Source organism: Scylla paramamosain, chromosome 4 (genome assembly GCF_035594125.1).
Source record: "Scylla paramamosain isolate STU-SP2022 chromosome 4, ASM3559412v1, whole genome shotgun sequence".
NCBI lineage: Eukaryota > Metazoa > Arthropoda > Malacostraca > Decapoda > Portunidae > Scylla > Scylla paramamosain.
The window spans coordinates 3,630,918-3,772,789 of NC_087154.1; the positions used below are offsets into that span (position 1 = coordinate 3,630,918).

Genomic DNA, 141,872 nt, shown 5'->3' on the forward strand with positions numbered 1-141,872 from the left:
TGAAATAGTGATGGAAAGGACAAGAGACTTCATGAACATGGAGTGAAATGTTAACTGACTGACAGCACCTCAAGAGAAATAAAGAGAGCGCAGGGAGAGAGACCAAAGGGGAGATGAAAGAACGAGACTGAAAAGTTACCAGAAAAATTTCGCGCTACGACCCATGAACAAAGTTAGGGAAGGCCTCACTTGTATAGCTGTGGATTATTAATGGATAGTGGTGGTGGTGGTGATGATGATGATGATAAGGAGGAGGAGGAGAACAGGATATCCCTACGCCCTCCTCTCACCCCCTCACCCCAAGCCACCCAGATCCCACACAGCTCCGTCTCGTGCACAACATTTTCCTGCCTCAGCCGCTCCTTGCAGTCGGAGGGAATGCCTGATATCAGTTTTCTTATTGATGCGAGAAAATTGCCTTTGCCTCCCGCATTGGCAATAAACGAGATTCAAAGCACCAATCTCAGAGAAGACTCTTGATCAGCGGCAAATATTGAATTTTGGAATCACTAATCATGCTTGCGCTTCCCCGGCCATCAAGTGAAGCAAGGAGATGAGCGAGGCGCGTGGTGGACGGAGAAACTGCCTGCCTGCCTGCCTGCCTCCTCCTGGCCTGAAGTAGCAGTGAATGATTAAGCTTTATATTGATTCCTTTCAGTATTAGACAAGATTTTTAATGGAAGCAAAACTAATAGATTTGTACGGAAAATTACATGTAGGTGGCGAGTGAATTTATTATCATCATTATCAGTCTCACCATTATCATTTTATCCTCATCATGAGCTTCTATACCAGAACAAGATTAGGACTTCTCTCAGTTTTCTCTACGTATTTATCAGCTATCTCTTTATATCCCAGAAAGACACTCTGTCATGATCTTCACTTCGGTGCATGGACATGAAAACAAGAAAAAAAAAAAAAAAGAATACATAGATTGAGATACCTCGACCTGACACGTCCAGTAACGCACACATGGTAAATGATTAGCAATACGAACGAAAATATAAAAGAGTTCGAGATTGGGAATAAGAGAGAGCTTCCAAATAATGCGTTTTTGATGAGTTCGAGTGAGACATAGGGCAGAGTATGAACTGAAGGGCAAGACAAAGGAGAGAGAGAGAGAGAGAGAGAGAGAGAGAGAGTATTGCTCTTCCTCCTCCCTTTCCCTTCCCTTATCTCACTCCTCTCCCCCACCCTCTCTACCCTCCCCACCGAACGAAAAAGGCTTAATCTCATCACGAACATTAAATTAAAGACAAACGTGAAAAATTAATCCTGAATTCCTTCATTAATCACATTCACCTCGTTCATCTCAAAACAGATTCAGGTTTAAAATTGCTCACTTTTAGTTTATGTATGTATTTATTTATTTGTTTATACATTCATTATTTTTTTGGCGTTGAGTTAATAAAAGAGTAAAAGTTAATAAAATACAATGGGTGAAAAGTAAATATTTTTCGTTCATTTTGGAGAAACACGAGAGAGAGAGAGAGAGAGAGAGAGAGAGAGAGAGAGAGAGAGAGAGAGAGAGACTGAATGACTCATCCTCAGAGAAGTTTCCTCACATTTCTCCCCTGTTTCCTCTCTTCCTCTCTTCGTTAGTATTCATCACTGCATTAATTCCTTCGGGCTTTCCTTCCCCGCTAATTTCCAGCACAACGCGAACATGAAATCTAGGTAATTAAATCGCTTTCGGAAGGTTGAATACAAAAATTAATCATAATCTTTCACTTAATTTTCCTAAACAGGAGTCAAAAGCTTTTCACTCCCCTCACTCTTAATAGACAGTCCTTATTCTCTCACTACCCTAATGTAGGATGTCTCACTATCTTCGATTATTTCCATAGTTGCTGCTCTTCTGAATTTGGTAACTGCATGCCTTCTCTCTCCCGTGGCCTCGCTGCACAAGAGTTTTTCTTTACTCTCATTTTTAATTCTCTCCACCATACCAATGCAAGAGTTAACCAGTGTCGTTACTCTTTCACCCCTTTTACTGTTAAGATCTGAAATTTTCTTGCTGTTTATGTTTATGTTAAATTGTTTCAGAAAAGGGGTATGAAAACACCTGAGAAATAAAATTGGCCAATTCCTTTGATTCTTCTCTTGTTCTTTTTTTCTTTTTTGGTGGGGTGGAAATGGGGCGGGGGGTAAGTATCTATGAGCAGGCTCTCTCTCTCTCTCCCTCAGATTTGGACTGTTAATCGCGAACGAACTATACAAGTTAGGGAAAAAAAGAGGAGCGGCAACACATCAGGCCTGAGTAAAGTGCAGTTAGAAATGTACCATGGAAGTAAGAGTTAAAAGAAGAGGCAGATTTGGACTCATTAGAACATCAGCAGTCGTGGCGGCGCCCCAAATCATATCATAATCAGACAAAGATTACCTGCTGCCTAAGGAAACCCTCATTAAGTTCTCATCAACGATCTGCAACGAGGATCCGCTTACCTCACACTTGGCATTAATGAGGCAAAAATATGCGGCACTCGTCTCTCTCGCTCCTCGCGCGTGCCGCTGAGGGAAAGATTCATGGCGGGGAAGCGAGTTTGGGAGTCTTGCATCAGCCATTCGAGTAGAAATTTGATCTTTTGTAACCAATAGATAGAAATATTGTGTATAAAGAGTGAACTTTATTTGTTTGAAGTCTTTGGACAATAGTATTTAGAGCTTTTTAGTCACGTGTTTTTTTTTTTCTTTAAAGATGTTTTTGTAATAGTTTTTTTTTTTTTTCGTAAGTGACTATACGGTCGATGAATCTGTATCTCTTGGCTACAGGAAACATAGTAATTTTAATTGTTTACTTATTTATTCAAGTACCTGGGCTCCATTATCTATATTTATTTTTGTGTTTTGCTCTGGTTTGTATGTTCAATGATTCTGTGGTCGATGAAGGAAACTACGTAACTTTCTTACTGATGTACTGTACGAAGTTATGAAGGGTTCACTGGGAGGAAGCTAATCTGGTCTGACTCATGGCAGTGCGCTGGAGTATGCACACTTAAAGGGGAGAAGTGATGGGAGGCGAAAAGAAAGGAAGGAAATCTATAGGGGTACCGTGGAACAAACTCCTGAACGCAGCAGGTGTGAATAAAGAACGAGGGAGAAGCGAATACAAATTAGTTAAAGGAGAGGAGAGGACGGAGGAGGAAGGGGAGAGCACAGGTGATAGAAACGGTTGGCGGGTTGCTCATCCACCATACTCCATCGGGAAGACTTAATGCACCTCAGGGGAGAAAATTCACGACGTTGAGCTATTGATGGGGAGTCCAAGGAGGCGAGTACACTGGCCGCTCATTCCCGTGCAGGGAGATGAAGTGCAGGGAGAAACCAACATGCTTCATTTTACCGCTCCCGCCGAGGTGAATACCAACATGATTTATGGTCCTTCTCCTTCAAGTGCATCAAGTAGCGCCTTCCATCCCTCTCTTTCCCAAACACACGATTTTTCTGCAAGGATGGAACAAACAAGCCTGCATTAAAGGGTCACGTGTTATTGCCTTATTCTAAATACAGATATAAGCAGGAACGTAAAAAAGTAGCCAGAAACAAAAATAGTAACAAACGTAAGGCGGAAACCGACTTCTTGCCAGCAGAAGCGTCACGTGGCGGCAGGACGTGATAACCTAGTCTGGGCAGGAGTGATCGCGGCGCCTGCTGCTCCCTGCTGCTGGCCTGCTCTTGCCTGCTGCTGGCCTGCATCGTACCCGCGCCGCGCTGCCTGCTCAGTTAGCAGAGAAGAATGTACCTCATAACTCTACTTCGAGGCTGTCACGAAAGTTGGAACGTAACTCGCTACCTGAGGCGCCCCGGGCACGCGGCAGCTGCGCGTAGGTAGACCACCGCGACACGCACCTCAAATAGTTCACCTCTACCTCTCCGTTGAAATACTTGATTGAACCAGAACTTACGCTTTCATGGCGCTGCTGTTAGGTATTTCAGTCCACTGTACGTTCCTGTGACTTCTCTTCTATTGTTTACACCACCGTCATCCACACACATATCTACGTTGAAATATTAATCGTGTCCCTCCCTCCTTTGATATACCTGATGATTGAACCTGACTTTACGTTTTCATGTTGTTGTTACGTATTCCAATCCCTAGTATGTTTCTGCAACTCTCCTTCCTCTATTATTTATATCACCGTCATCACACTTCACCACGACACGTCGTTGAAATAGTTATTGTCTCTCTCTCCCGTGAAATACTTGATGACTGAACCTGACCTTAAGCTTTCATGGCACTGCCGTTAGGTATTTCAGTCTGTTGTACGTTTCTGTAAGCCTCCTCCCTCTATTGTTTATGGCACCGTCATCCACACGCCACCACGACGCACCGTTGAAATTGTTATCGTCTCCCTCTCGTATATTCTCTCGTGTATCAGTCTGTTATACGTTTCTGTACCTCTCCTTCCTCCAATCTTTATACCGCCGTCATCCCTGCACGCCAGACTACCACCACCATCACCACCAGTACTGTTCTCAACACCTCAACATCACCGTCCTCTTGCACTGCCATGGCTGCCGTCATGCGTCACAGTAACAGTCAGACACAGTGGCATGTCTCTAGGGCTGATCCTCTGAGCAACGCAGTGGGTTCAGGGAGGGTGCAGCCCACTACACAGCTATACTCGTTCGAATAAAGATGTGGCGGCTTGACGCCCTACATGAAGCAGCACTGAAGTCTTTCCCTGCAATGGCTACTTCTCAGCTTCGAGTGCTACTCCACATGCAAAAAAAAAAAAAAAGCAGCATTCTAAAAATCCTTACTATATGCAATATGAACATTTTAAAGATCCTCACTACATACAGTATCAACATTGTTAAAATCCGTAGTATATGGAAAAATAACATTCTTGAAATTCTTTACTAAATTCAATAGCAGCATTCTGAAAATCCTTATTACATATCCAATGGTCCTACGCATCAGCTGATCCTGACACGTCGCTGCATAACGCGGGTGATAATTAAACATCTGGTATTTAGTGAATCTGCGTTTTTCATTTTAAATAGTATTTTAGAAGGTAAAAGGGGACTTGCGATATTTCTATATTTTTCAGGACATTGATCGCAAAATACGGGAGACGCCTTAATTGTATCGAAAGTTCAATACGTAAGCTTCTACGCGTATAGACTTATAAACTGAACATTTAATACCATAAAATACCAGTTCTCCACACAGCAGTACGGCAGAGAGAAAAACAGCGTTCGTGTTGGTAATTTTCCGCCCTCATAGTACGTTAGTTTTGCTTGAAGTTTATTTCGCTCGGGCAAACAAACTTTATTGCATAAATTACGCTAAGTTGGCTAAGTGACAAGTGATATGGGATGGTTTGTTGAGCACATTTCTGGTCTTTATGGCTGGTGAATTACGAGACACAGCAGCAGGAACATTATGATGGTAATGGTGGACACAGCGACAATGGACGAGGGTAGTGATGGCAGTAGCGGTGTCAGAGGTATTAGGAACTGCATAGTGGTATTAGAGATAGTGTAGTGGTGGTAACAGTCGTGTTATAAGAGAGAGATGTGGTGGTAGCAGTAGTATTAGGGACTAGTTATTATAGAAGTGACATTAGAGGCAGTATAGTGGTAATAGCAATGGTATTCGAGGTAATTTAATGATAATAGTTGCTGCAATCCAGTCAGCTGAAATATGAAAGCTTCTGTCCTGTTCCGTGACGACTGACTGACCAACTCATTCGTTAAATTAAATGCCACACAACAAGGGAATCATATGAATGTATTCGCACACACCGGTGAATGGGATTAGACGAAGACATGCTATCCCTGAGCTTACTATGAATGAAATGAAGAAATGAATAGTCTTGTGCTGTCTGTATGTGTGTGCGTGTGTGTCTGTCTGTCTGTGGATGCAACGGTAAAGAAGAAAACGGTAGTATAAAGACAGAGAACAGTTACAATGTAAAAAAAAAAAGGAAAGAAAAAAGTTAGAAGCAGGAAAATATACTGACAAAGAACAATGTTATAGCATCAGTAACCAGAAGAAAAAAAAAGACACATGATACAGAAAGGACAAATCCAGGAACCATTCATCTGATTATATTTTTTTTACCTTCTTACTACTTGAAATTTTAAGAGAAAAACATGAAAACACCGCCAAAATTAAACTGTTAACCCTTCCAATATTCCTACACAAACTTTCAGGGGATAGCAATTTAGATGGCTTTCTATATACCTTTTATGGCCTTGACCAGCGCCCCCTCCATTTAAACAAGTAAATAGATATAAAATAGAAAAATCGGAGAACACAAAGACAGGATGAGGAAAGCCATGGAAGAGAACAGAGAGAGAGAGAGAGAGAGAGAGAGAGAGAGAGAGAGAGAGAGAGAGAGAGAGAGAGAGAGAGAGAGAGAGAGAGAGAGAGAGAGAGAGAGAGAAACTAAAGGAAATAATAAGGACAAAGAGAGAGACTGAAGGAGGTAATGAAAGAGAACAGAAAGAGACATACTGACGAAAGTAATGAAAGAGGATAGAGAAAGAAATTATAAAGAAAATAGTGAAGGAGAACAGGAAGACAGACTGAAGAGAGTAATGAAGGAGGACAGAGAAACCCAGACTGAAGAAAGCAATGAAGGAGTGAATGAGAGAATCAGTCCCCGTTCAAGCAGCATTTCCCTCTCTTAACTGACGTAAACTCGCTATCAATATTCGCAAAACTGAGCTCCCTGTTTCTCTATGGCGAGGGGACGACCGGAGGGAACCGCTAACACCCGGTGGGAGGAACCAATAGTAATTTATCCCGTGGAGATTGTGTCGCTATTGTATTTCATCGCACTAATTGGCGCTGGTGGCATTGGGCGGCTCTGCGGCAGGCCGGGATAAGCATAAAATATACAATAAACGGGAAAATGTGCCATCATGTATGCCATTTTTATATGTTGGCCGCGAGGGTTGGGGAGAGAGAGAGAGAGAGAGAGAGAGAGAGAGAGAGAGAGTGGGTGGGGTGTCCTCGGTAAAAGGGAACCCCACAAAGCATTAACAACAGCAACAGCAATGCCGAGGCGTCACCACATGGCCAAACATTTCTCCACCAAACACACACACACACACACACACGCGCGCGCGGTCTTCGGTATAAGAGAACCTCATAAAGCATTAAACAGCAGCAACAGCAATGCCGAGGCGTCACCACATGGCCAAAATATTCCTCTAGCACACACACACACACACACACACACACACACACGCACACACACACACACACACACATACACGCGCGGTCCTCGGTATAAGCAAGCACACAAAAAGCTGGTGCGTGGGACAGACCGCCGGGCGCGACCTTCCCCTGCTCTCCCTCTCGTGGTGCAGGAATTACACTCCACGAACTGCAGCTTTCAGGGTCTTTCTGCGCTCGGGAAATTGCGGAGGGCATTGGGGATTCCTGCAACGAGGGGCTTGGCCTTAACAACGTCTGCTCGTGCTGATAACGCCCCTGAGTAATATGCTAATAATGTCCGCTGGGATAAAATGGTTAAAAAGAATAGGTTTAGCTAATTATTAAGTATGTCATTAGCTGGATATATATATACAAGGAAGTAGAGGAATCATGGGCTAAGTTTTCTCTCTTTTTTTTTTTAACGTTCATGAGAGTACAGTAAATGTTTGCTATCATATTATTCTCCCTCTGTGTTCTTGTCCTTGTTCTTCTCTTTTCATTTTCTTCTTCTGTCTTGTCCTTTTGCTCCTCCTTCTCTTTCTCTTCTTCCACCCCTCTTCTCTGCATTCCTCTCATTTCGCTCTGGTAACACAGCACATTTGGTGGCGAGTTGAAACCAGGGAAAATAAGGTCAGAGGAAGAGAGGGAGAAAAGCAGAGAAGACCAGACCAGAGCAGAGAAGAGCCTTTGTTCCGGTTAATCTTATTTACTAGGTCAACTTTTATTGCGGCCAGTGTTTGCAGTGTTTGGGGACGGAATGCACCACGCCCTCGGCAGCGGCGGTAACGAGACGAGGCAGGCAATGCACGGGAGGAGACCTGTGAGCTGCCATCAGGTTGCTGCTCCTTCGTTAGGGCCACCGATGCTCACCACGTGTCACTGCCGCCTAATTGCAAGTTCTTTCCTCCTCTGAATTTAACCCCGAAAAGAAGAAATGGTTAAAATTGTACCGTTCTTTTTTTTTTTTTTTTTTTTTTACTTTTTTTTTGTCATGTTTTGTTTAATTCCGCGTTGTAATACAGTTCCTTTGGTTCCTCGAAAAAGAATAAGATTGAATGTATGTCGTTCTCTGAAACTGACTGAAGTTCTTGATTTCAAAGCGTTGTTTTCCCTTTGCCGTTCTTTCTCATTATAATATTCTACCTGCCTGTGGAGGGATGAGACCCTTGGAGGGAGTTCCGCTTCCCCTCACTGTGCCTCGTGAACTATACCACTTGGCAAAACGCTTCTTATGAAACCATATTTTTTTTCAAAACTCAAAATAGCCTGTGACAATTTTGCGACCCCAAAAGAAATTCATATAAAAGCCATAAAGTTCTGTGAAGCTATGAGTGTGCTGGAGAAAGATGGACAAATTACTTTTTTTTATTTCCTTACACTGACAATAGGCGCTCTTCCATGTTTTGAGTCTCTCAGAAGGCAAAATAAATATACCCGCTTCCTGGTAACAAAATGCGGTACTGGATTTTCACTGAGGTCTTTTATCTTTTGTCGTTGGCGGAATAAAATAGAATTAAGAACAGAAAAGGACGAGGCGCGCCAGGTGGAGGTTTTGTGCGGAGCGGAGTGGGTGAAGAATGTTTTATAACTCACACAGGAGGGAGGCGGCGAGGGTTTTAAATATAAATAAAGAAATACCGGTCATGCGTTGCGCCATAAAACAGAGGAATGCGTATTGCAAAATCAATTGGATTTTTGAAGTACTCCGATATTTACCTTTGGAAAGTGATAAATCCTAAGGGAGGACACGAGAGTCTGCCAAATGTTCAAACGTCGAGGAAATGCTGCTGATTTACTGACTCGCTGACATAAGGCGACATGGCAACTGGACGAAGCCTAAGACAAAATGTATGTGTTCGCTTGTGTACACGCTTGATACATGAGGAGCTGACAGTGTCGCACACACACACACACACACACACACACACACACACACACACACACACACACAGGAGGAGGAAGCAGCACAGACACAAATAAGAGCAATGGGAGGTGACGCAATTAATACTCGGGTTTGCATCGTGAGCTTTTCAGAATAGTTTCCTGTCACGACCGAGGAAGAAATGGGTGGCTGCTCTCACCTCTTCCTCCTCCTCTTCCTCCTCCCCCCCCTCCTCCTTCTCCTCCTCCCACTCCTCTTCCTCCTCCTCCTCCTCCTCTCCCTTTATAAGCTATGCACTCACAGCCGCCAGTCTCTGCTGAAAATGCGAGCAACAAGTCTCAACTTTTACAGCCGCTCAAGGAGAAAGTTTAGCAGCCTCGCAGACAAAAGTATGTTATTGTCCAAGTTTTTTATTCGGTGGCTGGAGAGAGAGAGAGAGAGAGAGAGAGAGAGAGAGAGAGAGAGAGAGAGAGAGAGAGAGAGAGAGAGAGAGAGAGAGAGAGAGAGAGAAAGAGAGAGAGAGAGAGATTTGAAACATTTATTTATCATTGGTATTTGCACACACTGTACAGGGCTTTCAAGAACTATCCAGCCTTTCTGAACCAAATAGCTTTTTAGGCAAAGGCATTGAGAGAGAGAGAGAGAGAGAGAGAGAGAGAGAGAGAGAATTTCGAACATAAGTACACCGGCCACACATACGTAATCGCCTTACCGCCACGTAGGCACACACAGACTCAGTCACTTAAAGCATTCCCGTCACTCAGCTTTGGCGTCGGATGTAAACAAACGCCTCCGTATTTCACTGCTTGCCTCTGTGTTTTCCCCCGCAAGTCCAGCTGAAGGAAATGGCGCTCCAACTCATGTTTCACGAGGCAGTGACGCAGCACACCGTCACTCAAGCTGCAGGACTGCTCTGTTAGTGTTGATCAATGTCTGCAGTAAGTTTCCTTCAGTTAAGTTTCTTCCCTGAATGTTCCGGGTAAAAGATTTCGTCACCCCAAACTGTTCCTGCCGTGATTACCTTAGCGAGGTTCAGTTGGCAAGGTTACAGTTTTCAGCACGGGTGGAAATGGCACGGCTAGGAGTTTCACATTTTTTTTTTTTTTTTTTTTTCGTGGATACAATTTACTTCGGTGAGATTTGCGTAGAAGTTATAGGGAAATACGTTACAGAATTTGACTTCTATTTTTTTTATATATATTTTCTTATTTACTTTTTTTTTTTTCATTGCAGTCGAAAAAAATACAAGTATATTTCTAATTAACGGTAATTTATTGGAGGGAAAAGTTGACATATTTTTTCAACCTTTTCTCATATGATTTGTAACTAAAGTCAATGATTACCTTCTTTCTTTCCTTGCCTACTATTGGTTCGTATATAACTTTACACCTCTCTCTCTCTCTCTCTCTCTCTCTCTCTCTCTCTCTCTCTCTCTCTCTCTCTCTCTCGCCTTGTGCCATTTATTTTCTTTCATGATCACGTAATTAACATGCTTAAGTATATGATATATGAATGCAACAGTTTTAATTAAAAATGCTTCGTATTTTTATGGGGACAATAAGCTGTGTTTATTTCGATGTAATATACGCAGTTCGCGCTAAAACATTTATCATAACTATTTCCTCAAAAAAAAAGGAACTTAATTAGAATCTCTTAAAAAAAGGCTCATCCTCTCATCCCAGTTCAGGGAGAGCTTCATTACGAGCTTCCTTTCCTTTTTTTCTTACCATATGTCTATTTATTTTACAAGTCAGGTCATGTGTTTTAATTCTTATTTGTTTTTCTCTTTTCTCATATTTCTTTTCGTTACTTTTTATATTTTTTTATTAAGCTATTTGCCATCTTTTTTGTATCTTATGTATCCATTTTACTTGTCAGGTCATTTCCTCTCTTTTTTTTAAATATTTTCTTTCCCTCTCTCTTCCCTCATATCCAGTTTTCATGCTCACTTCCATGTTTTCATCTTCAGGTATCTGTTTTTTTTTTTTTTCACTCTCTTTTATTTTCCGAAACGACACCCACGTACTTTATTATTATCATTATTTATTATTTATTATATACTTCACCTGTCAAGTCATGTGCTCCAATTCTTACTTGTTCCTCGCTCTCTTCTCTCATTTCCTGTTTTTCATTGATTTTCATCCATGCCTTTTGTCGTCAGTTTGCCTTTATTTTTTTGGGGGGAAGCGATATTCATCTCTTTTTATTTTGTCTTTTTTTTTTTGTTTTACCATATGTCAATTTATTTTACTTGTCAGGCCATGCGTTTAAATTCTTACTGGTATCGTATCCTTTTCCATTTCCATGCCCATTATTCTCCGTTATCTACTTTTTTTTTTCGTCGAAGCTACATTTTTTTTTTTTTTTTCCTTTCCTTTTTGCCATATATGTAATATTTTATTTGTCAGGTCATGCATTCTAATTCTTATTTTTCTCCTCTCTTTTCTCATGTTATACTTTTCGTTAATTTCCATCCATGTCTCTTATCGTTCTTTTTTCTAAGTTTTCTTTTATTAACGTTCCATTTTTTCCTGTTCTATTTCATTCATTATTAGCATTTCACTTTTTTGTTTTCGTTATAAACTTTATACAGCGATTATTCTTTTCATATATTTCTTTTTTTTTCCCCACTATTTCCTCCACTTGCCATTGGCACCTTCTTATTCTTCTTTCTTTTCTCTGTACCTCATATTCCTCTACTCTTTCAGTTTCCTCTTCTCGCTTTTCGAACTTCTTTTTTTTTCTTCTTCTTTCTTATGTATCTTCACTTCTTCGGTTTCTTCCTTCCATTCACAACTTCTTCTCCTTTCCTTTCTTTATTCGTCATACTTCACTTCTGTTTCCTCTTTTCTCCCTTTACATCTCCCTCTTCTTTCTCTTTTCTATTCCTCATGCTTCCCTCACTTTGATTTCCTCTTATCGCCTTTCGCATTTCCCTCTTCCCTCTCCTTTCTCTAATCCTCATGTCCCTCTACATCTTCCTTTTCTTCTTGCCTTTTCGCACCTTCCTCTTCTCCTTTCTTTTCTCTATTCCTCAGTCTTCACTTCAATTTCCTTTTCTCGCCACTTGCATTTCCCTTTTCCATTTCCTCTGTTTCTCATATCCCTCTACAACGCACTTTCTCCCGCCACTGCTCGCTTCCTCACATAGGTTCCCCGGACGCAGTTTCCTTGAGTTCCTCCCCACCAAATATTTCACCTTCCCACCTCATGCCATAATGCCTCTCCTACGTAAACTACCTCCTGCCGGCCTCTGCAAAGCGTCTCAACTACATCGTCGGTATTTTCTCTCCTAGTTTATGTGTGTGTGTGTGTGTGTGTGTGTGTGTGTGGGTAGGGTGGGTAGTACTCAGGGGTTATATCCAACACTATTTTGTTCTGAACTGTCTGAGAAGTTACACGTCGGAGAAAATTAGCTGGTATTGATGTTTATTGCTCTTCGTGTTTTTCTTTTCTTTTACTACTCCCACTACTACTACTACTACTACTACTACTACTAGAACAAAAGAAGCCGTCAGGCCTACACGCGACAGTCAGTCCCTGCATGAAACATACCAAGCAACTACCATCTGTGATTCTAAGGTATGGATCTAAGGTAGAGGTTTTGTCATTCCTAACTTGGCTGGAGAGAACTTCTAGCATTGGTGTCTCGGGAATTTGCTGCCCTTACGATTATTGGTAATTAATGCTTCATTTCGATAAAGAAGACATTTTTTTATTCACATATTTCTATTGTTTATTTAGTCTAAAGTTTGTTAGAAGGGTTCTTCAGTGCAAGGTTAGTACACATGGCGCATGCGCAGAAGCTCGGATAACTTAGTGCACGCAACACTTCACGCAACACAGCGTGTGAATTGCCAAGTGTCTCAATATTATCTGTGCTCCTCAAGCAGTCTCATCGTTCTGTGTTTTCATACGGGTTTGGAACTCTAATATGAAGCTAGGATATGCATTTCTATGAGTGAACAAATAATTTTGTAAGTGTTTCTCGCAGTACCCTCAATGTATGGGTAAAAGACCTAAAACTATATTACACCTGTTTCCTTATATCTTTCTCGTATAAAGATGAGCTAACAACTCTCTCTCTCTCTCTCTCTCTCTCTCTCTCTCTCTCTCTCTCTCTCTCTCTCTCTCTCTCTCTCTCTCTCTCTCTCTCTCTTATTTGAAAGGAAACTCAGGTTTTAGTGAATAATGAAGAGAGAGATTACTACTACTTTTACTACTACTGATACTACTGCTACTACTGTACTACAAATACTGCTGCTCTACAATTATCAGTGTATGTGTGTGTGTGTGTGTGTGTGTGTGTGTGTGTGTAACAGTCGAAACACATGCATTTAAGTCAGAAGAGCAATCAAAGCACAACAGCAGCAGGTTCCACTCTTCCTCCCACCGTCCGTTCCCTCCACCGCCCGCTCCCCCGCCCATCCCTCCACCGCTATATCACCCCTCACACTGCACCCCACCGCGCTGGTGTGGTGTTTGCCTACCGTAACCAAGACATACAAACGAGGCGGCGGAGGAAAGGACCTCCTTGGCGCGAGCTTTCACTTGGGATTAATTTCAGCTCAGCGTCGACCCCGCGGGAGGCAAATCGTCGACTTTATTTGGCGGACATGCGAATTTAAGTCCACGCGTATCGCCTGAAGGCACGTTGCTCTATTCCACTATTTCTCCGCCAGCCAGTTAACGTCACGCGCTTCTGGTCGTGGCGGCCTGGCGGAGGAGGAATTGGAGGGACTGGAAGGAAGGAAGGAGCGGGATGGAGGGAAGCGAAGGTCGTATCTCCAAAGGTCATGTCCATTGAGGAAACAGCCGCACTCTGTCATGGCTGGGGCGCTTTGCTGGTGAGGCGTATGGTGGCTGTGGTACTGATGGTGGTGGTGAGTGGTGGGGCTTTGGATGGTGATGGTATGGTGTGGTAGTTGTAGTGATCAGTGATTGAGCTGTGAATGGCGATATGCAGTAGTGTCGTGATAGAATTGTGGAGTGGTAAGACGGTGATGTGTGGTGAAGTGTGGATGGGTGTGAAGTTGTGGTGGTGATGAGCGTCTGAATAGTGGAGGGTTGAGATGTTGGTGGTGTTGTGTTGGTTGTGACGAATGGTGAAACTTCAGAGGGGTGAAGTAATGGTGGTGATGGTGGTTGTAGTAGTGACAAACGCAATGACCGGTGAAGGTGAGGCAGGATGACAGTAATTGGCGGTGATGGCTTGGCTTGATAACAGCGAGGTATCGTCATGGCGGGAACACAGGTGAAGGCAAGACAATACGCTGATGCTCGAATACATTACTGTCTGGCGCGTCGCTCAGCCTCTCCTCTTTGGTCTCTGAAGCTGTAATGGCAAAGCAGCACAGACTCTGATTTCATAGTTACCGCGCTCCGCTATGCTCGGGGCGTCCCATGCTTGCATATGAGAGCACCTGCCGAGACAAGACTAAGTGAACAACGCAGCCCCTCAAAGATGCGGCGCTGGCTCACAGTTCAAGGAGAACAAGTCACGGCAAGTTTGGCATTCATTGTTCTCGAATTCTTCAAATATTCATGGAATATGATTTATCTTCTTTTTCATTTTCTTTTTCCATAATGACTTGTCTGCCTTATTTGAAGAAATTAATAGTTATGATGAGACAACCAGGTCTTTGACAGCTTATTCTTTCCATGGAAATGCAAAAGTTCTTAGAGGAAAACTTTCAAAGTACGAAACTCATAATTTCTGAGCATCCTAAGAAAAAGAAAAAAAAGAAAAGAAAGAAAATTAAGGCCTGCAGGGATTTTTTTTTTTTTTTTTTTTTTTTTGCTGCCGTGGCTCTCCAAACTAACCTAAAACTTTTTTTTCGAGCAGTTTCAAATGATAAAAAGAAATTCTTTTAAAACTTCTTAATAGAAATTTACACTGCCTTAATAAAATGCGTGAATCTTTTCTTAAATCACTCTGTACAGGAACTTTAGACGCACATTTCTTATCATTCTATTTACTCAGGCTGTGAGTCGCTCGTCCTCATATCCTTGCACCTCACAGTGAAAAAAAAAAAAAATGAAAGCAGGAATGATCTACGTATGCGAGAATGCCAGTGACAAAGTAACAGTGAATGTGGATAAAAATAAATTCGGTTCAGGTGTATCATCTTCAGTACTGTTTTTATTTCCTTTATATGGAATTGTTTTGAAGACGAAATGTATACCTTTACTCGGTTGTCACCGTCTTCCCTCCCGCCAACTCGATAGAAGCACAGGTACTCCTTTACCGAACGTGATATTTTTTCTCCCGAACTCCAGATTGTTTGCTGAGGCCACATATCCATGGTGACCTCTGAATTATCAAAAAGTTCACTGATCAGCCATTGACTCAAATGCAATCTGTGGGATTCGTGGGATTCTGATTCTTAAAAGGTGTGAAAAATATGAATAGCTGTTTAGAAGTGAGGGGTAAAGAAAATATTACACTATTAAGAGTTTTCTGTATTGTCACCTTGGATTTACAGAAAAGTAAATTGTATGACAGGGAGTCAAGGTATTTCTGTTTCCTAGATATAAAGGAAATATTACGCTATACATTATTATGCTACATATAGATGTAAAAGGAGATATCACAGTCTCTTTTTTTTTTTTTTTTTTTTTGTATGGTCATCTCACAGAGGTGTACAGGAAGATATTAACTAACAGGAAATTAGCTTCAAGACTTTCCTATAACAGTTTTGAGAGAAGACGACCTTCACGTGGGTGTGTAGGCATGCAGGCACCCTTAGCGTGTGTCCAGTAAAGGTGAGGATCCACACCACAACTTCTCGTGGTGTATCCAGATGCGACGAAAAAAAAAAAAAAACTGTACACCTTATTCTTCTTTTTAAGTTTTCTCCCCAAAACTAACCAACATGAATAACTCCAGTGGCATGAGATAAAATTTTCACCAGATTTCTTTGCCTAGTGACACTACCACAGTAATATTATAGTTGCGGGGAGTTCAGGTATAAAGAAGATAGCGAACAACGTTGACCTGTCTCATGCCTAACACAGATCCATCCCACTGACCGTCCCTCTGTCATCGTGCACTCTCAGTCCTCCCTCCTTTCATTCGAACAGGAACTAGAACCCTAACATGAAGAAACATCAAGAAACAACAGACGATAAGAACTGTAACACGTTTCTCAGCTCCTTTTATTGATGCTTGACTTAAGGCTCAACAATTACTGGCTATATGCGACTGTTGAAATGCGATATAACTTATTTCACGCAAGGCATCTATGAACGAACGCATCAAAAGATTTATAAAGCCGTATTAACCGGGAGATATAAAAAAAAGGCCGGTGACCACACAATGCACAACAACCTAGAGGGAGTGCCTGGAGCCTGAGCCAAACACCGCGTTTCATTGCCCAGCACACCCTTGCGAGGCCCCGTCTGCCGCTGCTAAGAGAGAGACACGTGACTGGTTCTCGCTAAGAGGTGCTGCCAGGGCTCTTAAGAAACGCGCCTTTGAGTAATGTTTCTTCCCAGTGGAGGAGGAGCAGTAAAACGTGAAACAAACTTGATATAAAGGTTATTATCAGTGATTATAGCAAATGCAACTTATGTTTTAGTTAGTAAATTATGGTTAAGCTAAGAACGCAGGAAATGCCAAGTGATGGGTCTATGAAAAAGAAGAAAGAATTGAAGCGTCATAAAAGAAACGTGCATAAAATTCTCCTCACTTTGCTGTGTCTCTATCAATCACCACAAGTACGTTCTGATGCGGTGCATTCACTCCGGGATACTATTTAGTGAGGAATATTTCATACTTTTAGCCTTTTCACTACTGATGACAGTATATTTCTCCTTGAAACATCCTCGACAATTTTACTCTTATTACTGATCAAAGAATAAACTACGGTAACTGTAAAGTTTGAATTACACCATAACTCTACTTTGCTGTCAATTAAATCTTTTTTTACTTTACCTTTTTATTTTACTCATCTCTCACCACATAATTTTACTGAACAAGAATAAAGCTACACTCTGTAAAAAAATTTTTGAAATACCACATCACTCAATGCTGCTAATGACGTTTGTTTCCAAAAGTTCACTCACTTAATACCATATTATAAAAGTCGAAGTACATTTTTAGCTACATCACATATCCTGGGCGAAAATGATGCGCCACGAACAGACGAGCGATTTCCGTATCCTCTTTAGCTTCAGGCATCACATTATTGACGACTGGAATATAAGAGGACGGGGGATCCACTGGCAGGAGATAACGTACTAAATGTTGCGTACTAAACTGACAGGAGAAGTTCCAGGAATTGTCCCCGCTGGTCAGTGAATGCTAATTTGACTTTTTGAGTGGTGGGTGTCCAGGAAAAGTTGCAATGGATGTGAGTGTGCTGATAATGGAAACCAGAGAGAGAGAGAGAGAGAGAGAGAGAGAGAGAGAGAGAGAGAGAGAGAGAGAGAGAGAGAGAGAGAGAGAGAGAGAGATGGGTCAATTCCCTGTGTGTGTTCAGTCTTGCTAACCCGATTATTGTCTTCTGTCTTCTGTCCTCTTCTTTTTTTCCCCCACCTCGCGTTTTTACTCAGATTATTTCCCACTGCAATATTCTCGTCTTTTTTTTTTTTTCCTCCTCACTTACATATATTTTTCTAATGGCCTGATTTCCCTTGTTTCTCTTTTCAGTCCCATTTCTATTTACTTTCCTTAAAACTCTGGGGCTCAATTCTCTCTCCGGACAGACTTTTCAGCCAGCTGATGATAACACGGAGTTTACTATTGGGTTTAAAAAGACGTCATGTAGAATAGTCCAGTAATACGGTACGAGGTTAAAAAGGCAACACACACACACACACACACACACACACACAATGGAGGGATGATTGGTGAAAAGAGGTAGGTATGTTTTGCTCAGGGATTTTTCAAATTATCCCTATCTTTTTAATGTTCTTATGCACACACACACACACACACACACACACACACACATGCTGCACTTTAAATGACGCAACCCAAAGTATGAAAAACTGAACCCGTGAAACTGGAATCGTGTACATCCAATATTTATCAGTCAGCTGTCCACTGATTAGCATGTTATTAGCTGCTCTAGATGAATGGGATGGGTAATTGCTGTAATGCAGGTCATGAAAGGTTTGTTGTTCAGATAACGAGGCAAATGTCACTCGTTCGCAAGGTCATTATCATTCATTTCGTGACAACATGACGTGAGGTGATAGAAGTGAAAATGGAAACGTCATTCACATCTAAGTTAATATTATTTGTTATCTATTTTAGAGACAGTCCTTCACAAGACCATCAGCAATAGTTTTTCCGTACCACTTCAGTGACAGTCCTTCAATAACGTTTCAGTGACAGTCTGCCCATAACATTTCAATGACAGTTCCCCTATAACGTTTCAATGACAGTCTTTCCATAACGTTTCAATGACAGTCCGCCCATAACGTTTCAGTGACACTCTCCGTAACGTTCCAGCGACAGTCTTTCCGTAACGTTTCAGTGACTACTCGTATCTCTTCATAATGTAACTCTTCGGTATCACAGAGAGCCTAGAATTATATATACGCATCTATAACGTCCAATATCATAGTGTGTTCAAGTAATAATGTACATAATATACCACAGATTGATCGGCACTGCCACGCATGTAACAAGGAGGAAAATAAGCGACTGATATGCAACTAAATCGATACACACTGCCGTTAAAGACTCTTGTCGGTACTCTGAAACGTTTCGGCGTCTCATCTCGACTGTTTCGCATCCTCTATCAAGAGTTATTGTGGTTTTCAAGGATGTTTTCATGATTAAAATGACAATAGAGACAGCTCAACAAATATTCTGAGACATCAGTAAAAGAAATAGGAGAGGTCCTTGAAAAATAGTCCTATTTAGAGAACAAAGCGATTCAAAATACGAATCCCGATTCAAGATCAACCTTTCCTCACAGGCCTGTCTCTCGCCTTGCCCGTCCAAGCCTTCACCTGAATACTGAAGCTTCGACTTACTCACTACTCAAGGATCACTGATTCTCTCAAGACAACCCAAGGGCAAAGACACTTTACCATTGAGGAATCTTCTTTTCTACTGACTCATAGATAAGACGAAATTTTGACTAATCCTTTCAAGTAGATTTTGCACATCAGCCAGTGATAGCTGTGAGATTTGGTTCGAGGCACGATAACTTCAGCTCGTCGATGTTCTTGTCTACCGCGGTAATCGTCACTATATAATTACTATAATCTGGTCAGTTTTGAGAGAATTCCTCTCGCTGCACTCACGCACCGCCACTGAACAGTGTGAACTGAAGGCTTGAGGGATGCTGACTGTTCGAATGAAGGTAAATTTGACTTCATTGAATTTATCTATAAAGATCAGAAGACTATTACTGGTTCCTGCGTGATAGTGGCAACAGAAACTATTACTACATTGAATCTAGTGTATCTTTTTGAATAAAAAAAGTACAGCGTTGGCGTGCTAAACACACACGGCACAATAAAAAAATTCTATCAGGAAAGATTCTGCATTTTGAATTAAGTTCACGTTCCGGATACTTTTTTTTTGTCATTATTTTTTGATAATGTAGCCATTTTTCCAAAATAACTTTTATTTCTATACTATTACGATTTTAGAATTTTTATTTAACTAAAGACCAGTTTTACGAAAAGCCTCTTTCATATTTCGGGAACAGTTGGCGTGATGGCGCAACTAACATTCAGAAGAAAAGATTTATAATAATAGTTAGACCACCAGTAGCATGGGGTATTGCTGGTTTGTATTTACTGTGTAGAATTATACACTGCCAGCAAAAACTCCCAACGGTACAAAATATCAAAATTACAACCAAGGAAAGCCTTCTAACTCTCTTGGTCACATAAAGATTAAAGCAAAGACTGGTTGATCAGCTGCATGTGTGGCGGCCACTCACAGCCAGCACTGTCCTAATGACTCGGATGGCACGCAGCCTCTTCCTGGTTCTCACAGGTGCAGACTTTCAGGAGACGCATTATTGATGTCCTCTAATCACCTCCACTTCTCCTAATGGTTCGGTGAATATGGAATCCACAGCAGGGCAGGAAAAGCGGTGGTGTTGCTGCGGCGAATCAGAAAGTAGAAAATCCGAAACATTGTTATCAGAGTTTTGATTGTTCTAAACATTTTTGTTGTATCCTTTTGAATAACCCGAAAGTTTGGTAAGGCTAGAAGCGAGGAAACTCCCACGCGCTGCCAGGAAAAGAAACGAAAGAATGATGCGCCACCACTCACGGAGCCAGTGTTGCCTTGAGGAGGGAAACACTTAAAATCCCATTATAAAGAGACGGGATGGTGTTTTTGAGTAATTTTCACAACCTACCAGTATTGAGACGATTACTTTTTTATCAGAAAAACCATCACGTAATGCATGAGGAAAACTAGAGGAGTTATATTTCATAATGAGATAGGCAGGGATTCCCAAAAGACTTGTCGGCTACACTGCATTTCAAAATTGAGCCCCGCGGAGCAATAGTGTTCCTCAGCCGGGCAACAAAGCCAGAATGATGTAGTGCATGGCGCGTTTTCTTTGCCTTTGATCCCACGGGAACTCTGCATTTTAACATTTCACGCTTCAACATGAAAAAAAAAAGAAAAAAAAAATAGATCGCAGGCTTTCGGGTAATTGTGTTATGCCGGTCGTCGTCGTGGAGATAGACTTACTATAATGAGGGGAAAGCGATTGCAGGCAGCAAGATAACAATGGTATAAGCAAAACAAAACTGCGAAGAGGAGCGTGCGCCGAGGGATCCGTGGCTGATATCGTGAAAAAGGTTTTGTTGCAGATTCATATTTCCTAGAAGTGAAAGAGAACACAGAACTAATATTTGGATTTTTCCTTGTGTGGCATGTCATTTTTCTTTTGAGAAGGGGCTGCTTTGGTTTGTTGTTTTGGAGGGCAGTGGTAGATGTTGGAAGTGTCTGACAACACACCGACGCTGCGTGTTTGAGGTGCGACAGACGGGCACTGATATGGAGATACAATGATGCGACAAAAGGTGACACTAGTTTAAATGTAACCTCAACATCCACTTGTATGATGTGCGTGTAGCGTGTACAGTGGATGGAACAACACCCAAATATCCAGAGTTGACAAATGACACCGCCATCGACCGCAACTACAAGTATACAGAAGAGGGAGGGGCTTGACTTAATTAAACGTGATATATGGTCTCTCTCTCTCTCTCTCTCTCTCTCTCTCTCTCTCTCTCTCTCTCTCTCTCTCTCTCTCTCTCTCTCTCTCTCTCTCTCTCTCTCTCTCGTTCATTACCACCACGAAACCAATTCATACAACTAAGTTTGCCCTAAAGCCAAACGAAAACGTAAGACAGGATAACCTGAGCACTGACCTTGCACTATCTAACGAGTACAATGGGATAACGTACTGCTTTTCACCCTTACGAAGCAATGAAAATAAGAAATAAAAGCATCCAACTCAGCCTGTGTCCAAATAACGTGGGAATTTGAACCCTGGCGTCCAATTCACCCTTCCAAGTAGCAGAGAGGTCATATCGCAAAGCATGTCGTCAATGGAAGACTCAAGAACCCACGGCGCCATCAGCCCTCCTCGCTCTCACCCTCCACGGATAATGAAGGAGGGATTCAACTTTTGCTCCGAAAAAAAGGGACGAGTTGGAACATTTTAGAGTAAGAGAAGACATTACACGGTGTTTATGGAGCCCCGAGATGGAGCCTAGATGGAACCTCGACTTGAATAGTAGGCACTGAAAGCACTCCCACCACCACCACCACCGCCACCGCCATCAGGGAAATTATCACGATTTTTTTTTTTTTCTTTCTCTTTATTTCACAAAATTATTGGACTTCATTTTTTTTTTTTTTTCGGGGGAACATTGCCATGCCAGACCGCTGCTGCTGTTCTTTGTAAGATACACATGCGTACCACTCCGGACATCCTACTTTGTTACTCAAACACACACACACACACACACACACACACACACACACACACACACACACACACACACACACACACACACACACACACACACACACACGGATGTACTCGTATATCACATGTTTCTCTCCCAGCATGTTTCAAGTAAGGCCGCTACACAACACATCTTCCCTATAACTTCTCCCAGGCAATAACGAAATGTCTTCAGTCAATCAGCCAGTCCCTTCTGTCTCCCGCGCGTCAGGCTGAAGGAATCCAGTAGCAAAGGGACCTACGAAGCTCTGCTACGAAGCTGGGAGTTTGATATCCATAGAATATATTCGTATAAACGTAGTACGTCGATTTTTTTTTTTTTTTTTAATTAGTGAATGGTTTAAGTATCGGGAAGATTTTAAGAGTGATATCTTTTTCTTTTGAACTTTCTTTATGAGATTCAAGTAGAGAGCATTTTTATTTATTTTTATTTATTTTTGTTTATTTATTTCAGTTTTTTTTTATTTATTTATTCATTTATTTTATTTATTTATTTATTATTATTATTATCTCTTTTTTTTTTTTTTTTACGATGAGTTGATATTACTAAATCCATGAAATGACAGAACGAGAGTTAAAAAGCCTTTCATATTTTGTTACACGTACATCATTTGATTCATAGCGCCTTACATCATATTACACACACACACACACACACGCGCACACCTGGCGGGGGCGCTGCTGCAGGTGTGTCCAGACAGATCCATATCCGAATCCTATAACCTGAGGAAGACACCTGCTTCTCCTCACGGCGGCTCCCAACACCTGGCCGCCGCCCGTCACCTTGCACCTGGGCACACATACACACACACACACACACACACACACACACACACACACACTTTCATCTCTCTCCCTTTGCCACACGCTATAAGTAAAGCCCTGGCAGTCAATATTTACATAATCTATAAGCGTGTTATCCTTCCAAGATAAAGCAAGGCACTCAAGATTCTAGCAGATCATCACCACTCCATTCCCACCACAGCTTGTGTCCTGACGATGGTTCCCAAGGCAATGTAATGTTAGAGAAAGAAGGAAAAAAATGTGGGGATGAGGTAACGAAAAAATGGAATAAAGAAAGGAGTAAGGTAGAGAAAAGGATGGATAAGGAGAGTAAGAAGATATTCGTGTGTTGCAGACACTCAGTGGACGCTGGCTTGTAAATATTTATTATAAGAATTATCCTTTTGTTATTGTATGTAAGACACCTAATGAAATATCAAATATCAAAATAAAAGACGGAAAAGTTACCTGTAATACTGACTTATCTTGAAGTACTCTTTATGTCACTGTTTTTTTTTGTTTTTTTGATCGCATTCTTAACTTTGTCTAAATCTATTAATACCTCCACGTGTTTTGCATCTTCTCTTTTGCTTCAAACACATGAAGCTGCTCAACCCCACAAGAGAAAACAACGACGTTTAACGAAATAATGACAATGGGGGTGGTGGTGGCGGCGGCGGCATTCCCTGCATGACGTCCCTGGCAGTACTGCTGATCGCGCAGGCTCGGATGCCGCTTATGTTTTATGTGGCAAAACAGAACTTCATTAAATACACTTTGGTTTCGGCGGTACAAAGTGGATCATGTGGTAATACATTTTACCTTTCCTGGCATTAAAAAAAAAAAAGTATCTTTTTTTCATTTGGTGGCAACGATGAGGGTGGTGACACGGGAATAGCAAGGCTGCAGGGCAATGTAATGTAAATGTGTTTTGCGTTGCATCCCATGAAATGTGTCAGCGGTGTTTTTACAAGTGCTGCGGGGAAGGGAAGAGAGTGAATTAGTGTGCGCATGCAAAGCTTCAATTAGCGGTGATAAAAGGCTTGGAAGAGAACGCTTTTACCCGCACTACACGATACAAAATACATAACAATTACGTTCACTGAAATAACATCATTAGTAATCATCGGGAATAGCAGTTTCCGGAGTGCATCCAGATCAGCTTTGGCAGCCTTTCTACTTTTCTTTCTTTTTATTTATTTATGCGTTTCTTTATCTATTTATTCATTCTGAGTGACGAAATGATGTTTTTTTTTCCAATAGCGCAGCATTTTCTCCATTTCCTTCCATTTTTTCTTCCCCTTGCCCGGCTGTTTTCATGTGTAAAAGAGAAATAGTACGAGATATCAGTGAGTAAATCAGGAAAATATCTCTCTCATAGGTTCTTATATACATTGTAGTACATAAAAAAAAAAAAAAATTGTGCTAGAGACTGGCCAGGAGATAAAGGAAAAACTACACTAATACTAATACAGAAGCTTCACTTGATCGCCGCTCCCTAAAAGTAACTACGCTGTGAAAGTTCTAAAAGGGAAGACCGATTTAGTTCCATAAGTGTCTCGATACTTCTCCATTTTCGCCATAACTCGGAAAAACTGAAGAAGGCGGAGCGTGCCAAAGTTTGCAAGCGAAAAATATGAAAAAAGCGAAGATACTGCTTAGCTCTGGGCAAAGTTAGTGATAAGGAAAAAACAGACAGTGACTCAGGAAACGTTTGTCGGCTGGAAGAAAGTTTATCTCTATAATTTTTGTGTTCCGAAACTGAGGCAATGTTTAGAATGCAAAGATATTTGATTGACTGACTTATTCACTGACCGTATAGTCGCTGCACTTATTACATACATGCACATAGTCATTACAAAATTTAATGCATAGAAATGTACTCGTGTAAGAAATGGTAATGAGGCTAGGAATGAACAGACAGGGAACACAAGACGCGTCAGACGATTAAGAGAAGGTAGATATTTAATTTTTACAATATTTAACAGAAGGAATGCATAGGCTGTATAGAGATTTGCATGAGATGCGCTTTACATCATCAGGTGATAAGTTCAGGGTCAGGAGACTGATGGCAAACTCTAGGCACATCTCACTATCTTTATTATTAGAGATCCTCGAGTGAAGTTAAATAGGAACAGATACAAGGAAACCTCTCTCTCTCTTGGCTTGCAACGATGATATCTGCAAAATGCGAACATGAACATAAGAGCATAAGACAAGCTGCATGAAGGCATCCTAGAAAAAAACAGTCTGTATTATGGCTTTTAAACTCGGGAGATCAGGATAAAAGAAAGGCAGGTTATGTTTCCGACCCGTTTGTCCTACATAAGCGGACGTGTGCCTCTTCATAACAACCACTGCCTTCTTTGTACGTAAAGACAGAGGTCACGGCACGCATACACTCATTCAGTAAAGTTATTTCTGACTTGTTTTATCATCGCATTAAGTGGAGAACGGGGAAGCTGGTTAATAGATACTAATGGACTATTGGTACTTAATGCTATTATATATTTACCTGGGGCGAGATTGGGATCACGGACAAACACTCATTACAAGGGTTTTAGTTGTATTTGGAGTCGGCCAACACATTAATCTGGGCAGCACCATATCCCTGAAAGATTAATGGCCGCGGCTCTATGATATTTTATGTATGAATGCCTATAAACATTCGCAAATAATTGAAAAGTCTATTTACCGGCAAGCATTATGCACACAGCGCTGAATATAACTCTGATTAAGTGACTCTCTCTCCATACTAAACAGTCCCATCCCTTTTATTGCGCTGGGAGGTCACCATGCGCGTAAAAGATTCCTCCCGTGGCTCACTTCCTTGTATTTCGCTTGATAATGGTTCATTTTCATATTCCTTCTTCGTATTTTCTCCACCTCCTGGCATAAGATTCCCTCGGTGCATACCTACAACGTTACATTAATGACCTTTGCATTTTGTCCTCCTCTTTCTTCATCTTGTAATATTTCCTAAGCATGTCTCCGTAAGGTTGCATTTTTGCTCTTTCCTCTCGAGTATTCAGCTTAACGTGTATTGTGGCGTTGGTTCCTTAGCCCCCCCAGGAGCAGCCCTCTTGACGGCAAACAGCTAAAATGGTCGTTCCTTTCCCGTCTTACGTCCGCATTCTTACCTCCCAAGCATCACCGGGCTGTTCTTTATGCACCGTTATTATTTCAAAGCTATCACAGTTATTTAGCAATGGTTTATTTAGCGCGTCGGTCTTCTTTCATCTCGTTGCCGAAATGTAATGCAGTGGCGGTGACAACAACATCCCGCGAATCCGGTTTTCTAGACCAATATTATGAAACATTTCAGCAACGTTTAGCTGTCGTTTAAAAAGTTTCACATCTGTACGTTTGCGTTTTTTTTTCTCCTTATTTCCGTTGATGAGACCTATAATGAAGGAATTGCAATGAAAATAAGAAAAAAAAAGGGAAAAGAATAAAGCAGACACCAATAAATCTAAAACCGATAACTAACTCTTGGACATCACGTTTCGGAAATTTAGAATCAAGTGTTGAACTCCTGAGCCGAACAGCCTTGTAGGTCAAGCCGCGGCAGACACAGCTGGGTCTTGAAGAAGTACTGTGGTGCGTGTGTGAGTGTGTTGGGGCTGCTGCCAGACTACAATGGACTAGGCTGGAAGACCTGCCATATAACTGCTGCCGTCGTGGGTATGTTTGTTGAGTGTGTCTGTGCTCTTTGATAGCTTCTCTTCACTCTTCATACACTCTTATTTCTCTCTTATCCACTGTTTGTCCCATACTCCTTGCTTATCTTATTACTAGATAGCACTGTAATAGGCTGGCCTGGCTAGACTGTATCTTCCATTAATCCTGGCAGCGTGTGTGTGTGTGTATGTAAATGTTTGTGCTCATTATCAACCTCCAAATGTTCTTCATACTTCTATTTTTCTATTCCATCTGTTTATTATCTCGCATTCCAATCCTTATCCCATCTTTTTGTATGCATGATGGGGACTGGCCTAGGACAATGAAAAAAAACGGAAGAAATAGTCCAAATTTCAAAAGAGGACAAAAAATAATCCAAAATTGAAGGATAACTGTCCTGAAACGTGCCTATCTTCATCTGCCTCGCTTGTCTCTGCCTTTTGTTTATCCTTCTTGCTCTTATTTCACATGTCATCTGTTTGTCACGCTCTTCACTCTCCTCGCCTGCGTCTCTCGGCTTCTGCTTGTGGTTTCTGCTACGCACTTTCCTCTTGCCATTCACATCCCTGCCATAGCTCTCTTCCCTGTGTCTGGTGCTTACGATTCACACTGCCTTTCTCTTTTATTCTGTTTTCCCTCTTTTCTTGCACTCTTTCGTCCGCCACAGGGTTCTTATAACTATTGTTATTATTGCAGTTATACTTATGGATAGAGATGATGGCGGTAGTAGTGGAAGTGTTGGTGGTGGTGGTGGTGGTAGTAGCAGCAGCAATATTGACCATAGCAGAGGGTGTAGTCGGTGTTTAGTGGTAATGTGCCTCTATATTACAGGAAAGAATTTAATTTCTATCCACTATTAAAGCAACTAGATCGGGTTTATTATCCTGCAGCAATGTGTGTTTGGAACCGGAAAGTAATTATCAGGGCGGCGCACATGGAATGGTCGCGACACACACACACACACACACACACACACACACACACACACACACACACACACACATTTCTGGTAACGATACGAGCAATGCAAGGGTACTGTTCAATTGTCTACCTGGTTTTAAGTTTTTGACACCCAAAGCTACATATAGATGACATGCAGCGCAACACACAAGAAATACAACCATTTTAAGTAAATATATATCCACTTACACAAACGACAAATAGAAGGATAATTGACAAATTTCCGTTTTCTTTGGAGTTAGCCCTTAAAACTGACACCCTACTCCCCTCCCTCCGTTTTCTTTCTCAAGTACTAGATCAGAGCAGTAATTCAGTGGTTTTAGGTAATGTGTTTGATAATATAGTGCTATGTAATGGTGCACTAAACTGAAATAGAATAACACGTCATGATGCATAATACAATTGACACTACAGCATAATAAATTTGCCACTGGGTTAGACGATAAGACCAAGCAGGTTATACAACAGCAACACAGCAAGTCATCGTAAGCAAAGCAAATCATCACCTTCATAAAAAAAATATAAAAAAAAAACTTCCATGAAAGACTAAGTTCTATTGTTTTTTTGTTTTTTTTAAGACTCGTTTGTACAAAGGCTATGTAGGTAAGGTGAATGTGGCAACTCGTGATATTACATAACTGCCGATATGACTTTTTGGTGCGTAAGTGACGCTAGACCATTTTGATATGTTGAAATAAAGTTACATGCACTAAAATATATGAGCAGAATAGGCATGAGAAAAGCATATATTATAAAAAAAAAAAAAAGCTATTGGCCTTTAAAGAGTCTACCTGCTAAACGTACTCGGTCTAACTTTTACCCCTCAGTGATAATCTCTCGAAATTATTCTCCAAACTTGCATCACTTAATATCAGTAAGCTTAGGAGGATCTGTAACATTCAAAAGATTAAGAAACATTACTTTTACCCAGCAAATAATAATAATAATCAACTTGGAACAAAGTGACTAACGTAATGATGAGCAGCAGTTCAATAACGCTTGCCTGAGGAAGGAGGAGGGAGGGAGGGAGGGAGAGGAAAGAGAGAGCGGATGAGTGATAGCTGCTGGCGGGGAAGAGAAGAAAGGGAGGGAGAGAAAATGAGTGAAGATCCAAAAAAGTAACAGAGGGGGAGCATGAGCCAATGGAGAATGGGATGGAGGGAAGGAATGGAGGGTCAGACTAGACATTATTAACACACGGGACATCCATTATCCTTGGCGTGTGGTAGTTTACACGCACTTGTTCATTAGAGAGAGAGGAAGAAGTGACAGGACCTCCCGAAGCTTAATGGACGTGGATCAGTTTCTCCAGACGCGTCCCAAGTTCATTCCCGCGTGAGGCTGAAAGATGAGGTGCTGAGGAGAGGAGGAGGAGGTGGAGGAGCTGAGAAAAGGTGGTGGTAGTGACTGGTGTGGGAAAAATAAGGTGCTGAGAAGAGTAACAGGGATGGTGTAAGTCAAGGGAGGCGTAATTGAAGGATAGACGAGGGCATGTGCGTAGTAATGAGGGAAGATGAGGAATTTGTGGAGCCCTCCAGTGATGGCGTAAAGCTGATAGACCAGATATCGCTGTAAGTTTGTGGAGCACAGAGGTAAAGTTGAAGGTGCGGGAGCTGAAATATTATGAACGAAGGCGAGGGAACATTGCCCACGCTGCCCTCTCTCTCTCTCTCTCTCTCTCTCTCTCTCTCTAGCATTTTTTTCTATCCTCTGTTGATATTAATAGCAAAACGATCGATCAGGTCATTTATCAGTTAGTGGACATAATGTAACAGGTGGGTGGAGAGGAAACGAAAGGTGAAAAGAAACTACGTCTTATCATTTCATCCGCGTTGCCGCTCTTCATATTCATCCTCACTGGGGTCACAAAAACGGCCACAGCTTTAATTTCACAAGACTTTAAGAAGAAATTACGTTTTCTGTTAAGTACCGAAACAGTCACTGAATAAGTTGTTAAGAACATTCGAACCCTATTTTAATGATGTTCCCTCTCAAAGCTCAACAGAACCCATTAAGTCCTCGTGTTAAGAGTATCGAATCTAATTTTAGCGATTTTCTTAAGTTCAATGGGATAGTCGTCGAATTCAAGTCCTCATGTTAGACTATCATTTTTTTTTTTTTTTTGCGATGTTCTTTTCTTTTTAAGTTCAACAGAATCACCCAAGTCGTCACGTTTGCAAAGATGTGAAAGTTACCTCAGAACACTCCACACAAAAAGCACATTCATCACATAGTGAAAATATATCTCTACAGTTTTAAAGGTTACACTACATTGTGCGAGTCGCAGCGAGGCGGCCCATTGTTTTCACATGAGTGATGCAGTCTTGCGGTGTTTGAAAGGCCCTCGTACGTTTATTCAAGCGACTATAGATACCTTGCTTTGTATTTGGGCAGAGGATAACAGTGGAGGGGACGCGTGTGTCTGGCGGAGGGGAAGAAAGATACAGTGAGCATTAAATGTTTACCTTTGCATCAAATTCTCGTATATTGTAATAGTTCAAGAGCTGGTTTACTTTCCCTACAGTATTTTTACAGGAATTGCAGAAGTGGAAAGGATTCTCTCTCTCTCTCTCTCTCTCTCTCTCTCTCTCTCTCTCTCTGACACGCTACTTAAATGAAGTACCGGATGACCTGAATCAAATTTCACTCAACATTGTCCTTTTAGTATTATTATTTTTCCATTGCATATGAAATGTCAGTACAGACGTTGATGCATTCACGTATATTTGAAACTGCTGTCATGAGAAAATAATGTACAATGCGGCTTTCGATGGGAGTGGGAGTGCAGTTGCTTTTATAAACATTTGTACCAGTGGTGGTTGACACACTACAATACAGATGACCTCAGAGTTCATACCAAACCTGTCATCTATGTGAATTAATGTTTTTTTTCCTCGCCCATTACTTTATCATTACTGTTAATCCTTTTACTGCTATGGTCGTCTTTTGTTAACATTAAGATCACTGTACAGAATAAATTGTTTGAAAGAACATAAAGCAAAAGAAGAATATGAGGCTTATTTCATCTTTGCTAAGCTATAGACTTACGTATCTAAGAGAAAAGAAAGTAAAAAATTGTAGTTGATGGAAAAGACTGACAAGCAGCTTAAGGGAAAACGCGAAGAGTAATAGGTTTAAGGGAACAAGTGAAAAGTCTCCCTTCCACTAGTGTTCTGTACTCCGCTCCCCTTTACTCCATGAATAATGATGCCAAAATACTCGTGGTGGGTCAACGAGTACCGTGACGCTGCCGCTGCTCAGTGCCCGCGTGTGTCCAGCTGGTGGTGGCTACCGGCATGTGCCTCGTGTGTGTTCCTGAGTGGGAGTGTTTATCTTCAGCCGTCTGGGTCCACAGCGGCTCTTAACATCCCAGGGTCCACTACAAGTCCTGACCTTTTCTGAGGTCTTTTCGTACTAATCCCTCCTCCGATGTTTTCTTCCCCAGGTCCTTCTTCAGATATTTTCTTTCCAGCCCTGCCTCTGGTTTTTCCTCCCCCAGTTCTTCCCCAGATCTTTTCTTCCCTAGTCCTTCCTCAGATCTTATTTCGTCTCTCGCTACTCATCTTTCCTCTCATTCCCTCGTAGTCCCTCTCCATCAATCCGATCTTCTCTTCTCCTACCCCCTCCACACTTATTTGATCCTCTCCCCTCGTCCTCTCATCTCACCTGCTCTATCCTCCTCCTCCCAGCCCATTCCATCAGGTCGTTCCAATTCCTCCTCACCAATTTGATCTCTCCCTCAATCTCTCCCCACACATCTGTTAATCCTGTCCATCCCCATTCTGCTTAAGTTGCCTTTGATGTAACACTTTATTTACTTGATTTATTTTATCTTACTTTTATCACCAAATTGCTTTAATATTCGTTTTAATTCTTTGTAGTTTGATATATTTAACGTTCAGGTGCATATGATCTGGTGTTGTGGCGTGTTAATCCGCCTGTCTCTTTCTCTCGTCTCTGGCCTCCCTCCCTTCCCTATCATCCGACTTTCTCTCCCATTTCATCTCCGCTGCCTTCACGTCCACTCCCACCCACCCACGATATTTCCTCTCCTCTTGGTTTCAAATCTTCCCTGGCAAGTTCAGTTCTCCCCCAGCCGCACTCTTCCATTTCCCACACACGTGCTTAGTCGCCTTTACAACAACATTTCCTTTTAATTTCCTAAAGCCCAAACTGACTCATGTGATAAATAAGATAATATGTACACCCACGTATGTACACACACTCAAAAAGTATCGTTTCTGTGTGATTCGATGAGTTTGACAATGAACAGTTTGGTAGCCTTGGTAAGATCGGTAAGCGAGTTCGACCAGTGTTTCATGAAGCTTTACTGTGGCAGCTCAAATTCTACTCCCGCTCATTTTATTCATGCAAGTGCAGCTGTACTAAGCATATGCTGGAATACAAACATGAGTAGCCTTGCATCAGTGGATCCATCCTTGGTGTTAGTTTGTGCCGTGCTGAATGTGTAACGATACTTTTTTGAATGCACATCTCTTATGCGGATACATTCTGTCGAAGTGAAATGCAGATATTAAACTTTAGTGCATGAAAAGGTGACTGATGTGTTAAAATTACGCAAATGTAATTACGTATACTTATGTAATACCAGCTAACATTGCGTCTTCAGAATTAGATTATCCTACACGTAAAGGCAATTCACATATGACGTAGTAATGAAAGCGTAGTTTAGTTTGTAATTAGATATTCTTACACAATAGTAATTATCATTTCAGCAGAATTGAGATATCCAATTTTTTATTCTTATTTTGCATTCATGAAAGATTAATTTATAAACACAAAACTAATATAATATGAGCTAACACATAATTATAAGCAAAAGCGACTTCCGTGAATAGAAATTTTCTCCAGCAGTGAAGGTCACGCTCGGGAAAATGCTGGAGACGCAGTTACTGGTTCCACTCCTCAGCCTCTTATTCTGAAACGTTTCGCTCTCACCATGACTGTTTTCAAGGGCCACGGAGATGATTAGCCGGACTCTCAAAGCCTCTTTCTCCTGTTAATAATGACAAATTCGTTAATCTGTCACTAGTACCATAAAAGCACCCTTAAAAACCCGTGAAAATTCAACCAGTCTTTTGAAAGTAGTCAGGGTGCGGTGCAGAAACGGTTCAGAATTTCGTCCTTTAAATAGCATCCTTAGGAACATGCGTCCCTCCACACTCCGCCCTCTCCCCCAACCTCCCCATCGCCTTTTCTCCTTTTCTCCATCCCTCGTACTCTCTATGCCTTTCCCTTTCCTGAATTTCCCAGCCTTCCCTCCTCCTTCCCTCCCTCCCTCCCGTCGCCAGATTAGGATAACTATTGGACTAACAGGATTTTTCGTGACCAAGAACCCGCTGGAATCAATCTTGCATATTTTTCTGGTTAAGTTTTGTTTTGTAGGATTTGTTTGAGTACCCGGTTGAATTTGACAGAATCTTAGTTTTATTTTTTTTCATTTTTTCTCCATTTCTGCACAGGTATCGCATGTTTATATATGAATTTTGTTCTTTATGCTCTCTCTCTCTCTCTCTCTCTCTCTCTCTCTCTCTCTCTCTCTCTCTCTCTCTCTCTCTCTCTCTCTCTCATACCACTTTTTATATATATTTTATAAGTCTTTTAACCATTACTTTTAAATACACAGAGTATTCTACCAACAAGAACGAAAAGAGCCATGATAGATTATTCATGGGATATCCAAACGCTATTGAAAAGGATGAAGCTTACACTCCAAAATTGAATGCCATATCATAATATTTGTGTTTGGTCGTCATTTGAGTATGAGGTGTCCGAGCAGTTGGCAGTTAAACATCAGCAACAACAACAACAACAACAACAACAACAACAACCATCACCATCACAACCACCATTGCCACCACATTTATGACGGCCACTCAACTCACAGCCACTTTCATTATCGTTACTCGTTAACCTCTTTCCCTTCACAGCCTCGTCTAGGCCTCTCCTATTATTACTACCGCCGCCACCACCACCACTACCACCATTAGTATTACCACCACCATCACCACAGCTATTCATGACACACAGAAAATTCCATTATCATTCCATTTCTCTCTCTCTCTCTCTCTCTCTCTCTCTCTCTCTCTCTCTCTCTCTCTCTCTCTCTCTCTCTCTCTCTCTCTCTCTCTCTCTCTCTCTCTCTCTCTCTCTCTCTCTCTCTCTCTCTCTCTACACGCGTCACTTCCATATCTTTTACCAGCCACTTAAAATTTAATCTTTTGCTCGACAGTCTATTTTTTTATTCTTTTTAATCTCATAACTTCTTTTACACCCGTCCCTCCCTATCTGTCCTTACCACAACCTCTCTTTCTCTCTCTCTCCTCTCTCCCATGCACACTGCAGTACTCCCACACTCATATGCCCATTCTATTCTCCCATCGCTAGTAATAACTCCCCTAACCCCCCCCCCTCTACATGCGCCTCACCCCTCCTGTATGTTCCCATCACTGCCTTCCCATCACCAACAGCGATCACGTTTGAATTCCCGTAAATATGTAAACACTGGCGTGGTAAAGTTTGACGTGCTCAGGATTGGCTGCAAATTGTTTTTTTTTTTTTTTTTTTTTTGGCTGTAGAGTTCATTGGTCTTGTTCAGTGTGGTGAGACTTTATTTTTATTTATTTATTTTTTTCTGATAGTGTTAGTTTCAGAGAGGGTGGTGGTGGACGAGGAGGAAAGGAAATAAGGGGAAGGTTAGCACTACCTGACACACACACACACACACACACACTCTGATGATCCAGGATATTACCTATACGGAATATGACGCCGACGAATATTAATGGCACACACACACACACACACACACACACACACACACACACACACACACACACACACACACACTACACGGTACTACTACTACTACTACTATTACAATTATTTCTACTGTTGTTGCTGCTCCTGCTGGTGGTGGTACTACTACTACTACTACTACTACTACTATATTATCACCACAACTACAAATACACCATACGGAGTTGTTGGAAGACCTCTGCAGAATCAAAATATAAAAGAATATAACATTAAGTGACATTTCCCAGTGTACTTCTGCTATAACCTTCATTCTGCCTACACTACCACTACCATTGCCACCGTTAGTACCACCACCACAAGCTCCACAAGTACCACAAGCACCACATACACAATTCTCCTTTCTCTCTCTCCCCCCAACAAACTAAACGAAGCAGTAATTGGTGGTTTACACGGATCCACAGGCGCACACAAACACTTTCCCTCCCTGCATCGTTACCTCCATAGAATAATACTGAAAGAAAAAAGCGTAGCAAAGCAAAACGAAGGGATGGTAACACAGATTGAAAAATGTATAAAACTGTGCCTCATATCCCATTCCCTACTGTACGTAATAAAGATTTCAGATTTTTGGAGCACCGATTTCTTTAACTCTTATTCCCGTTTCTCTCCTTCCCTCCCTCGACCACCACCACCACCACCACCTGACTAAGCTCGCTGCTCCATAGTAATTGGACTCGAATCTTTTGTGTGTGTGTGTGTGTGTGTGTGTGTGTTGGTGTGGGTGAGTGTGTGCGAGACTTGAGGTATTCTATTATTCTGTGTTAATTTTACAGGTCATGTTTGTATTTTTGTTAGTAGTTTCTGTTTTTGCCACTTTAATATTTAATTGCTTGAAATTACGTGTATTAGCTATGTGTGTAGCAGAAAATACTGGGAGAGAAACGTTTACTTATTTTTCATTTTAGTTCTTGGTGTGTAGTGTGTGCTCGTGTGTCTACTTGAAAACTCTATAAAGAAATCAATAAACGCTTATTTATTTACTTTGACGGTGGGTGGGTGGGTGAGTGGGTGTGTATGTTTGTCTGTCTGTCCAGGAAACGTGTGGGGCCGTAACGGAAACTCTACGCGTGAGTGTGCCGTAACGAAGTGTCGAGATAACGCAAGAGGTGACAGGTAATGAGACTGCAGGCGGGAGGTGTTATTACGGGAGTGGGCGGGACGAAGACGAAAAGCTTACGGCTACTTTTCCCAAGACGAGCAACTAATGGTGCTGGGAAAGGAATGATGCAGAATTGTCATGCTCCGTGTGGGAAATTATATATTGTGGAAAATATTTACGGTATTGTCAGCTTTTGAAGGTTGATATTTATTTATTGATTTAACTTGACTATTTCTACTTACGCCTTTTTTTTTTTTTTTTACCTTTGCTGTTAATTTAAATTTTGATAGTTTCCTTCCTAATAAATCTAGGTTCTTTTTCCTGGGGCGTCGTTTAAAACATTTCCTAATTGTGTCTGCCGTGCAGAATCATAAATTTTACAACGAAATGGGTCAGGCAAGTAATTCCTCACTCTGCTCGCGAGCACAAATTAAAGCTGTTCGCGTTTTGTGTTGAGCCAAAGTGCAGTTATTTCACAGCAAAAGAGGAAAGTTTTTTTCTTTTTGCTATTTTTTAAACTCGGAGAAAAATATTACAGTTTTTGGCACAAAGAAAATGGTTCTTCTATGTCGGCACGCCTGACAGCCTCTCAGGTGAGTAATTATTACGCGCCACACTCTCTTGCAGGCAATAGAGGCGAGCAGGGTTGTGACCGAGGCACCAGAGAGGCTGTGCCAGGGCACCCGATGTGCTGAAGATATGTAACTCAAATCTTGACATGGTCACCAATCCTCTCCAGAACTAATTCGGTAACCTGAGTGGAACCCCTTTTATATATTTACTTACGGAAGGATGCGAAAGATGGCTATTAAACCTTTCTTTTCTTTGAGAACATAAGATTTGGCCAGACTTCCTTTGCACACACACAAAATAAAACACTGCGCATTGTTTTAGATAATGATTTGCTTTGTGATCTGATTTTCCCCACCAGACAAAGGTGAGGTGCTTGTTATAACGCTCCAGTATTACTGTTTTAATACTATTACTTTATTCCCAATAACTACTCAATAACCATTTCAATTACAAGGTTTTTGGGATTGATGAGATGGTGTGCTTGTGATAACGATCAAGTGGCGGCCTGCTATTCCGGTGTTATTATTTCAATGAAACTATTGCAATTTTAATAACTATTCACTAACGAGGTTTTGTGAATGTTGAGGTGTTTTGCAATAGCAACAGCATAATGGTAATTTACTTTTACTGATGAACTGCGTAATGCCACACACGCAAACAGGAATGTGGGTAATTGCAGGGAATACATTACACGGCAAGCACATATCAAAAGTTTGGTGCATTTCTCGCCTCATAAGCTACATACTACACTGCTGCCGATACCACCACCACCACCACCGCGAGCAACAACAACAAGCAGCAATACCACCACCATCACCACTACCATTACCATTACAGCCTTTCATCACCCAAACAGTATCAGTCTCCTTTCGTATCCTCTCTCTCCACCTCCATTTTCTTCTCTTCCTTCCTCACCACTTCCCCCCATTTTCTTTCCTTCCCTCTCTACTTTCCTTTCCTCCTCCCCCCGATCCTTCTGCCTCTCCTTCCTTCCTTTCTTCCCTCTATGCCTTCCTTCCATTGCTTCATCTCCCTCTCCCCCTTCTCCCTCTCGCTGTCACCCCCACAATGACGTCAGCACTCATCCATTTCGTTCCCATTCCTCCTCCAACACTAAATTTTCTTTCTCTTCACAATTTCATCCAGTTCCTGCGACCCGGTTTTTAATTTGGCGCCCTTTTAACTTTTCATTATTTTTCAGTCATTCTTTCATAGTCATTCTCTTTAATATTTTCCTGTGCGAGACCTAAAATTTTTCCCTTACCGCTGTCTCTTCCTCCTTCCGGGCCCTATTCAGCGGGAGGAACACACGGGGACACGCCTCACTGCACGGCAAGAGAGGGCGTCCTTTGCCTGGCAGCCGCTGGGAAATGTGGGGCGCTGCTTAATTGCGTAGTGGGAAGGAAGGGAAGGCGACATATCGACACTCCCACCAATATATTTAATGGTAGTGGTGTGGTAGCTGTAGTGGTAGTAGTAGTGATGGTAGTAGTAGTAGTAGTTGTAGTAGTAGTCGTTATATCGTATGTGACCTCTTATTTCATGGGGAACATTGATATTTTCTTTGTTCGTGTTGTTTTTGTGTTTACGTGCAGAGCTTCCGATTGAATGGACGAAAATTTGGGTTTCTATTATAATTTCACAGACACAGACACACAAGATCTCCAGAGAGACAGACACACACAGAGACACAAACAGATAAACACAGATGAAAACATAAAATAAGGCAAGCTGCAAGAAGCCATCAGGCCTACTACAAGACACTACACAGACAGACAGAGACACAAACAGACAGACAGACAGAGACAGAAAGACGTAGCTGTGAAATGTATGCTCACCACTCAACAAGGAGCGCACAAAACACAAAGGGAGTAAGTGGGGAATTGTAAGGGACATCAGTGGCCACTCCAAGACAGCATCAGTAATCTATGAGTGAGTGGCGGCGGGTCTAAAACCTTAAAATGTGGAGCGGATTCTGGGAAAGGAATGACATCACGTGGTGCACTTGCAAATATTCGCAATCTCGTTTTTTCTTCTCCTTCCCATCTCGATTTTATTTTTTCTTTATCCTCCCCACCATTACGTATTTTGCTTCATTTCTGTTTTTTCCTTTTAGTTTTTTTCTTTGGTTTTCCCGTCTCATTTCCTATTACTTGTTTTTCTTTTCCTCTCCTTCGGCCAATTCCATCATATCCTCCGTGTCGGGGCAAAATTGAAAAAGAAAAAAAAAAGAATTATTGAGCTCTGACGCCGCAACAGCAAGGTAATATGATGTTAATTAGGCTTATTTGACATCGCTACATTTACTGAGAAATGGCTAGAAATCATAGCTCTGAGACAAACACCTTATCACTAAACCAACGTGGTTCCTCTCAGTGGGATAACTCTGGTGTCAGATTAGCAAATAAACTTTCTCCCTCCTACTCACAATGTACAAAAAATAATTACCAGTAAGAATTTTTTACCTTGGAGAAAAATCCAGAGTCATTGGGGAAGAAGAGCATTTTAAGAAGGAAGATCTGACCCTTGTTAAGAAAAATACGAACCTCACCCACTTAAAAAATCTACAAGAAACAATTGTGACTACGTATTTTTTGTCCAGGAAGAAAAATCCTAGACATCGATGAAGAACCGACCTCATTAGAAAGAATTACGAACAAGTAAAAGGAAAAAATGAAAAATGCGAGAGTATTACAAAGGTCTGTGTTGTTGTAGTCCCTTAGGTTCTTCCTGTATGTATTTCTAGTTTAGGAGAGAGAGAAAAAAAGAACCATTGAGGAGAAAGGCAATTTTATAAAGGAAGAATTAACTGTCATTGAGGAAAATAGCAAACAAGTTGAAGTTACAAAAGTCCCGTGTTTCTATAATTCCTAGAGTCTTCCCGGGATGGTCATAATAATAATTTCATCAATCTCTCCGCCCCACGCCAAGAAGCAGCTGATGTCCAGCATGGCAGTGGCAGGCCGCGGTAGGGGTGTGCGCGCCAACTTCACGCGCACACAACCAGATCACCTCCAACAGCTAGAAATGAAAGAGCGGTGGTGCCTTCCCCTGACCAGCCTATCTCATCCTTTTCTAAGTATGCTATCCACAACGTTTCCGCCTCTCTCTACACCTTTCGACTTCCTTCTTTACTATCTAACTATTTTCTTTTTAGTTTAACGTCTTTTCTTACCCTCCACTCTTAAATATGCTATCCACTATCTCTCCACTGTCTCTGTTCACACCTATCGACTTTCTTTCTCTCCTGTGTTAAGTGTGCTATCCATTCCCTCTCTGCTGCCTCTATCTACACCTATAGGTTTCCATCTTTACTATCTGACGGTGTTCTCTTAGATTTAACGTCCCTGACCAGTCTCTCTTAGCTTCCTATCTTAAGTATGTTATCCACACTTTCTATCCGCAGTCTCTATCCATAAGTATCGACTTCTTTCTCTATTGTTTGATATTGTTCCCTTACGTTTAGCATCTATGATCAGCCTTTCTTACTCTGTTCTCTTAAGTATGCTGTTCACTTCCTCTCGTGTGCCTGTATACACTTATCGACTTATTTATTTTACTGTCTGACAATTTTCTCTCAAGTCGAACGTTCCTTCTTACTTTCCTGTCTTAAGTATGCTATCCACTACCCTCTCTTCTGCCACTGTCCACTTGTATCGACTTCTTTCCTTACTATTTGGCAATTTTATCTTTAGTTTAACGACACTGACCTCCCTTTCTTACCCTCCTCTCTTACTATGCTGTCCGCTCCCTCCATCCACTCCCTCCATCCACAGCCTCCATCGACTCCCTCCTCCACCAGCGGTATGACACAATTTTCTCTTTAAGTTTAACGTCCGCCCACGCCACTCTTATTGGACGTCCATCCATCTAGCTCAGCCACCATCAAAAGCCCATTTCCTGTTAGGTGGGGCGGCCGCTGATGGGAATTCACCGGACAGAAAGTTTCCCCCAAAAAATCGCCACCGGTATGGAAGGAAGGTCAGAAAAGCTTGGGCTCGCTCGCCAGGAATGGTGGAGTGACTTTCAATGCCGCGTCTAGTGGGAGGAGAGTCCTGTGCGCGCCACCCAGCGATTGTAACTGAAATAGCGTATAGAAGCGTATTACTGCCAGGTGTTTGTGAAAATCAAGCACGTTTTCAGACGTAGGTACCTTCAGTGTTTTATGGACAGTAAAAAAAGTGATTGGTTTAATTAAGGCGCCGCAACAATGGATCCATGTGGCGTGGACAGTGTAGGTGATTAATTACCAAAATTAATCTAAAAAAAAAATAGGACAGTCACTACACAAAAAGAGGATTTTCCTATGAAAATCATTAATGTTGCACTAGCCATCACTTACCAAACAAGTAAAAAATTTACATTAGGAACACCATTAATAATACCGGAAGACCAAAATATGTCTACACACTTTATTCCACTTACTTCACACATTACTACACAGCCATTGCGCTAGCAGAGTAAATCGCACGGACAGAAGTACACGATACCAAGATATTCCTCTTTACAGATGTCATTAGTAGCATGACAAGACCGTGAGACATCTGTACATTCTTTGTTAAACTTTAGACTTTATCACATGGCCACTGAGGCATCGGATTAAACCACACGGATGGAATGACACGATCGCAAGATTTTCCTCGATGTAAGTAACATTAGGAGCAAGAGACAACTACGAAGTATCTCCACATTCTTACTTAACATGTATTACTTTTGCCATCTCGCTGCCATGGGAATATAAGAAGATCGCACGAATGGAGCTAGAAATTAGGTACGTATGTTTCACACAGGGAGTGCCACAGGGACTGCCAGGTGACTTTTTGCAGCTTCCTTTATTTGATGTTCTTAGTGTTTTAGAAGAATAGTATTTTCTCGATTTTTCTATTACATTATTTTTCCAAGTACTGAATTGTTACTAAGTGCGAGTGTAACTCGTTCATATCCCCCGTGGCGCGTGTAGAGGCCTAAAGAGTAAGTGGATGTAGGGCGTCGCATCACCAGCAGGGAAGAAAACGAGGAGCTGAATAAATATATATCCGATCTTGATAGGTACAGGCCTTCCTCTTATTAGAGGATTCCATTATTGAGATACTTGTGATCCTTGCCCTTTTGCCTATCTCTCTCTCTCTCTCTCTCTCTCTCTCTCTCTCTCTCTCTCTCTCTCTCTCTCTCTCTCTCTCTCTCTCTCTCTCTCTCTCTCTCTCTCTCTCTCTCTCTTTCTCTCTCTCTCTCTTTCTCTCTCTCTCTCTCTCTCTCTCTCTCTCTCTCTCTCTCTCTCTCTCTCTCTCTCTCTCTCTCTCTCTAATTCATTCATTTGCCACTCCTCATCACCTGTCTTAGTTCCCCTTGCTCTCAATTTCTCCTCTATTTCCTTCCTTCTCTTCCTCCGTTCATCTTTACACTTCATTTCCTCCCCAAACACTATCTCACCATCACTCCTCTCTTACCCTCCATTTCCTGCTTTCCTCATTGTTTTCCCTACATCATTTACATCATTGTCCCTTGCTCCTCCTCCACTCTCTTCATGTGTAATACGTGTTTAGTAAGACCTTCATTTCCTAATTACATCCTTAAGTGAGGAATCTTGTAGCCAGGTCAGAAGAAAGCCACAGGTTTTATACAGCGCGTCTCCTCAGTGGATCGTGACGAGGTGAGTGGGACGTCAGGTTCCACGGCAAAACTCTGGTACGTGGAGTGCATAATTTGTCTCTCTTCTTCGATGGCTTGAATCTGACTAATAAAATATTGCATACATTGAGTGCTTCTTTCAATATAAGTTGGGTAAGGGAAAGAGTAACAAGTTAAAAAGAAAAGAAAAAGGAAAAGGTTCATTGTAAGTATCGGTCCCTCAAAGACAGGCCGAAAAAAAAAAAAGTCTGCAAGGTGGTGTCCGAAAACCATTCCCTTAAGTTTGATCTGCTGCTGCTGCTCCTCGTATTCACACCCTCTAGATGAATTCGGGTTTCAAAACGTAAGGTATTACATATCCATTTGAGAGAGAGAGAGAGAGAGAGAGAGAGAGAGAGAGAGAGAGAGAGAGAGAGAGAGAGAGAGAGCGGAGACACCCCCACCCCATGATGCTACAAACACAATGTGTGCGCGCGCGCACACATTTTCTCTCTCTCTCTCTCTCTCTCTCTCTCTCTCTCTCTCTCTCTCTCTCTCTCTCTCTCTCTCTCTCTCTCTCTCTCTCAAGAGCACGTGTTCTCCAACCGCAGAATCACTTTTACTGAGGCTCTAATTAAAAACTCTCCCCTCGAGTCCCTTTGTTGGCTTCAAGCGTACAAACCATTTATGTTTTTCATTTATTGCGGTTGGGAAGTGGAATGTTGAGTTCTTTTGCTGGTGTTCATTCATTCATCGGCAAGTTAGTAGGTGACCGTGGCGAGACATTTCACACCAGCATCTCCATCATCAGTGTCCGTGTGTTGTTCCTGACCCTGTTCTCGTGCTGTCTTATGCTCAGGGTCAGTAATTAGGATAGAAGAAATAACGAGTACAATCTTGATAAAGTTAAATTTTATAAAAGCATAGTAGGAAGATACTGGTTCTTGAATGAGTGGAATGGTCTCATTAAGCAGGTTGTTATTGCCAAGTTAAAAAAAAAAAAACATTGGGAAGAATATTAGTCAAATTTATGGATGGGGATGATAGTTTTAAAGTTAAGACAACTTTATGAAGGGAGATGATAGGTAGAAATAAATAAATAGGCATATTTTGTACGTGGAGTGCTGCGTGATGGCTTCTTGCAACTTCCCTTGTTTGCTTATGTTTTTATGTCTTTGCGAATGAATGGCTCGTGCTTGGAGACACGAGAAGAGAGACTTTAAACAACCACCAGTGAGGCACCACCATTTATTCAAACTCTACCCACCATATTCGCAGCCGGTATTTGAAAACGCTTTCTTTCATAAAGATCATAAAAAAAAAAAAAAAAAAAAAAAATATATATATATATATATATATATATATATATATATATATATATATATATATATATATATATATATATATATATATATATATATATATATATATATATATATATATATATATATATATATATATATATATATTAGTCAGGTTCTCGTATGTCTTTTTTTCACATCAGTGCTGCAGGATCCTTGTAAAAGCCATCAACAGAATCATGAAAGCCCCCTTGAAAAGCCCCCGATATCTTCCACAAGAGCCTGTTAAAAGTTTGAGTGTCCGCCGCCACTGTCGCCGCCACTCCCAGGCACTTCATTACAGCGCCGCTCTGTGTAATATTGTAATGAAACCGGTGTTGAAATGCGATGAGGAGGTAAAATAGAAATTAGAGTAAATGATATGAGGAAGCGATCTACATTCGTCCGCCTCTTCACTAAGTCCTTCATAAGGTAATAGTGTTCCCCTCACTTTGAACCGCGTGTCTCGCCTCGTTCAGTGTCCGGGTGAGTGTGTGGAGAGTGAATCCTGATGGCAGTGGAGGTAACCTAACACAGACACTTTTCAGGAATTAAAATGAAGGGTGTCTAATTTGCACTTAATTTACTGAACTCAAATAGCGTCACCATGGTTCATGTAAAATTAACGTTTTGCTGTGATTTATGTAAAATTTGCATTACTTCCGAAACTGAAATGATTTATCTTCCTTGTACTAAAATTATCTTTGCTTTAGAAAGTCCGGTATTGTTCTCTTATTTTATTTATTTATTTATTTATTCGTTCATTAGTTTATTATTTTTTGTTTATTTGTTTATCTGGTTATTTATCATTTGTTTATCTATTTATTTACTCATTCATTTATTTATTTATTGTTGGCCAAATAAGCAAGAATCAAACAATTTCCCTGATGACTCACAAAGCTCCACATCACAAGACTGCCACCGAGCCCTCCGCAAGTCAGACGAGTGTTTCTTTAGTTTACCTGAAGGATCACACAGCGGACGTTTATTTCCTTGCGCCTCGATTGCGATATCACTACACAAGTCTACACCACCCCGGACGACTGGACGGCTCCGGTCATCGAGGAGACGCGCGGCGAAGGCAATAAAGTGTTTTCCGATGATGAAGTGTCGGCGTCAGATGAGAGCCGAGTGGTGGCTTTGGTGGCAGCAGTGACCGATGGCGGCATTATACAGCGCCGGGGGAAAAGAGCGGCCGCGGCGTGGGTCTTGGAAACAATCTATCAGGTTTTGCGGTGTTAATGGCTACCGGCCCCAGGTGAACGCTGGCGATCCAGGTAAAAACTGTAGCGTCTGTGTTCTTTTGTTGACGCGGTGAAATGGTGGTTTTTGTACTTCACTGTTATGAGAGACAGCAATAATTGTAAATGGAAGTGAGATGACATAAGGAGTAGTACTTCTCTTTGTAGTTATCTTCATCAAAAAAATACTTTAGCAATGTTTACTACCGGCAGGACGTAATTACCTTGGTTTTAACTGATATTATGAGCGTCAATTCGAAGAGAAGTGATGTTAACTGATGACATCGCTCGTACATCAAAACAGAGCTGAGTATGGCAAATGTAACAAGAATTAGTGACTTCATTAATCGACTGGTTCTAATGTTGAATTTATTAATGTTGTGGTGAATGCAAGGGATTTGAAAATATCAATAGTCTTCCTTACCGAATACATTTTTGGTGACCATAACGAGTACAACATGGCAGTATTATTACAATTTGTTGATAATGACTGAGTCGCCTTTGTTTTATTATTGCTAGCGTGTCAGAAGTGGAATTAATTAGTTTATGAATCATCTATTTTTGTGTTTTATTTCTCTATTCATTTTTTTTTTATATCACTGGTATTTTTTTTTCCATCGATATTAATTTTGCTGTTAAGAAAAAAAAAAAAAAAAATCAAAGGGATCATTGATAAGAAGTTGCAGGTAACGGCGCCTTAAATCACACCCATCCACACACCCACCTACACACACACACACACATACACGCACCCACCCACCCACCCACACACGTACACCCACCCACATACCCACACGCACACCCATCCACCCACCCACCCACCCACCCACCCACACGCAAACCCACCCACCTGCCCACCCACCCACCCACACGCACACCCACCCACCCACCCACCCACCCACACACACACACACACACACACACACACACGCCAAAAAAAAAAAAAAAAAAAAGACTAATGACAATGTGCGAGTCTGATACACCTGCTACCACCACCACCACCACCTGCCACCACCACCATCATCATCCATCATTACCAAAACCACCACCACCACCACCACCACTAACAATATATGCGTAAAATATCCGCACATCCCATGAAACAATATTTCCCACCACCACCAAAACACACACACACACACACACACACACTCACACATAGGAGACTGACCACTGTTTACAGAAACTAAAACTCTCGTTCGTTTGTTTTCTGCTTCCAAAAGTGTTGATAGAAAAGATTCCAATCAGTGTAGGTCCTGCCTGCCTGCGGGTCCTGTGTGGCGTAAGCGTGAAGAGTACCTGTGTGTATTTCTTGTGTGTAATATTTTTTCTGCCAGTGCTCCATTCGCCTGTGTGTGCTCGTAGTTGGATGATGGTGGAATGATCCATTGACTGACTGACTAACTAACTGACTGACCAACCAACTAACTTGATGTACTGGCTGACTGACCCACGAACAATCCTATTAACATACTTACTCATTAACTGACAGACGGACTGACAGATGACTGACTCACTAACCCATGAACTAACTGACCCACCAACGGACTGACCGACTGACAGATTCACTCACTCACGCACTCACCCATTAACTGACTGACCTACTCACTGACTGACAAATTCACTCATTCACTAACCTACTGACGCACTAAACCCTGACAATCACGTTACTACCTTGAGACTCAGGAAACCACAGTAGCATACATGAGGGCGGACCGAAGAGTGAACCAGCGCGGCCCACCTTTACAACCTTGATAGAACACGCAATTTCCCTGCCGGTCAATTGAGTTAGCTTCTTGATGACCTCTGGCGCAGATTGGCGGCGGAATCCTTGATGTGTAGCGCTAGTGGTGCAGTACAGGAGCAGCTGCGTACGCCAGATTAAATGCCGGAAAGTTTTTATTTACTTTTTTCATTCATTCCGGCGGTCACGTGAATAGTGCGGAGGGGAGCAGCTGTCAACATCCCGCCGAGAGTGAGGGTTTTAGCGGACGTACATATGTGTTTGCAAAATTTTTACTCCAGGTTTTTAGTTTACAGTAATACAAATATCGAAAATACCCGAGTTATTGTTGTTTTGGAAGGATGGTGAATTAATTAATGCGTCGAATGATAAACATGTGTATTCATTTTTATTTTACTTGGGTCACTCAAAATACGCCTCATGAATAAGTGAAAGGATTTTCTCGCGTAATAGTCGCTCGGGTACTTTGCTCATTGAAATATGAATAAGTGAGTGTATAGGTGTTGTGTTTTTGTTTTCAGAGAGTAAAGAGTTGGCTTCAATTATTCACGATGTAATGTATATTCAGGGTTTTTAATGTAGCGACGCGTTTGGGAAAAAAAGTAACAAAACCAGTGCATTATCCCGTAAATGACTGATGTCACCCTAATGATCCATCTATCTATCCATCCATCTATCTAGTATTGGTGTGACAAAAGTTTCACAAAAAGACACGACAAAACCAGTGCATTATTCTGTAAATGAGATGCCAGTTTACTAATCTGTCTATTTGTCCGTATCTATCTAGCTGTCTATCTATCTATCTTGCATTGGTGTGCGAGATGAATAAAAAGTTTTCTGGTGCTGCACAGATCCATTATTCACGTGGAAACAATGAATGTGGAGAGAGGCACCATTTGCCCCGCTTGTTTTGACCTAGAGTGGCCTGAGTGACTCGCTGATACAAAGATGAGGAGGAATACACAGGAGAATAAGGGAGCCCAGCAAAGCGTATTGGAGGAGTGGTGCAATATCAGTATATCAGTCAGTGTATCTATCTTTAATCTTTCTATATCAAGAAATTCGCAAGATAATTTTGCTCTTGCCTTTGAACTGTCCTCTAAGTTCTGGGGTATTTTAGTGGGTTTATTTTTATTTTATTTTATTTTATTTTATTATCAGTTTTTGCTGCCCTCGACAAAAACCCTTCTCACATCTATCAATCTGCTCTTCTACATTATCTATCTAATCCTTATCAGCCTTTATGATGCCGATGCAGGACAAAGATCTTCATAAATAAAATCCTCTTCACTCTTCTCTTATCAGCAAAACTTCCCTCCATCTACATCAGTGATTCGCGAACTGTCTGCCATGACTATCATCAAAGTGCGCCGCCCAATTTTTCTAGATATGTGTTCTTAAAATTGTGTCTTCTAGTAGGTATTTATTACACTAATTACAGGGTTGGCGAGCCGTCAGAGTTCAAAATGTATCCCTAGTGAGCCACTCAGCAACTGAGTTTGAGAACTACTGATCTATAGGTTTGTGTGCATTGTGTTCCCTTTATTTTCTATCATACCTAGGTTGTCATTCAGTTACTGCTATTGTTCGTCTTTGTCTGGCCCATGACGAGTTTGAAGCTATTGGACAAGTGCATTATTCCGGAGAACACCGAAGATAGAGTCCTCTTACCAACATGCAGCTGAAGTTAATGCTCCTCTTGTGCAGAAGTTAGTGGTTATGAAATTGAAAGAAAGGAAAACCTCTGGATAATTTCAAGATTCCTGGAAATGTTCAATGAAATAATTACTTCCCAGTATAATAATTATGAAAGAAAAAGGAAAGAAAAACGTGGAAAGAAAAACGTGAATAACTATTCCGGCAAATGTTCAACGAAATAAGTGTTCCTTGCGTGTGGATGTTAATAGTTAAAAAAAAAATACGTGAAGAATTTGAAGACTCCGGGAAATGTTCAATGATATTAATGCTTCTCCCCTATAGAAATCAACAGTTTTGAAGGAAAAAGGGAGGAAAAATACATGAATTAAATCAAAGGTTTCGGGGAACATTCAAAGAGGAGATCGTGTTAATACTTCTAGGGACTCCCTCTGCCACCCAACGCTATGAAGCACTGTAATTCCCGCTACAACACTCACCATGCAGCCCTCGGTCAATATGCTTCTATTGCAATCCCTTCCTTACCACCCTCGCCTTGCCTGCCCTTTGTTCCGTCACGGTGCGCGGTAATAGGAAGAGAGGAAAAACCTGCAAACTTCCCCACAAGACTAAAGAGAAGTGGAGCTCGTCTCATAAGTACTGTTGTTGAGAACCAGTGACGCGGGGCATTCTTAACAGCTTTCCTCATGTGTTTCATTGGTGCAGTCTCTCTCTCTCTCTCTCTCTCTCTCTCTCTCTCTCTCTCTCTCTCTCTCTCTCTCTCTCTCTCTCTCTCTCTCTCTCTCTCTCTCTGTGCCATTACACGCCCAGTAAGTCAACTGTCCCCTTCCTCTCATGCATCTGGACGAGTCTTCACCAACCTGCAGTCAATTGATCTCCTCCTCCTGCTCCTCCTCCTCCTCCTCCTCCTCCTCCTCCTTCTCCTTCTCCTTCTCCTCCTCCTCCTCCTCCTCCTCCTCCTCCTCCTCCTCCTCCTCCTGCTCATCCTCTTCTCCTTTTCCTTCTCAATCACATTTTGGTTCTCTTTCCCCTCTTATTCCTCTCCTTTTTTTCTCTCTCCTTTTCTTTGTCTCCATACTCATTCCTTCCTTCTTTCCTCCTCTTTCCTCTGTCCCCTCCCTTTCATTTCTTAATAATTTCCCACCACCTCTTCCTTCCTATCTCCTAGTTCTTCTGTTCCCTCCCTGAAGTCTCCCATCTCATTCTCCTCCTTTGTTTTGTTTTTTTGTTTTGTTTTGTTTTTTTCTCTCTCTCTGCCTCCTGCTCTTTCCTTCTCTTCCTTGAACTCTCCCTTCCTCCCCTTCCTGCTCCTCCTCCCCCTCCCCCTCCCTCTTGTTCTCCTTCCTCCGCCTCCTACGCCCCCTTCCTTTCCTTGCCGTCTCCATTCTCATTTCCCCTTCCTCTTTTCTCCTTTTTCCTCGTGTCTCCCCGTCTTCCCTTCCTTGTTAATCTCTCTCTCCTTCTTTTGCTCCTCGTCCTTCTCCCTCTCTCTCTCTCTTCTTCTGTCCCCCACCTTTCCTTCCCTCTTCCGGTATTGCAAACTAATTCTTAACACATGAAAGATAAGTCTAAAATGTTTAAATAAGTCACGCCTGAGGCCACAGCAGCGCAAACCATCCTGAATAGTTTACTTACCAAAGAGCCTGTGATTGAACCGTGGAAGCAGAGAGACAGTGGAAGAGAGAGGAAGAGAGAACACCCGAAGGAGCGGCTCGAGGGAAAGTTTTCAGTGAGGGATAACTTACGGCGTGGATTCTCGGATTCCATATTAATAAGGCTGAACTTGCGTCGCCGTGTGAATGCATCGAAAAATGTGGGTCACGGATGTCCTTTGAGGCGGCAGAGGGAATAAGAACAGTTGAAAAGAATCAATAGGTACCAATTTATGAGGCTGGCGAACTTTAAAGGAGACCTGCCGCCGGTGGAGGCTCGAGGCAGGTGCGGAAATGAGTCTCAGGGGGGTCATGAGGCGGCGATACCTGCTCCTCGTGATCGTGGAACGTGAGGGAGAGAGAGAGCGAGAGAGGGAGAGAGAGGAAAGCTGGTGTGCTGGGCCGCGGCGGGGGAAGAAGCACTGGTGGTGGAGTGAAGTAACAGTACTAAATCATTTTGGTCTTCGGTGAGGGACAAGAAAGTAGATTTGCTACGTTTCTATATAGCAGGATTTTTTATTTGCATCCCTAATAATCTAAGAGGAATTAATGGCTTCAAGAGAAAGCAATAAGTGTCATACTTTTTCATCCTCTATTTCTTTTTTTTTTTTTTTTCCATTCTTGTTGTAGCATAATCTTTCTTTTTCGTGTTTCATCTTCTCTTGGTGTGTCTAGGGTTACGACAGATGGAAGGGAGACAGATGGAAAGGAATTTGGGGATGATAGTGGACATAGATTTGTTTTATACAGGACTGCCACGTGTAGCCCTGATGGCTTCTTGCAGCTTGCCTTGTTCTCATATATTTCTTAAGTGGTCGTGTCATTCCGGAGTCGGTGATGGACTGGGAGGCGTGCTAGATGGAGGGGAGAAGGACGGAAGTGGTCTTGTCACTCTTGCTCTATTTATATGTTCTCTTCTTTTTCGCCGCCTTCATCTTCTATCGGGGCAAATCTCAACTTCTTAACCTTTCCAGCTTGTGACCATTTCCAGCTGCCTGTGACTCCCTCGCGTAAGGAGTCGTAATAACCCTAAATATTAATGAAACTAAATAGAAAAAAAATTCGGCATACAAGTACGAGGTGTAGTAACATTAGAAGTATCAACAACAGCAGTGTCATTCCCATTACTACATATTACAATTACTGCACTGTTTTCTAGGAAATTTTATATGTAGAAAAGAATATTTAATTGTTGTGGACTGCAGCAGTATCATGAAACGTACTAACAACATTAGCATCAATTCCATTACTATATATTGCAATTTTAATACTGTCCTCTGGCAAATTTCGTATCTGGAGGATAAAAATTCATTGTTGCGGACTGTAGTAGTAGCATAAGGAGCACCACCAGCAACAATAACAGTGTCATTCCCATTACCACACATTGCAATTATTACTCTTTTGTTAAATTCTGCATGTAGGGAAGAAAAGTTAATTGCTGCGGACTGGAGGCACGTACTGACCTTTTAGCGAGACCTCCACTGCATCTGAATTAATCCTCAGAGACACAGTGAAAACAATATGGCACACAAAAGGGGTTCAGAATAGCAGTACATCGAAATAGACGGCTGAAAATTGCAATAAATAACGCACAATATACTTGCTTAATTTCCGCGCAAACAGCATTAGAAACCTCTCTGTGTGGTGTTATATGCTGCACTTAACGGGTCCACTTCCCCTGCGTAGTGCGGGCTTTTTTCCTTCTCCTTCTCCTCCTCTTGGCACCGAAGTAATGTGCTCCTCCCCTCCTTGCATAAAGTGTGTCTCCCCTCACGGACTCTCCCACACACAACGTAGTACATAGCGCATCTCCCACCCACTCACCCTTCCCCCCAGCAGTAAAGTACAGCTTGTTTCTTTCTTCTTCATCTACACTAAGTTCTTGTTGGTTGGTATGAAATGCATTGAATATTCATAACATCATATTTTTGTTTTTCCTCCTCTACTAGTTCAACCTCGTCTTGTTTTCGTTTCATCTCTGTACTGTAGTAATGGAAATTAGTTCCTATAGTACAGAACACTGACGCAACTTTCTTCTTCCTCCTCCTCGTCCTTGTCCTCGTTCTCTTCTTCTTTACCACCACGGCATAGCATTCCTTCTCTTTCCCTTCTCTATAAATTGACTTTTCTTTGGAATTTTTTTTTTATTCTTTTTTCTTTGGGAGGAAAGACACAGCGGGCCTTTTTCCAGAATTTCTTTTTGCGCTTTGATCTTCATCCCTTGAGCACAAGAAAAAAGTCTGACATCCCAACATTAGTACAACTTTTCCTCTTCCCTTCAGCCTTCAGTAGCATATCTTCCTTCCTTTGAATTACTATTTTTTTTTCCCAACACTCTCCCTTGGCAGCCGCGTACCACAGCACCTCTCTACCAGCGCGACCTAACAATATGTCTCGTGCTTGCTTCTATAAGGACTTGTCTTTTTCTTCCATAACTCCCTCGATAAATTCTGAAATGTCCCCCACTACACCGTCATTTTGTCTTATTTTTGCATAATGTGCTTATTACTGGTTAAATTTACGTTCTCTTCCTCAATCTGAAGCCTTCCCTTGAATTTCCGGCGTGTTTGGTTTAGTGGACTATGAAACTTGCTTTCTGTGACGCTATGATGTTTATTGAGGTGATAAGAGAGCGCTCGCGCACGCACGCACGCACGCACGCACACTATCAATGGCACAAAGGGTAAAAATATAAATACAAATCAAACTTATGAATGTGTAAAGAGGACAGAGAATATCGAGAGAAAATCCGTTGTTTTGTGTGTGTGTGTGTGTGTGTGTGTGTGTGTGTGTGTGTGTGTGTATGTGTGTGTGTGTGTGTGTGTGTGTGTGTGTGTGCTGAAATACTTGTGCATTTATAAATTAGATGTATTGTATTATTGACTCTTGTTCCGGGTACAAAGGAGACACGGTGCAGTCTTTTACTTATATTAATAAGACTGAACTGTACAGGGTTGCGGATAGCAGCCACACATTCGACCCCTGAGGCAGGGCGACGCCGACTAACAAGCGGGGTTTGAGCGCGGAGCGTTGCATGGGGTTGCCGGAAGCAGCTCACAAAAAAGCAAAGGCCATCATCACATTGCTCGACCGCACCTCGGCATTGCCTCATGCAGGGCACATTGAATGCCACGCAGGTCACAAGAAATAGAAAAATAAGTAATCAAATTGTGTGTGTGTGTGTGTGTGTGTGTGTGTGTGTGTGTGTGTGTGTGTTTATTGTCTGAACAAAAGCCACTATAAGAACGTGAAATATATGCGTGTATAAATGTGTAATGCTTAGCTGTGTCAGGCATGAGACTAACACAAAACAATGACATCGTAGCATAGTATTCAGCCTCAGAGAAGCCGAGCACGGGACGCCAGCGAAAGTGCGCGAAAAAGAATATTGTGCCTAAGAAAATCAGAGGCAGAGCATGTGACGTAAGCACTGGCCAATCACAAGGCTCAAACAAGCCGTGACGTCAGGAAACAACTAACTGCAGACCAGGAAAGCACTATGACAGGCACTAAGTGCCTCAAACAAAGAGGAAAGGCGTCCTTTGCATAACAAAGTGCAGTAAAAATCGTGAAAAATAATATTGCACTAGAAAAAAAAATGTCAATAAGATATAAAAGGCATGCGTCACTCACACTAATATCACACCAAACTGTAGCCTAAAAGCCGTAGACGGCTGGGGAAAATGGCAGCGATAATGGCTGGCAGAGTACCAAAGACCGACAGGAACAGCCCGACGCATACTAGTAGAAGTTGGTGGAAGCAAACAGGCAGGCAAGAAAGGATGACTGATCAGGATCCAGAAGCAGAGGTAAGACCTGGCAGCTGGGGCAATGGTGGCGGTGAGCAGGCAGTACAGCACAGGCTGACAAGGGCAGGCAAGTAGAAGAACAAGCCTGACCAGAGGCCTACAAGCAGCAGTAGAAGTGACTGTAGAAGTGAGGGGTCCAATAGCAAAGCCAGGAGGAAAAAGCGAGGCTGGGAGCTGAGAGATAGTAATTATGGAACGTGACGAGTGTGGGTCCGTGCGGTTGGAGAAAACCGTGAAAAGGAAGTCCAGCACGGTCAGAAAAAAAAAAAAATGCAACTGATATTCACCAAAGACTGATGACCACAGGAACAGAGAAGTGGTTGTGGTGGATTGCAGCCAGCAACCACCACGCAAACCCTCTCAGGTAGGACCACAGAAGCCTTGCAGGAAACGTCAGGTGCGAAGACTAGGCTGCAAAGTCGAAAAGGCGCTCAACAGGCAGGCCGGAACAGCAACAAGCAGTCAGCGGTAACAGAAGCCAGGAGGCAGGCAAGAGGGAAGGCAGAAAATACATGTCAGTGTGATGGAGGAAGGCGGCCCAACACGACAGCTGAAAAAAACCTCCAGAAAGCCACGGCAGGGCTACTAGGCAGCAGGTAGTAGGTGGCGCAGGAGCAGCCCAAAGGACAGTCAACAGTGCTGGACTGCCAGCCAAGAGCGGCGAAGTGCCAGGGTAGCGGCGGAAGAGGCGTGATGGCGTCACAGCATTGGCCATTGAAATCAAAGCAGTCGTTTTATGACACAGGGAGTCCTGTACCACTGGCACCAATATGCGCTAATGGCACCGCTGTCACCAATATGTTTTAGGCACGTGCAAAGGAAATACAGTGCAGTATGTTGCTTATATCAATAAGATTTAACTATGCAGTGTAACGGATAGCAGCCGCACATCAGATCCCCGAGACACGGCAACGCCTACTAACAGTGAGTGAGTGAGGGACGCTGCATGGGATTGCCGGAAGCAGCTCACAAAAAAAAAAAGGCCATCACGCTCTTAAGCACAATTATGAATATGCAGACATGATACATAGACGTGGCCGTGTATTCAAAAATATATTGCAGTCATGGAGTCAATAATGCATGAAGCGTTCTTGTCACGTGGCGATGTGGAGACAGTTAACTGTATTTTCAAACGTTTAAATGTTTTACCTCGAGTACTTCTAAAACACTTGTATGAAAATTACAGGGCTTTTCAAAGGTGTTTCCATGATTCCCCACTATCATGGGGAGAAAGCATCGTGAGAACTCAATGAATCATCTGTGGTCTTTGGAAACAGTCCTAAGAAAGCCCAGGGCGTTTAGGAAAACGAGGCAGTGTGTAAGCTTCTGTGCAACATAAGAAAAGGCCCTACACTTTTCTGTCAACCTTACAACTTGCATCATAATTCCTCTTATTTTTAAAGAGCGTTTCTAGGACATCGAGCACCCTAATTCCATGTCTTTCTCACTGGAGCTATAAAGTGTTGGGAAAGACGTTGTTTTCCTTCCTTTTTGTCTGAACTGTGCTTTACTTTTTATCGTCTTTCCTTCCTTCCTCGCACTTTTCTCCTTAAACTCCTATTCATTCCTGTCCCTCCTTCTCTTTGCTTTTTCTCGCTATCTTCACCTTCCTCCATCTCCAACACCTTCGTATCCTCATCTCCTCAACACCTCGCTTTCTTCATCCTGCCCATGCCCACATATCATTCCTCTCTTTTAACCCCTACTTATTCTTGCCCCTCCTCATCTTTGCCTTCTTTAGCTATCCTTACTTTCCTTCATCTCAGCTCCATCATTCCCTAATCCCCTCAACACCTCGCTTCCTTCACCCTGCTCATCCCCATACCATTACTACTAACACACGCATTACCTCTTTCACACCTTGCCTTCACTATGGCAGCAACGTCCTCCCAGGCAGTGCTATCGTCATTCAGCCAGGAAGACTCACCCATGAAATCTTCTGATAGATGCACGAGCATCTCCGGCTAACGAGATCGTCTGATTGGAGAGCCTTTGAGTATTAACCTGTCTCTTTCATTCCGCTTCACTGCGCGAGCATTTTATAATCTTAGGTCTAAGTCTGTCCCCCTTCTGCCCAGGATGCAAAAGTGCTACTGGAAATCTACAAAATACAGTATCGTTTTCTAATTTCATTCTTTACTATAAGACTTTCGTGCCCATGGAAGTGGTTGGAGGTGTTTGGAGATGGTTGGGAGAGACTTTTGCCCTAAATTGGAACCATAGATATCTAGTGTTTGACGGTGTCTGGTGGCAGAAAAAGCAGCTCTCTGAAGTAAACTAAGCGAAAATCTAAAAAAAAAAAAAAAAATTGGTGATCGTGTAACATGAATTTTGTGTTTCTCACCTACATTTTTTTTCTTTCGAGTACTGTTTTTCTTCTTTCCAGCATCGATTTTTCTTCTTTCCTCTACCATTTTTCTTATTTGCATTACCGGCTATCCTCTTCCGTCAACCTCCCTTCCTCCTCCTCCTCCTCCTCCTTACGTCATTTCCCCTTCGCCACTCTCTCCCTCCCTTTCATTTCCCCTTCACATTGCTCCTCCACTTACCTCCCCCTTCACCAGCCTCTTTCTCCTCGCACCCACTAACGCTCCTCACTCCAAACAACGACCCTCACTTTTCATAACGCCGTCAGTGTCTCCGGCATGAAATTACCTGGAAAAAGTAACCTGCTAAGTCTGTAGCTTTCTTTCCTACAAATGTTACATAGACTGCCTTTCTCTCTCTCTCTCTCTCTCTCTCTCTCTCTCTCTCTCTCTCTCTCTCTCTCTCTCTCTCTCTCTCTCTCTCTCTCTCTCTCTCTCTCTCTCTCTCTCTCTCTCTCTCTCTCTCTCTCTCGTTTTATTGACTGTGTCCGTTTGTGTGTTCTTTTTTGCCTGAGCATGTGTGCGTGTGTCTGTGCCTGTCCGTGTCCATGGCTGTTGGGTTCCAATATTCATAAAGCCTCAGAATATCACCCACAATGGCGCCACCAGTGATCCAAGCGTCCCGTATTCTTCCTTCCCCTCTTTTTCTTTTTTTTTTCCTACTGGTGTAATGAAAATGGCCAGCGAGGATTTGCAGCTTATTCCCGCTGTATTTCCAGATTTCAGGTGCCGGTGCTGCATTTATTTTCTCCTATATTTTACAAGAGTTCGCTTTTATTTTATTTTATTTCTTTCTCTCCCCACCATTACGTCTTTTTCCTTTTGCGCTTCGCCTCGAAATCCGTTTAAATTTCCACCAAGTCGTTAGTTTTATTTAATTCATTCCTTATATTTTCCGAGTGAAAATTTTTGTCATTTTGGTTTTCATTTCTTGTCACATGTCACAAGAGAGAGGCGAGAGAGAGAGAGAGAGAGAGAGAGAGAGAGAGAGAGAGAGAGAGAGAGAGAGAGAGAGAGAGAGAGAGAGATTACATCAACCTGTTATGAAATTTGTTTCCTTTTAGTTATCAAAAAATTAATCGAGAAATTTCTCTCTCTCTCTCTCTCTCTCTCTCTCTCTCTCTCTCTCTCTCTCTCTCTCTCTCTCTCTCTCTCTCTCTCTCTGCTTCAGCTGTCCTCCTGTCCCCGGCGTGCAATCTTGCTGTCACCTAAATATCTTAACACACGCCAATAGTGCCGCCACACGTTACGCAAACCAAGATACTGTTTTTTCGCTCTAGGCAGGTGCAGTCCGGCAGCTTCCGACTTCCGCCACTATTTGTTCTTATTGCTGAAAAAAAAAGTAAATAGGTAAATTAATAAGTAAATAAATAAATAAAAGGATAGAAAGTGTGTTAACATGTCTAACTCATTAATTTCTCATTTGTATGTGTGTGTGTGTGTGTGTGTGTGTGTGTGTGTGTGTGTGTGTGGGAGGAGTTGCGCATTTAAGTATTATTTTCTGTAAATATGGCTCAGCTTAACTTTGTTTTCTCGTTGTTCCTGCCAATGATTCTCCTCCTCGTCTTCCTGTCTTTCCTGTACGTGAGTGATTTTGTATATACATCTCTTCGCTACCTCGTCTCAATGCCTCTTCGTTGCGGAGATAAATACTTACACACATTGGCCAGCCGCTCCCTATAGTTTGCTTGCTCCTCGTCTGTCTGTCTGTCTTAACACGTGAGTGGCTCTGTATCTGTATCATTTCGTCTACTGGTCTCAATACCCCTCTCTCTCCCTCTTCGGTGTTGAGACTTTCAAGCTCCTCTGGCCAGCTGCTCCCTATAGTTCAATGTCGCTGTTCCTGCCACTGATTATCCTCGTCCTTTTGTCTGTCCTGTCTTATCTATGCGTATAACTGCATCCCTTCGCCTCCGTCTCCATATCTCAATGCTTCCCTCTCTTCGTTGCTGAGACTTTTCAAGCTCCTGTGTCCAGCCGCTCTCTACCCATTGTCACCTTTAGCCGAGCGGTCAAGTGTAGCGCCTCGTAGCCTCTTGGTCCCGCGGCGCCTATCTCCGAGATGTACTACAAGCCAGCCCTTTAAAAGCTTGTGTTTCTCCTTCCCTCGAGGCTTGTTAATGTTTTCCCACGAACGATTGGTGTGGTGTGCCTTTATTTCCCTTCCCAAATCCCGACTCTCTCTCTCTCTCTCTCTCTCTCTCTCTCTCTCTCTCTCTCTCTCTCTCTCTCTCTCTCTCAGGTCGGAAAATGTTTGTTTATTTTGACGATTTTTATTTCCCGTTTCCCGTTTTAGCAAAAAATCTTTCATTTCTGTACTTTTTTAGAAGATTTGCAGTGTTTGTGTTTTGCTTGACAATTTTTTGAAACCTTCATAGGATGTTTCAAACTCATTATAAAATTTATGTACGCGGTTTCAACGCTAGCAAAACTCTAGTAATATTTTTGGATTTATGGTTTTGTGTTCGCTGAAAGCATGTTCAACTTTTATGAATTTCCCTTTCAAGAAATTGTGTTTTATTGAACCTAATAATTATCGTAGGTTTGCAAAGAGACGTGATGATTTACTTAATCTAAAGCATAATTCCTTTTCAGAAATACTGCATGTTTTAATATTATATTGTTCTTTGAAATTCGTGTTTCCTGAAGGCAATCCTTATCTTATCTCGATGTTGATACTTATTATAACTATGAATGACCATTAAGTTGTTTCTTAGTCTTTTTTATAGGTTATAACAAAAACTGTTAATTTTTTCCTTTTATTCATTTTTATATATTATTGGTCGTTGGATTGCTTCTTCGTCTGTCTTTGTCTTATGTCGTAACGAAAACGTGCAGAATTTCTTCCTTTCTTCACTTATTATGTAATTGTTCGTTAGTGACATTGTGTGCGTGCACTGAGGGCAATCCCGCAGCGAAGTCTTAGTATTGCCGTAACGAGGCTGTACGGGGACTGTCTTCACCCAGCGCCTCGTCAAACGGTCCTGAGCCGCGACTCGGAGCAGTGCCGCTAACGAGGAACCTCCCTCCAGTGTTCAGAGGAGGAATTATCTGTGGCTGACATGTAGCCCTCGCGCGTCTCCTGCCTTGGAAATCCACCTGTCGCTTCCGAATTTGTCTTGCCTGTCGCTGCCTTCTACCTGCCGTCTCTCCCTGTCCCTTCCGTATTTGATGTATTATTCATCGCCGCTTGCTTTGCTGTCTTCTACCTTCCGTCAGTCGTACCTGTCTCTTGCTTACTTGTTGCCTTATCTGTCGCTGTTTGTTGCTTTTACCTGATATCATCCTGTCTTGTCTGTATTTTTCTTATCAGTCGTTGTTGCGGTCTTCTGCCTTCCGTCACCTCTACCCGTCTGATCCATTGGTCCTTGCTGCCTTTTATTTGCGTCACTTCTACCTGTCTCTTGCTTAATCGTTGCCTCATCCGTCGCCGTTTGCTGTCTTCTACCTGCTGTCACCTCCACCTGTCGTCCGTATTTATCTTCAATGTCTCCACTTGCTGTTTGATAGTTCCTGTCACCTCCACTTCTGTATTTGTTTTATTTGTCGCTCCTTGTCTTATAACTGCCGTCGTCACTTCTACCTGTCTCCTCCGTATTCGTTGCTCTTTGCTGTCTCTAACCTGCCGTCACTTCTGCCTGTCTCTAAAGTATTTGTTACCTTCTCGCTCGCTGCTGTTCTCTACCCGTCTACTCAACAACTTACCTTTCCACCTCCAGCACCTGCTCTGGCGTCTCTCACCCGTGACTGCTAACGCTCTCACCTTTTCCTGAGGTATGGTGCCGCTATATACTTCCTTAGCCAGTCGCCGCCTTCACGTAATGCCCTATCAAGGTTTATGGATCACAATCATAAGCTACGCCTTGCAATATTCGCAGTGTCGTGTAGCGTCGTTCGGCTGGTTAGCGGCTGGGGAAAAACAACTGTTATGAGACTGCTGATGGTCGTTTAATTAGAGTCAACGAGGAGAAAGCACGCGCGATTATTGTCCAGAGTCTACTTATTGGATTGTGTTTAGTGGCGAGCTCGGTGTTTGCTGAGCGGTATTCTCTCACATTTTGCCGCGTCGCTGTTCAGTTATTGTCCGGGAACTGTTTGGATCATTGCCACGCAAACAGTAATTTTCCTTTTTTTTTTTCAGCACTCTCGGAGAGTCTTAAGATATATCTAATGCAACAATAAACTACATTTTCTTTAAAGTGATATAATATGTACAAACGTTTGAAATCATTGAGTAATTCTCCTTAACAATATTTTCTGATCCAATTTTCTCCTAAAAACATCCCTAAAAATCAAGGCCAAGCCTTTTTTTTTCTTCAAGTTCCTTATAAGAATTTCATCTAGAATCAATGTCTTTCCCCCTCTAGTTCTCTCAAAGAATCAAAGCCATTTTTCCAAAAACTTTATCATTGGATCCCATCTAGAATCAAGACTATTGCCCTCCTGCTCTTTCGAAGAATTCCACTTAGAATCAAGGCCTTTTTCTTCTTCAAGCTCTCCCAAAGAATCTATAATCTACATCCCGTAACAACAAATGATGTATGGCTTCACGAAGGCTACACAGTAAAAGCTGATAATCAACCAACAAGTTTCCACAAACAGAATCGGCAGAGTCTTAGTCCCTGAAGACTTAAAGAAGACTTGCTTACCGGCGCTTTAAGCCGCAAATATAGGAAAAATTTATATTCTTCCCTTATCAATACATTCTAAGACTCAATTTTCTCTTACATCCTCAAGAATCGCCAGATATTTTATTTCATTCAATAGGAGATAAATCCGCAATAAGATGACACACGGAGCCTTGAAATCACCTCACTCTCACAATACAATCTTGATATATTAACTTCTTCGATTTGCTGCACTTTTGGTATACGCGCTAAATTGCATCAATAATGACCTCCTCAGTCATAATTACGTTTCCTTATCTGGGCCGCTGCACACACCTGGGCCCGCCGCCGCTCGTCCCTCATCCCCAGGCGCCACCAAAACGACGCACTAAAACTCTAATTCGTTTCCTGAAGCCTCGGTCATAAGTGCTGCCATCTATCTGTCGGCTCCGCGATCAGTTAGCTCCCCGCCTTCCTCCCTCAATCTGTCCGTCCGTGTGCGTTGGCGGGCGGGTGTTCAAATCTGAAATATATAGTTCATTAAATACAGGGGATGGATGCTCTTGATACGGTATTTTGTGAGGATAAATGTAAACACTGAAAGGATTGTAAGCTAGAAGGATGGAAGCATGGAGTACTGATGACTAAAATGGTGATGATGATGATAGTGATGTTCATTCTCTTACATATCTCACTGTTTCCAAAGCTTCACACGTGTCGTAAAATTTACAAGACCTACGTACAAGATATTTATAAAGCATTGCGTACCCAGACATACACATCTTGAAAATCTATACCTCACCTTCACATCTCATCTCTCTTTGCCCTGCATGATAATCCGTATGATTTTTTGCAATCCTTGACAGCATTATCAGAAGAAACAAGGATGCATGTCGTAACCTTTCTTAATGCCCTTCTTAGACTCTGTTCTTTCTCGTTGCCCTTTAAAATATATTTTCATTCTATACTGTATAACATTTAACTTTCCCTAACTGCATCTTAAACAAACACTCTTCCCTCTTATTGTCCTTCAAGATAGATGTTCATCCCACACTGTTCGTACATCATCTGACACGTCCTAACCATTTCTTAAGCACACGCTCTTCATTACGTACTGAGCATCTGCTTAACCCTCGAAGGTTGTAATAGCTCAGGTCGCAAAACTTTCACAGGTTACCTTACCAACTTCAAAATTCCCGCCCTCCCTTCTAACACACGCAGCATTTCTTCACTCTCCCAAAGATAAATATATACGAAGTACGTAGCATTAAGTAACCTAGGGCAGTAACATTCTAAAGTTTCATGGACGCACCTTTTAACTTTCTATCTCCTCTTCTCCGTCTCCTGGACCCTCCTTGCCGCGCCATAACACTTGCCGTCCCCCGCCTCTCCTCATCGCCTCCTTCTCGTCTCAAGGGACCTCGCAACTCGTCCTGAACCGCCACTTGGGGTCCTTCAGGTCGTCCCGTTTGCTCTCTCTCTCTCTCTCTCTCTCTCTCTCTCTCTCTCTCTCTCTCTCTCTCTCTCTCTCTCTCTCTCTCTCTCTCTCTCTCTCTCTCTCTCTCTCTCTCTCTCTCTCTCTCATTCCTTTCCGTCCTTCCCCTCTCCTTCATCCTTAACTCTCCTTCCCTTTCTTTAATCTCTCCTTCCCCCTCTCCCATCTCTCCTTCCTCTCCCCTTGTCACTCACCTTTTCCCTCCATCTCTCCTTTCCCATCCCCTATTTTTTTTTCCTCATCTCTCTCTCTCTCTCTCTCTCTCTCTCTCTCTCTCTCTCTCTCTCTCTCTCTCTCTCTCGATCAGAAAGTCCAACCTCACACACCAAATGCCAGAAATATGGCTGTCCTGCCTGCCTCTCTTCCACCTGCGTAGCTTCCTGTTCATCGTGTTCGCCTCCTCGTCTTGTTCCTTGCCTTCCCTTCCTCCTTCCTTCCACTCATCAGGATCCGCACGCTGCCTCTTAGTGCTTTTTTGACTGCCACTTCACCTCTGCCTCTTTCTCTCTCCACCCTTTGTCGTCAGTTTTCTTGCTTGTTGATGTATTTTCTTTTCTCTTCTTGGCATCGTGTTTGATCATTTCGCCTTTTTTTCGCATGTTTCTTTTAGTCTTTATGCGTGGCTGTTTTTATTCTGCTCTCTCTCTCTCTCTCTCTCTCTCTCTCTCTCTCTCTCTCTCTCTCTCTCTCTCTCTCTCTCTCTCTCTCTCTCTCTCTCTCTCTCTCTCTCTCTTTTTTCGAATTTACCAGTAAGGCCCAACTCTGGAGTGTCTTTAGTGTCACTGGCAGCGGGTGAACTCAGGACACTTGGGGCAGTAAGAAGTGGATAGAAAGAGTAGGTGGGTGTGGATGGAGGGAGTGGGCGACGGGCGGTGAGGTGTGGGCGGCGGACAACGTTGTCATCACTCACCAGAGTTCCGTCATCCACAAATTGTCCTCAGTTCATTCATGTGACAGACAGGTGGTACTTCCCTTCCTTTCTTCTCTCCTTCCTTCATCATTATTACGAGTACCTCTGCCCTTTCTTCTCTCTTCCATGCTTATTCTAACATTTTCGCTAGATTGCTGCAACATCGACTACTGCTGCTTCTGCTACTATTGCAACTACTGCTATTTAAACACACACACACACACACACACACACACACACATGGCATTCAACACTAAAACGTTTAATTAATTTATTTTTTCGCGAGTGTTGTGGATGTTGTCATTTAACTTAAGTAACTTTCACCTTAATTAAGCTTTTCCCTTGCTTGTATTTATTTATATACCTACTTATTATTTTTTTATGTTTTCTAATGTTTTTTTTCTTTTTTTTTTATGTAGTAGTCAGGGGAATGCGTCGGTTTAGGCTCCGTTGCCGTCGTTGTTGTCACCTTCGTCAGCTATTCGTGTCCCCTCGCTGGAGAAATTAGGAATCCCACTTGTATCCCGACTTCGTTTCCTTTGTGTCCTGCGTTGATTTATGGTCGGTGAGAAGGAGAAAAGACTTTTTGATGGTGGTGGTGGCACTTGTCATTAGAAGTACTTTATGATTAATCTTGTCGGTATTTCTCTCTCTCTCTCTCTCTCTCTCTCTCTCTCTCTCTCTGGTTGACTAAGTTTGTCAGATCAACTTTATTCATTTCAAAACTCCGCACACTTTTATTTTCTTTTACAACTCTTTCGCTCTTCTATCCTGCTGACTCATGGTCTCTTTGCACTCTCAGGTTACATTCATACATCCCTGATTCCTCCTCTTCTTTCTCCTCCTTTTCCTCCTCTTCCTCCTTCTCCTCCTCCTCCTCCTCCTCCTCTTGTTTGCGTCTATTCGTCTCTCGTTCTTCTTGGCTGACGCCGTGATGAATTCTCACTCTTTATGCTTCTGGCCAATTCACTTCAGCTGCAGACTCTCGCGTGCTTTATGGATTCATGTATTCAGGGTTCCGCCAGTCCGCGCGCCAATCCCAAATACGTAACAAACTTCAATTTCTCCAAAGTTTCAGCTTTTCTCGTTTACTCTGCGGGGGACATTTCACTCTGGACAGTTAGGTTGGGTCCGCTGGTGTGTGTGTGTGTGTGTGTGTGTGTGTGTGTGTGTGTGTGTGTGTGTGTGTGTGTGTATTTGTGTGTGTGTGTGTGCAGGGTACGCCGCAGTTTGTGGCTGGTGTGGTGACACGGTTTGCATAACTAACAATGCGTGTGTCCGAATGTAGAGCCGCTGGTGATCGGACGCCCATTCAGTGACGATGGACGGTATAGATTTCTGCGGTGTGTGTGTGTGTGTGTGTGTGTGTGTGTGTGTGTCCAAGTTATGACGGGCAAGTGGGCGCCGGGAGCTTAGAGGTGACTGCTACATATATCCTGACTTTTCAGAGTACCGTGCTCACTTCACACTCATATCCTCGATCCGTATATAGAAACACTTCATGTTCTCATAGGAATAATTTTCAAAGATCACAACATTGCAAGTCTAGTTCTCATGGATCTCTTTCCTATTCCTGGTGCAGCGTCATCATTAAAACTGCTGCATCTATCCTGAGTTTTAAGAGTACGGTGCTCGCTTTACACATTCGAATCCTGAGCCCGTAATTTAAAACCTTTCAGGCTCTCATAAGAACAATTTCCCACGGTCACAGAAATTGTAAATTGAGTTCTCACGTGTTTCTTTCCCACTGGTGATGCGGAGTACTTCAACAAAATCACGAAAACATCCTTAAAAACCCCCAATAAGTTCTAGTAGAGGCTGTTGAAAGTTGTCGAGAGGAGACACAAACTTGTGAGGATCCTGCCGCTGCACTCGTGGCCTCGGGATGTTTCTTGTGGCTCTGCTTACGGTGTGATGGTGACGTAATTTACAGAAGTGAGTAAAATGAAATAAGAAGATGTGGATGATTATTTAGTTATTAGCGCGCAAAAAAATACGTAAATGAATAAGAAAATGAAATAAAATACAAATAATAAATTACAAAAGCAACGTAAATAGATAAATTAATAGCTAAATAAATTATGAAATAAGTTAGTTTAGCAAGAGAGAGAGAGAGAGAGAGAGAGAGAGAGAGAGAGAGAGAGAGAGAGAGAGAGAGAGAGAGAGATCACAGGAACCTCGATCTATGCGAAAGAGCTGAAGCTTACAGGACCTTCTGCTGCTCTGACCTTAAATTTGTGTTTTCTTTACATTCCACATTCGTTTTGCTCGTACTCCCGCCCTCTTCTCTTTCACTGTATTGAGACGAAACATTTTGTAGGATTGCGTTCGTTACTCTGAGCTACGTATTCGACATATTTACAGTAGGGTGGGCACGCAGAGGAAAGCTAGAAATATTCAACTGTCCAAACCACACACGCGCAAACACGAACACACACACGCATGCACGAGACTCAAATTTTTTTCACAAATGTTTCCAGCTTTGAGTGTCATCCTCCTTCGTTGATCAGTTTATACAGTGAACTACCCTACAGTTTTTGTTTATATACAGCGTCCCATTCGTACATAGGGTTGATGGGCACCCACATGTGAGGTTACTGAACTCGCTAACATCAAACCCCTCGGCTTATACTTTCTATCCTCTTGTTTGGATGTTCCCGTCAGAGTTACGTTCTGCTGTTCCGTCCTGTCGCCACTACAGTCCTTGGAGCCACTCAGTCAGAAGCAGCTCTATGCCACTGTGATCTGTATTTTTATTTTTATTTTTTTTATTTTTATTTTTCACGCGTTAAGGTTAATTTTCAAGGGCCACAGATTATCAGTCAGCTTCTAATGAGTGTTTCCCCTATTATTATCTTTTTTTTTATCTAAGTGTTCTGGGTTAGGGCAACAAAGTTAAAAAAATGACCCACTGACTAAAAAAAAATAATTGATTGTACATAGATTTGTGTTAGATTATATCAACGGAATCATGAAAGCACCCTCGAAAAACTCCATTATGTACCACTAGAACTTGTTACAGCAATCGAAATAGAGCTCCGAAACAGTAAAAGTGCGTCCCTTTGTCTCTGCTGAGGATCAAAAGACCTTTTATTGTACTGTTTTGATTTCCAACTGAGTGACTTTTGCTGCCACTCCAGTGACTCGTGTCTGTATCAAGGGCTTAAAGAAAAGTGACTATTGGGTATAAATGTTGAAACAAATATGAGCTCTCTCTCTCTCTCTCTCTCTCTCTCTCTCTCTCTCTCTCTCTCTCTCTCTCTCTCTCTCTCTCTCTCTCTCTCTCTCTCTGCGGAACGGTCAAGGTCTATATCATAATTTCAGACAAGCGTTACATTAATTTCCAAGACACACACACACACACACACACACACACACACACACACACACACACACACACACACACACACACACACACACACACACACACACACACACACACACACACACACACACACACACACAGAGAGAGAGAGAGAGAGAGAGAGAAACAGGCGGCATCTGTGACTGGAGCATGTACACAAAAACAGACGAAACATGAAGACTAACACTGGCGGCAAAAAACAAAAATTCCTAGTGTTTACGTAGCGGAGGGAACACAGACGGCCCAGTGAATAATAAAGGAAAATATACGAAAAAACAAAACATGGGGTTTTTGGCGCGCGTCACGCAAAAACAAAATGCATTGGTGCCTCTCCCCAGTAAAAAGCTTCGTTTATTAAAAAAAAAAAAAAAGTAGTGAACGGCAAACTTACAGAAAAAAAAATGAATTCATATTTGTTGGAAACCTGAAAAAAAAATAAAAAATCTGAACAACAGTAGTTTGTCAGGAGTGTGTGAAAAAAAGATGAAAGCAAAATGAAAACTAAAAAAAAAAAGGCAAAACACTGGGTAACATTTAATCTAGGAACTCTTATAAAGAATTGAAGTGAATCGTATGAAAATAAATTATTTAAACGGATATCAAATAACATTATTTAAGTGTCCAGTGACATTTAATAGAAGAACAAAAATGAACAAAATAAAACAAAAAAGTTATGAAAAATAGATATGATGAAGCAAACGAATCGTAAAATAAAATTCTCTCTCTCTCTCTCTCTCTCTCTCTCTCTCTCTCTCTCTCTCTCTCTCTCTCTCTCTCTCTGACTGCCACTCTTTCCTTACTGCTCTTCAATTTATAATTTATCCCCCTTCCCTTCCTTCTTTCCTTCGTTCCCTCCCTCCCTATTCTCCCTACACACACAGTATTTCATCTTTCACTCCTTCAAGCCTCGCCCTTCCACCTTTGGCAGCCACGAGCATCCATCCTCTCCTCAGCAAAGATTTTGTGTCAACAGAGCCATGCACCAAGAGACCAGCCTTGAATATAAATTGTCACGGAAAAGCAATGATGTGTCGTCAGCTGTGGTCAGAGAGAGAGAGAGAGAGAGAGAGAGAGAGAGAGAGAGAGAGAGAGAGAGAGAGAGAGAGAGAGAGAGAGAGAGAGAGAGAGACTGCCTAAACAGCCTAAGTTTGTGTTTTCTTCCTACTTCTAACCTATCATCTTGAATTTCCGTTCTTTCAGCTACTAGATTATTACAGTACTATGCATGCAACGTTAAATAAAACCTGGTTAGTGCTCAAACGTTCTGTTTCGACTTGTTGTTATATGCGCTTTATGTGGTGAAAATTGTTATGGTTTTCAAGGGTATTTTCACGTTTCTAGTGGTAGTTTAACAAGGATCGTGCATCATCTGTGGGAAAAATGCCCATGAGAACCGGATTAATGATCTCTGTGGCTTATGAAAAAAAAAAAATCCTGATGAGAAAACAAAGCGTTTCAGAATGCGAGCCTTGGTTACCATCCATCAACTCAGAGACAGTCGCTTCCCGTCACCTCGCGTCTTATACCGTGACTAACCACTGATATTTCCATCCAAAAAAAATAATGAATAAATAAAATAATTGAAAAAGAAAATAAATAAATCAGAAAGCAAGAATAAATTCATTTAAATTAAAGGAAGAAAATACAAGATCCCACTAAGAAAAATCTAAAACCATAATGTTAGAGTAATATCAGCAACATTCAAATAATTTCACTAAAACAATTATATTTTGCAAGACAGTCAGAATCCTCCACTTTACAGAAACAGACCATTTCATTTCCTTCAAAGCACACTGGGCTGAAGAACTGAAGATCTGAATGTACCGTAACGCCTTATAAGGAATGTGAGCGTGGAGAGGGAGGAGGAAGAAGAGAAAAGAGGAAGAGGAGGAGGAGGACGCTTCGAGGGGGACAGGCAAGATTCTAGACGAGAAAGGAAGGAAAATTGGGCCATCTTCCCTCGATCATATGCGGAGGCGAGCAGGAGCCTTCGGGGAAATTAGGCGGCAAAACCTTTAATCATAATCTGTGGCCAAGACGAGGGAGAGACGGGGAGAGCAGACGAGAGGAGGTACTGAGAGGATGACGCGAGGATGGGCTGGGAGTGAAGGGTGCGGGAACAAGAATGGGGAATTCTCTCTCTCTCTCTCTTTCTCTCTCTCTCTCTCTCTCATCAGTGGGCCCTAATCCTGTGATGAGAAGTCGATCTATCGCCCCAAACTGGGCTGAACGAGTGTGCTGTTAAAACTTTGGTGCCCTTCCCTCCTCTCGCTGATAAAGGAGGCTGACCCTCCAATGATAGGCTTATTACTCCCACTGCCTACCTTCTCTCATCGCCCGCTACACCACCACCACCACCACCACCATTTCCGTATCCACCGTCACCACAACTACTCATGCAATTACTGCCGCCACTACCGCCGCCACAACCACTACAACTACATATGACTGCCACCACTGCTGCCACTATTACCACAGCTACCACTACCATCACCATCGCCGCTGCTGTTTCATAAAGATGTGTTTGTAGTTCTTGACTTAGCTAGTTTCTGCGTTTTTTTTTTTTTCTGTATCTTCTTGTATTTTCATATCGATTTGTTTTTTTTTATTTTGTCTTCTAAATTAGCATATTATTTATTTGTGTCGCTTCATCCAGTTACTACTACTACTACTACTACTACTACTACTACATTTTTTCTCTTCCTACTCCTCCTCCTCCTCCTCCTCCTCCTCTTTGACCTTCCATCTGCAAAATTACCAGCCCTTTTGTTAGCCAATAGCAGATGGCGGCAGCGTCCCGAGGCCATTCTTCAGTATTTTCTGGCACTTCTTTCCTTAATCCCTTGTTTGAATTCCTTTCTTTTTGTTATTTTTCCTTATTCATCCTTTCGTGCACTGTTGTCATTGCTCTTCCTCTTCCTCCACTTCGTTCCCTAATCCCAATCTGCTTTCTCTTCCATCTCCTTTGTCTCTTTTCCTTGTCTTTCCTTACCTTCTCGACATACCCTACCAGCCCTCCTCCTCCTCCTCCTCCTCCTCCTCCTCCTCCTCCTACTCCCTCCCTCCCTCCCTCTCTCCTTCCCTCCCTCCCTCGCTTCCCTTTCCCAGAAAAAGGGAGACAGGTACGAAGAAAAATGGAAGGGAGAGGAAAGAAAATTATGCCCGTTTAGGATAATACGGGTGTTTATGGAAGGCTTTTGCTCGTACAAGTTAATTAGTAAAAGACATCGCTGCTACAAAAGTCCCGCTTTGAACCCGTCCTGCTTTTTGCCCATTATGCCCTGGAAGAGGGTGTTTTTCTCCCTTCATTTTTTTAGGGAACCTGTTCTTTGTGTTAAGGAGGAGGAGAGGAGGAGAAGGAAACTTGGTACAGTGTGGAGAGGAGACAGACCGACAGATATGAGTCTTCCCCCTTTGTCTCAAAGAGGACATTTTATTTGTATTATGGAAGGGGGAGAAGGAGGAAAAAATTTGCTTTGGCGTAAAGGAGAGAGTCTGAAAGACAGGCAGACACAGAGGAACGGCCACAGACAATACCGACAGCCAACCACACAGACAGACAGACAAACAGACAGACTTATTACATAAAAAAAAACAGATTTAGAATCAGACATATGATAAATAAGCAGACAGGCAGCGCGAAGAGAAGCACAATACAATAACAAAAACAAATAACAAAGATAAATGGATGCACACACACACACACACACACCCACACACGCACACACAAAAAAAAAAAAAAAAAAACAATTAAAGACCAAATATGAGACAACGTGATGACAAGTAAGAAAAAAATGTATTTCAATAACAATAAAAAAAAAATGGCAGGAACATCTCACGGCTTGGCTTCTATTCTTTTTACAACGTCTATTTTCAGAGAACCACAGACCGGACCAGTATGGTCTTTCACTGTGATTTTCCCCACTGAAGGTACAGAATCCTTGTTCAACTATCACTAGACTTATGGTAATACTCTTGAAAACTACAATATTTTTTATCTCAGGTTGTTAGTAGCTGAGACCAGGATGCTCAATAACACTAATATGTAGAGATTTTTACTAAATTCCTGCTTACTAATAATATTGCAGAATTCTTGTTAGATTATCATTAGAATCATGGAAACACCATTGAAAAACCTGAATCATTTCCATCGCAGCCTGTTCGTAGTTGAGACAAGACGCGGAACCCTTTGGGAATGTTGCCCCTTGAGTCTTGGAGTAAAAGATTCGTCGTGCATTCACCAGCTGTGCAGTAAGAAGAGTAATGATATTTTCTCATTACGTCTTCCACTCCATGGCGACAGCAGCCCTCAGTGGAATCCGAAAGGTGGAAGATGAAGGCCTAAAGTTGCACACTTCTTCAAATCTTGTGGAAAGAGTGGAAAGAGAAGTAAAGGGAGACGAAACTAGATAGATTACTGGTCAGGACAAAATGGAATGACTGGGGGACAAATAGACGTTGAGTGGATGTGATTTCCAGAAGTCTTCGTGAGGATGATAAGGAGGAGGAAGAGGAAGAGGAAGAGGAGGTGGAGGTGGAGGAGCAAGGGTTGGAAGAAAAGAAAATTACAGTGAGCAAGTTCTGATGTCCGAAGCTCACACACACACACACACACACACACACACACACACACACACACCAGAGAGAGAGAGAGACAGAGAGACAGAGAGAGAGAGAGAGAGAGAGAGAGAGAGAGAGAGAGAGAGAGAGAGAGAGAGAGAGAGACTCATTTCATAGTCGCACGAAATATTATTGTGATTGCATGAGTCTCTCTCTCTCTCTCTCTCTCTCTCTCTCTCTCTCTCTCTCTCTCTCTCTCTCTCTCTCCCCTGCCCGCAGAACACTCTCCGGACCCTGATAAGCAGCCGATAACGCGGCGGCGGCTCCTCCATCACTGCCAGTAATAGCTTTAGGATCCCATTAAAACTTCATAATATTACTCCTTCAAAACTTTCTCCTTGGGATATACACCGGAGGAAAAACGGGAGAAATTTTGTGAGCACGTTGTTTTAACAAGAGTACGAGTACGTTACGATGACCATGATAAGGTTGGTACTCTTAAACTTTCCGTTTGAAAAAGTATCTCAGAGTACTTTCATATTTTTTTTTTCTTCTTCTTATCTTCTATAAGTTGCTGACAGTGAACGCGTTCGATATAAATCCTACTCTACTGCCTCAACCATGTTATTCCATTTAAATTAACTCGCACTCAAGTCTTTACGAAATCTGGCAGTAACACTCAGAGTGCTTTAAGAATATTTAAGCGCAGTAAGTCACAAGCAGTAGGCTTTACAGGATTAGTGTTAGCAAGTGTTCGCACGTACCACAGCGTAGCATTCCTCTCTTGGCTGTCCCCGTGGCATTGCAAGGTCGGTTAAAGCTGCCTGCCCTCTGTTCCTCCCTTGCATGTGGTCTTCAGCAGACAGCGGCACTGGTGGACGGACACGCCAGAGTCAACAGGGTCATGATCGCTTGACCGCTGCTTCCTTCACGCACCGACACCCTCAAACACTTCGGGTCTTCCCTCACTGGCACACACACAGTCCGGTCCCTCCAGCGCGCACACACACACACACACACACACACACCAGGGCCTATCTCTTACACAAACACACCCCGCCGCCTCCATCACGCTCTGGTGCACCGCCCGTCGTCTTTCCTCAGCTGTGCTGGGAGAAAAAAGTTCCCCTGGCCACTTTTGGGAAGCGGAGGTGTCGCCTGCCGGGTGTCGAGGCGGAAAAGAAAGAAGAATGTTTTACTGTTCTTCAAACATTGCATTTTCCTGCTTCCTCGCAAGACATTTTATTTTTCGCCGTGTCATCTTTATTTTTCACTTGATTTGTGGAAATCTCTCCGCCGCCGCGTGCATAACCTACGAGAGTAAAGACCATTGGTTCTTTTCCCCTTTGTCTTTGGTTCCCACTTTCATGTGTGGTCGCTCAAGTGGATTTGCAGCCTCTGCTCATCTCCGGTGAAAACTTCATCTCCCAAACCCTTCCTCCTATTTTGATTTCTGCTCTCGATCCACCTCTCCTTTGACCTTCGCCTTTTCCTGTGTTCTTTCATCTCCATATTCATTGCCATTTTAAAAGGAACATCACCTTTCTTTTTGTATGACATATCCGTGTACTACTTGTGTTCTCTAATATTTCTCCTGTTCTTTTTGCCTCAATTCTAGCTCGCCCTTCTGTGTTCTTGTTTTACGTCTTGCCACTCTGCAGTATATAACACATATATCACAACCTTTATATTTCCATTATGTATCACAACTCCCTATAGTGATTCTGGAAACTAAAATCTCGTTTCCCAGGCAGTCCATTTCCAGGCAGGCATTGTTTGCTCACAGCCTTTGTACAATTCTCTGTTTCCACGCTTGATTTGGTGAAAGTTTTGACAACTTTTTTTCCTGCTTGGGTATGTGGGCGTTGAGAGGGAATGTGGGGCGCGAGTGGGTGGACGTGTATGTGTTTGTGCAGTGAGCAGACAAATAAAGGTCAGTCAAACGTCACGGAGATTGAGGGGAGTGTTATGGGTCATTTGGCAAGAACTCATGATGTACCCGTCTGTCCCGTCGAGTTTGATATCATAATTAAATGCTCTATAGAAATATAGAAGTCTCTCACTGTTTCAGATAGTTAATTAAAAGGGTTACGTTTTGGTCATGAAAAGATGACATACTGTGCTAGAGAGAGAGAGAGAGAGAGAGAGAGAGAGAGAGAGAGAGAGAGAGAGAGAGAGAGAGAGAGAGAGTAGAAGGAATAAAAATATATTTGATCGTATCTGTGAGCACTGAAGGACCAGCGGCGGAGAGGGGCGAGGGTGCTGGGAGCTAGTGGTAGCGGCGGCAGCAGCAGCAGCAGCAGGGCAAGAGTCCAGCAGGTCAAGAGGGGATGAGGGTGGCGGGGAAAGAGCTGATGAGCTTTGCGTTGAGCGGCGAAAGGATTTGGGCTGTACTCCACGCATTCTGTCTGGCACCGTCTTGGGAATAATGTGTGTCTGCATGTGCGTGGTTGAGAGAGAGAGAGAGAGAGAGAGAGAGAGAGAGAGAGAGAGAGAGAGAGAGAGAGAGAGAGAATGTGATTTTCATTGGGTGACTCTGTTAATTCCACTTCTCGACGGATACATGCAGATCTAACCAGTGAAGCAGAATATATTAGTATACAAGCATATCAAGCAATTGCATTATCGTCTTTTAAATCAAAATTCACTGGGTTTGATTAAATAAACTGTTTATGCCTCAAAGTAACCTAAACATTAGCCAGCGGGTGCCAGCAGGTGAGCGGCGGCTGAGGACTCATGCTTAAAGAGAACCTTTTGTACACCACCACCACTGTCACAGCTCGCTGGGGTATGGCAGACATCCCAGACCGCATCACTACAGGAGACTTGTTCGAACATTGTGTAATGATGTGTAATGTCAATGTGTGGCGACAGGTGAGGGATTGGATGCCAGTGATTGAGCATCAACTCGCCTTCTGCACACTACCAGCACTGTCACGCCTCGCTGAACGATGACAGACATCCCAGACTATATCAGGAAGCTAGGCAGTACAGCAAGTGTTATAGATGCTGTGTTTTGGTGTGTAATGAGTATATCTTACCAATAGCGGCTCCTTGTGTATTATATTGCCGCTGTCGTGGGAAATCCTAGAGCTGCGAAAAATACTGGAGGGTCGGTCTTCATATCAACAGAAGGTGCTTTTAAGTAGTTACTGAATAATTTTGCAGCCTAAAAAGATTATATTAACACCTATATAGACCTACAGAAGACACGGGATATATTAGCACTTACCACGGGATACAAGATGCTTGAGCGAAGAAGGCCGACTCGCCAGTATTTTCGCAGCATAAGGATTTTCATACGACATCCCCTCATTCCATGACATGCAAGCTTGGGGACCTGATGGGAAAGTGGAATTTCAGGGTGGGGGGAGGCCAAAATATGCCAAAGTTAGGAAACCAAAAAATCCAAGGAGAAAGCAGCGCTTTTTTGGGGAAAAAAAAAAACGAAAATAGTTAAAACGGAATATTCATCTCCCATACTCAATACTACGTCACTAACCTTGTTAGTTAGGGTGCTCCGCCCCCTCCCCACTCCCCCCGCCACGCTATCCTAATAGATGAATTTGTAGTTTAATACAATGCATCTTTTATCTTCCTCTCTCCTCAACAAGCTTGGGGATCTCTGGTAGGAAAGCGGGATTTTAGGGTGGAGGAAGGCAAATTCTGCCAAGTTTGGACATTAATGGAAAAAGTCTAAGGATGAAACGCCATGTTTTGAAAACTGGGGACATTTCTAGTCTAAACTATCTTTACTTAACCCTTAAGATCTTCATCCTCCCCTGGACTCCATTAAGGACACTAAACTAATCTACCTGGGTGGCCCCATGGACCCCATGAGGAGCAAGTATTGGGTAAGGAAGCTGCCAGTGTTTGTGTTGATGCTCCCTTCTGTACATTTTAGCACTGCCAGGACTTGCTGGACTATAGCAGACATCCCAGACCACATAGGTAAATATACTTGACATGTTATACTGGTGTGCAACATTGGAGAAATGAGGAATGAGCTGCTTTGTGCTGCTGTGATGTTTACTTATATATATTTGTGTTCTTCAAACTAGTTGTAAACTATACAAATCAGTGCATTAATATAGCTTTCATGCATTCCAGACCACTCTGTTGTAAGGTCATACCCCCATACCCTTCTCTGCAGTAGAGAGTGAAACACCTGTAGGTGTCAAGCAGAAATGAGTAACACTCACCCATTACTGTGCCTCGTCTCAAACTGTAGCACCTTGGTCCTCCATGTGTCACCCTGCTTCTCCAACCCCAGCTGTTCTTTCATTGCCTAATTAGGTAAGTATACTCATTCTGGCCACAGGTTTTTGTTGTGCTGGTATCTGTGTCTTTTAATGCCTGTTTTTATCTTGCAAAGGTGGGATGGGCAAGGTGGAAATAATTTGACAAATCTGCAGTTCCTTCCATTTTGTACCATCATTTTTATATCTCTCTATCTGCACAGCTAATCTGGGGCCCTGGTGGGAATGTGAGATTTTGAGGTGGCAGAAGCAAATGCATGCCACCAAACACTACTTAGAGCTTCCCTATCATGCATGGGTTATGCTAACTGCTATACATGCCTTAGCCACATGAAGGGCTTTTGAAAATTTAATGTAAGAGAAGTTGTTTAAGCTGCTATGCATCAGTTTCTTGCAATCAGTGGTGGAGCTGGCTTGTGTGGGTGCCATAGGCAAACCTCAGCCTGAGCATCCACCCACACATCAAGACAATCAAGCAAGCACTGTGTGATACATTGTAATGGTACAGTAATCCAGCAGAGTGGTGGGGGTAACACTGTGTAAACGGTTTTAATGCATTCTCTATGCTGGTCTTATGGTAGTTGCTGCCCTGGGCATCGCTCACGTCACACATAACATATCCCCTGCTTTCAATGCAAGTGCAAAAAAAAATGGCCATCTAATCAGATGTTTTAAACTAACCTGAGGCCTATGGTGCTTTGGCCCGGTGTGTGTTAGCTGCAAGAGTTGTGCGCCATGGCTCCTGTCAACCTCGTGCTGCAGATAACACTCCTGGAGAAGCCACATCACATGTACAGTGTACTGATTAGTATTGGTGATACATACATACATGTATGGTTACTCTCTCCAGATGTAAGGAAAAATACAAGTAATTATTGTGCTTTTCAAATTGATTGATTTGTTGATTATCAGATTAAAATGAGACAACTGGAGTGTGCAAACTTTTTCAAAGGCTGACTAAAGACATTACATTAGTACATTGAATTTAAGTGAGTTTCTCTAGTAGTTATGTAGTACATTGAATTTAAGTGAGTTTCTCTGTAGAAGAAATATTGTTCATTCAGTAACTAAATGACAATGGTTTAGTCAAACAAAATTATGAAGAAATCACTAGAATCAAGTGTGTTGCTGCATGTTTAGCTGAAGCAAAATCAGCTAATTTCCAAAAGAAAAGCTGGAACTTGATATACAAAGATCACTTTTGATGAACTCATTCTGGAACTTCATACACAAAGATCACTTTTTGATGAACACGTTCCTAACCCCTTAAATTATTACTTTAGTTGGCTGCCAGATTATTCAGTTTTGCATGCACCAACTGCTTCTGCTAGTATCTCTTTATAAGTAAGTCTCCATAGTAATATATTTGTTCTTTTACAGGTTTGGATGGTTAGAACACTTGTAGTAGACTTTTATGCATTGCTTCCCATATGTGGTGCCTGCCAGAACAAAGAGGATGCACAGCACCTCTAGAGCCTGCCTGTGTGTGCGACTGACTTCCTGCACAGTCTTGACACTGATGGTCATATCCAGCATGAACCACTTCCTGGATCCACACAACCAGCCTAACACTGACAGAAAAGATAGATTTATGGAATAGGCATGATAGGTAAAATATACATACATAGGTTTCATATAGCAACTGGTACATATATATATAGACAGACCTGTTGGCTCTGCAGTTTTTGCCTGTTTTTAAGTGGAGAAACTTAAAATGTTTATAGTTGGATTGCTAGTTCAATTGTTGTTGCCACATCATCATCAGTGAACAGCACTTTCAGTTGAAATCATGTATTCTGGTGGTTCTTGTATTCTCACACAATTTCCTCATGGTGACTCAAGGCTGCATGCATCAGAAGTGTACCAGCTCTTAGCCCTTCATGTGTGGTGAACCAGGAAAACTGTGCCCAACAGCCATATATGATTGATTAATATTACATATTTTCCTTCATGTACTATTGAGTGCATGTTCTATAGTGAGGATGCTGCTCTTCTGCATTTTTGTTTTAGGTGAATGAATGGTAAGTCAGTATCTACCGTTTCTTCATTCTCCAAAACTAGCAGTTTGAGGATGGGGCTAGCTTCTCATTCTTTTCCTCATCCATGGGAACATAATAATGATTAATTTGATGAGGCAGTAGGAATACTGAAAAAAATACACTTAGATGGAAAAATTTAACAATTTTCTTTATCTGACAAGGTATGTACAAAGAAAATAGAGCTTGCATCATGGTGTGAATGAACCCCTGCTAAGGTATTTGTCTGTGTGTGTGTGTGTGTGTATTATTTGTCTGGCCATTTGTAGATCTTCCAAACATGGTATTGTGTGTGTGGTGTTACGTAGCATGGGACCAGACGAGGTGCAGCAGGCCCTTGCAGAACTTCTCCGGTGCTTCTCAGTACGGACATTCTGGGCATCCTTGTAGTCAGTCTTGTAGTCTCATGACCAAGTGTAAGTAAATCAGTAGTAAGTCTCCCCAAGAGACTTATGTTTTTATTTATACATCATTGATATATATTTTCCTTTGCTATTTCTCAGTGCTTCAGGAGATATCAAATGGTGGATTTTCTATTTTGTTTTCAGGATGGATGTAAAAAATTTTTTTGTCAGTGGTTGAGGTTGCAAAAAAAAAAAATAATAATTTTGCTTAGAAGAAATTACCTAACTAACTGTAGCACTGTAGTAACTGTTACATGCTGTAGTGATCTCTCCACCCTGCTGGAATGCCACCAGCCATCATCATCCACTGGCTTTAACTGCTGAGTTGATTTTATTTATTTTTTATCATCAACCTAGTTTGTATTTTTTTTTTTTTTTTTTACATGTTAAAGAGATTGGACAAGAATACGAAAAAAAAACTATCTTGTCGTAAATTATGCAACCAGGGTATTATTAAATTTTGTTGTCCTCATTATTGATAGAAATTGACATGTCCTCATTATTGATAGAAATTGACAAATTTTGACTTTTAAAAGTAGGTGAAAAATCTGATATTTGTTCAGTATTAACTAGTAGTCATAAATACTTGGTAGAATGGCTGGAGATAAAAGATAAATGTAGGCTATTTGAAAACAAAACTTCTGCAGTGTCCCATTTATGTGATATCCAGGCAATCTGCAGTCTTTTGAGTATTTGTGACAAATTTTAAAGGCAAAATTACCATGCAAAATGTGTGATACTTAAAACCAGTTGTGTTGTTCATGTGTGTTGCACAGCACGTTAAGAGCAGACCTAGATAGCGAGATAAGTTTGCAGATGACACACAGACAGATAGGTAAATTAAATAAGGTCAGACTTGGATGCCATCATCTTGCAGGCACACTTGGACTACTGGACTGGAATAGACACGTAGATGGCAAATGTATTTTCATAAATTCAAAGCACTTTGCATAGATAGAAGAAATCCACTCAATGTATACACACAAAGAACAAAGCTCTGGTAAGTGAGTATAAAAACAATTCATAGAGGCAATAAATAAAGTGAATTAGATATTATTAATCCTAATTTTTAAAAGTGTTAAAAGTAGAAAAAGTCCTCAAGTCCTCAAGTAGTAATAATATATTTGCCACTAATTGCCACTAATCAATCCCATCTACTGTGTAGGAAGGATATAAGATAGAATCAATACAAATAAATGGGAATGATGATAAAAGGATACAGAGGATGTGAAGGTATCATTCATTCATTCCTTACAATAGGAGACTTTAGTTTTTAAATTTATATAGGTACCTTAGAAAGGGGGTCCTGATAGAGGTCATTTAGAAATATAGCAAAATTTTCAGGATAGAACAAACTACTGGATTCTTTGAAGTCTAAATATATATTTAAGAAAAAAGATAGGAAATAATTGATTCTCAAACTGTTTCATGAATGGAATAGACTGCTGAGTTATTATATATTAGGGTTTGGTACTTCACTAATATTCTTTTTTAATGTAATAACATTAAAGATTTTATGCCACTTCATGTTCTTCCCATTTCTATGCTATATACTGTATGCTAAAATCCTTATATGCTTTTATGCTGTTGTTACCCTATCTTCTCCATTGGGCTCCTCCAATCACACAATCTCATATCTGTATCTTTTCCTATCGCTCCCAAGGATCCCCAAAACAGAGGTGCTTCTGGTGTTTTTTCCTCTGCTAATTAGGGGGGGGGGGGACCTGAGCAGGTAGGAGGTTATCATGCTGATTTTCCTTGGAATGACTACTGCTTCCATGTTAGAGACCCATCTATGTCTGCTAGTGCATATAACAGAGGTGATAGATAGTGTCTGGCATGGAGGCATGGCATGGAGGCCATTACATTCCTCACTGTTTTTCTCATACTATATATAATAAATAATACAGAAGTGGCCCCACAAACGGTACTTGAGCCTTCCATCAACAGCTATCACCTGAAATCTCATATGAATCTTGCCTTGTGACTCTAGCCAAAAAAACATCTCCAATGATTTTGCTTCATCTTTCCCTCCTTTATTTCATTCAACCTGATGGCACCACAGCCATCTCATCTATTTCTAAAGCTAAAACACTTGCCCAAAACCTTTGCTAAAAACTCTACCGTGGATGATTCAAGGCTACCACCCATTAAAAATCTTTTGCAGTGATTTTTCCATGCCCTTTGCTGACCTACCTAATGGGGGGGGGGAGTCCCTCCTATTGTTCTCTGAAACTGTCTCCATGCTTGCTTGCACCTTGTACCTTTCCTTCTTGCTGGAAGTTTGTAGGCAGGCATTCAGCCTGTTCCTATAAAGGGTGACCATTCTAATCTCTCAAACTACCTTCCTGTTGCTTTTAAACCTTGCTAGCTTAATTTCCTGCCTATCAAAAGTTTTTGAATATCATCAACAAGAAGATTCTTAAACATCTATATCACTTCACAACCTTCCATATATGATCAGTATGGGTTCTGTTAAGCCGCTCTACTGGTGATCTTCTGGCTTTCCTTATCGTGTCTGTCATCCTCTAAGAAATTTTGGTGAAACTTTTCCTGTTGCCTTAGGCATATCAAAAAAGCTTTTGACAGTCTGGCACAAAGCTTTTATTTCCAAACTACCCTCCTATGGCTTCTATCCTTTTCTCTAGCTTCATCAAAAGTTTCCTTTCTGACTTTTCTATTACTGCTGTGGTAGATGGTCACTGTTCTCTTATATCTATTAACTGGTGTTCCTTAGAGTTCTGTCCTGTCACCCACTCTCTTCCTATTATTTATTCATCAATGATCTTTCTTCTAAACCAAACTTCTTGTCCTATCCCACTCCCTACACTGATGATACATACCCTAAACCAAACTTCTTGTCCTATCCCACTCTCTACACTTATGATACAACCACCCTGCACTTTATTCCATATCTTTATAGATAGATATCCAACCCTTCAGGAAGTATACATTTCATGCAGGGAAGCCACAGAACACCTGACTTCTGATCTCTCTAAAATTTCTTGCTTAGAATTGTTCAATGCCTCAAAAACTCAATTCCTCCATCTATGAACTCAACACAACCTTCCAGACAACTATCCCCTCTTCCAATGATGCTCAACTGTCCCTCTTCTACACTGAACATCCTGTCTGTCTTGTCCTTTATGTATAATCTAAACCAGAAACTTCACATCTCATTAGCTAAAACAGCTTCTGTGAGGTTAGGCATTCTGAGTCATCTCTGCCAGTTTTTCTCACTTCCACCTAGCTGCAGACTTTCTACAGGGCCCTTATCCATATCCATGTACATACGAGAACATAAGAAATAAGGGAAGCTGCAAGAAGCGACCAGGCTTACACATGGCAGTCCCTGTATGAAATATACCTACCTATTTCCATCTATTATCCCCATTCATACCTGTCTACTCTTTTTTCTCTTAAAGCTCTCTCTAATGTCCTAGCACTAACAACATGATTACTGAGTCCGTTCCACTCATCATGTCCTAGCACTAACAACATTATTACTGAGTCCGTTCCACTCATCATGTCCTAGCACTAACAACATGATTACTGAGTCTGTTCCACTCATTTATCACTCTATTTGAGAACCAATTTTTTCCTGTCTCCTTCCTAAACCTATGCGGGGGGGGGTTCCACTCATTGTTTTTATAGACTGGATGAAATCAAAAAACCTTTTTCATCTTAACTCTTCTGGACTGCCTTCAGCCTCTCTCATCACTGCAATGTTGCATCTATTGCTGTCTTCTGCTGCTATTTTCATGCTGACTGGTCTTCTGATCTTGCTGCTAACTGCATGCCTCCCCTCCTTTTCTGGCTTTGCTGCACAAGACTTTCTTCTTTCTCTCATCTCTGTTCTGTCCACCTCTCTAATATGCAAGAAGAATAATGGAAGTAGCCCATTTAAAAGCATGGATTTCTTGGTAAAACAAATATATAATTCTAATGCTGACACAAAGAAGAATTTCTATTTATATAAAAATAAAAGTTGGGCAAGTAGAATGTGATTATGGTAATTTTTTTTTCTTTTTTTACATAAGAGGGCCACTGGCCAAGGGAAACAAGAAAAAATCCTATTAAGGTGCCAGTCCAAAAAAGGGATGAGTGTCTTGAAACCTCCCTCTTGACAGAGTTTATCAGAAAACTCGAACTCGCTGCCATTAGAATTACATTTGTTTTGCCCAGAAAGCCATGCTTTTTTTTAAATGTGCTACTTCCACATTTTTTATCTTGATGATTTTTTTTAATCACACTGTAAATAATTTGCAAGTGTAATAAAATGTTTCAAATACTTAAAGTGTTTCTCTCTACAAACACTTGCACACTACTCCTAATTCTCCATATTGCAGTGACCTTTTAATAAATGATTAGTAATTTATTTATTTTATTTTTCCTATGCACACTCTCGTGGCAATGTTTCATTCATGAAAAAATGTCTGCTTTCCTATCTCTTTCAATATTGTAGGGTCTTTTATTCCCAGAATCAGTCCAATTACTATGAATATGATGATGTATACATACCTCCACTTGTTTGTTTGTGGCTTAAGCTACTATTGATGTGTTGCATTGTCTCCCCAGACAAAACACCATCATCTGACCTCACCTTGACTGTCTGTGTCTCCCTACTCTGGGCTGTTCACATTAGGTGTCATTGCAGCTAATTAGCCATCCACCTTGCTCCATCTTCTACATCTACACACATTACTTTTGCATCTTCCTGTATTGTATGCATTAACCACCTCTCGTCTTCCTCTTCTCTGTGTACTCCTTATCTCTCTCCTTTGCACATACACATGGCCATGTCTGTAATCAAAATAAGGTAAATAAATAACTGTGCTCCTTAGATATATAACAACTATTGTTTTGCTTATAATGCATAATTAATGCTAGTCTGTATAAATTAATGAGTATTCACAAATGTGTTACGTATATATGTTGTGTATATTTTGTCCTATGGCAGAGAGAGAGAGAATTGTTATTGTCATGAAATCAATTTCAAAGGTTAACTGCTGTGATTCCATGACATTATTTACACCACCTGCATGCCGCCTCACCTACACCACTCCCTCCCCTCCCCTTCTGCATGTCACCCTACTCCACATTTGCTTTCTCTTGGCAACTTCATGGCCGTCCTGCAACCCACTGAATACTTGCCCAGCTTCTCCCAGAGCAGCAAAACAAGTAAGAAATATGTGACACGTAAACTATTTATTATGACATCCACAGGCACATTTTCATTACCCAGTCTAGATTCAGTGCTCCAGTTGATGTATACCAGTCTCTCTACAGTGTCTTGGAGCTGAAAGCGAGTCAAACCTCACCCAAGCTGGTTATAAGTAGACATTAAAGATGGGATGAATTTAGTAAGTCGTTTATTTATTTACTTATTTTTATTTATTTTTTTATTTATTTATTTACTATTTAATCTTTAACCCTTAATTGTTCTGGTGCTTTCATGAGCAACCATCAAGCAACAATACTGATTATAACGATTATTCTTGGAGCTCACAGCACTGGCAGCTTTCCTAGCACTAAGAAATTACAAATGATAGTGTAATAATAATAACGTGTATATTTCTACTGGACCACAAACAAAAAAAAAAATGTTTATGACATGCACGCTCCACTCTGCATTGCTGTATATACTACTACTACTACTACTAATAATAATAATAATAATAATAGAAAATCACGGTAAGGATGGATGAAAAGTAGGGATGAAGAGGAAACTATGTAGAGAAAAAAAAAATTCACTGGGATGGCCTGAAGTAGAAGGGCAACGGATATATATGAAAAAAAAAAAAAAAAAAAAAAGACGGAGAAGCCTTTGCTGCCTTTGTCTTGCAGTGAAATCACTAAAGGCTGACAATGCTAATGCTGGTGATGATAATACCTCTAAAACCGGTTGTAAAGTAACACCACCAGCCACGCCCAGGATGCACCCGGCATGGAGATCCGCGGCCTGGTTGACAGACACCACGTGGGAAGAGGTCTTTGTCGCCCGTCCCGCCAAGCGAGTTACTCAACCTGCGTGCCTTGAACTTGTTCCTCATAATCCGAGTGAACGATTTTTTACGTGACTGCAAACACCGCCTCAGGAATTCAAAGCCCTTTTTTTAGTGCAGTGAATCTAGTGCCATTTAACGCATAACTTGTCGGTGAAGCAATATTAGTGTTAATTTGATCCTCATGTCTGACCTGATAATGGCAATGATCAAGGATAAAATTTTACACGAAGAATCCTGAGCAGTATATAAGCGACAGAAGACAGCGTAATGACATCAGTCAGCAGCATCCTGTCCATTTGCGTCTCGACATAACCACCACCACCATGAAGACTGTGAGTACTCGTTCTTCCATCAAAGCTCTTCCTACAGACGCCATGTAACAAAATGCAGTCATCCTTTTTTTGGGGGAGTTACCTCTACTGTCCCTCTCGCAGGTAATTTGCCATGTTCATCTCAGATTACTTTCTGACGATTGTCATTCATGTTGTTTGTTGTGACTTAGGTTGTAATGCTGGCGCTGGTCGCTGTGGTGACGGCAGACAAGCTGTACGAACCGCCATCCAAAGACAAATCTCACATTGCCATCATTAAGGACGAGAGAGTGCAGCCTGACGCCAAGGGATACTATGTCTTCGATGTCGAGACCGAGGATGGTATTCAGAGGCACGAGTCTGGCGGGGAGGGCGGCAGACAGCAGGGGTCTTACAGGTGAGGCGGCAACTTGTGTATGTGGACAGACTGGAGGTGGTAAATATCCGAAGCTGTTCCTTCTTGCTGGAGTGCAGAATTACAACTGTCGGAAAGTAATATGAACCTCAACTGTACAATTATCTACTCTTATTCATAAAACACTTCTCCACTCCTTAATTCTTCTCCTATCCACAGCTACACCGCCCCTGACGGCACACCAGTCTTCGTAAAGTTTGTCGCAGACGACCAAGGCTACCATCCCGAATCTGATCTGCTGCCCGTGGCCCCCGAGTTCCCCTATCCCATCCCCGAGTTCGTGCTGGACCAGATCGCCTTCGCTGCCAAGGAGGACGCCGCCAAGGCCAGCGTTAAGGCGAGGAAGCCCAGCCAGAGTTACGGTGCGCCGTAATGACATTAATTCACATGGTTAATTTATCTTCTCGCGTTACTGGAATTTGCCTTCTCCTATGTGCCTCACAGCCTCCCCATCATGCCTCCAAATACTCTAACTGATTGATCTGTGTGTGTGTGTGTGTGTGTGTGTGTGTGTGTGTGTGGTGGGGGGGGAGGGCGGGGCGCGCGCTGTATATTCTGTAATTACCTATTTATTTATTACATTTAATACATCCATGACTTGTACATGAATAAATTGCATGTTCGAAATTACGTGTTTCACTTTTTTTTTTCTACGTATCTAAGAAATTAACATTAAAGACACACAATAAATAAATTAAATAAATAGTATGTAGAATAAATAATTAGATATAAAATAAAATAGAAATAAGGCGTGCCCATTTTCTACTCTAAAAGTTAATCAGAAAATGTTAAAAAGAACGCCAATCTATTGCTGAAGACGTCTTGAAGTTCCTCTCTTGTAATGCATGAACTTCTCAGGATTACACAAGTCCCTGCCACCTCATTTTCTGTGAACTTTAGGGATACATTTTCTTTAACATAAAAGTATACCTATTATATTTTTACAACTACATGTACTGGCTGATTTAGAGACAAGTAGTGCCATTCAAACACATTGTTATGTATATTTTGTGCAATCCCTTATCTAATGCCTATCTTACCTAATACCTAGCTATCTCACTTCACTTTTTTTTTTTTTTGGGGGGGGAGGGGAGTACTACATTTCTTTCATTCAGAGAACATGTTAAACATTCAACGCTCAGACTATCGGTGCTGCTCAGTCCTGCATGGCACAGGCGTTAATATTTCCACAGCATCATATAGTCAGTGAGCGGCGGCCACCATCATATCCCAAACCAAAGTCTAATGACTTTTGTAATTACGTGAAATTTACGCGAAATGTCAACGTAGATTACCCGAGTGCTGAATTACACACACACACACACACACACACACACACACACACACACACACACACGCGCGCGCGCGCGCGCGGAAAATACGGATCTACTGCAAAAAATACAAGTCCATAACTCTTCCAGCCTGTTTGTAGCAGCAGGAAACAAATCAGACAGGTGAGTAGCAACAAGGAACAGCGCGGTACAGGAATACCTCAAGGAGAACAAAGGAGGGCGGCTATAAGAACATAAGAAATAAGGGAAGCTGCAAGAAGCGACCAAGCTTACACATGGCAGTCCCTGTATGAAATATACCTACCTATTTCCATCTATTATTCCCATCCATAAACTTGTCTAATCTTCTCTTAAAGCTCTCTAGTGTCCTAGCACTAACAACATGATTACTGAGTCCGTTCCACTCATCTACCACACTATTTGAGAACCATTTTTTTCCTATCTCCTTCCTAAACCTTATTTTTTCAAGCTTGAACCCGTTATTTCTTGTTCTACCCTGGTTGCTGATCCTAAGAATTTTGCCTACATCCCCCTTGTTTATAACCCTTATACCACTTTAGACTTCTATCAGGTTCCCTCTTAACCCACGTCTCTCTAAAGAATGTAAATTTAACAGCTTCAACCTCGCCTCGTAAGGAATACTCCTCATCCCCTGTATCCTTTTAGTCATTCTCCTCTGTACTGATTCTAATAGACCTATATCTTTCCTGTAATGTGGGGACTAGAACTGCACAGCGTAGTCTAGATGAGGTCTGACCACCGCCAAGTATAACTTTAATATTACTTCCGGCCTTCTACTTTTAACACTCCTAAAAATGAATCCTAGTACTCTATGATTACATAGTGTTTGGAAGAAGGATTAACAATGGCATTTTTTAAATCTAATTTTTTTTTTTTTTTTTTTTTTTTTTTTTTTTTTATGTATGTAAGCACTGAATTACTTCGAACATTTATACAACATACCCTTGCAAATTTTCATTAAATATGAAAACAATTCAAATTTGCATGTCCACATGAAAATAGTCCTTAGTAAGCCTTCATACATTGACGCAAACACTAATAAGAGCAGGCAAGAGGTGATTGGAGGAGGTTGAGGAAGGACTTCATCCCACACTAAAATAATATGAGTAAGCATCATCATGAATGATGATGCTTACTCAATCCTACTTGCTAAGCACACCTTGGCACCACTCAAAGGTGACAGCGGCGGCACTCAGTGTGTGAAATCACTTGATGCACTTAAGTGTTGCAGTGATAAGTGTTCATGCCAAGGGCGGCAGGTATCAATAGGTTAATGATTACTTATGTGTCAACAATGTGACTGATTATTATTTATGAGAACATAACTATCCTGGATAGCATAGTTTATGAATTTGTACCAGAATGCTGGAAATATTTACGTGTGTATAGAAGTGCCTTCAAAACTATAATAATTTGAGAACAAATCTATCGTGGAGAGCATAGTTTGTTAATCTGTATGTTATGCAAGAACCATTTTTCGTGTGTATACAAATTACTTCAAAATTCCGTAAAGTATTTAGATACTGGATAGTCAGGCGAACTTTTCTCACATTGCCACCATGCCGTGAAGGGAGTACTCTGTATTGCTTTTCTTGTTCTCTCAGTATTCATTTATCATTAAAAGGAAAATAAACGTATACTATTATATGGTACTACTATTATGGTGCTATTATATGGTATGTTATATCGTGTATATAACATACCATTATATTTCTACTGCACCACCTTCGAATATCAAGTAAATCAATACAATAACAGGTAGTTTATATTATCATTACTTTGTTTTCCCGTTTCATACTTCTCAGTTCAAGATCCTAATTTCTTTTCATATTACGAGGCCTTTTCAATCAGTCAGGTGAAACCCAAAGCCAAATCTCGAACGAGGTGGCTTTGATGGGATTCCACAGGGCAGCAGCCAAACGCCTCATTAAAGGACCGCTGGCAAACACAATGGCCCGATGGGTTTACTTTGGTTGTACACTTATATGACCACTGACGGCCTTCAAGCGTGACGAGAAGCCCAGTCCATGACTGTCCATCATAGGTCAAGGCATGGGGAAGATGGGGAAGATGGACACGAGCGAGGAGAGCATCACGTGACAAAGGAAAGGCTGACTGGGTTGAGTGTCAGCTGCCTCACGTTTCTAAAATTATCTCATGACAATTCATACAACTTTAAACAGCTTGGACGAAAATAAACACCAACGAAGGATACAGTCATTCATCTTTCATCTCTTCCTCCATCCCACGACACGCCCTCCAATGACCTTGTCGTCCTTTCAGCGACATTTCTGCGCAACACGCGAACCCACTCCCTTCCTCCCACTCTCTCTCTCTCTCTCTCTCTCTCTCTCTCTCTCTCTCTCTCTCTCTCTCTCTCTCTCACCACGTTTCCTCTGGGGACACAACAGGACCTCCTGAGTTTCACCTCCCGTCCTTCTGCCGCGGCAAGAGGTTCACCATGACCGAGCAGCAAAGGTCCCGTAGACCAAACAGAACTGGTCCGCGCCTGCCCCGTCGCACCACACCCCATCGCTGCTCTTGTTCCTCACTCCTCCCTACTCCCCATTCCTCCTTCCCTAGCTGGGTTACTCGCTTAGTCATGTCTACAGAAGCTGGTATGAAGACGGTAATGGCTAACAGTTTGGGCTTTCGTTGGTTCCATGTTTGGCTGCGATCAGACCGATGCAATCATGCCATATAAGGGAGGTGGCTAGCCGGCGCCGCGTCCGCCCTAGTATATCAATTAGACCACCGTGCAAGACGTCCCTGGGTATCCTTTCTTCTCTAGCTCAGCAGGTCGCACTTTTAAAATCACGCCTCTTCCATGAAAATTAAAAGAAATGAAGCATGACATTTTAATGATGCAGACTGTAGCGGAAACTTTTTGGATATTACGTACAAAGACCATAAAAACACACAGAAATGTGCAAGAGGCCAAAGATTCTATATTTGTTACTCCCCTTAAGTGTCTCGATATTGTCACTTCGCTAATTATAAAATTTAAGAGGTATAAATTAAATAATATATGAATGAAATTCTGAACATTTCTATCAATCATCCCATTGAAAACCACGTAATCTCTCTGGTTTCCTGGGCACTGACCTAATTACTGTGCCTGATCCACCCACCTGGTACAAATCACTAAGTTCACTAAATTCCTTGTACACCATTGCTAGAGAATCATCTTCCTTTAACTTCAAGTTCAAACTTCAAACATTTTTGTGACAAGATAGAACAAATATTCCTCACGAAATATCAAGACTGACGATCATGTAATAATTATTGCACGTTTTGTTGTATACAACTATTCTGTGAATCTTACAATATAATGTCAAAGTTAGGCATATGATAGTAAGAGAAAACTGTTTGTCTAGTTTTAAGGGGCACTGACTGACACACCACTCTCTCTCTCTCTCTCTCTCTCTCTCTCTCTCTCTCTCTCTCTCTCTCTCTCTCTCTCTCTCTCTCTCTCTCCCCCCAAGGGCAGTGCGAGACGACCACAAACCAGCAATAAATGATAAAAGTGTAAAAAGTAGGATGGTGCTCAGAGTGACATGATCAACATTTGGTATTTGCAGGTGTCAAGCGTCTCCAAGTCTTCTCTGACATTCGGAGATGTGGAGCACGACTGGAGACGGTTCAGGATGAGGCACCGGATTCTCGGCGCTTTCTTTCATATTCTTAAACGTTTCGGACTTTAAACTGTACTTAAAATGCCTCTATTGGGAGTCATTGGGGTTTTCACTTTTCAATTGGGTTTTCATATTTCAGTGATACTTTAGAAAGGATGCTACAATGTACGTAAGTAGGAAAAACACGCATGGAAATACTTATGAACCTCTCTATAACATTGAAGATAGTCCTTGTGAGAGATGAAAACGTTAAGAATACAATGCCTTATCTAAACTACTTATAGCCTTCGTTACGGAAGTAGTCAAGGGTGCTTTCATTATTCAATGGATAAATTAACAACAAGAATTCTGCATCATCTTGTAATCCCTAATGAGGTCGACCGCTCTTGCACGTTATCGCCAGTACTTTTTATCCTCTGCATCTTGATTCAGGCCCAGCTGTCTCACCCCTCTGAATTCCATTCCCCCTACATCTAAAAGCTGTCTTTTTCATGAGAACCCGACTACTCATTCCTATAGAGTCTGAAAATTGTCCTTATGAGAGAACAAGGCATGCACACCTGTTTTCAGACGGGGGCGGAGTTAGGTAGGCAGGTGTCCACTACCCAGTTTATCAAAAGTGTTTCCTGCTGATGTACTGTACCACCACCTGCCCTTATAAGGAACTTTACTATCTACAAGGTATCTACAAGCATAAAAACTAGAGCCGGAGAGAGAGAGAGAGAGAGAGAGTCAATCCGGTGCTTATGTCACAATCATTATAGCTGAATATTTAATTGTTAGTCTTATTATTAGTAGAACATAACAACGTCTTATCCAGGTGATGTCAGTCTTACGTGGTGTTGCCTCAGCCGCCACCACGCACGCACACAGGTCAGCATTTTACAATACATTATCTCTCGAGATGTCAAGTGGAGTGATATGTTTTTCATAGCGTTCGTTTACAAAATTTACATATAAATAAGATGCAGGAAAAATAAACAATGCAAGCCGAGAACAAGGTACAGAAGATGCTAAAATTCCGAATGAATGTGTGTGTGTCCGTTGCCAGGGTGTCTGTCCGCCTGTCTGTCCGTTGCAAGGGTGTGTCTTAACCATCTATCCGTTACTAGGGTGTGTCTGTCCGTCAGTCCGTTGCCAGGGTGTGTCTGGTGGCTCCTCGCCTCGCCGCCAAGACGGACCCACGGGCAAGGTTTATAATAGCAACTAAATCCTTGCGTCAGATGCTGCAGGAGGGAAGACACGCCCTTTTGATCCCTTTCCACCTGCCCAGCCCTTCACCTGCACCTTTCTTCACCTCTGCATCCCTTCAGCTCATTAACTCTCCACCTGGTCACCTCGTTTCTCGTTCTCGCGCTCTTCTCGTTCTCTCGCTTTCGCTCTCACTGGTAAAATAACACACTAATTTCCTGCCTATCTCTATCTAACATTTCTTGTAAACTCTCCTCTTTTGTCCTCGTTACCTTTTCCACCTTTCTATCTCTTTCAAATTCGTCTCTTACTAACATAACACATTTTCACATTGTTCTCCCTTCATCTGCAGCTCTTCTCACCTCTTTAACCTTCTCATTAACTACCTTTTCACCTCGATTCCCCTTCACCTTTCCCTGCTTGAGCCCAGACATCTCTTCACACTCGAACTATCCTTGGATAGGGGAAGAGAAATGGGGGACAGCGTCGTGCGTCTCTAAAGATTGCTGAATACGTATCGTTTTAGTTGTGTACAAGTAAGGCACGTCCCTGTGGCCACTCTAGGTTGAAATCTGCATTCCCAACACGTTTAAAGGTCGCGGATGTAATGGTGGTCAGGGCAGCGGTGAAGTGTTTCAAGCAATGTGAATTAAGACACTGGCTGACCATCCTTCAATATCTTGCCTCTCTGACCTCCAACCCGCGGGACCCTAATGTTAGCGCCTGTGGAGGCCGCGCGTAAAGAAAAGAATCCAGAGCCACGAGAGAGAGAGAGAGAGAGAGAGAGAGAGAGAGAGAGAGAGAGAGAGAGGGGGGGGGAAAAAAATTAAGTTCGGCCTATACTTTGTCATGGCGTGGAGGGAAAAAAGTTATATTGGGCCTATAAACCTTTGGAAGGAGAACAATTGATCCCACAGTAATAACTGTGTGCGTGTGTGTGTGTGTGTGTGTGTGTGTTTTAACGTCGTTTCTCAGATCTATAGCTACGCTTTGTGAATAAAAAATACTTTGCAACTCCTTTAAGACATTACGTACACGAGGTTAACTACTACATATGAATATTTCACAGCATTACAGAAATAAAAATCATGCAGTGTTTTTTTCTTATCGTAAGTACATGACAAATTATAAAACAAACAATTCCATATGGCATGTATAAAACTTACGCCAGAGTGAGACAGCGAATTCCGGGTCTTCTATCATGGCTACACTTTCTTGTTCACATACCTTACCACAGTCTCTTCTAGTGTTCCTTGCCGAGTATTCCTGAGAATACTACAATATACAGCCACACTCCGCTCCACTTCCTCACGACACGCCCTGCTTGTAGTTGTTCTGACACGAGAAGGGAACAAATCAGGACAACTTTAGGAGGAGCAGCAACATACGGCACTTTCCTGCTTCCCACGCCGGGTCACTGACAGGGAGGGCCGCGGCGACGAGAGGCGTCGTGATTCGAAGCTTTGGTGTTTCGTTCACTGTATCATAGCTTGTATTGGGTAAAGTTTATATATTACTGAGAGGAGAATATCTATGTACATTTCATGCGTTTTAGTTTACTTATTGTTTTTTTTTTATTTACATGGTTTTATAATGGAATATTCAAATTGAGGTTAAAGAAAACCTATTATGATATAACAGCATAAACTCGTACTCTAAAACAACTAGTCATTTCAATTGCTATCACCATTTTGATAATTCTAGACGTAAATATTTTTTTTATGTTAAGTAAGAGCAGAGAAAAACAAGATCCCCATCACATGGCACAAACATTATAAAAGAAATAAATATAGAAACGAAAAAAAAAAAAAAATAGAGCAGAGAGTTGTTCCACCGGTGACTATTAATAGCAACGGTGATTAAGTGGTGCAGATACCAGGTGACATAAAACATGAGGCGAGGAGCATAAACCTCCCCTTTATCTCATGCTTTCTCCGCCAAACTTTACCGAGGGACACAAAGGCACGGCTATTATCTACGCCCTTGCTTTTGTGAGACTGACAGAAGGAGGAGATTAGCTATCTTCCTTCCTTTCTTTCGTTTACAATGGTTTACAAGAGAGAGGAGGCAAGAAACCAGCACGACCAGAGAAGCAGCAAGCAAGAAAACAGGTGCAGAGGACAGAGTTAAGTAATACCACAGTGGAGTGTGAAGACAAGCAGCTAAGGAACAGATGAGGCGAATGGCTTGTTACAGAGTTGCGTGTGAGTGGAGTCCAGGGAAGATAGAATCACTAGACCCACTCCATCTTCCTTGGTGGAGTCCCAGGCTTCTCTGCTATCACGAGATGTATGTTCTATGCAGGGACAGATAAAGCTCTTGTGGAAAACGAACAACTGAGGAGAGGAGAGCAACACTGTCCCTCTCGTTACTATGGTGATTGGAAGATTATTGCGAATTTAGGATGATACTTCACACAAACAAACAATTAAGAATCAGCTCTAATTTCTCATCCAGTACAATCATATCTTTATTTACTTCTCTTTGACGAACAATGGGTAACTTTGTGTGGCTTATAAGTTCCCTATAGTATTAAACTGGTTGAGACAGAAGGGAACCAGGTCTTGCAAATAGATTACAAATGACAAGTTGGAAAGGTTAAGAGAAACTCACACAGAAACTCACATACACAGGCATTCCACGACCTTTGGAAGTGAACACCTTTGTCTGGTCACTAATGTAAAAGGTAAACTTCTTCGTCATAATAATAATATTACACCACAGCGAGAGAGAGAGAGAGAGAGAGAGAGAGAGAGAGAGAGAGAGAGAGAGAGAGAGAGAGAGAGAGAGAGAGAGAGAGAGAGAGAGTACTGGAATAGAGGGGAAAAAAATATATATAGTACAGCCCGCAAAACTTCGATCCGTGTGTTTCGCCACGCGTGACGTAGTGGTCAGAATGTAGCAGTGTTGACCCCATGACCCAGCCGCCACCTCCATAGACAGGCCAGCTGCTTAACGTTACATTAGTGGCAGTGGCGACATCGGCGTCCACCTTCCGCGGCTAAGTAGGCAAAAACTGTTGCTTAATTGATTGACGGCTGCACTCTGAGAATTTGATCCTGCAACAGTGGCACCAGCGACCCTTGCACCAGCCTCGGATGCCACTGAAGAGAAGGCTGGGCAGGGTTTGGGGAATAATACTATTGCTGCTGCTACTACTACTACTACTACTACTACTACTACTACTACTACTACTACTACTACGACTACTATTTCTACTACTACTACTACTACTATTTCTACTACTACTCATACTACTACTACTACTACTGCTATTTCTACTACTACTACTACTACTACTACTACTACTACTACTATTTCTATTACTACTACTACTACTACTACAACTACTACTACTATTTCTACTACTACTACTACTACTACTACTACTACTACTACTACCACTACTACTATTATTTCTATAACAAGAACAACAACAACAACTACTACTACTACTTCTACTACTAATACTACAAGTCAACAATAACAACAACAAATTGGCTTTGGAACAAGTGACCACATGAATGGGAATGAAAGTGAGGTGTGGCATGAGCTGGAGGGATCGGTGTGGTGAAGTATGGCTAAGAGATGTAAGGAAAGGGAACAGAAGGATGTGCTTACCTCCAGTGTCTTGTGCATTTAGTTGGGGCACCCTCCATCCTCTCCACACTAATTCGTGGCTTCTCCTGGGCATCCTGCAAAGAAAGTAAAGAGAGTAGCAGTCAATCACCTTGTCTTGTGCGTTGAGTCATGTCTCCCCTTCTCGCCACCACTAACACTAAGTTTGTACAGTCGCGTTCAGAAGTCTTGGAACGTTCTACCTTCACTTCCACTGTGTTTAATATCTTTCCTCAGTCTTACGTCCTCTTTAGAATTAGTATCTATCAGTTGCCAGGTTTTATAACACACATCAGAGGACTCACGTTGAAGGCAAACAGCTTAAATTAAATTATTGGAAAAGAATATAGCACATGAACAGATTTTTGGCCGCGACTGGACTATATACCTCGTTATTAGACTAGCTTTGGGTCTCCCGGTGTGTGCAAATAAGTATAAGTATGAATAATGAATAAATTACAATGTTAACATTAGGAGAGAAAGAGTTCATTGATCATTATAAAGAATCAACACGTAATAAAAGTAGCAAGCTGGACCGCTCGCTGGGCTATCATCTATTACAGTTCCATCATTCCACCATTTTCTTCCGCGCATACTCTTCTTTCACTCCCACTTTCTATCTCCACAATCTAAACATAAATAACTACAAAGAAATAAATCAACAGGTCTTAAAGAAAACAAGATGAACCGGCCGCTTTACTACCATCATTACTGCACTAATTCATCGCTTTCTTCCACACATACCTTTCTTCATCCCACCTTTCTCTCCCATAAGACAAACAGTGTTAACTTGGCAGTGGCATGGATTCGAGTGGGCCAAGTTGAGAGCCGCCGGTGGGAGAATGTAGCGGGACAAAGGAAACTGGAGAATGGAACGGGACTTACTAACGGCGGCGGCAGTAACTGAAGACCTGAGTGATGGTACAGTTCACGGATGTTGGTGTTCATGAATCTTCCTATAAAATTACCTATCAATAAGTGTCGGACCATGTTATCTTAAACTCATCTTATTAACATTCTTACCGTATTTATTAGTATTTTCCTTTTGAACCATCTCATGCGGCGAAAGCGTTCAAGTGTTCAGATTTTTTTTAGTAGGGAAATTAGCGCTCTTTCATAACCCTATCCGGCTCCGAATTACCTTGTTGTTGCGGCGCCATAAGTGATCACCTTACAGTCTACAACCGTCCTTCACTTTGCATTAATTAATAAATGGTTTTCTTATCGCTCCCCCTCCTGAATTTCATCTTACCTTCCAGTTCGCCTTTCACTGCGCCTCGCCGCTGCCTCCATCTGGGTCTGGGATGAATATTAAAACGGAAAGCATCACCGCTCACTCCCTCTAGACTAACGTACGATTTGTGTTATATATAAATAGCTACTCATTAAGTCTTACACATGAACAATGCTTAGCGGACATAGCAAATACATCTATTCAGTTATTGCCTACACGTGTCATATTAGATAAAAGGAATAAACACAATAATCTTTAGCAGAAATACACATGCACATTTACACACAAATAAAGAATGATGAAACCAGTACATACAAAATGACCATACAAACTTGGCCCCGTCACCACATAAGTATAAGACCATGTTCTCCAGTGCCTCGAAAATGTTCTCGAATACTTTTAACAAGCTTCAGTGAAAGTTATTGGAATTATCAGGAGCGTCTTTATGATTCGAGTAATAGTTTAACATGAATTGTGGAAACTTAGTTCTGATTATATTCTCAAATGTTTCAAGAATTACCAAGACCATTTTTTTCAACAGGCTTCAGTGAAAGTTATTGGCAAGTTCAAGCGCGTCTTCATGATTCAAGTAAAAACATGTGTTTTGCACTATTAATGAAAAAAAAAAAAAAGATAAATATTCAATGAAAACCCGACTAATTATCTCTGCAGAGTCTCTGAACAATCCTAATGAAAGCCAAACATTTAAAAAAATACAGGAGATAGACTCAATTAAGTCTTCATCACAGTTTGGGGCTGAGGATCTCTGAAACGCTCCAAGAAGCTGTCCCCCTCCGCCCCCCCCCCCCAAAAAAAAGTGGTACTAATAATGAGCTGTTTGTCAACCTATCCATACACCACAAATAACTTTTTCTTCTTGCAACGACAAATATAATAAACTGCTTACCGTGTTCAAAGTGTTTAAAGCCGAGTAGCTCTATGGTGTACTGTTAGCTGGCTTCCTAAAGGTCCCATTTGAATCCTAACCCATGCTAGTTCCTCGGTAGCAGTAGCGTCCTCTCGCAACTCTACCAGTACTATATGACCTCATTGTTGCGGCGCTATACCTTAATTAATCTTAAAAGGTCAAACATTGTTCTGTCATCTCGCTCTAATCCACGCACTGAGGCTCGATTGGCGTATAAGACCCTCTACTGGGCACTGAGAGACTGGCTGAGTGGGTCAAATGAGGGAGTTAAATTTGTGAGCAACTGCCAGAACACAATCTTGGGCTATATATTATCTTAAGCACTTTTGATTTATAGGCGACTCCGGACATTCTTAGTTATCAGTTGATCTTGTTCTTTACATTGCTTACTGCTTCTGATTACAATTTCTAGCAGGTTGTGTGGATGGTGATTCGAGTAATATTGGTGATGCTTCGCGACTCACTTCATTCTCAGAAGTCAGTTTACCTCGTCAACTTTAAATGCTGTGTGTGATTGAAGATAGCTACTGTAGATGTATTGGTATTCTGTATAGATCCATTTACTGTTATTGGTGGTAACGTGAGTAAAATTATATGTGCAGAAGGCATAATTCAAAAAAATTATCGACAAAGAGGACATTTTATCAAAACAAAGTTATGCGCACAACAGATATAACTGATTTCGTAAAGTTATCTATACAGAAGACGTGGCCTATATAATAAACTTATACATACAGAATACATAAGATAATAATATTAAACGCAGAGAAGGCATAATTTCAGCATATATTGTGTGGTGTGTCTCTCATTTCCATAGACACGTGCCTGATGGGCGTGCCTTTGAGAAGCGGTCAGGTACAGGTAGGAGTACCTTGCAAGGAAGACGTGCCCATTAGGACTTGATCAGCGGCTGGGAAGGAAAGCTCATTTCCTCACCCACACGGTCGACGAGGAAAACATACAGCACTCTTCATTACAATAAGCGCTAACGAGACGGTAATTGGCAGAGGGGTGAACATTAACGCCAGGAACAGTAATACCGTGAGTGGAGGCGCCAGGTGGGAGGCAGCAGCCCGGCCCACGCACCTGTGAAGAGGGAGGGCGGGGAAGGGGAGGGGGAGGAAAGGAGGAGAGGGCATCACCCGGTGAGAGGGAAAGGAAGGCCGCGGAAAGGCCAGCGGGGCGGCAGGCAGGAGGCCGGCAGGGTGTGGTCAGCGGTGGAGAGCAGGCCAGACCGGCCACCACCACCGCCACTACCATCACCAGCATAACCTCCACTCCGGTACCATCCCCGTCACCACTCCACCGCTGCCACAGGGTTGCCATTCACCTGGTGTTAATCTGGTCTTGCTCACCTTCCTCTGATTAACTGACGCCATCATAATCGAGACTTGTTTAGTAAGACACATAGATAAGCAAGGCAGAGGGCGCGGGCAGTAGCAGAATTAATTAAGCTCTCTCTCAGTAAGAAAAAAAGTGGAGAAAAAAAGATGATGGTTTCCTAGCCCGTAAAGGCACCATGAATCTGTCAAGATAAGGCCAGACCAGGACGGTGATAATTTATCTTTCTTACGCGTGCAGCATCGCATTGCCTCTACCCCGTGCACAGAGGCAATGGATCGCGCCGCCCACGTAAGTGACCGCCCCCAGGAACCGACCGTGTCCCTGGGGTACCAAGGACAGACCTAGTGAGTGAAAGTAACACCCCCGCTCTCCCCCCCTCCTCCTTCTCCTCTTCCTCCTCGTCGTCGTCGTGGGATGTAATGATTCACTATACAGCACTGCCCAACCCGCCACGCCCTGTAAAGAACCCTCCCACACCGAAGCTTCTCCTAGTTTTTGTAGTGCATCGAACCGCCCCGCCCCAAACCTGCCCCGCCCCTTCCTAACCCTCGCTCAGCTTCTATTGCTAATTTTGTGTAGCTATTCTTGTCCACTTCCAACCCTGTTGTGCTTCCAGCGTCCGGCGAGGATTGGAATGCTCCAGATGATGATGATGATGATGGTAATGATAAAAATGATAATTATGATTTAACAATAATTGTAATGATAGTAATGATAGTGATGATGATGATGATGATGATGATAATGATGATAATTAGATAAAATAATAATAATAATAATAATAATAATAATAATAATAATAATAATAATAATAATAATAATAATAATAATAATAATAATAATATTATTATTATTATTATTATTATTATTATTATTATTATTATTATTATTATTATTATTATTATTATTGTTATCATTATTATTATTATTATTATTATTATTATTATTATTATTATTATTATTATTATTATTATCATTATTATTAAAAATGATAATAATGATAATGATTACTACTACTACTACTACTACTACTGGTATTACTACTACTACTACTACTACTACTACTACTACTACTACTACTACTACTACTACTATTACTACTACTGCTACTACTATTACTACTACTAGTACTGCTTCTACTACTTCAATTCTCCTCCTCCTCCTCCTCCTCCTCCTCCTCCTCCTCCTCCTCCTCCTCCTCCTCCTTCTCCTCCTCCTTCTACTCCTACTACTACTACTGCTACTACTACCACAACCACCACCCACCACAAACCAACCACCACCACCACTGCTTTTTGTCGCCTATAAGGGAGGCAGACTGACCAAGGGCTACAAAACGTGTACAAAAAGACCTGCTTAATTGCTGCTCCCAGAAAGCGTTTATAGCAGGAGACCCTGACACTCTGACACTTGTTGGGGAGAGGAACACACGTCTCTGTGCTTCCTTCGCGCAGGTCTCAGAATTAAGGGGGAAGAGGTTGGTGGGTCGGGAACACCTGCCATGGGAACTTTTACTCAGGAATTCCCAGTGGTGCAAAAACTGAATCACGCAGGTGGGTTTTCTATAGTTATGTTTCAATGCTTTGTTTCTCTTGTTTTTCTTGAAGGGGAGATTGGGAGGGGAGGTGGTAGTGTTGTCTGTATTGCTTATTTTTGTGTAGTGTGTTGTCTTCACGTATGTGTTTTATTTATGCCTTATTTTTTTTATCGGTATAGTTTCTTATTTATTTACTTATCTTTTGTTTTCTGTCTTTCCGTAACATGTATCTATATTTTGGCGCGTTTTGTTTTTGTCATCTTTGTTTGTTTACGGTACGTGTTTTTTCCTTATCTATCTATATTTTTGTGTTTTATTTATTCTTTTTTTTTGTTACCTGTTTATTTGCTTTTGCTGTTCCGTATTATCTTTTATTTCTATTTGCTTACGTTTTGTTTGATTTTTTCCTCATCTTTCGGTTACCTGTTTATATTCTTATCGTTTTTGTTGTGTTTCTATGGTTTGCCTTATTTGATTTCCATTTTACCTCCTTATACTTCGTGAAGATCTATTTGCATCACAATTCTAGTTATCTATTAATATATCTTTTATTTTCCTTGCTTTTTTGGCATGTCCTTATACATTTAAATAGAAATAAGTGTCCAACCCATAAGGAAAAACATAAATAAATGAAGTTAATTAGATCGCCATCACTACTCGTTCCTTATCTATTCACGTGTTACGGTCATGACCACCAAACAAGTTACTTATATGGACAAATAGGATGTAGGTATCATAAAGGAATATTTAAATTAACTGTAAGCAACATCATCATTATTATTACGTATACTTTTCTTTGACCTCTCATGTCGCAATAATAATTTTCTCGTAAGCAACATCATCATTCACATATTAACCAATTTTCATATGAACTCTCCTTTTAAATCCACAAGTCACTGACAATTCCTCTGTGCGCTTGAGAATGTCCCCGGAACACAACATTGGTCCCCCCTCACTCACCACTCAGGCTTGCCTTTTCATACAATGCAGAAAAAAAAAAAAAGAAAATGCGTGTAAATAGTTTAATGCAATAATTCAATAATATACACAACTGTAGCACACTTGTCTGATCTTCGTACAGTTTTTATTAATTTATTTATTCGCTTTTTTTTTCATATGATGCAGAAAAAATGCACACAAATAGCTAATGCAATAATACAATAATATATACAGCTATTAACACGCTTGCCTGATCATCGTACAGTTTATTACTATTAGATTTTTTTTCTTAGAGGGATTCTGGTCAAGGGCAACAGCAGAAAAAAAAAAAAAAACATACTGTTACTCCTTTTTTTTTAATCAAATATCCACTTGAAAACCCATAAACTGTTCTACTGTAAAGCGACTCGAATAATAAAACTTTTACTGTACTGGTTATTAATTTCATTATACTTGCTCTTCTCTTATCGGGTAAGTATGGAGGTACAGTGAAGGCTCTAATATAAACATAATGATAATAGTACGGAACGTCTATTTCTGGGCGAGTTATGAAAGGAAGATTACTGTACCAGTGAGTAAAGGAATCATGACAGTGTGAGGGAGTTACTGTGTGATGTGTAAGGTACAGGAGAGAGAAATGAGTGGGAGGAGGGTGTCGTCATGATAACAAACACACTCACTTACCCTCCCAAAATCTCTCTCTCTCTCTCTCTCTCTCTCTCTCTCTCCAGACAGATCAATCACACTCTAAGGTTTCCAAAGACGTGAAGACAAGAATTTCCGTGAATCGCAGACTCTGTTACAGCACCACCTGCCTCGCGTTCCCCTTCACCTCAGCCCAGCCCAGCCTCCCTCCGCCCAGCCTGACGCAACCACCACCTTCCATTGCGTGTTAAGGGAGATGCTCGGACGCTGCCTCTCTTTTGCCACCAGCTCTTGCGGTAGGCTTAAATTAGGAGGCTTCCTCTTTTAGTTCACCCTTAATAAGTTTTCCTATAGAGACAGGAAATTATAACGAGGCTCTGTGCTGAACTGAATATTGATGTTTATTCCTATAGTGTGTGTCTAGTTCTCAGTATGACTTTCTCTTTATAGATCGTATTTTATTTTATTTTTTTCGTCCTATTATTATTGAATTATTGATCTGAGACTCGAGACAGACAGAGAGAGAGAGAGAGAGAGAGAGAGAGAGAGAGAGAGAGAGAGAGAGAGAGAGAGAGAGATTGGCTGAAAATCAAATTCTCTCTCTCTCTCTCTCTCTCTCTCTCTCTCTCTCTCTCTCTCTCTCTCTCTCTCTCTCTCTCTCTCACTACCCACTAACACCATCCCAAGGGCACCACCACTATCACTACCACAACAGTGCCAGGAAGAAAGAAACGGAGGGAGGAAGGACGGACGGAGAGAAAGAGAAAGAGAGGCAAAAGAAAAAAAAAGAAGGACGGAAGGAAGGAAGCAAGGAAGGAAGGGAGGAAGGAAGGGAGGCGCCCCACGGAAGCAGTCTTGCCACATCACGCCACCACTGACCAATTACCCAACTTCGGTATGTATTTAGCTCCGCCTGGAGGTCACCATTGGACTAGCCAGGCCCCCCACACTGCTCTCATTACTCTACTTACCCACACCACCACCTTCTACCCCTCTCCCTGGAGTCGACCCATGATAGCTACCCATCCTGAGCTCTCCACCACTCCCTCCCCTGGCCCTCTGTGTGTGTGTGTGTGTGTGTGTGTGTGTGTGTGTGTGCTGCCAACCTTGCCCAGGGAGCCACGGCCTTATTCGCCTGACCTCGATGTCATCCTAAAAACATGTTCCCGAATTGCGCCACTGAAGAGGGGGTTTGTCTGATGCCTGGCCTTAGTGCGAGGTCATTGTTGTTCTCTCGCTCCCTCTCCTGGCAGGCTGGCTGCGTGAGAGAGAGAGAGAGAGAGAGAGAGAGAGAGAGAGAGAGAGAGAGAGAGAGCACATATATTCTACACTATTTTTAGTACAATATACATACTGTAGAATAATGAAGATTGAATCCCCGAAGCGTAACCAAACCAGGAATGTAATTATATACCAACTTAATAGAGTACAGGTTACACACACACACACACACACACACACACACACACACGTACGTTTACACATAGGTCCAAGATAGGCCTAACAGAGAGAGAGAGAGAGAGAGAGAGAGAGAGAGAGAGAGAGAATGGTCATTTCATGTGAGAGAACCATCGCCTCAGTATCAACTTCAATCCTCGATAAGGCGATGCTGAAGTCCTCGTCTATTAGTCAAAACGTCTTTGTTCATCCCATCTGCTACAGCCACTGACCTCGTAACATCTCGCTTTGGTAGTTGCCAAAAGTCTAGTACCTTACAACACTTACTATTACTGTGTTTAGAGTTTTCACCTCAATTCGAAGTCGTCTGTAATTATTGCACACCACGCCTTTGTTCATCCCATCTGCCACAGTTACTGACCTCCTAACATCCTGGTATAGTAGTAGTCGTAAATCGAGTAGCAGACCGCACTCACTACCATTGTGTTTAGAGTCGTTTGTCAAACACAACATTATTCATCCTATGTTAAAATCACTAATCTCGCAACATCCTGTTGTAGTCATAGTCAGAGTGGAGCAGTAGTATTTCACTCAGTCTTAAGATCTCTGGTGTGCCGAGGATTTATCAATGGTTTGGTTTTGTAAGGAGACTGTCAGCAGATCACAAAAGATTGAAAATGCGAATCGGAGTGGAAATTAGTATATAGTTATAACTATAACTATACAATTCGCTGTAATCTATTGTGAACGAATGTCACCGTCTCCAAACAAGACTTGTAGTGCTTCAACATTTGAATAAACAAACGTAATGACGGTGATTCTGCATGGCGATGGTGATTATCTGTTATTGCTCATGGTTCATGGTATCAGAGTAATAATTAGTGATAATGAAGATTTGAGGTTGTCTCAATATTACTCCTGAAAAAGGAGCATAAGAAAGAAATTATTTGGAACACTAAGATAGAAATACGAAACATTAAAAGGAGATTATCAGGTTAGAGTGTTACTTAATTCAAGAAGTTAGCTTCCCAGAAACACTGATGGTGAATACGATACTTTTTTTCTGTAACAAATTGTGGCTTTAAACAACAGGAAACGAGGCACCCTACTGGAATGTCTGTCTACAATGCACGGCTAAAGAAACTCGAGATGAACTTAATCTCCTTCCTTGCTGCATCTACTGTATCAATATTCCTTAAAGATAACAAGACAAGGACTAAATAAATCAAGGAGTGAACAGCATCTGAACACGTGACAATGCATTTCATACTGAGGAACTTTACCACTGAATCACCGAAGACCCACGTTGCTGTATGACGGCGGTTACTTGCCTGGTGTCATTTTCGCGCCCTTGTAAGATTGAATAGTAAAAGTTCACGTCTTTTTCCTCGTATCTTCACATATCTATGAGTATCCTGAATGATGTTGCACGCCTACAAAAAAAAAAAAAAATGCTCTTTATCATGCTGACGATATAAAATTTTCACAGACGACGTAATGTTTGGAGACTAGAGTTCATTCACACAAAAAGGTTCGGTCGTAAATGACTGACTAAAGGCTAGCAGTGCAGTGTTACCAAACCCAGGCGGAAAAACAGCTGACTGAAGCTGAATGAATGGGAGATCTTGAACTTGTGTGACTCAGCTAAAAAATAAGACTCGTAAAACACATGTAGCACTGCTTACCTCTTTTGCTTTAATTGAAGAGGAGGATCTCTTTTGCTTTAATTGAAGAAGAAGAAGAAGAAGAAGAAGAAGAAGGATAAGAAGGAGAATGAGAAGGAGAATGAGAAGAAGGAGAAGGAAAAGAAGGAGAAGAAGAAGAAGAAGAAGAAGAAGAAGAAGAAGAAGAAGAAGGAGAAGAAGAAGAAGGAGAAGAAGGAGGAGGAGGAGGAGAAGAAAAAAAAAGAAGGAAAAAGTACTAGAATCATTATTCTTAAGCAACAGAGATATTTAAAACAATTAAGTCAAGTCGTACAAAAGTTTCCATTCATCTTATTCATTGGTAACATCATACTATGTAATAAACCTGATATTCGTACGGTAAACTAGCTTTTTTTTTTTTTATTAAACACTTCCTATTTCTATTCTTTGATATGCGAGGAAAACTTGTTCCATTTTCTTCATGATAATAACATCTAAGAACGTTCATATGAATTCCATTAATCTTATTTATTATAACATTTATTTTATTTATTTCATTTTACTTTATCTAGCTACTTATTTACTTTATCTTCCTACTTCTATACATAAAATTATTATTATTATTTGTTTTTGTTATTGCATTAGTAGAATTAAACTATAAGAGAAACTTAATACTTCTCTTATAGATAAACTCTCCTTTCCTGCATCGACTCATTACCCTTGTGGCCTCCCAGTTGCAAGACCACTGGCCAGAGGAAGCTTGAGAACGATTATAATTTTTTTTTTTTTTTCCCTGCTTGAAGATGTGTATCCATGTTCCCCTTGAGGTGGCGAGACTACGCCACTGTAGTGTAAGAAAAAGTTGAGAGAGAGAGAGAGAGAGAGAGAGAGAGAGAGAGAGAGAGAGAGAGAGAGAGAGAGAGAGAGAGAGTGTGTGTGTGTGTGTGTGTGTGTGTGTGTGTGAGAAGCGACAAAGAAAATGGGCCGAGAGAGAAAATGGAATGACAGAAATGAAAGAAAATAAATAAATCATTGAACACAGCTTCTTTTTCTTTTTTCTTTCTTTTTTCTTTTTTCTTTCTTTTCTTCTTTTTTTTTAACTGTATAAAATCCTTCCTTTAGGAAACCTTCCCACTTTTATTGCTCTATTCTTCCTTTATATTCCACTTTCCATTTCAATCCACTTCCACCTCTTCATTCTTCTTCCACTTTCCATTTCTCTTCACTCCTGCCATCCTTTCCCTTTCATGCTGCTGCCCGTCCCTCCAAGGCAGCCTACTCAGTTCAGTCATTACTTGCCACTTCTTACTCCTTCCTTAATTCCTTCCCAAGCTTGCCCTTCCCTTCCTTCACTACCTGTGCCACGCAAAGACTCGTTTCTCTGTCAGTTAATTAGTTAGTTAACTGGTTAGTTAGCTAGTTAGTTTGGCAGTTAGCTGGTTAATCAGCTAGTTTAGTTAATCTTTGTTCGTTGATGAGTGAGTGAATTAGTTACATAAAGCAAAACAGGATTTACTTCATACACATCAACATCTACATGATACATGATAAACACTGTGGTCCAAAAACTTGCATTGTAACCTCATAACATCATAAATCTCAATCTTCAGATACATTAACAATCTAATAGAAAAAAAAAAAAAAAAAAAAAAAAAAAAAATATATATATATATATATATATATATATATATATATATATATATATATATATATATATATATATATATATATATATATATATATATATATATATATATATATATATATATATATATATATATTGAACTACAGTACCACACAGTCTGATGGGTGCAAAGTGGAATATAAAGGAAGAAAGAAAAGATACGATTGAGAAGGATTTTATGCAGTCTTAGGGAAGAAATTTATGCTTACCTGAGTCAATGAGTGAGTAACGCCGGCAGAGGAACAGCTAAGAGGAGGCAGCGGAGTCTCTCTATAACTGTACACTCGTGGGACAATCTGAGGTTCGTTTTTTGTTTCATAGCCTCTCTCTCTCTCTCTCTCTCTCTCTCTCTCTCTCTCTCTCTCTCTTCGGTTTAGTTCAACTGTACCTATCGGATAAATTTAGTTCAGCTGTATCTATCAGATAATGATTGACTACCGGGTTGGCGGGGCGGTAGTTCGTTCATGCGTTGATTCACAAAATGGCTGGGACGAAGCATCGGTCTCCTCTCATGGAATTCATCTGCTTCGGAACGGGATGGAGAGTCTTCAGACGTAATTCACTGTAGTTTTCACCACTGCAAAGTAATTTTAATTAAGGAAGTAGTCTTTATAATATTAACCTAAATTTTAATCCATGAAGGTAGAGGGACAGAGAAAAACAATTAAAAGCTAAATTTTTATGGCCACTTGTTTATAACGTTTTCCGCTTACGGTCTTAATATTATTGTACTTTTTTTTTTATGCGTCAAATTTTTTTTCTGATGCCTTTTTTTCCTGAGTGACCAGACTAACATTCCCATGACTTAAGTACCAAGACTCCCGAAGCATGTTGGCTCGCACGCTCGGCCACATACTCGTAGTGTTCGCAGGCCAGGAGAGGGCACGGCAGACACGCGACCGAGCCTGAAGAGTGTCGCTGTAACGCGGGGAATGATGGCAGAGCATTTGTCCCATCAGCAGCTTATCATGTGCATCGTGTGGAAATGCATGCGCCTCTATAGATTGACTGGTGATAGGGGATTCTCTCTCTCTCTCTCTCTCTCTCTCTCTCTCTCTCTCTCCCTGTGATATATGATATTTTATTCTATTATTTATTTGCAAAGTAGCATGACCTGATAAAACAAGACCCAGATGAAAAAAAAATTAAGAAACGACATGTGGTTACTGTTAAGGTTATCGCGAGTGTGATCAGACATAAAGAGGAAAAAACATGTGAATAAACACTAGCCTGTGTTGGCGCGCGGCCTAATCCCTGGGGAAACCTTGCCGACCTGCCGAACCAGCCTTGTGAACTTTTAGGGCAAAGAGGCTAATATATGCAGGAGTTGTTGGCCGTATTCATGAGTTGATTCTGCAAACAATGCGAGCGAGCTGGCAGGAGGAGGTGGAGGAGGAGGAGGAGGAGAAGGGTGCGAGAAGAATGTTGGAGTCTGAACAGGAAAGGAAGGGCGGCTGGAGAAAGTAAAGAAGATAGAGGGAATTATGGAAGCAACAGGAGTACGTTAATCACGCGTCAGGCAGCAGTGGGCTGGACGAGAGAGAGAGAGAGAGAGAGAGAGAGAGAGAGAGAGAGAGAGAGAGAGAGAGAGAGAGAGAGAGATCCACAGCGCACTGATCAGGACACGTGCGCTGTACTTGGGCAAAAGAACAGCAAAAAGTAAACATGTTAAAAAAACAGACCTATGCCTAACGCTTTCGTGGACCCCGTAAGAATATAAAGAATTAGAAGATGCTATCATTAGGCCGAATAAAAATAATATCACTTTGTCTTGGCGGTGAAAAATAAGCAGTGCATTCTTCGCTAAATACCGTCCTTATAAAGGATTCGCTCATCTATTACAAGTGTGACGAGGTCGAAGTGAACAGAAGGTACTGCTAAAGTGAAGAAGAAAAAGAGGCCGTGGTGGTGGTTGGCTGGCTGGCTGGCGTGGGCAAAGAGAGGGAGGGTAGGGGCGTCTATGGGTCACTGCCGCAGAGAGTGAGAGTTCCGCTACTGAGAGTTAACGGAGCAAGGCCACACGACCGTCCCCCTCCACCTCCCTCCCTCCCATTAGCGTCTGCCTCTCTCGCAGCTCAGCAGACGCCCGCTACATCACGCCTCTCTCTCACCTGAGCCATTAATCAGCTCGGCGACTCCCCCAGTAGCAGCTACGGGTCTTGTTAGCAGAGACCTACCAATCTTGACCTTTTGACCAGAATTTCGCGGAGTTTCGCCAAGTATCCGAGGAACTAATGTAGAAAGACAACAACCTTCACTGCAGCAGCTCACATCGGGGGCTGAGTGAGTGAACAAAACTTATAAAAACGCGGCTGCCTTGGAAACTAGCGAGGAACAAGGTGATAATTTCGCCCCTTCTCTTAACCTTGCTTGCCCTGTTTGTCCGGCCGGCAAGTCAAATCCAGCATAGACCCGGATTGGATTGACACTGTCCACACACACACACACACACACACACACACACACACACACACACACACACACAAACTTGCACCTCGTCCCTCCCTGTCACCCCTACACAGCAGTATGTGTGTGTGTGGCGTCAATTTCATAATCACTCGAAGACCTTTACTTACGTACACCTTTCTACACCACAAAACAAAAACAAATAAGAGCGACGAGTGAAAAAAAAATTATGTAATAAGTAGTAAGTTTTTTTTTCAAGATGCATTATAAGAAAAAAATATATCTATGTCACAGCAAGTCAAAAGCTGCTCTTGCCCTGAGGCTAATGGTGAGCTTCATGCTGTCAGCCAACCTCCAACAGCCCTCCCCAGCGTCCCCCAGCCTGTCCCAGCCCGCCCCAGCCTGCTCTAGCCTGCCCAGTCCTCACGAGAGGGGCAAATGTCACCTGAGTTATTGACACACAGCGCGCCCGCGAAAGAGAGAGAAAGAGAGCAAGAAAGAGAGAGCGAGAGCAAGAGAGAGAGAGAGAGAGAGAGAGAGAGAGAGAGAGAGAGAGAGAGAGAGAGAGAGAGAGAGTGAGAGAGAGAGAGAGAGAGAGAGAGAGAGAGAGTTACCACAGACTCATACTGCTGGCAGGAAGAGTGGCGGTGGTAGTAGTAGGAGCAAAGGACATGACCACCCCACACACACGCCCACCAACACGCCCAAAAGATAGCCCGTACGTGGTGGGGGTAATTAACATTTATCTCTGTTAGTCAGCTCGCCTTTCTTTCCCGAGGGCCGGAAGTTACATGGAGTGCCAGTAAAGAGAGGCGTGGCGATGATAATATTTGCAGTGAGTGAAGTGAGGTGGTGATAATATTTGCTCGTCTTGTGCTCACCTGGAGACGTGATGTTGCCTGTGATTTATCCGAAAGCTTTTCTTTGGTGATTGCGATCCATTGCTGTCATCCATTCATTTATTCATTCACTCTTTCTTTCGTTTTTTTTTCTTTGTTTGGTACAGTTGCTGATTTTCTGAGAGTTGTTAATGCAGCTCGTTTGAACAGTTAATTGAATAATACACCACCTGACCCTTTCTTCATGGAAGGATATTTATTTGTAACGTATTTAACTCCTATAATACTGAAGTGAAGACGGATTTTAGTGTTAGAAAGTAAATGATGGAAAGGATTAGCTCTATATTCACAAAATACTGCCGGGCACACACACACACACACACACACACACACACACATACACACATGTTTCCTGGAATGGTGCCTGATGCGAAACTCCCGCAACACCAAGTTATTTCCTGAGAAATCGAATACAAGAACCTAATCTTGTTTCATCACCTCACTTCCTTCCTCAGCCAGACCAAGCTTCCGTGGTTACTTCCTTCCCTCTTACCCACACGCAGCCTTGGGGCAGGAGGCGGCGGGCGGAGGCGTGAGGCACCGTGGAACCAAAATAACCTTAATTGCGGATGAGAGAAAAGACGTGCGGGAAGAGGGATCAGGAGCAGCCCGTCAGGTATTGTATTCCATTATACCCGATCCATTATCTCCCCACCTGCGATCACCTGAGCGCCGCCTGGCCCTTCCTTTCTCCTCGCCTCGCCTCACCTTGAACTTAGAGCGATAGAGAAGCACAAATAACTACGTGACTCTGTGGCTTCAATGAAACGCAGCAGGAGAAAGAAAACGGCCAGAAAAACAGGTAGCCACACGAAACACGAACAGGAGGAAAGGAGCAAGCGGGAAGCAGGCGAGGAGGCAGAGAAGGAGAAGGGGAGAAGACCATGCAAAGGAGAGGTCATTTAAGAGGCGGGTCACCACACCTTGCTGACCTCGGCAACTATCCTGACCTTGTTTCGTAACGCTGGAGCAGGTGACGGGCAGCCCTTGGAATACAGGTAAGAGGTTTCGAATAAAGGGTGAAGGTGGAGAGTGTGGCCCGGGATGCTGAAGGTAAGGAGTTCACGGCTCTGGCCCGGCGAGACTCAGGAATATCGTGGAAAGATTTGAGAGTCGCAAGTGACTGACGAAGTATATCATGAGGCGAGTATTGCAGAACAGTGAGTAATGATCACTTGGATCACAGGCATATGGAATATCATGGAGAGATTTGAGAGCTGCGAGTGACAGAGAGAGTATATTATGGTTGTATTGCAGGACAAAGAGAAATGTTTAGCTGAGTTCAAGGCAAATGAATTTCAGAAAAGGAAAGTAGACAATGGAAAGACTGGGAATGTTTATACTAGATGATAAACGTTACTTCGTTTCTAGAAGCGGTTGAATGAATTCATGAATCACAATGTGTTTAAAGAGCTCAGTAGCTGCCTCGAGTAAATCAATTAACTCGTCTTTTGTCCACATATTTTTTTTTCACATTCTTCGTTAGTTGGCGGAAAAAAAATAATAGCTGCAGTAGCATAATGAAGACCACTGTACTAAGAGGGCGGGAGGAGAATGCAAATATGAAGTAAAAATATAGAATTAGTGTTTGTATTTAACTTTCCAACAGGACACTCATCCTACTGACAGCTGGAACACGTGAACACATAAGTCAGTAGAAGTTAGAACATGAATACTTGCAAAGACCTTTACGTAACTCCTAAAATAAATGCACTAGTGACTTCTCCCTCTTTGTAATAATGATAATAACAATAATAATAATAATAATAATAATAATAATAATAATAATAATAATAATAATAATAATAATAATAATAATAATAATAATAATGATAATATTAATAATAAGATAACTCGAACGAAGGCAGCACATGAATCGAATAAACACCATAGCAGTCTCCTGTTTAACATCTACATCACACATTCTAGGTCAGTATCCCTAAACATTTCGGCATCTTTCTTCTACGTAGATCTAACAAGCTGCAGTGAAAGTTATCGCGATTTTCAAGGGAGTTTTCATTATCATAGTGACACTTTAACAACTTTCCTGCCTCGTCAATCAGGGAAGCTCTCATGAGAACCTAGTTAATCATTTCTACGACCTTTAAGAAACAGTCCTAATAAGAGAACAATAATTTTTTTTTTTTAAAGAATACGAAACCTAAAAACACCGCTACTTCTATTATCACATACACCGAGAAGGCAGCCCAGAGGACCCTTCCCACCAGCGTGCTCTACCATTACTCATGTACTGATTTACATACCGGGGTGGGGGGAACAAAAGTATTGATATATTCAGCCCCAGTCTTATATGACCGCCATGCAAATACTTTAGACGTACAGGAGGAGAGCGAGAGAAGCCAAGGGGATAGAAACAGATGCTGGAAGTCATTGCTGCCCGTGCGAGATGGATGGGCGATTGACTTGTTCTGCTCTTGCCTTATGAGGGACCAACATGAGACAGAACGTAAATCATATCGACATTGATGCAGGAATGATAGCGATGTTGATGAAGATGCTGATGATGGTGATAATGGTGGTGATGGCGGTACCTGCACTGGTAGTGATAGTGGTGGGAACGATGATGTTAGTGATGATAGTGATGGTGGTGGTGTTGGTAACTGCAGTGGTAATAGTGGTGGTGGTAGTAGTAGTAGTAGTAGTAGTAGTAGAAGTAAGTTGTGGTGGTAGTAGTAGCGGCAACAGCAATAACAACAACAACAACAACAACAACAACAACAACAACAACAAACAACAACAACAACAACAACATCACCACCACCACCACCACCACCACCATCACCACCACCACCACCACCACCATCACCACCACCACCACCACCACCACCACCACCACCACCACCACCAGCATCACCACCACCAACAACAAAAATTGCACTAAGAGCGAGCGAGCGAGATATATATATATATATATATATATATATATATATATATATATATATATATATATATATATATATATATATATAGAGAGAGAGAGAGAGAGAGAGAGAGAGAGAGAGAGAGAGAGAGAGAGAGAGAGAGAGAGAGAGAGAGAGAGAGAGAGAGAGAGAGAGAGAGAGAGAGAGAGAGAGAGAGAGAGAGAGAGAGAGAGAGAGAGAGAGAGAGAGAGAGAGAGAGAGAGAGAGAGAGAGAGAGAGTGAGTGTTTCATTGCATACATCTAATAAATACTCAGTAAACTATGACATCAAGAACCTTATTTGATTAACATGAACAGATGTAGCCAGGCGAGCATTATGCATAAGTACATAACTCTCTCTCTCTCTCTCTCTCTCTCTCTCTCTCTCTCTCTCTCTCTCTCTCTCTCTCTCTCTCTCTCTCTCTCTCCGTCTTTCCTCCATTCCCTGTCACCAAGACTTAGGTTCAAGTTACCAGTGACCTGTCAGTGAGCTTCAGCCAGCCAGGCAGGGCCTCTTGGTGTCTTATGGTTCTTTAGTTTATTCCTTTACGCTGTTGAACTTATGCTCTTCTTTATGATGATGCCATGTTTGTGTTCTCTCCAGAATTTGAGGTGTTACGTTGTTTGAAAAAAGTCAGCTTCTATACTATTAAGCCTTGCGGATTTGACTGAATATTAACTAATTGTAATTTCCAGCGCCAATTTAGTTCAATTTTCAAAGTCGAACGTAGTTATAATACTGTTTGATAATTTGTAATAGTGTGACGAGGCAGTTTCGTCACTACATATTGGTTTTATACGTTTGCTTGGTATACTGTTGCCAAACACAATGTTTTGAATTGCTTTGCTTACATCTCTCGGTTCAACATGGCCAAGGGAGTTCTTAGGGACAGACAAGAAAGCGTTGGGGCACCTGCTGCTCATCTGTTGCTTGCCAAGTTCTGCAGGTCTCGTAAGAAGAAAGGTACACTTCTCCTTCATATTTTCCTGCAGTTTTACAATGGTCCCTGGTTCTTGTTAATCTTCCCCACAAAACTACAACCCCCACCTCTTCTCCAGTGAAACCTCCCTTTCGCAAGTCTTCTCTGCAGTCCATCCAACTATGATTATTATTAGAGTAAATAGCAAAAAATATTAATATCCTTAAGAGAATAGTTCAAAGCAGGGCAAAGTGTCAATTCATCCCGTGTTTTCTTCTTAACCTAACCTTACACTACGATCAGAGGAATGAGAGACAGTATTTTTTTTTAGTTCGTCTCCAGAGTGACGAGAGGAAACATCCATAATTACTATTTCTTCTGGTCTTTGCCCTGTATAGTAGGAACCGAAAGGATGGAGGGAAGATATAGGGAAGGAGAGGAGGAATAGATCAAAGAGAAAATGAGAGGATGACGAGAAGAGAGAGGGAAAATACCGAAGTGAGAAAAGAGAAAGGGAAGGAGAGAAAGGAAGGAAGAGAAAGTGAAGTTAAAGAAGAGAAAGAAGAGAGAAGGAGAGAAAAGGAAGATAAGACGCAAGAAAGAAAGAGAGAAGTTAGAAGAGGAGAAAGAGAGAGAGGAACATGGGCCACAGCTGAGGGATGTGAAATGTTAAGGACCAATGATGACGTAAGTGGCCGAAAACCTCCAGCGTACTCGGCGAGGCGAGGCGAGGCGAGGCGGGGCCAGTCCTCGTGGAAGGTCACGGTCAAACCGACGCCTGTCCACTCAGAGGTTCGGAAAGGAGACCCTTCCACGCCGCCCTATATAAGCCAACCCCTGCGAAGGCTCGGCACCAGTTCCCGCCAAGAACTCTCACCATGAAGTTTGTAAGTGTTGGAGCGGCGTCTTTATACACCCTCGCCTTTCCTTCCCTAATGCGCCAACACGACTTCCTCACACACAGGTTCACGTACACACTTGTTCAAACACACACACTAACATACTTCGCATACTGAAGCAGATACTTTCCACTCATACCATTATAATTTAGATTATTGTTTAATGTCTAACAGGTCAGGTTGCTGCAATCATTGAGGAAGGATTAATCATTTTGATTGACTAAACTTTAGGTAACGAACCTCTAAAACAATAATTTTTGCAACGAAGCAAATTAATACCCTTAGTACATGTGTGTGTGTGTGTGTGTGTGTGTGTGTGTGTGTGTGTGAAATACACCTGCCTCCATTCCCAGGTGATCATCGCCGCCCTCGCCGCCGTGGCCCTCGCCGCCCCCAGGCCTGAGTATGCTGACTCAGAGGAGAGCAAGGAGCACATCCCCATCCTGAGGGACGACCGCGTGCACGAGGATGACGGCAGGTACAACCTGGACGTGGAGACTGGCAACGGCATCTTCCTCTCCCAGTCTGGCTCCCCCGACGGCCCCGATGGCTCCGTGGTCAAGTCTGGAGTCTTCTCGTGAGTCACTTCACAGTTCAATCAAGTTCTCTGAAGAACAGTGACCAACATCTTGAAACGTGTGGACGAGGTGCGGGTGGCGCTGCAAGTATTTTTGACTCACAGCTAACACTCTTTCCCCCACAGCTACACCGCCCCTGATGGCACCCCCGTTGAGGTCAAGTTCGTCGCCGACGAGAACGGCTACCAGCCCGAATCTGCCCTTCTGCCCGTGGCTCCCGCCTTCCCCCACCCCATCCCCCAGTTCGTGCTGGACCAGATCGCTAAGGCCGCCGAGGAGGACGCCGCTAGGGCCCGCGGTGAGCTCGACTCCGATGAGGAATCTTACAGCTATGCCTAAGCTTCACGAGATGCATGTACAGCGACTCCTAAGTTTTTCGATGTATTTATTTATTTATTCGATTTATGAATAAAGTGCCTAAGATGTTACAATGTTTAGATTGCCTCTTGATAGCCTGTGTACATGTAAACCATTGAATGGCAACTCTTTTCCTCGCTGAAACTCGAACACCACCCGCCCTCCAGTGCCAGGCTTGCCGAGACTATCGAGCCTGTGATTTATTGAAAAATACTCACCATAAGTGGCTGCAAGAGATGACCCAAGCTGTCTGGCGTGGCGGGAAGATAGGCTGAAACTTCTAAGGCAAAAAAAAATATTGTGCAATGTTTTTTTTTTTTTTGTTAAAACAATAACAACTGATGTACTCTTACTCGTAATTACAGATAATTTATTACATTTGCTCACACTTTGTTGCCGGGAGATCTCTTATGATATAAATGCTTGTAAAATAGTTACATCATAGTGCCTCCGTGGTGCTATGGCTAGCGAGCCTGGCTATGAATCTGCGGGCCACGGTTGGAGTCCGGGTTAGGACAGTCGGCGCACAGCTCACCCAGCTGTTCACCTTTTCCTTCGAGGTGGAAAAACACGGGAAGGGTAAACAGTGTAAAAATGTAAACACAGAGGCTCTGATCCCAGGGACCTCGTCCACCACATAAGAAGATGAGCGCCGACGCGACCCGCGGTGGCAGCATTAGTGCGTGCCCGTAACTTTACCTTTACCTTATTCACATCACCTCTTAATCAACACCTGAATAGAAATTCCTCTTACCAACCAAAGGAACTCTTCATGAGCACTTTGCGGAAGAGAAACAGAAAAAAGGCAGGAAACACAAATACTCGGCATCAGGTTCAAATTTTTGCAAGTACATTCCTATCTCGTCGTAATGTGCAGTAGAATACAAAGGATTCGGCAGTTCACACAACACAAGCTCATCTGCACGCTACTGAGAAAATCAGCTTGTTGATGAAGACATCACTTGGAGCAATGAGTGTTTAGGCTGAAGAGACACTATATTATGAGGCCGTGTCTTTGCTGAATAAGGGATCAAGGTGTGCAGGTGAGTGACCCCATGAATTCATGTGGCTGTGATGCTCCTTTGCGTGATGCTTATTGTGATGTTTATTGTGTGCATTGCATACATATCATAGAAAAAGACTCCTATATTTATATAACTCTCTCTCTCTCTCTCTCTCTCTCTCTCTCTCTCTCTCTCTCTCTCTCTCTCTCTCTCTCTCTCTCTCTCTCTCTCACTATTACTACTACTACCAATACCACCACCACCACCACCACCAATACAACCACTAAAAATACAACTGCTGCTAGTAATATTACCACCACCACTTCTATTACTACTACTACTACTACTACTACTACTACTGTCACTATATGCTCCTATATGATCCTACTTAAGACGCTTCTTTACTTTCCAGACTTATTACAATCAAGTTTTTGATATATGAAAATTTTTAGGTGGTAATGGAAAGAGAGAGAGAGAGAGAGAGAGAGAGAGAGAGAGAGAGAGAGAGAGAGAGAGAGAGAGAGAGAGAGAGAGGGCCACGATTCAGCCTTGATAGCTGGTAGAGCATTCCTCTTGAGCAACAGAGAAAGGAATAGAAAAAGAACCTGGCATTTTTTCATTTTACTTTTTTACTCTCTCTCTCTCTCTCTCTCTCTCTCTCTCTCTCTCTCTCTCTCTCTCTCTCTCTCTCTCTCTCTCTCTCTCTCTCTCTCTCTCTCTCTTTCCAACAACAACAACAACAACAATAACAGCATCGTCATTATAATGATGATGATGATGATCAACAACAACAACAACAACAACAACAACTTCGAAACTATCACCACCACTACCAACAAAAACAACAATAATAGTAACAGCAACACCTCCTCCTCCTCCTCCTCTTTCGTAGATATGTAGATACTTTTACTACTACTACTACTACTACTACTACTACTACTACTACTAGTACCATGCAAATTCCTGTTCCTCCTCTTATAAAGACAGAAAGAAAGCGAACAACATTTTCTTAAGGTCAACACTTCACGTCCACTGGTGTTTGTTCTTTCCTTGTGTTCTAGCGAGAAGGAAGCGTAACCCTTAAATGCAAATATTTGGCGAAATTTACCACAGCGTCTTATCTCCCTCCTGTTTACAAGTGATAAGGAAGGATACGTAGCTGCCCTTCCACGTATTCTCAGTTCCCCACAGCCTCTTGACGTGAGAGGTAGTGTGACTTTACTTCCTCCCATATTTGAGTGTTATTTAGGATTGTGCTCAATTTCACCCAATGTTTGCAAATTCACCCAATGTTTAAAGTGATAAGTGTTGCACATTTACCCGGATACTAAAAATGCACACACAAGAAAAGAGGAGAAATAAAATAACCATATAATGAGACCTAGACGCATAAAAACCCACTAAAACCAGTATACGCTTCCTAATGAGGTGCTGAGTGTCGCGCGCTGAAATATATCACTAAAAAGAAAAAAGAAAATACGAAAAAAAAGGAGACAAACTTGACAGGATTGTAGAGCCAGAATACAGTTTGATCCGGAAAATAATAATAAAAAAAAATCTCCATGAAAGTAATGAGGGTGATAAGTACTGTGCAACGAAATGTATCCGGATACTAAAAATGAAAGACAAGAAAAAAAAAAAAGACGACACGAAAAGAAGAGGAATAATATAATGACTTGTGGGAGGATTCACAAAAAAAAAAAAAAGTAGAACCTGTTAGCTGCATCCCGAAGTAGACATTTTCGGTTCGTGGTGGCGGTGGTGCCGTTAACCGACTACTGAATAAGTTAATATGGTAAGTACATTCGGGGGTCACAGGTAAATCACCAGCTGCTCTCACTTTTTTCAGCTGCTCAGTCAGAGGTCGCCGCAACGGATCAACCTTCTCCAACGTGCTGGGGCTTCTGCTTCGTCCTCAGTCGCACCCATTGCAAGCATGTCTTTCTCTACATCCATAATTTCCACGGGCAAGACTAATGGGTTCTTGCATTTTTTTTTTTTTTATGTTATCACTGTCCTTTTGTTTTGCGTTTCCTCTCTCTCTCTCTCTCTCTCTCTCTCTCTCTCTCTCTCTCTCTCTCTCTCTCTCTAACGTGGTAGTTGGTATTGGTGAAAAGAATGGTAATCTGAATTATCGACAGTCTTCTTGTGAAACCTAGTCCTCTACTTGTTATGGATTTCCCTCCTCCCTAACACCTGCATAACTTCATAAAAGAAATATTAAGTCACAATTTTGGGGGATTTCTTTCATGGAAATTTTCATGGAAACTAAATATTGAGCAGATTAATTAAAATTTTTGTACAATTAGCACTGATAGATTTTCAGTGGGTCTCAAAACTTCAGCCTGAGATAAAAGGATAAAAAGTAGAAGAAAGTGTGGCACGTTACTCACATACTGACCATAACTGTACCTACAATAAATTTCTGATAATGGCTTTCATATACAGTTGTTCAATAGTACACTTTGTAGTCATATGGCAGTGGCATGTTATAGTCATGTGCAGTAGCAGTAGAGCAACAGCTGAACTACAAGAACTTAGAGTCTGGAAAAGAAAACGAAAAAACAGGAACAAACAATAATCAAAATTTTTTTCTTTTTTACTGATTTAAAATAAATTTTCCTCTTATAATTCAAAACAAGAAAAGTCACGCTCCAGGAAGCCATACTTTGCGTCTATTTGTGCATCAGAGAAACACTGACATCATGAAATGAAGATGGGATAAACTGGTCATGAGAGGTCGCGGCGGGACTGAACCCTGGCACGACACGCTCACCGGACAGTTACCACTTAGTTTAAAAGTGATCACCAAGGCTGTAACGGGTTTTGGTCAGGCTTGATAGTTATTTCATTGTAATAACATCCTAGCAGGAATCTTGCGAAAGAAAGGAAAAAAAAATGCGTGTAAATTCCACCCGAGGACTTCCTTAATTAAATACTAAACGACCGAGCCTGTCGGTAGCACTTTCCTCCACCACCGACAGTTCAGAAAGACTTCGAGCGGAAGCATACAAAAAAGAAATAACCTGTATGTCAAGTAAATCTTATTATGGAGTGAAGCACGCCTTGACGGTTGCCGCAATGAGTATTCGAGGACAACGCGATAGCTACAGACGTGCAGAGGATTGTACACTACAGCAGTATTCTATGGCTCGTAGCAAGGTAGCAAAGGTGGAGATAAAACGAACCCAACACAAAGACACACACACACACACACACACACATACACACACACACACACACACAAGATTTTGAGTATTAACTAGACTCTAACAAAATAAATAACAATGAAAAAAGAAACTTGCAGAGAAGTTGCATCAACTTTTATTCAGAAAATAGATAAATAAATACATTGTACAAATGAAGGGTCTCTTTACATAGGGAGAGAATTGAATTTAGGCGTAGGAGTAGCCCTCTTCGGAGGAGCGCTCAGCGTCCTCACGGGCGGCCTTAGCGATCTGGTCCAGCACAAACTGGGGGATGGGGTGGGGGAAGGCGGGAGCCACGGGCAGAAGGGCAGAGTCGGGCTGGTAGCCGCCCTCGTCGGCGACGAACTTGACTTCAACGGGGGTGCCGTCAGGGGCGGTGTAGCTGTGGAGGCAAACAGAGTATTGTGAACAACTCAAGACACGTGACTCACGCAGTTACCTTGTTCCACAAGACAATTAAGGTGTGCAGTGCTTGGGTGAGCCAACAAACAGTGCAGTCACTCACGAGTAGACTCCAGACATGACAACAGTGCCCTCGGGGCCGTCAGGAGAGCCAGACTTGGAGAAGGAGATGCCGTTGCCAGTCTCCATGTCCATGCTGAACCTGCCGTCATCCTCGTGGACACGCTCGTCCTTCAGGATGGGAATGTGCTCCCTGCTCTCGAGGGAGTGGGAGTCATCGTACACAGGGTTGGCGAGGGACACGGCGGCCAAGACAGCGAGGATCACCTGAAGCAGAAGGTGGAAGTTAGGGTTAAGCTCATTATTTTGTGTTGCATTGGCGCCCTGAAACAGGTGCTCCATTTTTGCTCATCTTGATAAACATTCAACTTGTCATGTTTTTTCACCAAGCAGACAACACTGTCAGCGGCAGGAAGTTGTGGCAGTGCAGCGAACACTTACAAACTTCATGGTTGCTGTGTTGGGAGGTACTGATGCCGTCATCATTTTGAACCCAGCTTTTATAGCGGCGAGCCGGTGAGGCTCCTGGGAGTGGCGCTGGCTTGCGCGCTGTAACCCTGACCCTCTGAAGATGCTCTAGTAAGGTATCCTTTCTGGTCCAATTGTATAGACAAACTTTTCCTCTATGCCGCCAGCGAAGGGAAACACAAGAGATGCAAGGTCACTTGGAGGACACCACGTGGTCTGACACTTTCTGCTCTGCTGTGGACAATCTTGTTTAGTGGGCAAGAATTTTACCTCCAGTATCGTAATTCTCTTTAAATTATTTTACAGCCTGGTCTGTCTGTACATGCCTAAAAGAAAATCCTATTTGAATTATAAAGAACATTGTTCCAACAAGTAGAATAAAACTATGTATCACGTCTGCAGTTGCTGAAGAATGACGAAACCCTTTATATCAACCTACATTGGAGGGGAGTGAATTGGGAGCTGTAATGGCGGCATGAACATCTGCATATGTATGTCGTTCAAAGTTCTGCCTGTGTCACCACTGACTGGGAAGGCGACTATCTGAGCCACCAAACACAGAATGGAGCAACCATCTAAGCCTCCAAATAGAATAATTGCAAAAGGGATGCCCCCTGTTGGTTCAACCAAAAGCACAGAAAGGAAGTCGTAGAATTTGTTCTAAATGAAAGGAGGAAATGAAGCATATAGATACTCAAGGTATGCAAGACACGTTTTGAAGAGCAACTAACAAAGATATCCATAAGAAAAAGAATCTATTCATATTAAGATCAGAGAAATGAATGGCATATAATGGCAGAATTTAAGGGAGGAACAAAATAAGATTAGCTGACAGACCGACCAGGAATAAACCTGCAGGCGCTATGTAATGTAAGACATGAAAAAAAAAAAAACCATTATATATATATATATATATATATATATATATATATATATATATATATATATATATATATATATATATATATATATATATATATATATATATATATATATATATATATATATATATATATATATATATATATATATATATATATATATATATATATATATATATATATATATATATATATTAGACACCAAAAGAAAGGAATCCTATAGTTTCTTTCTCATTATAATGTTCGTGTATGGTGCAGAAACAGGATCAAGGCTCAGAAATTAGGAAAGGTAACGTTGAGGTTAGGACCCACATGCCATGTCTGCCAGGGAGCGCTCACTTGACAGACGGTGCCTGCGTTTCATATCCTTACCAATCTTGCTTTATATAATTTTGTGTTCGCAAATTTACTTTAACTATTCACTTTAACTATACGAAAGTTACCTTGACTAAAGCGGTGGCGGCGTCGGTAGTGGCGGTCAGTCTCATCACGTGCCGCCGCGGATGCACGTGTTTATTGCTGCCCCTTCTGAAGGCCTATGATCTTGACCTTTGGTGTTCCACTTGCCCAAAGTTGTATTAGAAAGTAGATAATTTGGCCCGCATGTGTGATTTTTAGCCATTCCATGATATTCAAGAAATTTATACTTCCACCACCAAGACTAGAAAGCAAATTTAATCATGCTCATTGTTTACATTTTGAAACTGTAACATCCTGCAGCTGTTTTCCGAGGGCTTGGATGATCGCCTTGCGAGCTCATTTCACTATCTGTGTCCCATGAAAAATCCATCGCTATTTTTAATTGCGGATGCGGTCTTGAAATTAATGTCGAAAGATTTCCTCTTATTGTTACTTGGAAAACATGCCAAATTAATTTTACCCTTCCACAAAATTTGAAATCTGAAATTGTGACATGACAATGATCAGTAATTTTCCACATTAAGCCTCTCTTATTATTCCAGTATTCCCTGATATCTCTCACAATTTACAGGTAATTTAGTTTTACCATTCTCAGCAGATAGTGTGTGTGTGTGTGTGTGTGTGTGTGTGTGTGTGTGTGTGTGTGTGTGTGTGTGTGTGTGTGTGTGTGTGTGTGTGTGTGTGTATGTGTGTGTGTTGCATGTGTGTGTGTGTGTGTGTGTGTGTGTGTGTGTGTGTGTGTGTGTGTGTGTGTGTGTGTGTGTGTGTGTGTGTGTGTGTGTGTGTGTGTGTGTGTGTGCGTGCGTGCGTGACATCATTCAAGTTGAATAACCCTCAATCTGGAGTAGGCCGAGCTATCAGTGGAGTAGCTCGGCCAGACAAGCAGCAATCTATGTGTTAACAAGGATATTTACCCAACACCCGAGTCCCGCTGGCGCCGCACGTCCTGGACCCTCGCGCCAACATGTCACCAACAAGGCCAAGTGTGCAGGCAGACTGCAGGAATTCTGTATTAAATTGTAGGTGAATTTCTATAAGTCTTGTCTCTGACCAGCAAAGTCCCTACACGAGCAGACAGAAGCAAAACACGTGGTGTCATCAAAGTGACCTTGTGTTTCCCTTCACTGGTGGCAAGGTGAAGTACTCCTATTACCAATGCATAAAGAACAAGAAGAGCAAAAAAAGTAGCTTCAGGTTCTGTTTACAATTGGCAAGAAATGCTGACGTACTAGAGCACCTTCAGAGGGTCAGGGTTACAGAGCGCAAGCCAGCACCACTCCCAGGAGCCTCACCGGCGCGCCGCTATAAAAGCTGGGTTCAAAATGATGGCGGCATCAGTACCTCGCAATACAGCAACCATGAAGTTTGTAAGTGTTCGCTGCACTGCCACAACTTCCTGCCGCTGAGAGTGTTGTCTGCTTGGTGAAAAACACGAGTTGAATATTCATCATGATGAGTTGAAATGGAGCAACTGTTTCGGGACGGCAATGCAGCACAATATAGTAAGCTTAACCCTAATCTCCACCTTCTGCTTCAGGTGATCCTCGCCGCCCTGGCCGCCGTGGCCCTCGCCAAGCCTGTGTACGATGACTCCCACTCCCTCGAGAGCAGGGAGCACATTCCCATCCTGAAGGACGAGCGTGTCCACGAGGATGACGGCAGGTTCAGCATGGACATGGAGACTGGCAACGGCATCTCCTTCTCCAAGTCTGGCTCTCCTGACGGCCCCGAGGGCAGCGTTGTCATGTCTGGAGTCTACTCGTGAGTGACTGCACTGTTTGTTTGGCTCAGCCAAGCACTGCACACCTTAATTACCTTGTGGAACACAGTACCTGCGTGAGTCACGTGTCTTGAGTTGTTCACAATACTTTGTTTGCCTCCACAGCTACACCGCCCCTGACGGCACCCCCGTTGAGGTCAAGTTCGTCGCCGACGAGGGCGGCTATCAGCCCGACTCTGCCCTTCTGCCCGTGGCCCCCGCCTTCCCCCATCCCATCCCCCAGTTTGTGCTGGACCAGATCGCTAAGGCCGCCCGTGAGGACGCCGAACGTTCCTCCGAAGAGGGCTACTCCTACGCCTAAGTCATTCTGACCCCTTCCTGTACAGCGACGCCTTCTACGTACAATATATTTTTATGTATTTATTTATTCTATAAATAAATTTATTATTCATAATTTTGAGAATAATTTACAGCCTATTACATAGCCAATGCCATCGTAATATTCTGCTTCAGTAAATGCTTTACACCGTTTCTGGCTGAAATGAAACACTCAGGCGATAAAGAGCCCATGCAGTATTTTCCTTTGTTTCTTGTGATAAGTCCTTATCGCACCTCGCCACAACCACAAACACAAATCATATATGCAGCCTGCACACAAGATCTCGTGTCCAGCACTACTGAGAACACTGGATCATCTGTTCCTCCCAGCAGTTTTAATGTTTAGTGTCCTTCCATCCAGAACTGGCTACTTGTCACACGAGTTATTTTTGTCAAAGGAAAATGTGAGCCGATGAACAAGATTTTATATTTATTCACGACAATCATAGGGAGTCCTGAGGGACTCTCATTCTGCTCCTGATAGGGAACAAAGAGGGTATGGAAAATATTATCAGATAGATCATGGATAATAGACACAGTTGCTAAGTTATAGGTGGCGAATCTGGCACGATTCTGAACATTCTGTGAATAGAAAGACGATTTCCATGAAATGGATGGCTACTGTGCCTGCCATGATCTACATATCCTTGAAATGAACAAAGGGTTTCCAGCCAGAAAAAAAAAAAAGTTTGCCTCCACAGTAGAGACAATATTTCCGTTATATGAAGAAAAGGAAGACGTACTTTCAATACAGAAGTAGGCACTCCATGAGGAACCATAATAATACAGTGGTATGTTTCATATCTTGTAGAGACAACGTCAGATGCAACTCCGTTTTAATGGCTCCAAAGGCAGGTCCGCAGCGATATGACATGATGCAGAAATGTAATTTTCGTCAGAAAAAAAAAATAAATAGATAAACAAAAAGGAAAAATTACCAAAATAGATACAAGAGTCGCACATCGAAATTTATTTTTTCATGGAATCCTGAAAGTGATTAGGTTATCGTTCAGTGTGTTATAATGTTACCAGTGTATAGTAATGCAAAGTGGCTAGTGGCATGCTTATGAGATTCGTGAAAGCAAGACCACAGTTTCTTTTGTTAGTGATCAATGCTTTTCCAAGGATAAACTTTGAGTATGAGAAAGTTGTTTTAATATATGCTCTATTTTAGAGTCTGAGTTTTCAGGGAATTTTCCGTTATTGCCATTATGAACTCAGAGGCAAGTAACACATAACACAGTAATATTATTGTGAAAAAATGATCTAACTTTGAACAAAGTATTGTAGAAAATTCTAAAGATAAAATAGGTAAGCTCGAAGACGCGATACGCAATCATCACAGACTCAGTAACCAAGTTTGGATTGAAACTAAAGACAGTGTAGAAGTAAACACATGAAGACCTGGTGTCATAGGTGTTAGACACTGTGTATACGCTGCACATCTTTTCCGTTGGTGATGAGGCAAGATAAGTATCTGTCGTCAAGGGGAGCACAGGAAGAGTCATTGGTAATGCTGTGACGTCCCTTTTCCACCCTCGAGGTACTCCATTGTCTCCGGGAAGTGTTTCTCAACAGTTATGAACGATGTTTAAGTTTTATTGCTGCAGAATGTAGTGACACCATTGTGTAGGTATCAGAGTGTATATTAGTACTGTAATAAGGAGAGGTGAATTTATTGAGAGAAGACTTCAGAGAATACTTTTCAGCTATAGCACCAGCACGCCTATCTACAATTCTTATATTTGGAGACATAACTGGTTGTCTCCTTCTATGTTTGGCGGCTCAAGTCGTCGTTCCACGCTCTCCTTAACCAAGACAGAATTTCTGAGTGACATTTGCATGTGTTCTTGCCGCCCTCAAAGCTTCCAACATATTCTCGCTGAAAAAAAATAAAATAAATAAATAAATAAAATAAATAAATGAAAATAAGATAAAATAAGAAGACTGAATATTTTCGGTAACTTTAGATAAATTCAACACAGTTGTTTTATCCTACTTATTGTAACACACAACTGTTTTATTCTACTAATTAAAACAATGTTCCTTTGTTATTTAGATAACATTAATTTTTAGGTATATACAGACAAACCATGATGGCAGGCTGTATAATAATTTATATAAAAATATAACACTGGATATAAAATTCTTGCTTACTGAATAGGAAAAACAGGGACAGAGCACGTGGTGTTGTTCAAACGACCTTGTATATCACGTGTTTCCCTTCACTGGCGGCAGGTTGAAGCATTACCAATGCACAGGGGAAAAGTTTGTCTATACAATTGGAACAGAAAGGCTACCTTACTAGAGCACCTTCAGAGGGTCAGGGTTACAGAGCGCAAGCCAGCGCCACTCCCAGGAGCCTCACCGGCGCGCCGCTATAAAAGCTGGGTTCAAAATGATGGCGGCATCAGTACCTCCGAACACAGCAACCATGAAGTTTGTAAGTGTTCGCTGCACTGCCACAACTTGCTGCCGCTGACAGTGTTGTCTGCTTGGTGAAAAACATGAGTTGAATATTCATCATGATGAGTTGAAATGGAGCACCTGTTTAGGGACGGCAATGCAGCACAATATAGTAAGCTTAACCCTAACCTCCACCTTCTGCTTCAGGTGATCCTCGCCGCCCTGGCCGCCGTGGCCCTCGCCAAGCCTGTGTACGATGACTCCCACTCCCTAGAGAGCAGGGAGCACATTCCCATCCTGAAGGACGAGCGTGTCCACGAGGATGACGGCAGGTTCAGCATGGACATGGAGACTGGCAACGGCATCTCCTTCTCCAAGTCTGGCTCTCCTGACGGCCCCGAGGGCACCGTTGTCATGTCCGGAGTCTACTCGTGAGTGGCTGCACTGTTTGTTTGGCTCAGCCAAGCACTGCACACCTTAATTGCCTTGTGGAACACAGTACCTGCGTGAGTCACGTGTCTTGAGTTGTTCACAATACTTTGTTTGCCTCCACAGCTACACCGCCCCTGACGGCACCCCCGTTGAGGTCAAGTTCGTCGCCGACGAGGGCGGCTACCAGCCCGACTCTGCCCTTCTGCCTGTGGCCCCCGCCTTCCCCCACCCCATCCCCCAGTTTGTGCTGGACCAGATCGCTAAGGCCGCCCGTGAGGACGCTGAGCGTTCCTCCGAAGAGGGCTACTCCTACGCCTAAATCGCTTTCATCCCCTTTCTATTCAACCACTCTTTCTTTATTATGTATTTATCTATTTATTTTGTAAATAAATCTGTCAGTCATTATTACACTTATTATTTACACCTGTGGTATGAGCAATACCACCACGGTCTGCTACGAATCATTCCACGGAGGTAATGAAGCACCAGGAGGATGGTAAAGTGACTCCACAGCATTAACCAGTGACCTTCTCTGTGCTCCCTTTGACGACAGATACTTATCTTGCTTCATCACCACTGGAAAAGAGGTGCAGCGTATACAGAGGTGTTTAATTCTAATAGCACCATCGCTTCATTTGTTACTCCTACACTGTCTCTAGTTTCATTCAAGATTTGGTTACTGCATGTGATGATTGCGTCTTCATGCTTAACTCTTTCATTTTTAAAATTATCTACACTTTATTTAATCGGATTTGATGATCTATCATTCATTATAATGGTTTTGTGTTAAGTTACATTCCTCTTAATTCATTAACAGATTATATCAAATTTCCTGATTATTCAAGTACTAAATTATAGCATATTTTGAACCAAATTTCTCATACTGAAATTTCATCTTTGGCTCATTACATGAACATCTTAAGCCAGCCATTAACGTTGTCATCCATTACTTGATACTGGTAACATTATTGAACACAGGAGGGTAGTCTGACCACTTTGAGGATCCAGGAAACACTTAACTTCGGATCACAACTCCAGTGTTTACCGTGCAAAGTTTTCTTTTCTGTTTGTTTAGTCTGAGCATGATGGCATTTCTGTATCATGTCATATCGCTGCAGTGCTGGTTTTGAAGTCATCGAAGTGGACCTTCTTCTGACAGTCTCTGTCCATGGCAGGGAAACTGATGTTGTATTAGTATGGTTCCTTATTAGATGACTACTTCTCTGTCCGAGATCCGTCTTCCACACTCCTTCTATAACGGAAATCAGTCTTTGATATGGAGGCAAACATTCCACTTTTAAACTAAAAAAACCTTAATTTATTTCAATATCCTCTTATTGTAGCAAGAATAGACAGCTCGTAGCAAAAAACAAAAAAAAAATTCACTTCATAAATGTTCTGTTGTTTTTGTCTGCAGTATGTTGAAAACCGTGTCAACGCCGACTGCTCTAACTTACCATGTGCCTGCTATCCATATTCTCTTTGTTCTTGATCAATAGAAGTATGAGAATCTTAATCATTGTGAAAACTAGTAAAACTTTTGCATCGGCTCACACTGGACAAAACCATCACAAATGCAACAATTTATTAGTTTTGGATAAACGCTAACCATTGAAAGTGCTGGGAGAAACAAATGAAGCACTGCTCTCAGTAGTGATGGACTCCAGATTTTGCGCACAAGCTGCATACATGTTTTGCAATTATGGAGACGCCCAATAAGAAACTGTCACAGCAAGAAACAGCGCAATACGGCAGGAACCCTTCATCGTCTTTGTGCTTCACTACAGTCACAAAAGGTGTCCAACACTTAATGATGCAGAATGCTGTGATGCCATTGGCTATGTAATAGGCTGTAAATTACTCATAATACTGGATGATAAATTTATTTATACAATAAATAAATACATTAAAAAGATTGTACAAAGGAGGCGTCGCTTTACAGGAAGGGGTCAGAGGGATTTAGGCGTAGGAGTAGCCCTCTTCGGAGGAACGCTCAGCGTCCTCACGGGCGGCCTTAGCGATCTGGTCCAGCACAAACTGGGGGATGGGATGGGGGAAGGCGGGGGCCACAGGCAGAAGGGCAGAGTCGGGCTGGTAGCCGCCCTCGTCGGCGACGAACTTGACCTCAACGGGGGTGCCGTCAGGGGCGGTGTAGCTGTGGAGGCAAACAGAGTATTGTGAACAACTCAAGACACGTGACTCACGTAGGTACTGTGTTCCAAAAGCCAATTAAGGTGTGCAGCGCTTGGCTTAGTCAAACAAACCGTGCAACCACTCACGAGTAGACTCCAGACATGACAACGCTGCCCTCGGGGCCGTCAGGAGAGCCAGACTTGGAGAAGGAGATGCCGTTGCCAGTCTCCATGTCCATGCTGAACCTGCCGTCATCCTCGTGGACACGCTCGTCCTTCAGGATGGGAATGTGCTCCCTGCTCTCGAGGGAGTGGGAGTCATCGTACACAGGCTTGGCGAGGGCCACGGCGGCCAGGGCGGCGAGGATCACCTGAAGCAGAAGGTGGAGGTTAGGTTAAGCTCACTATTTTGTGTTGCATTGGCGCCCGTAACAGGTACTCCATTTCAATTCATCATGATAAATATTCGACCTATCATGATTTTTTCACCATGCAGACAACACTGTCAGCGGCAGTAAGTTGTGGCAGTGCAGCGAACACTTACAAACTTCATGGTTGCTCTGTTGGGAGGCACTGATGCCGCCATCATTTTGAACCCAGCTTTTATAGCGGCGCGCCGGTGAGGCTCCTGGGAGTGGCGCTGGCTTGCGCTCTGTAACCCTGACCCTCTGAAGGTGCTCTAGTAAGGTAACCTTTCTGGTCCAATTGTATAGACAAACTTTTTCTCTGTGCATTGGTAATGCTTCAACCTGCCGCCAGTGAAGGGAAACAGTTAACGGTCAGTCACAGTCAGTAAAGCTTTTGCTTTACCTGTTTGTGGTCATGAATGAATTTTGCTGTTCGTATACACACAGATAAGACGTAGACAGTCTGTAGTAAATATTTACCTACAATTTAATACAGAATGTCTGCAGAGTCTGCCTGCACACTCGGCCTTGTTGGTGGCATGCTGGCGCGAGGGTCCAGTGCGGCGCCAGCAGGACTCGGGTGTTGGGTAAATATCCTTGTTAACACACAGATTGTTGCTTGTCTGGCCAGCTACTCCACTGATAGCTCGGCCTACTCCAGATTGAGAGTTATTCAAGTTAAATTATGTCACACACACACACACACACACACACACACACACACACACACACACACACACACACACTTGCACACACACGCGCGCGCACACACACACACACACACACACACACACACACACACACACACACACACTTTTCTGCCAATAATACAATTTGGAAGGCCATGAAAGATTAATTAAGAACATGAATGATTCGGATAAAAAAAAAATGCGATAACGGTGCAATAACTGAGTGTCACGTCATAAAACTTCGCCAAATTGGAATTACTTTATTGGCTAATGGAATTAAAACCAAACCGCCGCAACACTGTGGTCGCATGACACCGCCAGCGCAGTTGAAAAAAAAAATAAATAAATAAATAAAAAAGGTCATCGAAAGATCAGTATGATATAATGGAAAGTTTTACAGGGTGACAATTTTATATATTCTCCAGGAATACAAGATGCCATTTCTCGGCTAGATCGATGAATGCGTGGCAAAGTGGTCGAGGGACAAAACTGATGAAATAAGCCTTGAGGCGACCGCTCAAGGTGTTATGGGCTTAAGCCATAAGGACAAGGCAATAGTAAAACAGCATGAAACAAATAAAAGAAGAAATGGATCGGTAGGAAACAAAACAAAAACAAAGTGTAAGCAGATGAGTGCAATTCTTGATTACAGTGTCAGGACTGCCTCAGGAGCCTCGGCTTCTCTAGGATCAAGGGCAGGAAGGATACTGCAAATATGATTAAACAGAGTCTCGGTATCAAGTTCTTTTAAGTCACAGTTATCGAAAAGATGTGGCAATATTCTGAGCACTAAAACAAAAGGCATGAAATTCACTAGATGTATGTTCCATGAGCCATCACTCTATCCTTGCATATGAGATGAACCATTGGTTTTGAGCTTTAAGATAAAAAGTATGTGGAATGTATGCTTTTTATGCTAGTGACATCGGAGAAGCAAAGAAAGACGCGTCTTTGATAAAGAAGCAGTAGTCAACTTATGAGAAATCACAATAGTACATCAACAGTTCGTCTTGCTGTATAACGACATGATGTCAGTAATCTCTATTAAGATGGGTCCCAAGGCAGCACTGATGAGACAAGACTCATACAAAAGTAATACAACGATAATAAAAATGGATATAGATAAACCAGACTCAAAAGAGAGTCAGGCGTTTAGAAGCAAACCATATTGTGTCATCAATGTTACTAAGTTATTCATGTCTAGCACTGAAGGTCATCAGCGAAAATTACTATTTAATTAATTCATTAACACCTTTAGAGCCGGTGCTGGTGGTAATCATCCAAAAGCATCCTGTGATGGAATTTTAACAAAGAAAGGGTCGCGGGTAAAGTAATGGCACCCTTCACCTTCTGTTTAACTGGAGATTCATCACAGAAATGACAGGTCTGTAGCTCTTATTCATTCAGCAGACATTGGTGGCATTTCACATACAACAGGTGTAAATGATAAGTGTAATAATGACTGACAGATTTATTTATGAAATAAATAGATAAATACATAATAAAGGAAGAGCCGTTGAATAGAAAGGGGATTAAAAGTGATTTAGGCGTAGGAGTAGCCCTCTTCGGAGGAGCGCTCAGCGTCCTCACGGGCGGCCTTAGCGATCTGGTCCAGCACAAACTGGGGAATGGGGTGGGGGAAGGCGGGGGCCACGGGCAGAAGGGCAGAATCGGGCTGGTAGCCGCCCTCGTCGGCGACGAACTTGACCTCAACGGGAGAGCCGTCAGGGGCGGTGTAGCTGTGGAGGCAAAGAGAGTATTGTGAACAACTCAAGACACGTGACTCACGCAGGTACTGTGTTCCAAAAGGCAATTAAGGTGTTCAGTGCTTGGCTGAGCCAAACAACCGTGCAACCACTCACGAGTAGACTCCAGACATGACAACGCTGCCCTCGGGGCCGTCAGGAGAGCCAGACTTGGAGAAGGAGATGCCGTTGCCAGTCTCCATGTCCATGCTGAACCTGCCGTCATCCTCGTGGACACGCTCGTCCTTCAGGATGGGAATGTGCTCCCTGCTCTCGAGGGAGTGGGAGTCATCGTACACAGGCTTGGCGAGGGCCACGGCGGCCAGGGCGGCGAGGATCACCTGAAGCAGAAGGTGGAGGTTAGGGTTAAGCTCACTATTTTGTGTTGCATTGGCGCCCCGAAACAGGTGCTGCATTTCAGCTCATCATGATAAACATTCAACTTGTCATGTTTTTTTTTTTTCACCAAGCAGACAACACTGTCAGCGGCAGCAAGTTCTGGCAGTGCAGCGAACACTTACAAACTTCATGGTTGCTGTGTTGGGAGGTACTGATGCCGCCATCATTTTGAACCCAGCTTTTATAGCGGCGCGCCGGTGAGGCTCCTGGGAGTGGCGCTGGCTTGCGCGCTGTAACCCTGACCCTCTGAAGGTGCCCTAGTAAGGTAGCCTTTCTGGTCCAAATGTATAGAAAACCTGAAGCGACTTTTTACTCATGTTTTTCTGTGTGTATTAGTAATAGGAGTGCTTCACCCTGCCACCAGTGAAGGGAAACGCAAAAAACACAAGGTCGCTTGGATGACACCACGTGTTTTGCCTCTTTCTGCTCTTGAATGGACTTTGCTATTTGTAGACAAACCTTTTTTTATAGACCCTTTACTAAAATTCTGACATTTCCCGGCAACTCTTATGAAAGCCTTTCAGTGATTCCAGACTGAACGTCATTTGATTTGATGGATGGAAATTGGAGCTTCCACCGTCTCGACAGGGAGTTGCAGTGGTTGTGGCATATGAATGAGGTTGTGGGAGTAAAAACTGCAGAGTATCATGTTGCCAGGAAAGCTGAGTAAAGTGAAGTTAGGGGCAGACTGGAGAGGCGCCTTAAAAAATAAATCAAGAAAAGAGAGAGAGAGAGAGAGAGAGAGAGAGAGAGAGAGAGAGAGAGAGAGAGAGAGAGAGAGAGAGAGAGAGAGAGAGAGTTTAATTACAGGCGAGTGTAGACAATGATATGCAAGAGCGCGCGCACACACACACACACACACACACACACTAGTTAAGTCAAATCTCACAAATGTATCCCTGTGTGCCTCTGGTATTGCAAGAATTCATTTCTGCACCGACCTACTTTACCGATCCTTGAATTTCACACAAAATATTCAAATGTCAAAGTGTTGGAGCTTATATTGTGTCGTCAACACCTGAACGCACCTCACCTGTGGCATACATCACACACACACACACACACACACACACACACACCATATGCCGAAGTGCATTAAACTCTGAAATGTAACTCAGTAACTCAGCCGCTTCCTCTACGTTTTCTTTATTGCTTCTCCTGCTGGTAGGAATGTCCCTCCACGGCAGCCCGGGATCATCAGCGCACGGGCCAGCCGCTGACACTCCCCGGGGAATGAGTGGGAGCGGCAACGAGTGTACCCCAAGAGAAGGTTAATAAAAGTCAAGGTCATGCCTGCGTGCGGCGCCTCGTCGGTGTGAGAGCGGGATGGAGACACTGTTACGCTGCAGCTATATAAGCCAGTCCGTTACAGGCCTTGGCATCAGTGCCGCCCAACACTCCACAACATGAAGTTCGTAAGTAGGGAGGAAAGTGGGGCAGCTTCCGTGGTGGCGCAGACATCTCGTGTTGATTTGCTGCTACGATACATAACTAATGCAAAACAAAAGTCACCCTACTTCCTAAATCATCATAATCACTGCATGCTATTTACCAATGCTACTTATGAGTATAATAACAGGTTTAGTAAAAAAAAAAAAAAGAAAAAGGAGGTATTATGTAAAGGGCTACTTGAAAAACGGAGGCATTTGAGCTACAAATATTCTGCCAAAAAAAAAAACATTTTCTTAACCTTTCTAAGGCAACTGAAAATTAATCAACTAATTATCAATCATCAAATTTGATTCAGGTGTTTTTTTTTCTATTCTCAGGTGATCCTCGCCGCCCTGGCCGCCGTGGCCCTCGCCAAGCCTGTGTACGATGACTCCCACTCCCTCGAGAGCAGGGAGCACATTCCCATCCTGAAGGACGAGCGTGTCCACGAGGATGACGGCAGGTTCAGCATGGACATGGAGACTGGCAACGGCATCTCCTTCTCCAAGTCTGGCTCTCCTGACGGCCCCGAGGGCAGTGTTGTCATGTCTGGGGTCTACTCGTGAGTGACTGCACTGTTTGTTTGATTCAGCCAAGCACTGCACACCTTAATTGCCTTTTGGAACACAGTACCTGCGTGAGTCTTGGATTGTTCACAATACTCTGTTTGCCTCCACAGCTACACCGCCCCTGACGGCACCCCCGTTGAGGTCAAGTTCGTCGCCGACGAGGGCGGCTACCAGCCCGACTCTGCCCTTCTGCCCGTGGCCCCCGCCTTCCCCCATCCCATCCCCCAGTTTGTGCTGGACCAGATCGCTAAGGCCGCCCGTGAGGACGCTGAGCGCTCCTCCGAAGAGGGCTACTCCTACGCCTAAATCCTTTTGACTCCTTCCTGTACAGCGACGCCTCTTATGTACAATTTGTTTTAATGTTTTTATTTATTCTATAAATAAATGTATTATTCATTTTTTAAGAATAATTAAGGACCTGTTACTTATGCAATGGCATCACAACATTCTATTGTGAAACATTCATGGGATGAAAGGCGGCTACAGGCCTGACTTGACTCTGTCCTGCTGCCAGTAGACCACGAGTTCCCCCACCCCATCCCCCAGTTCATAATGACCACATCCCCTACCTCATCCCCAGTTTATACTGACCACATCGCTAAGAGTACTGTCAGCATGACACTACCGAGGAGCGTTACTGTTACTATATGAACATCATACAGACAGACAATTCCTTATAATTCAGTAATTGAAATATTTTTATATTGATGATAAAAAAGATCCTTTTAGCTAATACTCTGTAGATCCTGGAGATGTCTGCGGAGGTGTAATCCACGTATGCTTTTTTTTTTTTTTTTCGCTGCTGAAGATGACGCTTAACCTTATTCACCGTGCATGAGTAGCATGTTAATGTCACTCGATCATGAAAAAACCTGCACTTTGCATTCAATTCCACTAGAATGTCTATGAAATCCAACAATGCTCGCACATGTCATTATTGTACCAGCTTTAGTTGTCAAAAAACAGACTTTTAGCAAGGACTTTTAACCAACTTTACATGATCCTTTAAACATTGTATATCTATAATTGTGAAATGCAGAACAATCGGTAACATAGGAAGACTTGCAAACAGTTTCTTACGCGCACAAAGCTACCCTTAACATTCATGAATAAATCCTGTTCATTAACACAAGTCTCCGGTAATTATAATTTTATACGCTGTCGATACGTTATTCAATGATTATGATAAATTCCAGGAAACCCATAATTTCTATCACAGGTTTTTGTTTACCTTAGCTTTTAGACAAATTCGTAATTAATTTAGCTTTGCAAACGTATTTCACAAGGAACTAAAGTCCTTCTTTTGGAGAGAATAGGATTGTTATAGTAGTGTAGTGGCAATTCTGGAAGGACCTGGCAGCCCTCTTCCCTGGTGCTCCAGACAAGAAAAATCGTTGATATCTGGGCGACAAAAGACAAATACTATCACCGACAGAGGTACTGTACTTCGTAGGATCTCGCCTCCACCACCTACGCACGCTGATCCCTCTGCCACCACCACCGGCCCAGCGCCTCGCTCACAGATGCAGATGCTGTGACAAAATTATTCTAGTAACGTTGACATTCGTACCGGTATCAGCCTGCGGCGCCTGCAGAGACTCCTACATCAAAGGCCTGGACCGACTACAAATTGATGAGTTTACATTGGTCAGGATGGGACAGAGAACACTCTACGAGTATAGTGTCCTCCGAGGCCTGAACGTGGCGCGCATGACACGGGCCAGTCAGAGGCGAGCCACACCCTTCCCCAAGGTACCGCCCATTGCCCTATTCTTACCAGTTTGTATCCTTTCACCAGGGATGACTTCATGTAACACTTCCTCAGCACACACACTTTCGACTGGGCGCCACATTCTTGGGAAGGCATCGGACATTCTCCACTAGACGCAAACTAAGCTCATGACACCTGTGCTAACGGTATTTGAGAGGCTGCTCTGCCCGTACTGATTCAAAAAGAGAGACATTATTGCTCCACGTCTTAATAGATCAGTTAACCAAACATGTATTGATTTAATCTGAGGAAATTCAAGAAACTCTAGTCTTTCACATTTTCTTTTCATTAATGACGAGAATGAAAGAAAAAAATAAATGAAAGAGTGAAAGGCAGGTGACCAGGGTCGCTGGTGGAGTCAAGGCCGAATTACTTCAGCAGGGGGACCGTCACGTCGCGCGCCGCCGCTGAGGGTTTGTGTGTCGCTCGTGTCACGGCTTTGTGGTGCGGTGGTCTGCGTCACCTGCTCTGATCACGCTTCTCCCGAGGCCTGTGGTGCCGCAACCTTCCTTCGCGCGCGCACACACACACACACACACACACACTGTGAAACATGTAACTTAATTATACTGAAACAAGGGTACAAAAGAAGAGGACAAAGTGGATGACTTCAAAAATGATCGATGGACACGAAACACTATAATCTCGTTCTGTGTTAGTACAAATGATGAAGAAATCCAGACGAAACTAAACTCAGTCATTCAGCAACACAACTTTAGCGTTCGCCATTTCACACATCGTAAAGAAAGTATTATATATATATATATATATATATATATATATATATATATATATATATATATATATATATATATATATATATATATATATATATATATATATATATATATATATATATATATATATATATATATATATATATTATAAAGTCATCTTCATCAGTAACTCCCCACCTTCGCAAATCAAGATGGTGCTCAAAGTAAAGAAAACCACACACAAAAGAAGTCAAGACAAATTGCGCTACCACTGAGGGTCTGAGGCGCGGTGTCCACGAGTCTCGTGGTGAGGGAGGACTGGGATCGGAGAGAGGAGCGTTTGGGAGGCGTCTTTCATCACCGGTCTCTACAGTTTTTATCGGAGTGCAAAAAATGGATCTCTGTCTTGGTAAAGACCTGCAGCTAGCCGGTGAAACGGTAACCATGACCCTTGCAGCTTCCCATGAAAAGTGAAGGTCATTTATGCTGGGATATGAATAGCAGTAATAGGTGCATCTGTTCTGCAAAACAGGAACAGTACTAAGCATATCCATCGCCCTTACCGGTACCTATAAGAAGGCATGCCAGGGTTATTTATGGCGCCTAGTTCATCACGGCCATTCATGTGCTTGTATTTAGGACACGTGCGTCCACTCAGCCAGCGCAGCGTCTTCACGGCACAACGTCATGTAGCAGGTCGAAGTTAATGATCTTGGCACCTGGCTTTCAAGTCTTGCAGAGCCCTCCCAAGTGATGTGCGAGTGTACAGGAGCACTTGTGGAGGAGCAAATAAAAGTTCACACCAGCCTGGGGCGCGGCAGGCTGGCCAGGAAGGTCAGCAGTATCCCTTGACATCCGTGCCGGGCCGAGGACAACGTGAGCAAGCAACTTTTTTCGATCACACATCAAAATGTGAGATTTTAATCAACCCACGGCAAGATGTCGCTGATAATGTCGCCAGACTAACAGAGCAATTGTACATTAGATACAAATATAACTGCATGCCTCCCCTCCTCCCGCGGCCTCGCTCCACAAGACTTTCTTCTTCCTCTCAGCCCTATTCTGTCCACCTCTCTAGCACAAGAGTTAACCAGCATTCTCAATCATTCAACCCTTTCTCTGGTAGACTCTGGAACTTCCTGCCTGCTTCTGTATTTCCACCTTCCTATGACTTGAATTCCTTCAAGAGGGAGGTTTCAAGACACTTATCCTTCAATTTTTGATTACCGCCTTGGATCCTTTTATGGGACTGGCATTTCAGTGGGCAATTTTTTATTGGATTTTTGTTGCCCTTGGACAGTGTCCCTCCTACATTAAAGAAAAAAAAGAGATGCTGTGGACGTCTGGATCACTGATCACCTCTATCTGCCGTGCTTGATTGCAAAAATGTGTATCTATTTATCTTTATTGATCTCTCTCTCTCTCTCTCTCTCTCTCTCTCTCTCTCTCTCTCTGTAATATATATATATATATATATATATATATATATATATATATATATATATATATATATATATATATATATATATATATATATATATATATATATATATATATATATATATATATATATATATATATATATATAGTACGAGTGTCTTATTTTCTAGACGACCTCCATTTTTTTTTTTTTTTGAGAAGGTATATAGGTATACTGAAATTCAAAGTGTTTGTGACTTATGATGAATATAATTCTGTCCGAATAAATATTAAATAAAGCACATGACATCTGTTACTGAGGAGCGCGGTAAGAGGAGGAGGGAGGGGCGTAGCCGTACTCCTCAGAAGAATCGAAGTCACCGCGGGCGCGGGCTTCGTCCTCACGGGCAGCCTTGGCGATCTGCTCCAGCACGAAATCGGGGATGGGGTGGGGGAAGGCGGGGGCCACGGGCAGCACGTCAGAGTGGGCCTGGTAGCCGTTCTCGTCGGCGACGAACTTCACCACGATGGGAGTGCCGTCAGGGGCGGTGTAGCTGCGAGTGAAAGAGTTTCCAATGAATAAAGAGTCAACATTTTCTGATGTAAAGTTTTGACCAAATCTAGAGTTGGGTGTTTGCGATACTCACGAGTACTGTCCAGACTTGACGACGGAGCCCTCGGGGCCAGCTGGGACGCCTGACTGAGCCAGGATGATGCCGTTGCCAGTCTCCACGTCCACGTTGTAGGTTCCGTCATCCTCGTGGACGCGCTCGTCCTTTAGAATGGGAACATGTACTCTTTCCTCGCTGGAGTCCCGGGAGGGGGCGCTGTAGCTGTACTGTGGGGCGGCGAGGGCCACGGTGGCCACGGCGGCGAGGATAATCTACAAAAAATATGGAACAAAACTGTAAGCTTTTTCTTTTCCAACATGCAGCATTGCAAGTGAAGCATAAAATCTAATCCTCGCACACTGTTACTCACAATTTTCATGGTGAGGATGGTGACAGAACACTGATGCTGAAAAATGGTTGTCGTGGCTTATATAGCGGCACTCTCCCGCCCCCCAGCTCTTACCGACCTTTGCCTTGACCGCTCTACCTTCACCCACTTATTGTTTGATTGTAGTCTACGCCGAGGCAACGAATTATTATTTTTTTTTCTATGATTCATATTATTATTAGTGAGCAGTCCTTACCAAGAATGAATTCCGTCAATGTCAAGCTCAAATCAGTGGAAGAGAGACATTATAAACAGGAATTTTAAGCCACTTAATAAATATGACTGTGATCTGCCGAAAAAAAAAATGAATAAGTTAATGCCAGTAACAGTAACTGTGGACGTGCAGTGCGTGTCTCCTGACAGCGTGCCAGCATCAAGGCTGTGACCCTGAGGAGACGCTGAAGTGGCTATATAAGACCAGTCACAGATTTCTATGCAACAGTTAAAACTAAATCGCCTCAACATGAAGCTTGTGAGTACTAAGAGCACCGTGCACACACACACACACACACACACACACACACACACACACACACACACACACACACACACACACACACACACACAGAGGAAATGTACAGATGACACATGACTGAAATACGGTAATCTATCAATATAGCACGAGGAAGGAAAGATATTCAACATAACGGAAGAAGTGTAGCTTCCAAGAACGAAACGGATCTGGGTAGAAGGTAGAGGCGATTCGAACACAGAATATCGACAAAACACATTCATTTTATATGATCAATACAACTGTGTAAAAGCAACTAGAGAATCACACACACACACACACACACACACACACACACACACACACACACACACACACACACACACACACACACACACACGCAAGTACTGATGCTAAATTTAATATCTACAGGTCATCCTCGCCGCCGTGGCCACCGTGGCCCTCGCCGCCCCACAGTACAGCTACAGCGCCCCCTCCCGGGACTCCAGCGAGGAAAGAGTACATGTTCCCATTTTGAAGGACGAGCGCGTCCACGAGGATGACGGAACCTACAACGTGGACGTGGAGACTGGCAACGGCATCGTCCTGGCTCAGTCAGGCGTCCCAGCTGGCCCTGAGGGCTCTGTCGTCAAGTCTGGACAGTACTCGTGAGTATCGCAAACACCCAACTCTAGATATGGTCAAAACTTTACATCAGAGAATGTTGATTCTTTATTCACCGGAAACTCTTTCACTCGCAGCTACACCGCCCCTGACGGCACTCCCATCGTGGTTAAGTTCGTCGCCGACGAGAACGGCTACCAGGCCCAGTCTGACGTGCTGCCCGTGGCCCCCGCCTTCCCCCACCCCATCCCCGACTTCGTTCTGGAGCAGATCGCCAAGGCTGCCCGTGAGGACGAAGCCCGCGCCCGCGGTGACTTCGACTCCTCTGAGGAGTACGGCTACGCCCCTCCCTCCTCCTCCTACCGCGCTCCTCAGTAACCGATCTCATGTGATGAGTGTGCATATAATTTATTTCTTATGATAACTATTAAATTATCAGATCTTTACAAAGTATAATTTTATTTTCAACCAAAGTGAACTTGTAGACGTTCCTTGTGTGTTTGTACGGCGTCCCGAAGGCTGGCAGGTAATAGCTGTCAGGAGCCCAAGACGAGACGAGACTGCGGTCAGAGCACTTCCTAGGCGCCGTCACACTATCATAGACGTCTCTTAAGACCATGAAGGACCGCGGAGAGAGAGAGAGAGAGAGAGAGAGAGAGAGAGAGAGAGAGAGAGAGAGAGAGAGAGAGAGAGAGAGAGAGAGAGAGAGAGAGAGAGAGAGAGAGAGAGAGAGAGAGAGAGAGAGAGAGAGAGAGATAGAGAGAGAGAGAGAGAGAGGATGTTCTCATCCTCTCTCGTTGCTAGAAGGAACAAAAGGCATTTCCTGCTCCTCTAAGGCTTGAAATGTATTGACGACATTAGTATTCTGTTTAATTGACATCAGTTACGAACAATTTAGCTTCGAAAGCTAGTCAAGTAGATATAAAAATTTAGTAAAGTGGGAAAAATTCAGGCAAAATTATTTTGGTGGCTTTCTTAACATAAGGACAAAGAGAAATTGTTTATTTTGCAGTTCCTTTATTGTCATTCACGCACAATAAATTAGTCGTCTCACCAGCTTACATTCTACTGAGGACTTCCATACGAGGTGGAGGGGGCAGCGGGCTCCTCCTCGGAGTCCTCGGCTTCGAGCTCAGCGCGGGCACGGGCGGCGTCCTCCGCCTCGGCGAAGGCGATCTGCTCCAGCACGAAGTCGGGGATGGGGTGGGGGAAGGCGGGAGCCACGGGCAGCAGGTCAGACTGGGGCTGGAAGCCGTTCTCGTCGGCGACGAACTTGACCTCGACGAAAGTGCCGTCAGGGGCGGTGTAGCTGCGGAATTATTGACAGTTAGCGCTTCGGTGAAGGCGAAAGGAAAGCAAGTTCCACTCACACCCGAGAGGTCCCATGTTCGATTCCCGGGCCAGACGGGAACAAACTGGGTGTGTTTACTCGCTCGCTATAGCCCTCGTTCATCTTGTGGTGGGAAGGTACGCGATGCAAGCCGAGGTACAGTGACCTTGCTGAAGGCTAACAATCCTGCCACGTGTTTTGTGCTTGCATGTGTTTGTAATTGCTGCATGAGTCTGAGAGAGAGAGAGAGAGAGAGAGAGAGAGAGAGAGAGAGAGAGAGAGAGAGAGAGAGAGAGAGAGAGATACAGCAAGGCGAGGTGGCGCCCCGCCGCTGGTGCGTAAGAAAACGGGTACTTACGAGTAGTGTCCAGTCTTGACAACAGAGTCATCGGGACCGTCAGGAGAGCCGGACTGGGAGAGGACAATGCCATTGCCAGTCTCCACGTCCAGATTGTAAGCTCCGTCGTCCTCGTGGACGCGGTCATCCCTCAGGATAGGGATTACTTCGACGACCTCCTCGCTGGAGTCTTCGGGCGGGGCGCTGTAGCTGTACTGCACCTCAACCTCCTCGCTGGATTCTTCGGATGGGGCGCTGTAACTGTACTGGGGGGCTGCGAGAGCCACGGCGGCCAAGACGGCGAGGATTACCTGAACGCGTTCGTGAACACTTATTAGGAATTATATTTGGAGGGAAACAAGTTAAATCTTTGATCTAACAAAATCTGGCAAATAAACGTAAACATGCTGATGCTCACAATCTTCATGATGGCGAGGCGTTGGCACACTGATGCTGAGAAACTGTTATTCAGACTTATATAGGTCTGGCACCGCCTTCAGGCGCCTTCCTTCACCTTGAACATCACCATCACTAAACCTTCCTTTTACCCTTTCATCCATATACCAGTAAAACCATTCTTTATAGTGATAAACACCATATTAATTAACAGATCAGTACACTTTTCCCCTCAAATACATATAGCATATCACACATAGTCATTATTAACAAGTATCTGTAGGGAATTTATTGAACAGAAAAGTATCATTAAAACTGTAACATTGGCTACCCCATCAGCGTCAACCGCCACCATGGTGAAGGGAAATCCGGTGGGGTGGCCACCTGAAAAAAAATAAAAATAAATAAATAAAAAAAGTCTCAAGGTCAAGAGGGTATGACCATCACACACATGACTATATAAGAGCAGATGAGGAGTCTCGTCAACACACTGCCGCCCGCACCACCCTTAAAATGAAGCTTGTAAGCAGTAACTAAGATACAACTTGCCTATTTGTGGACTTCATGTGTGGCAAGAGGTTAAAACAACACAAAAGTGAAACATAAACTATAATTGATTTTATAATGTTGCTCAAATGCTTATAGGTGATCCTCGCCGTCCTGGCCGCCGCGGCCGTAGCCGCTCCCCAGTACAGCTACAGCGCCCCGCCCGAAGACTCCAGCGAGGAAGTGATCCCCATCGTGAGGGACGACCGCGTCCATGAGGATGACGGGGCTTACAATCTGGACGTGGAGACTGGCAACGGCATTGTCCTCTCCCAGTCTGGCTCTCCTGACGGTCCCGAGGACTCTGTCGTTAAGACTGGATATTACTCGTAAGTACCAATTGCCTCACACACCAGCGGCGGGGCGCCACCTCGCCTTGCTACATTTGTATAGACCTAACTATCAATAATTCCGCAGCTACACCGCCCCTGACGGCACTTTCGTCGAGGTCAAGTTCGTCGCCGACGAGAACGGCTTCCAGCCCCAGTCTGACTTGCTGCCCGTGGCCCCCGCCTTCCCCCATCCTATCCCCGACTTCGTGCTGGAGCAGATAGCCTTTGCCAAGGCAGAGGACGCCGCCCGCGCCCGCGCTGAGCTCGAAGCCGAGGACTCCAAGGAGGGGCCTGCTGCCCCCTCCACCTCGTATGGAAGTCCTCAGTAGAATGTAAGCTGGTGAGACGACTTATTTATTGTGCGTGAAT

The 141,872-nt window shown here is 42.5% G+C and overlaps 12 protein-coding genes and 2 long non-coding RNA genes across 17 annotated transcripts in view; 8 read left to right on the forward strand and 6 right to left on the reverse strand.

The window, feature by feature from the left end:
* The first annotated feature begins 26,352 nt into the window (after positions 1–26,352).
* Positions 26,353–76,601, forward strand: LOC135098511 (uncharacterized). 3 transcript variants are annotated; one of them, XR_010267095.1, is made up of 5 exons: positions 26,353–26,488; positions 74,213–74,259; positions 74,462–74,604; positions 75,948–76,176; positions 76,268–76,601. It is a non-coding gene; the product is annotated as an uncharacterized LOC135098511 (long non-coding RNA). The 3 variants fall into 3 exon arrangements; XR_010267096.1 differs by having other exon boundaries at positions 74,419–74,604; positions 75,948–76,601; XR_010267094.1 differs by having other exon boundaries at positions 75,948–76,601.
* Positions 76,602–80,734: 4,133 nt separating this feature from the next.
* On the reverse strand, positions 80,735–91,286 carry LOC135098516 (uncharacterized). Of its 2 annotated transcripts, none has more exons than XR_010267099.1 (3): positions 91,108–91,286; positions 81,611–81,810; positions 80,735–80,876 (listed from the first exon to the last, which is right to left on the reverse strand). It is a non-coding gene; the product is annotated as an uncharacterized LOC135098516 (long non-coding RNA). The 2 variants fall into 2 exon arrangements; XR_010267098.1 differs by having other exon boundaries at positions 80,758–80,876; positions 81,529–81,810.
* On the forward strand, positions 82,825–84,256 carry LOC135097226 (cuticle protein AM1199-like). The gene is made up of 3 exons (XM_063999012.1): positions 82,825–83,347; positions 83,518–83,723; positions 83,901–84,256. The coding sequence occupies exons 1-3, from the start codon at positions 83,339–83,341 to the stop codon at positions 84,112–84,114; spliced, it is 429 nt and encodes a 142-aa protein (XP_063855082.1). The 5' UTR covers positions 82,825–83,338; the 3' UTR covers positions 84,115–84,256.
* A 21,444-nt stretch (positions 91,287–112,730) lies between the features above and the next one.
* On the forward strand, positions 112,731–113,897 carry LOC135097233 (cuticle protein AMP1A-like). Its single transcript, XM_063999022.1, has 3 exons — positions 112,731–112,883; positions 113,249–113,472; positions 113,599–113,897. Exons 1-3 carry the CDS (start codon positions 112,875–112,877, stop codon positions 113,810–113,812), a joined length of 447 nt encoding a protein of 148 aa, XP_063855092.1. The 5' UTR covers positions 112,731–112,874; the 3' UTR covers positions 113,813–113,897.
* A 4,245-nt stretch (positions 113,898–118,142) lies between these two features.
* On the reverse strand, positions 118,143–119,282 carry LOC135097241 (cuticle protein AM1159-like). Its single transcript, XM_063999030.1, has 3 exons — positions 118,947–119,282; positions 118,549–118,772; positions 118,143–118,425 (listed from the first exon to the last, which is right to left on the reverse strand). The coding sequence occupies exons 1-3, from the start codon at positions 118,989–118,991 to the stop codon at positions 118,230–118,232; spliced, it is 465 nt and encodes a 154-aa protein (XP_063855100.1). The 5' UTR covers positions 118,992–119,282; the 3' UTR covers positions 118,143–118,229.
* Positions 119,283–121,493: 2,211 nt separating this feature from the next.
* On the forward strand, positions 121,494–122,445 carry LOC135098528 (cuticle protein AM1159-like). The gene is made up of 3 exons (XM_064000935.1): positions 121,494–121,641; positions 121,812–122,035; positions 122,160–122,445. Exons 1-3 carry the CDS (start codon positions 121,597–121,599, stop codon positions 122,353–122,355), a joined length of 465 nt encoding a protein of 154 aa, XP_063857005.1. The 5' UTR covers positions 121,494–121,596; the 3' UTR covers positions 122,356–122,445.
* A 2,179-nt stretch (positions 122,446–124,624) lies between these two features.
* LOC135098544 (cuticle protein AM1159-like) lies at positions 124,625–125,615 on the forward strand. Its single transcript, XM_064000936.1, has 3 exons — positions 124,625–124,815; positions 124,986–125,209; positions 125,334–125,615. Exons 1-3 carry the CDS (start codon positions 124,771–124,773, stop codon positions 125,527–125,529), a joined length of 465 nt encoding a protein of 154 aa, XP_063857006.1. The 5' UTR covers positions 124,625–124,770; the 3' UTR covers positions 125,530–125,615.
* A 1,464-nt stretch (positions 125,616–127,079) lies between these two features.
* On the reverse strand, positions 127,080–128,027 carry LOC135098623 (cuticle protein AM1159-like). Its single transcript, XM_064000970.1, has 3 exons — positions 127,887–128,027; positions 127,490–127,713; positions 127,080–127,365 (listed from the first exon to the last, which is right to left on the reverse strand). Exons 1-3 carry the CDS (start codon positions 127,929–127,931, stop codon positions 127,170–127,172), a joined length of 465 nt encoding a protein of 154 aa, XP_063857040.1. The 5' UTR covers positions 127,932–128,027; the 3' UTR covers positions 127,080–127,169.
* Positions 128,028–129,894: 1,867 nt separating this feature from the next.
* Positions 129,895–130,858, reverse strand: LOC135098629 (cuticle protein AM1159-like). Its single transcript, XM_064000985.1, has 3 exons — positions 130,705–130,858; positions 130,301–130,524; positions 129,895–130,177 (listed from the first exon to the last, which is right to left on the reverse strand). The coding sequence occupies exons 1-3, from the start codon at positions 130,747–130,749 to the stop codon at positions 129,982–129,984; spliced, it is 465 nt and encodes a 154-aa protein (XP_063857055.1). The 5' UTR covers positions 130,750–130,858; the 3' UTR covers positions 129,895–129,981.
* Positions 130,859–131,926: 1,068 nt separating this feature from the next.
* Positions 131,927–132,980, forward strand: LOC135098560 (cuticle protein AM1159-like). Its single transcript, XM_064000937.1, has 3 exons — positions 131,927–131,997; positions 132,352–132,575; positions 132,693–132,980. The coding sequence occupies exons 1-3, from the start codon at positions 131,989–131,991 to the stop codon at positions 132,886–132,888; spliced, it is 429 nt and encodes a 142-aa protein (XP_063857007.1). The 5' UTR covers positions 131,927–131,988; the 3' UTR covers positions 132,889–132,980.
* Positions 132,981–136,738: 3,758 nt separating this feature from the next.
* On the reverse strand, positions 136,739–137,610 carry LOC135098583 (cuticle protein AMP1A-like). The gene is made up of 3 exons (XM_064000949.1): positions 137,470–137,610; positions 137,136–137,371; positions 136,739–137,042 (listed from the first exon to the last, which is right to left on the reverse strand). The coding sequence occupies exons 1-3, from the start codon at positions 137,476–137,478 to the stop codon at positions 136,802–136,804; spliced, it is 486 nt and encodes a 161-aa protein (XP_063857019.1). The 5' UTR covers positions 137,479–137,610; the 3' UTR covers positions 136,739–136,801.
* Positions 137,611–137,831: 221 nt separating this feature from the next.
* LOC135098576 (cuticle protein AMP1A-like) lies at positions 137,832–139,012 on the forward strand. The gene is made up of 3 exons (XM_064000942.1): positions 137,832–137,959; positions 138,371–138,606; positions 138,700–139,012. Exons 1-3 carry the CDS (start codon positions 137,921–137,923, stop codon positions 138,938–138,940), a joined length of 516 nt encoding a protein of 171 aa, XP_063857012.1. The 5' UTR covers positions 137,832–137,920; the 3' UTR covers positions 138,941–139,012.
* Positions 139,013–139,533: 521 nt separating this feature from the next.
* LOC135097244 (cuticle protein AM1199-like) lies at positions 139,534–141,318 on the reverse strand. The gene is made up of 3 exons (XM_063999042.1): positions 140,648–141,318; positions 140,251–140,540; positions 139,534–139,871 (listed from the first exon to the last, which is right to left on the reverse strand). The coding sequence occupies exons 1-3, from the start codon at positions 140,654–140,656 to the stop codon at positions 139,628–139,630; spliced, it is 543 nt and encodes a 180-aa protein (XP_063855112.1). The 5' UTR covers positions 140,657–141,318; the 3' UTR covers positions 139,534–139,627.
* LOC135097584 (cuticle protein AMP1A-like) overlaps positions 140,979–141,872 on the forward strand; it is a 940-nt gene continuing 46 nt past the window's right edge. The window contains exons 1-3 of the mRNA XM_063999508.1: positions 140,979–140,996; positions 141,271–141,500; positions 141,589–141,872. The exon at positions 141,589–141,872 is cut by the window's right edge and continues 46 nt beyond it. Of these exons, the coding sequence (XP_063855578.1) occupies positions 140,979–140,996; positions 141,271–141,500; positions 141,589–141,832 (492 nt within the window). The 3' untranslated portion in view covers positions 141,833–141,872. The remainder of the gene's footprint in view (positions 140,997–141,270; positions 141,501–141,588) is intronic.

Excerpts from the sequence above, each read along its gene's own strand:
- LOC135097226 (XM_063999012.1), top strand. Across the intron at positions 83,724-83,900 it reads AGACAGCAGGGGTCTTACAG|CTACACCGCCCCTGACGGCA; the intron begins GTGAGGCGGCAA and ends TCCTATCCACAG.
- LOC135097233 (XM_063999022.1), top strand. Across the intron at positions 113,473-113,598 it reads GTCAAGTCTGGAGTCTTCTC|CTACACCGCCCCTGATGGCA; the intron begins GTGAGTCACTTC and ends TTTCCCCCACAG.
- LOC135097241 (XM_063999030.1), bottom strand. The coding sequence starts at position 118,991 with ATGATGACGGCATCAGTACCTCCCAACACAGCAACCATGAAGTTT. Across the intron at positions 118,773-118,946 it reads ACACAGCAACCATGAAGTTT|GTGATCCTCGCTGTCTTGGC; the intron begins GTAAGTGTTCGC and ends CTTCTGCTTCAG. Across the intron at positions 118,426-118,548 it reads GTCATGTCTGGAGTCTACTC|CTACACCGCCCCTGACGGCA; the intron begins GTGAGTGACTGC and ends TTGCCTCCACAG.
- LOC135098528 (XM_064000935.1), top strand. The coding sequence starts at position 121,597 with ATGATGGCGGCATCAGTACCTCGCAATACAGCAACCATGAAGTTT. Across the intron at positions 121,642-121,811 it reads ATACAGCAACCATGAAGTTT|GTGATCCTCGCCGCCCTGGC; the intron begins GTAAGTGTTCGC and ends CTTCTGCTTCAG. Across the intron at positions 122,036-122,159 it reads GTCATGTCTGGAGTCTACTC|CTACACCGCCCCTGACGGCA; the intron begins GTGAGTGACTGC and ends TTGCCTCCACAG.
- LOC135098544 (XM_064000936.1), top strand. The coding sequence starts at position 124,771 with ATGATGGCGGCATCAGTACCTCCGAACACAGCAACCATGAAGTTT. Across the intron at positions 124,816-124,985 it reads ACACAGCAACCATGAAGTTT|GTGATCCTCGCCGCCCTGGC; the intron begins GTAAGTGTTCGC and ends CTTCTGCTTCAG. Across the intron at positions 125,210-125,333 it reads GTCATGTCCGGAGTCTACTC|CTACACCGCCCCTGACGGCA; the intron begins GTGAGTGGCTGC and ends TTGCCTCCACAG.
- LOC135098623 (XM_064000970.1), bottom strand. The coding sequence starts at position 127,931 with ATGATGGCGGCATCAGTGCCTCCCAACAGAGCAACCATGAAGTTT. Across the intron at positions 127,714-127,886 it reads ACAGAGCAACCATGAAGTTT|GTGATCCTCGCCGCCCTGGC; the intron begins GTAAGTGTTCGC and ends CTTCTGCTTCAG. Across the intron at positions 127,366-127,489 it reads GTCATGTCTGGAGTCTACTC|CTACACCGCCCCTGACGGCA; the intron begins GTGAGTGGTTGC and ends TTGCCTCCACAG.
- LOC135098629 (XM_064000985.1), bottom strand. The coding sequence starts at position 130,749 with ATGATGGCGGCATCAGTACCTCCCAACACAGCAACCATGAAGTTT. Across the intron at positions 130,525-130,704 it reads ACACAGCAACCATGAAGTTT|GTGATCCTCGCCGCCCTGGC; the intron begins GTAAGTGTTCGC and ends CTTCTGCTTCAG. Across the intron at positions 130,178-130,300 it reads GTCATGTCTGGAGTCTACTC|CTACACCGCCCCTGACGGCT; the intron begins GTGAGTGGTTGC and ends TTGCCTCCACAG.
- LOC135098560 (XM_064000937.1), top strand. Across the intron at positions 132,576-132,692 it reads GTCATGTCTGGGGTCTACTC|CTACACCGCCCCTGACGGCA; the intron begins GTGAGTGACTGC and ends TTGCCTCCACAG.
- LOC135098583 (XM_064000949.1), bottom strand. Across the intron at positions 137,043-137,135 it reads GTCAAGTCTGGACAGTACTC|CTACACCGCCCCTGACGGCA; the intron begins GTGAGTATCGCA and ends TTTCACTCGCAG.
- LOC135098576 (XM_064000942.1), top strand. The coding sequence starts at position 137,921 with ATGCAACAGTTAAAACTAAATCGCCTCAACATGAAGCTT. Across the intron at positions 137,960-138,370 it reads ATCGCCTCAACATGAAGCTT|GTCATCCTCGCCGCCGTGGC; the intron begins GTGAGTACTAAG and ends TAATATCTACAG. Across the intron at positions 138,607-138,699 it reads GTCAAGTCTGGACAGTACTC|CTACACCGCCCCTGACGGCA; the intron begins GTGAGTATCGCA and ends TTTCACTCGCAG.
- LOC135097244 (XM_063999042.1), bottom strand. Across the intron at positions 139,872-140,250 it reads GTCAAGACTGGACACTACTC|CTACACCGCCCCTGACGGCA; the intron begins GTAAGTACCCGT and ends ATAATTCCGCAG.